The sequence below is a fragment of the Leptonotus elevatus genome, chromosome 15 (genome assembly GCF_054856555.1).
Source record: "Leptonotus elevatus isolate MCC_2025b chromosome 15, RoL_Lele_1.0, whole genome shotgun sequence".
NCBI lineage: Eukaryota > Metazoa > Chordata > Actinopteri > Syngnathiformes > Syngnathidae > Leptonotus > Leptonotus elevatus.
In genome coordinates, this window is record NC_141253.1 from 2,548,391 (window position 1) to 2,660,459 (window position 112,069).

A 112,069-nucleotide genomic window follows, 5' to 3' on the forward strand; every position below is an offset into this window, starting at 1 on the left:
TAGCTAGCACCTGGGGCTAAAGCCAAACTGTGGCCAGGTTATTACTTTCTGGACTTGGATTTGCCACCTCTGCTGATGGACGGGTCACTATACAAGTAACACAAAAGAGAAAATAAAATCTAAAATATAAATGTTTTCCCTTTAATGTACCTCTACTAAGTTTTGTAGAACCAAAATAAACCAACGCAAGCCCTTACTAGTCTTAAAATAGGTGATGCAAAGTTAATCCTCAATTGTCCAAATTAATTCAAAGGCATCAATTACATCACCATTACACCATTTCAGGGCCGGCTTCACTCACTTCCCTGTTGGACCTGTTTGAGGTCATACGGCTTTCGCAACAATTTGTTTGTATTGATTCATGAAAAAAAAAAAAAAAGGACTCAAGGGTGCTCGTGTGAAAGCTGGTTGAAAAGCAGCAAAGCTCCTAAAAGGTGGAAGTCTGTCAGCGCTGGTGTTTGCCGCAGTTATATAAAAGACATGCTGGCGCACAAACAAGTGTTGCGGCCCACACGGCCTCCCTCCCGGCCGCTGCATTATTAATGATGTTTCGCTGTGCTGATGAAGACGATGCAAATGAGCAGCGGAGAATGCGTTCCACTCGAAGCAATGACGCTCGCGCACTACTCCGGGGTCTGAAAAAACTGCACTGGATTATATTCTTGCTTCAGTTGGAATGCCAACTAGAATAGGACCGGTTGAGCATTTGGTGGTACCAGCTTCCGCAAAATAAATACCAAAAAATGGTGACTTTAATTGAATGAACATTGGAAATGGCCAACATGACCCTTAAACATGAAATGCCAGACTCCCAGAGACTTTTCAGGCATTACTTCTTGAGACTTTTTGGTGGGTCTACTTGTTATGCTTACCAAATTTCACATCACTATATGAAACAAAAATGGCAGACTTCCTGTGTCTTTTTAGGCATGGCATTTAAATCATTTGCTCCCCAAACGTGTAAAACCGTTCTATTTTAAATATTGCCAAGGTCACAAAAACTTAATGAACTGACCTAAAGGGGTCGCTGAAAGCAATGGTAGCAATTACAAAAAAACGGCCAGCAGGTGGCAGCAGAGTATAAGAGATCAACCAGGGCCATTTTGCAAAAAAGCAATTTCCCCAGTGTTTTAAACAGGTTTGTGAGTAATGATGAAACTTAGCTATATTCTAATGCTAATTGCTGCAAAACGGAAACAGATACAAAGATAGAAGAAGATTTTTTTAGAGATGCTAATCTTTTTTTTTTTTTGGTAGGTTCCATGTTTTTATAGCAATAGAACACAATAAGTCTGTGGGCCTTGCAAAATCTGTCAAAATCAAGTAAAACAGTCGGGAGCGAAGGGGGCTGCTTCAGTGATAATGGCTGGGAGTGAATGAGTTCAACATATTTTTTTTGTGGGTCTACTCATTTATTATTATTTGACTCAGAGTAAGGTGGGAGAATGCGCAATTTGCTGTGAGCCAAACTCGCTAATCATCCTGATTCTCAACGAGGACAGATGGCGGGATTGCGGAACACGATTGTGCACAGAGACGGAAAAGAAAAGGCAGGACGCCGCCTCCTCCCTTGCGGCTGAGCGAGCAAATGTTTTGCGAGGATTAAAGTTTTGTGACTAAACCCTTGACTTGAGCTCGAGGCCTCGGGCAAGATGTGTCCCGCTTTCCGCCCCAAACCGCCCCCCGTCATCTCAGTTTCCGTGCACATCACGTCCAAATGTGTACGTTGGCATTAGCATCGGTAAAGCGGACAGACGCCGTCGTCGTCATCTAATCTCCGTCGTATAATTGACAAGGCTGTAAGCAAACGCCTGACGAAACAACAGTTAGCGCTCGCTAGCCGTGTTTGTGTAGCACAAACGTCACTTGCATGTTAAGTGGCCTGAGCTAATCCGCTGGCATTTTGTTTCTTTTGTTTTACCAGAAGAAATGTTTTTCAAAAAAAGAAGCGGAAAAAAAGGTCACGCCAACGGTGTTACGTGATTATTTCATGAAACTTTTTTTTTTTTACAAATCATCCTAAAACGTTTCTGACTAATTCCAATGTAAAGATGTGACGTTGAAAATGGTAAGTTTCACAACAATATTAATAAGTATGATTTGCTGTTTAAAAACAAAACAAAAGGGGAAAGCCAAAGCGTACCCCATTAGCGAACACTGTCATCCATTTTAGACATTAAAAAAAAAAAAACCTTAAGAGAACCTGCGGCAGCTGTTGCTGACATTTATTTGGCCGCGATGCAAATATCCCGGCGGACAGCGAGCAACTGCCGTAACAACCTCATTAGCATCCGTCCAGCGGTGCGCTAAGGTCTCATTTCATTTTCGACTCGCGTTTGCGCCGACGACAAACAACTCCGGGCAAATTGCATTTGGCGAGGAAAACGGATCAGTCGGATTCTTTTATTTTTAACCGTAGGAAGTTGCTCATTGCTCCCTTAATAACCTTCGCCTAAACTGGATTTTTTAGAATTGATGCTACTGATGAGATTTGCTCATTTGTCAGGTCTGAAAGTAGGAAGCCTCTTGTAATGGATTTGCACCAGTGAACGCGAGGCTTCTGAACAGGCTTCGAGCTTTTTCTCTTCTTTAATAATCAGCAGTAGAACACAACAAAACACACCAATTTCTCAACAAAAAGCAGAAAAAGAGCTTTTTTGTAAAAAGATCACCAAAGGCCTGGAATACACATAAATATAATCGGGCTGTTTTGTCCCGATTTTGCGCCTTTCTGACCGAGGACGACAAATTGTCAAAATGAATTTATGTTTTATGAGATTATCCTGTTGTCTGGGGTGAGATAAGAGTGGATTTGTCATGATAAGAAGGTCCGAAATGGGCCGGGTTGGACAATTTTAAATAGTAGACATGTTCAATATTTACAGGCAAAAATTGCCTTGTATATGCGGAAAGCTGAAAACATGACTCCATGAATTGGGACATGAAACTGAGACATACATGAGAACTACTAAATTATATAGTAGTATATTTTTTATTATTATGACTTATTTATTTTTAAACGGAGGTATATTGTATATTGCACTAAAGCATTGTGAGTGAAAGTTTATATATAAATACAATATTGGAATATTGATTATTGATTTTGTGTGGCATGTCATTTCAAACGATGTACGGTATGTTTTGGAAGAGCCCAACTGAAAAACAAAAATACGTCACATAAAAAGTGCTTATTAGTGCGCGTGGTAGAATGGCACCACCACCAATTGCCTCAATAAGTGAGCCGAAGAAAAACCCCGACTTAAGAGATGTTAGCACTCCTGCCCGACTGAGCTGCCCCAAGCGAACACATTACGCTAATGAATACAGGGGGGGGGGGGGGGGGCGCAACGACATGGGTTCTTAAAACAAGGACGACGGCTTGCCTGCAGTCACATCCGCGCACAAAAAAAGAGATGAAAACGTCTTCACGCCGATTGCTAAAGTAACGGTATAATAACGGCCGCCCGCGGAGCCGTCGGTGGCAGCGTGCCAAGCTAATCAAATTAAGCGAGATTAGCGGGCCGCTGACGTTTGTGAGACGAAGCTGAGCGGAATATCGCAGAGTGCGACGGCGAGCGCACAAATGTCAACGTGTTCCTTTTGAAATCAAAATGTATCATTCACGACAAAGCCTCTAAACCTTAGTTACATCGCAGACGTTACATTTGTTTTCTGAGCAAGCTCGTAACACGATTTACTGATATGTCACATCCATTTTTCCCACTGTAATTTAAATGTTAGTTGTTTAGTTTATGGTCGAGCTATGCATGCAACGTGGATTTAAAACAACCACATAGCAATTTAGCTTCATGCTAGCAAACATTGGAAAACACCAAAGATGGACTAACAAATAGCATCTGTGTTACCCCTAGCAACGGTTATTTGAACATGAAAATGTACATTATATTATTTCCTCAAAAACCAGGCTAAGCTCCACCTCCCCCACAATATTCATTTTTAACTTGTATGTACTGACTTCCCCCATCGATGACGACGAATAGTAAGCGCGTTTTTGGACGACCATATTATATGATTGGAGCATGTAATGGCCTTTTCCATTCATTTCAATGGGGAACGCGGATTTGAGTTACGAATCTCAGGACAACCTGCGTACGTACTTTCTTTCACATTTGTTGTTGGTGTGCCGGGATTTTTTTGTGATGTAAAATCCGCCACTTGACTCCATTAATGTTTGGGTAACGCCGTCATATGGTGAAGGCTGTTTTCAAATCCGGAACGTATTGCGTTCCACTTTGGAGGCACGAAGGCACAAAATGCCCGTTGACATTTCAAAAGGTCGTTTAGAACAAACAAGTCGTCATGCTCATGGCGGAGGGACGGATGGACGAGGCAATAATCGCCTCTCCGCCCCCCTCCCCCGCTCGCCCGCTTTCATATTCCTCATAAATCAATGGATGGTGTGCCGCCTGTTAACACGGAACTAATCAGGGCTCCGGTACGAGGCCGCTGCAGTAAGTGAAGAAGAAGAAGAAGAAGAAGAGGAGGCCGGTGGCGGCGGAGGGGAAAGTGATGAAAGAGGTTAGCAATGGCAGCACGCCGGAGAGCCGAGGAGAAAAATCTGTCAGGGACCTAAATTTAAACCCGCTTCCTCCTTCCTTCCATTTCTGTCTCCTTTTCTTGACTCTGGCGTCAAGCAGCCTTTCAATCAAAATCTGAATGCTCACTTCCGCTTCATTCTTCCTGAGGCACTCGCGCGCGCACACATGACAAGAAAGAAAGTCAGATTTTCATGAAAAAAGAGGAACGATCTTACCAGAATAAATGCATTTTTTTAATTGGAAAAAATATGAGAATAATATTATAATATATATATAATAATGTTCTAAAAATATATATAATTTTCCACCGTAAATACACAATTTATTTTAAATAAGTCTTTTGTCGCAATATAACAAACATTTGTCCCAAATAAACGAAACTAATATTACGATTTTAGCTCTTAGTACTGTACCTATTTTCTAACAACACAAAATAATTTGTATTCATTTGGCCAAAAACATGACTTTATTCTATAAAAAAAGAAGAAGATATTTTCACATTAAACCTTTTTTTTTTCAGACATTCTTGTAATCTGTTTTGTGTGTGTGTGTGTGTGTGCGCGTTAAAAATAAATACATATATCAATGAAACTTAATTATCAATATTTATTTTTTGTCAGGAAAATAATTTCATTTTCAATTATTATAAAAAAAAATTGCATTATTAGCATTTTCTGGAAAAAAAATCTATTCTCAACAAAATCCAATTAAATTCCGCTAAAATTCTAACTATTTCGTAAATATTACGCCTTTTCTATAGAAAGACAAAAAAAACATAACACTCATAAAAAAAAGAAGACTTTAACTTTATAGTATTGTACTTTTGGGGGGTAAAATTGACAACTTTATTCTCAATGAAATATGACTTTGTCGCTGAAAAGTGACCTTATTTACCTAAAATTAAGACTTAATTCCAGAAAACCTTATTCTCATAAAATAACTTGTTTTCTTTAAAACATACTCTTTTATTCTTGAAACCTTTTTTGTATAAAAAACACTTTATTCTCGATGAAATGTCCCAACTCGAGTATTATGATCGATACCACTTGTTTTTGTCCAGACCGATACCAGTATGAGTATTCACTCTTTGAGAACTCAGCTGATGATTTGTCGATATGTCAAACTGCCTCAGTATAGCGCCAACTACAGCCGAGGAGGACTTTCCGGACATCAGATTTTCTTATTGGTGTATATAGTATTGGTGGCTGGCATTGGCAGTCTCCATACGTACCCGATACCTAAAAATAAGGCGGGTATCAGCCCGATACCGGTACTCGCCCTCCCCTACGCAATCCCCCTAAAATTATGACTTTATTCTTGTAGCTTTTATATTTGTTCCTTTTCAGTGCATCCCTAACACTCCTTCCTAATTGACCTCTATTGATTTTGTAGTCATTCATCTCCTTTTGCGCTCGTGCCAGTTGGACCACCCCTCCCTTCTCCCTCCCTCCCTCCCTCCCTCCCTCCCTCCCTCCCTCCCTCTCTCCATCATCAGGCTGCAACTTCCGGCTCTCAGCGCCTCGCGCTCGGCCAGTCTCTCCACCGGCAGCATCGGCGGCGTGTCTAGGCGGGGGTGATGTCAACTTTCTAGCACCAGCACCTACCGCCCGACCACCCACCGACCCAAATGCTTCTATCCGACGCGTAAAAAACGAGAGCGAAGAGAAGGAGGAGGAGGAGAAGGGGGGAGGAGGTGGCGTGGTGGAGACGAGGCGATGCATCTGCACACGCAGCGTTGCTGAGGAAAAAAAGGGGGGTAGCTGTAAGCGCACGTTTGGTCATCAAGGCATTGAAACAACACCTGCAACGCCGGAAAAGAAGACGCCAAGAAGGCGGTGGGGGGTGGGGGGGGGGGAAGAAAAAATACAGACAAGGTGAGGGGGTGGGGGGACTCCATCCTCACACTCGGGAAGGCAAGAGAGATGCAGCCCGCCAGCAGGCTCCTCACGCTGGTCCTCCTCATCGTCATGGGCACCGAACTCACACAAGTAAGCTCTTATTTCCCCTTTAAAACGCCATTTTGCATCCTGCTTCCTGTAAAAAAAAAATGTCACCCGGCCCTTTAATTGGCTCAGGAGAAATGAGCAAAGCCTATTTGACGAGATTACGCATGCAGCCTTGATGCCGCTACTAGAAAATTCGTATGATTATTGTTTCCTGCCTTCAAATCACTGCGCTCCACAATGACCTGCGCTCCCTCCCGGAGGTGTTGCGAGCGTGCTCAGTGAGTCCATTAACGCATAAACACCATAAGTGCATGCTAAAAAAAAAAAAAAAAAAAAGAAGAAAAAAAAGCTGACTTCCTGTGATCTCAAAAGGTAAACACTTCATCAAGGTGGGCGTCTGACGTCATGTGTGCATGTCACGAGCAACCCCCCCCCCCCCCCCCCCAAGTGTGATTTTGTTTTCACAACTTGCGCTGTCTAAGTTGCCATACGGGATGTTTTGAGTGATGAGTTGATATCGCGCAACATAAATGATAGCAGTTTGCAATACGGAATTATTTTTGCAAAGACTTCACGTGGCTACATTTTCTTCAAGAGAACGAAAAAAAACAGCAGCATCAATTGCAGAGTATGTTGTAATATATATTTATATCAGGATCCAACATTAATGGCCGTTCGTGGCCACCACGTGACTTTCAGGTAGGCCTACATATACAATTATATAACCTTTGTTATGCATTGTTTAAAATCACAATATCTAAATACAAGGGAGAAGAGAGTGTGGATATCACTGCAATGTCATCAGGCCAGAAAAAGCTAAATCCGCAATATAGAATGATCCCGTTTAAATACTTCCTCGGCAGAAGTTTATAGCATTTATTGCACTTTTTTAAAACACATTTTGATCATATTACAAACACATAATATATTGAGAGAGAGCAAGAGCAATGGATAACATTCAACTATTGTACAGTGTACAAATCCCTCCATATGCTTATAGCATACAATTTACATAATTGTTTTCTCTCCAAACAAACAAATTTAAATTATCATCTGGCAATATACATCAATAATCATGGCTAAAGATGTAAATCATAAAATTAACCTACAGCCATTGCTTTCTGTAGGCATGAAAAGCAGGATGGAAGAGGATTTGACATTCAGTAGTCTTTAGTAAAAACTAGGCTGAGCTGAAACGCTTCCCGGTTTTATTCTTCTTCTTTCAAATTTACACCAACAAGTTAGTGCGCCACACGAGGGCCGACAGTGGAATTACACCCGGAAATTAATGAAAGGCAGAACAAAATCGTTCTAAACTGCACAAAAACAAAAGCGCAAGATTTGGGCTAAGTTTATATCGCAATGTAGAAATTACAGGGAAATGTTAGCCGTTTTTAATCACCAAGAATAAAAAATAAAAAAATTCGTAAATGTAGCTGGTTTTGTTTCAAAATAATGACAAATTTGTCATAAAGTATTAATACTATTATTAAGAGTAACTGTTTTTCTTTCAAAATATCAAAAATAATTGCACAACTTTTAGTTTTGCAATCTTTTAGCAAAGATGAGTTCATTTGTGATTACATGGTAATCGTAGCTTTGTATTTGTCCAATTTATTACATAATCGCCATATATGATCTGTGAAATATTAATAACATGTTTTTGCCAACGATAACCTCATGCTACTGCTTTCGCAAAATTTTGCAATAATGTAATGTCACATTACAACTAAATTATTCCTCCAATTTCCACGCCAGCATATATAAGTCATAACTGGTCTCTTTCCAACAATATCACGTTAGTCTCATATAATTATGCCGGGTTTTCTTCTAATTTGTCACACAATGGCAGTATTGCGATATTATTATTATTCCAATATTTTGCACGTGATCATCTCAAAATACCACAATTGTGTGATGGATTTTTGCGTAACTTTCTCCCAATATATCGATTGTCGCTACTTTACGTTTCACTTATCGCGGATTCACGACATCATGGTTTTGTATTTGGGTCCGAAACTCATGCGTGACGTTGACTTGGGTTGCACCTCGCTATTTCGCAAGACGTCGTTGCCGCCACCCCAAGCCAAGTGGTGCAGCACTCGTTGCACACATCTTTCACTCTGAATCTCGCCTTGCATACCTGCGTGTGTGTGCGTGTGCGTGTGTGTGTGCGTGTGTGTGTGTGTGTGTGTGTGGTGTGCAACACGAAGTATACATCGGAGTGGGAGGTGAATTTCCCCTTGCGGGACATGAATAAGTATGATCAATTTAAAAATAAATAAATTAAATCAAACCCTTACATTTTCACACAAACTTCAAGGTTGCTTTATTAGCGCCGAAAAAAAATTCTCTTCCCTTTTTTAACGGCACAGCAGTGATCCCACAATAGTTACACGGAAAACATTGCAACAGATCAATACGTCAAAACAAGCTCTCGCACAAAAGGGCAGATAATCTCCCGCCACGACAAGCGCCTTCGAACCCAGCCGCAATAAAAGCTCGATAAAAAGGAGCGTCGGCGTGGTTATGGCACTGTTAAAAGGGTTCGAGATGTTATGAAGAATCCATATAAAAGATGAGGTACATCATCGAATGCCGTCTTTCATAAAAGAGCGCAAGGATGGCGCACTCTTGAAAGTGTTGCGAATCTTTTGAGAATGTGTTCAACAATGTTTACGAAAATGTGTTTAGTCGCTTGAATGTTTCAGAAATTATCCTGTAAAACGAAATTGTCGACCGTATTTTCTACATATTGCAGACTCGAGATTGCATTCGGTATTAATGGCAATCCACATGCTTGGTTGATTGGGCAACCAACGCTGTCGTCAGCGTTTCTGAAAACAATTACTGATTTGACGTGTTAGCATATTAAATGTTAACGCCAGATGGAATTGTTATAAAAAAAAGTAAGACATTAAAAGTTCATTAGAGATTCTAAATTGTGTTCAATGTTAAAACCGATATCTGAATGAATGCTTGGCTGATTGAAAAGTAATTTGTTGTCGTTTCCACAAACATGTACGTACGTTATAAATAATATACAAATATGAAATGTAAATAATATGTAATGGTTTTCATCGTTTTTAAAAAGACGTACATTAGGTTTGTTTACGACGATAAATTAGTCTCAATGTTTATAAAAAATGTGTACGCTTGGCGTATTAGAAAATCAAATCGTCTTTTTTATTATTATATATTTTTTTTATAAATACACGGTTTGTGACCAGTTCAGGATGTACACTGCCTACCGTCCCAAGACAGCTACGATAGGCTCATGCACCGATGCGAGACGAGTGAGGATAAACGGTATGGATCGTGAACGGATGTATGGATTGTACATTAGTTTGTGTAAATTGTCTTTAATATTTTGTAAACAAAAATAAATAAATAAATAAATACTTATGGTAGGTTTGTTTGACTCTACGTTTATAACAATCTGTACACTTGAAATTTTCCGTTTCCGAAAATGTAAGTTCCCTCAAGGCTGAAATGTTCTTCAATGTTTGAAAAAAAAAGTAACAAAAAACATATGTTAGTTTCCCTGCCTTCCTCCATCCCTGCTGCCATCCCAGAGGACACACGTTACGCTCATTAGACTCCAAATAAAATTCGATGTTGATGAAAACAAGGTTGATCGAAGACACACGTGCATACAGCATCACTATCGATACCCGACGTTGATATATTGAGCGTCCTAAGGATATTTTCTCCCACGCATGATAAACTTCAGTTTGAGTGACAACATCAATAAAACCAAGCTCGGCGCTAACACTATTAGCTTGGAAAATATTGACATAATATCACCTTGATATTTTGGTATACATCGTCGATTGATTCCCGCAAGCCAATAGACAATTCGTATTACGTGTCGGTTTGAATTCCATGTGCTGCATTGCTTGCAAACGGAATGCTTCCACGGTGAAATGGTTTAACAGCCTGCTCTCTGAAAAGATGCTGACACGATCGAACAATGGCGGCTATTTGCAGTGATGGGTGGATGCCATCAGTCAGTAGGAGGAGGGGGGGGGTGTGTTGGTATGTTGTCAGTGGGTGCACCTACGTTTCACTCGTGCAGTTTATTTGGGTCAGGGCTGACTGGCGGTAAATCGATAAGGGGAAGTGCTGCCCAGGGAACACCGTCCATCAAAAATTTGGAATGGAATCATGTGAAAAAATATAAGTGCAGATGTGGACTATTTTTAGTCGACTGATCACTTGTCAGTCACAGAGACAGATGTGAGATTTTGGTGTTCAAACATACATACGTTTTAGTTCCCTAAAGACTAAATTGTTTTCAACGTTTTTAACTCATTTGCTCCCAAAAAACGTAAAAATACGTTCTACTTAAAAGGTTTTGTGTCCCAAAGACATATTTAGACGTGATTTATTTGTTTTTTTTATGCTAGAGCAGACAGAAGGCTTTGATGAAGCCTCTCAACTGCAAAAAACGGTTGGAGAAATGGTAGTTATTACACAAACGGCCAGCAGGTGGCAGCAGAGCAAAGGAGATCAACCAGGGCATTGTTGGAAAAAAAACCTAAATTACTCACAATTCTTAATAGATTTGTGAATAATAAAACTTAGCTGTATTCTAAAGCTAATTGCTGCAAAAGGGAAACAGATAGAAATATACTTTCCCTGATAAAAAAAAAAAAAGAGGCTCTAATCTTTCTTTTGGTAGGTTCCATGTTTTTTTTTATAGCAAATAACACAATATTCTGTGGGCCTTGCAAAATCAGTCAAAATCCAATAAAACAGCCGAGAGTGAAGGGGATCGCTCCTGTGAAAATGGCAGGGAGTGAATGAAATAAAGACTCTTACTCAACTTTCAGGGTTGCGGTTCGGAAAATGGATGTATGAACGTGCGTAAGGATCATCAAAGACTAAGCTGTTTACAAGAACACGTACATTTGTTGGAAGTGGTTTACAGAAGCACTTTGTATTAAAATAATTATAAATAATAAACAAATGTTAAAGCATTTAAAAAAATGTTAAAGCATTTGAATTTGAAGCTTGAGGTGTTATGCTGTGTGCAGTCATAGTGCACTTGTGTGTGTGTGTGTGTGTGTGTCTGTGCGTGCATGTGTGTATGAATGTGTATTAGCGTCGTCATGGCAACTGCTTCGCACTGTAATGCACCACGGGCTATGATGTTACTTTTTAAAAACACGGCTCGAGTCTTAGGAACTTTGAATGTTCATTTGTCAGACATGGAGCATGAAAAATGTGCGATTTTTGTATTTAATTGCTTATGTTGACGTTGACGTAATAAAGAATACTCTCCGGCCACAAGTGGGGCTTGACCTCTGCTGATGCACCGCATCCGAACGCAAAGGTCAGAAAGGCAGTGAGATGCGTCAATGTGGCCCGAGTACACTTGGCCTCAAGTCTTATCCGTAAAATGCATTATGGGGGCCAGCAGACAGAAGCACTGCGTCTATTCCGAGGGTCTCATGCATGATGCATCGCTGCCATTTCCGCAGCCTTATTTCACATGGCTGAACTTAAATATGAAAAGGTTTTGAGAAGGATCGACGGGGCTTGATATGAGTCACTGGCGAGAAGCAGAAACAGTGTTTCCCCACCTTTATTGAGCCTAAGCCCATCCATCCATCCATTTTCTGTACCGCTTGTCCTCACAAGGGTCGCGGGGGTTGCTGGAGCCTATCCCAGCTGGCTTCGGGCAGTAGGTGGGGTACACCCTGTACTGGTTGCCAGCCAATCGCAGGGCACACAGAGACGAACAACCATACTCACAATCACACCTATGGACAATTTGGAGTGTCCAATTCACCTGCCATGCATGTTTTTGGAATGTGGGAGGAAACCGGAGTACCCGGAGAAAACCCACGCAGGCACGGGGAGAACATGCAAACTCCACCCAGGAAGGCCGAAGCCCGGACTTGATCTCACAACCTTTGCACTGGGAGGCGGACGTGCTAACCAGTCAGCCACCGTGCCGCTATTGAGCCTAAGCTCCTATTTTAATTTGTTCTTTGAGAAAAATCACACTGCCAAACTAAAACATCTCAAAAAATATAATGACATTATGATAATCTCGTGTCACTTTTGTGAATCTTGGTCTGTTTGTTGACCATAAAGCTGATGATTTATCCTGCTATATGAACGGGAAACAGGTGGACACACAGGTTAACTTAACTGTTCTTTCTGCCGTCTCGTCGAAGGGCATGTAATTGTCATGTGTTGTCAAAATGCTGGCATAAATAGGTGAACAAAGATACATTATTTGTAGTAGAAAGATAAATTCATTACAGGCCAATTAAGTGAAACTAAGTGATTTTCCGCACACTTACTAAGTTGCGGCACAGTGGTTGGGAGAGTGGTTCCTTAGGAAATTGCTTTACAGTTCTGAGGTTCGATGCTTGAATCTCGTTTGAGGCCTTCCTCTGTTTGCATGTTCTTCCCTTACTCCGGCTTCCTCCTACATTCCCATACCCTACAAATGAGGTTTTTTGACGACTCAAATTCATCCATAGTATAAACGACTGACTGAAAACCAGTCCAATGTGTCCAACTGGTACAGCTCCAGCTCATTTGGATCCAAATTAGGATAAGCGCTAGAGAGAATGGATGGATAAACCTGCAGTCCTTGATTACCCGCAGTACCACATTTAGTGTCCAGATGGCGCCAGAGTCCAAGACATTAAAAGCGCAACCCTCATTAGGGGTTGAAAGCGGCCCCCCCATCAGAGAAGCTATATGACAAGCAGGGAGTTTATTCAGAGGTAGAGCGGAGGGTGGAGGCGGTTGCCACGGCGACCGTGAGCGTCGCCTCGCCATTTTGGTGCGTCTGATTAATCCCTCATTGTCATCCCGGCTGAGGGGGTCGAGCAGCGATGGGCGGAACAAACTGCAATCGCAGATTTTTTCCATGAGCCCGGCTGACATCATTGCGTCTGGAGATAGATGCGTAGTAGCTCTCCCCTCCTCTGCCCCCCAACCTCCTCCTCCCCTCTTTGCTCTCATCCACTCGGAGCGTGCAGCCTCTTAATGACGGCAGGCAGGAGGCGGGTTGTGGGCGTGAAGCAAATAGTAAAGAGGCGCATCAGAGAGAGGGACCAGAGCGCGGGAGAAAGCCGAGCCACACACAGGATCCTGCGTCTATCCTTTTTTTTTTCCCCCAAAAAAATTCCACTGGATCGAGTTAGGTTGGAAGAAGAAGATGTGCGAGAAACGAGGAACCGAGCCGGAATCCCGGTGTGAAGTGGCGAGCCAGTGCGGGCTGCGAGACCCCCATCCAAAGCAAATCTTCCCCGGAGTCGTTGGGATGAAGACGGCGTGAGTGGAGGCGCACTTTTCTGCAAGGGGTGGTGGGAGGGTAAAAGAATGTCGGTGCCGCTGCTCAAGATCGGCGTGGTGCTGAGCACCATGGCGATGATCACCAACTGGATGTCGCAGACGCTGCCCTCGCTGGTGGGGCTCAACACCACCAAGCTGACGGCGGCGCAGGGAGGCTACCTGGACCGGAGCACCGGAGTAAGTGCGCAACTATTTATTTAGTCCTTTTACCGTCTGCGAGTAACTCTTACTCTGACGTGAGGCTCTCTTGATGAGAGTGTGACAAAACCAAGGCTTTTACACCCCATCAAGTATAAAGACCACAGTTCCAGTTATAGGTGTATTAACCCTAAGCAGTCCAGCTCTGCACCTTGTGCCAAATGAAGAACGTTTGACCGAGGGGTTACATATAAGACAACGATCCCAGTCCCAGGTTTACCGCCGCAAAGCAACTCTTCCCAGTGGGATTCACCTGCATCGTCTGCCAACCGATGAGAGTAGGACGCACCAAAGGTTTAAAGTCCATCAAATGTGTAAAGACCAGAAGTCTCACCCTACAAGCAACTCTCCCCCGGTGGGGCTCATCTGCATCTTCCGCCAACTGATTGGCTGAATGTGTTTTGGAACACCCAGGGATTAAAATCAATTAAAAATTTAGAGTTTAACTTAAAAGCAGTCAATGGTTCTGCTTGTAGATACTGTGCTTGACGTCGTGAAATCATCCAGGACAAATAGGAATGGGGTGAACAGTTAAAGTTTGAAACAATCAGTTGGTCCAACGCTTAATTTCCTAAAACCCCAAAACCAAGTATGAGTCGTTTTTTTTTTTAGATGGGATCTTCTTTGTTGGCAATGCAGCAGAGCGGCAGTAGCCCTTTTTCCAATTTGTTCGCAGCTTCCTCCCACTGATGGAATCAGTCGGTGCACGCGGGATTTGCCGAGTGATTAATGGTTTTTCCACTTGCTCGGTTCAGTCAGTCGGTCAGAAAACGTTCTCCTGCGAACGAATGATTCCAGCGCACTCCGAAACGATTGATTCTGTTTGCCGGATCCGCTGGGATTCATTCGCTGCGCGGGATGAGAGTGATTGGGATTGTGGCCTTCTTCCTTTCCCACCCGTCTGTCTGTCTGCCAATTTACCAACTTGGTTAAAGCAAGATATTGGACAGCTTACACCAGTTATTCCCAATCACTGTGCCGTGGCCCTTTTCACTTGATTGGGTACAAAATACTGTATTTACTACAAATACTGCCTCTCTGTTCATCTCGCTAAGCCAGCGACATGACAGGCACAGACCTTAGGGCACACTCACACGAGGACCATTTCTTCTGTGACCCCCCGCCCTGTCCTCCCTCCGGCCCGCACTCACATTACTCTCACCAAACCGTGCCCGGGCCCAGTTGCCTCCGAAATATATGTCATCACGTTGATTCAGGCAAGAATAAGACGTCATCATAGGCGGACTGCACTTCATCATCAGACCAACGTGAGCCCTTTGCTGCTGCCATCTCTTTGCTAAGGACGCTCTGGTTGTTGTAGGGTCAACAGTTCTGGTCACTCGCTATATATACGTCGCACGTATGTACATGACGTCATGGTTACGTTTCGCGCGGCTGTGCGCATATGCGTACAGTACAGTTCTTTGGTCCACCTCTCCCAATCGTGTCAAATTGGGGATCCGGACCGTGCTCAGGCGTGGATGGATTGCGCTCCCACTACCAGACTTTAGCAGCAAGCGTGCTTTGGGCACGGTACAATGGCCCTCTCAGTGTCAGTCTCAGTCACACGGCAATACTTCCTTGATACCAACTACTGATTTCCTATTTTGCCAGAGCTTTGGCGCCATCTTGTCAGCTTGTCCCATTTATGGTTACCCCGACCAGTTATCCAAATACCTTAATCACAGAGCAATGAATTGATCTGAAAAGCCGCCCTAGGGTCCTTTAAGCATTTGGTTGCAAAATTCTGGAAATGTACACATGGGGAGAAAACAGGAATTTACCAAATAGAAGGAATTTAAAGTTGGGGAACATATATTTTATGATCTGCTCATGACAAAAACAAAATGTTTTTGTTCGAATGTGATTTCTATTAAATTACCCTTAATCCCCAGTAATTTGGAATATTTCCAAAATTGCCCACCGGGGCACCCCTTTGCAACCCTTTTCAGCACCTTTTCCTACACTACCCCCAGGTGCTGCCGGCAAACCCGGAGGAGTCGTGGCAGGTCTATAGTTCGGGCCAGGATGGCGAGGGTAGGTGCGTCTGCACCGTGGTGGCGCCCCAACAATCCATGTGCTCCAGGGACGCCCGTACCAAACAACTGAGGCAGCTGCTGGAGAAGGTAGCCCTATTTTTAAGATTACTGCAAAAAAAAAAAAAAAAAGCCAAGGCGTCACATGAATTTGCTCGCAGGTCCAGAACATGACCCAGTCCATCCAGGTGCTGGACCAGAGAACCCAGAGGGAGCTCCAATACGTGGAGAAGATGGAGGTGCAGCTCCGCGGCCTGCAGTCCAAGTTCAGGCAGGTGGAGGAGAACCACATGCAGAACATTGCCAAGCAATACAAGGTGAGCAAATCCTGAGCGACTCCACAACCTCAAACTCATCTTGTCCTTGGGGATGGTCCAATCCAATCCCGTGTGTCCCATGTCAATCCCATACAAACACTTCTGGGCAAAAGTTTGGGGTCATTTTCCATGAAAACACACCATTTTCTGTACAATGTCAAGTTCATTTCTGATGAATTCATTATCTTCATTAATGAAACCAGTGTTTATCTTTAGCCCCAAAATAAAAACATTCCAAGCGACCCCACACTTTTGAACGATAGCATCCATGACTACCTAAGGAGACGTGTTACAGTATTTCCACAATCACAAAACCAAGTATTGTCTAAACTTTGAGGAAATCTGAACATGCTAGCGCGCCTTAATATTGCACAACTCTGAAGCAACAGCGGGCAACATATTAGAAAGAGCACAAACTTTTTAAGATTAGTTTTGGGGGCTTCAACATTTGGACATAAACTTGTCTGCTGTTTGGTCGTGAATTAATGGTAATGTGATTCATAAATTTGACAATGACATCACGATTGATCGAGTTTTAAAAGACTTAAGACACATCTGCCTGTTAACTTGGTAGTGATGTTCGCCTCTGCACATCGTCTCCCAGCATGGAGAAAAGAGGCGTTAATTGGTGGCAAGGTGTTTATTTTATGTCATTTTGAAAAAAGTTAAAGTTAATGAGGCGTGATTAGTTTTTCCTGCAGTAAGTTTAATGATGGTGAGGTGTTATTTTTTTGCAATGTGGTTCCACGTATAGATGAAATAATGCAGGTTAAAAAATATTGAATACAACTTAAAACAGGCACCATGTTAATTTGCTGCTGATATCTGCAGTGAAGTGCTAAAAAAAAAAAAAAATTATTTGAGGTGAGGTCTTTATTTTATTATTTTTTTCCCGCTTTGTTTGGTAATGATGTTCACACTCATGATAGTTGTAATGTTTTCCTTATTAGAGGTGAGGCTTTTATTTTATTTTTATTTCCCCCCACCAAAAAAAATCTAAATACAGCCACTTTTCTAATATTTGTCTAAAGTGACACATTTGTAGTGTTTAAAAAAAAAAAAAAGCAACTGGGGAAGAGTTACTGAGGGTTGGCGCTAGCCTGTTCAGGAGCTTCCAAAAGCGAACATCTACTGTGTGACGCTGTCCCACCCGCATGTTTAACACCATAACCACAACGCCCTACCCATCAAATGCATGCCTTTGCTGTTTTTCCTGTGCAAAAAAAAATCTTGCGCGTTTTGTTTGTTGTGTGTCTGCTAGCAAGGTTAGCAAGCTGCTATCAACAGCCTGTCGTTTTCTTGCTTGCAGGGCTAACTTTAAGACATGTAAAGAGAGAGAGGCAGACAGAAAGAGCCACAGGGAAGAAGAGGCAGGTCAAAATCCAGATTCCCCCCCCCCTCTCCCCCTCCCTCCCCCTTAACCCAAGTGAGAGCTTTTTTGGGCAGTTCATTTAGCAGCCATTAAAAGCCAGACCAGCCCCCGCCCACATCACTGATTTCTTCCTGCATGTTACTTATTGCTGTTTTTTTCCCCCTTCTACTTACAAATGTAATTGATTAATCTTCTCTAATTGTTGTTATTTCATTCTACTTGCTTTGGAGCATTTGTCTATGCATATTTGGTTACTCGACACATCTACAAAAAAAAATTTAATAAAAAAAAAAAATCTCTCTAGACGTAAAATTCCAGTTGTGTGTGACATGTAAAAAAAAAGAAAAAAGAAAAAAAAAGCATGTACCATTACTACGATGTTGCATTTTAAAAAGACTATGACCAATAAAGAGCTTTCCCAATTGTTGTTGGTGTACCGAGGGCTTGCTTTTTTATTCTTATTTTTTTTGTTTTAAGCGGCTGGTCACCGCCGGGACGGAGCCTCGAGAGTGAAAAAAATTGTGCGGGTTTGTGCACACACCCACACACACGCACACACACACACACTCACACACAGACAGTCACGCGCACGGGCACAACACACACAGGGGGTCTTGGTGGCAGGTTAGCGTTAGCGTTAGCGTAGCCAGGAAAAGACAGTTTGTTTGTTTGTTTTTCTTTTGCGGACGCCTGGGTGGGCGGCGGGCTTGGTTTTGCGACGCGCCTGACACTCAACCGAGCTTATTCTAATCCTTTCAGGCCATAAAGGCGAAAATGGAGGAGCTTAGGCCGTTGATACCGGTGTTGGTGGAGTACAAGGCCGATGCCAAATTGGTATTGCAGTTTAAGGAGGAGGTCCAGAATCTGACGTCAGTGCTAAGCGGGCTGCAGGAGGAGATGGGGGCCTATGACTACGAGGAGCTCCACAGCCGAGTGTCAAATCTCGAGGAGAGGCTGCGAGCGTGCATGCGAAAATTGGGTAGGCCACAGACGCAGACACGTGCACGCACACACCTGCAACGGCCGCCGACCTAAAGATGCTCAGGCACATTCACATCACGCACAAACGTTGTCGTGGCGACGCTGCATTCAAATTACGACAAGAACTGAAATTGATTTAGTCATCGATTGATCTGTCCATTTTTTTTAAATTATTATTTGATTTTTGATTTTTTTTTATCAATTGACATGCCTTTATTCAAAAACAGGGCATTATTTCAAAGTCATAATGTGGAAAATGCGCGAGCAAAGTCATAATGAGTCCTTCTTGGTTTGATCCGTAACAGGTTAAATTAACTTGTCTTTTCTCATTTAACCAAAGTAATGAGTGAAGAGTACGCATATGCCCAATATAGATTATGGAACCGAAACAGGGTCGCACAATATATCGAAATAATATCGTCATCGCGATAAAGCCCGTGCGTTATGTGTATTGCCAACACCTGCAAAAAGTTTCACATGGAATTGTATGCTTTTATCTGACTTTGACCAATCAGATGTAGGGAGAGACCGATTATCACCCGGGCATCATATTTCGCGTTTTGACGAACATGGCATCAGCCTTTTTTAGATGTCCATTTCTAATTGTGTTTAACTTCATGGAAATATTTATTGAAATGTTTTTTCCTGTTTTTCAAGTATTTTGAAATTTGGGAAAACTTAATTTACTGTGGAAAGTAGGGAGCTATTTACTTGCTTAAGTTTTTATTGAACTTTTTAAGACATCCTGGATAAACCTGGGAGATCCATGAATTTGAATTTTAAGTTAGAATTTTAAAACTGATGTTTTGTCTCAGGTATTAAAAAATAGCTTCAACATTTTTGCAAATGATTGATTGATTGATTGATTTTTATTTGGTGATAACAGAGAACACAATCAAACTTCCAATCACTCAGTCTGGTTGGATAAAAACACAACAAAAACAAAGACATAAAAGGGAAACATCATTTCATCGTCATTTCAATTTGAATTCAAACAGTCAATCATTAATGTAAAACTATAATCACAATTAATTAAAACGTAAAAAAAAAAAAAGTAACCTCGTATTTTTCATTTAAAAAGAGAGTAATGGCAACAGTAGCATAATAAAGGTATTTAATAGCTCATAAAATACAAAACTGATTATTTAAGAAGAATAAAAAGGTTATTTTGAGTATTTAAGTGTGGTTTTGTAGCTACAGTTTGAAGGCTATTTAAAAAATATTTAAAGATTTACACATTTTTAGTTCCCTTAGCAGTTGGTTTAGTTTCAACAAAAGTTGGATTATTTTTTATGCTAATACATTACCTTGTACTGAAAATGAATATTGGCTCCAAATATCAGTTATCGGTCTCCCTGAGTGCTAATTATCTCTGCAAAAAAGTTATTAGAATTAAATAGTTAACTAACAATACGTTGAGTCTGCTTATCTTGACGTGTGCAATAAAAAATCATTACATCATAAAAATGCATTTCTTCTTCAGTCATTTCTTTAGCTACATTTTAATGATCAATATCGCAATATTCAACATCCAGATCGCATGCTTTTCCAATATCGAGATGAGAAAAGACAAAAAATATGTGAAACTTTGAAGGGAAAGAAGGGAGCGTTCGTCACAAGATCATTAAAGATCGATTCATCACTTCACGTGTCACGACATAATTCCTCTTGGACTGCTTCACAAAACAAGCATATTTTATTGGACTGACGGAGAAGACGGTAGCTGTGCCAAAAATGCTTGCTCAAGTGGACCACTCACCCGGCGATTATTTCAGGCATGACTTATTTGTGGAAATGCGGTAAGTTTGCATTTGTGTCGGCATACATTCAGGTCACCGTCGGCCATTTTCGAGCATATTGTATAGAGGATAGTGTGTTCAATGGTTATACTATTTATACGTACACCAAATCTACCAAATGAAAAAAAAATACACTCTCCTTCCACCAGGATTCTGCCTTTCGCCGTTCTTTTATAATCAGCAGTAGAAAGAAGTAGATTGCATAAACTGCAGCCGTTTCTCCGAGTATGGAGGGTTAAAACTCAAAATAAATACATGACTAAGTAAATAAAGAAATAAATGACTAAAAGTGAAAATAAAAACGGATATAAAAAATATATAATTCGAAAATTAAATCCAAAATAATAAATATAAATGGAAATAAAAACTTTATATATATATATATTATAATTTTATTTCCATTTAGATTTATTATACTATATTTTTTTTATATCTGTTTTTAGTTTCACTTTTAGTCATTTATTTATTTAGTCATCTATTTATTAAGAATTTTGGCAGTTTTGATTATCCACAACAAACTGTGCTGATGTCATATCCAAAATTCGTCATGTGCATCAGTGGAGTTGGTTCAGACGCTCCCCTGCTCATCCCCGTTGAAAAAAAAAAAAAGTACTGAATTACTTATTAAAAAATTAAAAACTTACATACAACAACATTGTCTCATGTTCACTACAAAGTGCTTTGACGCCACTCCTCTGCTCCCAATGCTAAAGTATCGTATTGCAATGATATGCTGTCACATCCTCATCGTTTGCTGGTTTGGGTACTCGGGCTGAACGACAGCATCTCTTCCACGCAATTACTGAGGAAATCATCTGACAAAAACATGGAGGCGCCGCAGTGATGATAAATGCCCGGCGGGCCTGCCAAGTCCTTTTGCTTTCCAGCCCGTCGCCAGTGTCTTCACACCTCTGTCGCAAGTCTCGGCGCTAATGGATGCACACCCACACTCCATTGAATAAGACGGCAGCAACGCGGACACGCTGCAAATCGCGGGTATGTTGTGTCCCCGTGCGCGTATTTTTATTATTATTTACACTGCGAGAGGCACTTTTGAGGAATGATTGAAGAATACAAGAATAAAAATTCAACAGGCTTGTTTGCCATACTAGCTCGAAAACGCCAAGGTCAAGACTGGCGACTCGCTTATGACTTTCACATACCGTACGCAACTTATTCCCACCTCTGGGCCGAAGCAAGTCGAGTTGATGCTTGTAGCGCAGTTTGTGCATGAACGCGAGACAAGAAGAGATGAAAGACGAGGTCACCCAGCGAGGGACGGCAGAATCGAGGCCCGCCGGTGCTTTCATGTTGGCACAAAAAGGCGCAGCGGCGCTCCTGTTGCTGAGACTTCACTCATGAAGGTCAATAAGCTGCATAGGCGTCAGCACAACAGAAACGGAAAGGGGGGACTGGGAAGGGAAGAAAAAGTCAAACTAAAGTTGCAAGTCGCAATGACGCGGTCGTCGCAATCTGGGATTTTGGTAGCAACCATTTTGAAGTCGTATGTTTGTGAAGGATTTGAGAATTTTGTGTTTCATGGCGCATAATCGAATTTCGTTGCTATGTTCCATCCAGTGAAACTAATTTATTAGCAATCAAGATTAGGGCTGTCGAAAGCACACAAAAGATCATCAGTCTGCTTTCATGAAGGACTACATAAATGAGAGAATAATTCCTGCGGACCGGCTGAAATCAATTGTCGATTACGTCGACTGGTGGTTGATTCATCGATTAATTTTGACATCTCTCAATCAGATTCAAATTCTAGCATTTGTTTGTTTTGGAAGGAAAATGCTTTAAACAAAAATGGCAGACTTCTTGAGACTTTTTGTGGGTCTACTATCTCATTCACTCCCAGCCATCTTCACAGAAGGAATGGTCCTAAAAGACGATGACTCTGGGGGATTAGAACTAGTTTGTCTTTGAAGAACTTTGGAAGTTGCAAAATGGTCCCAAAACGCTTCATACAAAAATGGCAGACTTCTTTTTGTGGGTCTTCTCACGACAGACGTGCCTACCACACCTTTTCAAATCAATTGATATATTTCAGCAGCAACTGCAAGAAGAGAAAAAAAGTTGAAAGTAGATTCTGTCCTTCAAGCTTTGTTACGTACTGAAACCGTCCCGCGGGGCGCAGGCGAGGCAGGCAGGAAATGGGGGTGGGGCGCAATGACCATCGATCAAGGCGGACGCGCCTGCTCGCCGGGCAATAATCAAATCGATAAATCACCCGCCATCGCGTCCCAACTATGCGAGCGCTTGGGGCGAAAACCTCAATGCTAACAAATGACGCGGGAAGTCCATACCGGTGCACACTCACTCAATTCTTACCCCCTAACACCTGCGAGATGGGGCCAGGTTATAAATTTACTTTTAAAATGTTTGTTAACACTTTAAAAAATCCTTCTATCAACTGTTTTGCATAAATAAGGACTGCGAAACTCCACTGACTGTAGTAAACGCAGTAAATATTGGTATGAAAGACACTTGATTATGATCAATCTAAATTGATTATTATGGTCCGATGTTGCGTCCCCCCCCCCCCCCCCAACCCCCAACAAAACGTTGTCGCCATCTTACCCGTGGCTTCCCGTCTGCTCACCTTTGACCTTTGTACATTCAGGCCAACATGGGATGAGACCTTCTAGACTTGACGGGGTGCCGGGGAACGTTGTTAAGGTGAACATTACCACAAATAGAAGATCGGGGCGGGGGGGGGTTCGGGTCTTGCTCCTCGGAGCGGAAAAGCAGCAGCCGTCTTCAGGTGGTGGCATAATTGGAGAAAATACATGAATTATTAAAGAGAGTATGGATGTATTACTTCATTTTAATCCTGTTGAGGATTATGTAAGAGAACTCAACCACCCCACTGCCAATAGTGAATGCTGCGCACAAACAGCAGCAGCAGATCACTCGCTACTCATATTGCATAATTTGCATTTGCTATGAAATGAATCAATTGTCAAGATAATTCAGTGCTAGGATTTCTGGTTGTTTTATGTGGAAACGTAAAAAGCGAGACTGTCAAGATCAGATTTGGTACGTTAAACCTAAAGCGTCCGCTTCATGTGAATGCTGCTTGTTAGCACTGATTAGCATGAAGGCAAAGTTAGCTATTCTTTTTGTATTCTTTTTGAACATAAATACTTGAGATGTGGTGTATATCTCAAGCATGACGTAAAAAGCATTTAATATGCTTAAGATCTGATTGGCTGCTTGGCAACATCATGCACTCTTAGATAGAACATTTAGTTTAGCCTGAAGCCCACTGATGGTCTTCAAAGGCTTCTGGTCGTGTCCTTAAACGTCAGAGGAAGATTCTGATCATTAAAACTCCAATATTAGGCATTTTGACCAACATCGGTATAGGCCTTTTTGAAGAATCATACAGCCGATTACAGATCGATCAATCAGCTTTCAAACGCAGAATCTTAAAAGCCGGCCATCCAGAATGAGCTGATTTCCTCTTAAATCCTTCAGGAATCCTTTGAGCAATCAAAATGTTTGCATGTTGCATTATAAGTTTTTGTTGTGGAATACGAGGAGTGCTTGATGCTTGAGGAAAACAAAAATGGAACAAGACCTTTTTGGAAAAGTGCTTTGAAGCAATGCCATTACATCAGTTTTGGTATGTCTTGCATTGTTTTTTTTTCAAAGTTCTTGTAGAACCGCTCAATTCCCCACACAATCATAAGAATTCCTACTTATCAATCAGTTGATTATTATGCCTATTACACAGACACGTGAACACTACGCTTCACCATTTGGAAATGAAGATGAAGTTAAAAAGAATGAAGAACTTAAAAAATCTGGAGCACTTGAACAGCGGGGGAGGTTTTAGGAGGCTTAAAGGAGCGTTGAGGAGTTGTACAGTTAGCGGATAATGACTGGAAATTTGTGCAAAAGGGGATAAAGACGAGCTGAAACAGGCCATCATGACTTCCTCCTTAAATTAGCGCCGCGGAATGTCTCATTACGAATCGCCTCATCCTCAACCGCCTAATTGACATTTGCCTGGACGAAATGGCGTCCGAAGGAATGGACGCTTAATAGCAAGCGTTTTTTATATCCCTGCGCTAATCCGTTCTCGTTAAAGTCGGACCGCTCTTCGTGTCGAGGGGCGATCGGGGGGTTGGGTTGGGGGGGGGAGCGGCAGTTTTGTCAAGTTCACACGAAGAACTCAATCATCGCCAATTAAAACCGCAGCGAATACACACGAGTACACAAGCGGCTCCTCGTGTGTGAGCGGAATAACAAGAAGAATGTATTGACCATTACAAAGGCGGAGAGAGAGGCCAGATGGACACCAAGCTCCCTCATCCTTCAGGCAAACTCGTTTGGATGTCAAGCAAATGAAATCCTCGCCTAATGAATCGGACGTTTCAGACAAAGCGCCCCTGAATGGCTTTTGGCTGCCGTCTTCTTACCTCTTGTCCTTTGCAGCATGCGGCAAACTGACGGGCATCAGCGACCCCATCACCATCAAGACGTCGGGGTCCAGGTTTGGCTCCTGGATGACGGATCCCCTGGCGCCTGAAGGAGACACACGGGTATGTCATTTGTTCATATTTGTGATGCACGGCTAGCTTTGAGAGTTTGTGTGAGAAAGGCACAATTCTAAATTGTTCAAATTTTTTTTAAGGAAAATATTTATATTTATTGATTATTATCTTGTTTCATACAATATGAGGAATCTGAAATAGCAATTTTATGAATCAGTGTTTTCATGTACACATTGCAATGGATCAACGATACAAATATTTCCCATTCTGCAATTTGTCGAGGGCTGCTGCTGTTGTCCCAAAAACGTCAACAAAGCACCTCTAGGAAGAAGAAAAAAGCTACAGTAGTATATTTGCTTAGCCTGCTTTAATTTGTCCACTAAGTCAGCAATTACTGCCATTTTAGTACATTATATTGAAAGTATGTTTAGTCACATTCAGCCTACTGTTTATCACAAAATAATTCAAGGAAAAATAAAATACTTTGTCTTTCTATTCCAAACACAAATTTGTACCAGCTGGAACAGACCAACCTGAATTTAGGTTATCGATTTTAGCATTTGACCACAAATGGATTATTCAGCTAACAGGAGAAATTATCCTTGGCTACACAAGACAAATTTATTGAAACAGGTCTAATAACTTGGCATATAGTGCAGTATTTGTCTGTGAATAAACAAATTAAAACAGAACAGGTTTATATTAGCTTGTCTGAACTTGTTATCCAGTCTGCTGTTAGCTAAAAATGTGTAGTAAATGTTTGTGATGTGACAGTTACCACTACCTCGTTTTCCATTTTTTGGCAGCCTTGTGTTTGTTTTTTGTCTTTTACGTGCTGTGTTCGGTAACTCGTCTTCATATTTGTGCTGTAGAGACGTATTTTCAACAAGCTTGCCAGTAGAGGGGACCATTAAAGAGCTGTTTACAGTTGTGACGCTGATATGGACCAATATCGGTCGTGTGTCCCCCTTTTCTTTTCTTTTCTTTTTTTTTTAAATATAATATTAGTATACTACACTACAACAAATTCACATCATAACACTTCAGGGAAGTTACAAAGCAATTGATTTGGCCATTTAAATTGTAGCTAAGAACATAGGTAGATAAGACACGGCCCTTTTGAGCTGTGTACACATGGTGATGCTAAGCTAGAAAAGCGTCAGTTCCATGTGAGTAGACGTCCAGGAAACCGAAAACAAGGGAGGCCTGCACACTATACTGCATATTATGGTTCCGCACCATTCTGTACAATTATGACAAGGAAACTGGGAATGACATGTTATATAATGATAGCATACGTTTTGAAATTGACGGGTTGAAAAAGTGAAGTTCATGAAAATCAGACGAGAAATTAGAAAGGTATGATTGAATTTCAATATCAATCCATTGCCTTTGATAGGCACCTTGTCCTTGGCAACAAGGTAAGCGTAAGTTAGCCAGGCTGCTAAAATGCGCTGGTGTATCTCGTCTTCACAACTGTGATTTAAATGGTCGTCAGTGCACCCCCCGCAGGGGACACAATTAGTAGCAACAGTTCATTTTGTTGAATAATTGCAGTTGTGCTCTAACCCCACGGGCTCGATTAGCCATGTCTGGCCCACCGGCAACATATTTGACAACACAGGTTTAAACTATTAATATGGGCAGTTGTAAACATTGCTCACATTTTTTTCACACCCCTTGCGATGATTCCTTATGTAGGATGGTAATCCCAGCTCTGGCCTTGACCAACGTAAACACTTTAGCTAGCTAGCCTCTTGTGTTACAAATTGCAGAAGGAGGTAGCTGAATGTGAGCACATCATGTACAAAGTCCAAGCTGACATCTTGCTAGCATTAGTAGCAGAGCCGAGCCTGGAAGCAGAAGGAAGCGGCTCACAGCGCATTTGGTAAAGGAATGTTATACAGAAGCTTGTTTGGAGTGAGCTTAAAGATGGAATGAAGTTTGCTGGCTGTGTCTGACGGGAGCGAACCTGCTCAAGCCCCTCACACAGCAGCCGACGAGCGTCTGTAGACCCGGGCTTTGGGTTGGCTTTCAACACTCTTTGTTGGCAGCTTTTCCGTCACTGCTGAGGTAGCCAAGTGGCCAAATGAGCGAAGCGGAATTTCATTAAATTCCTCATTGGATTTTTCCTGAATGAGGCCAGATGTTTTGTGTGTGTGTCACCCTGAGAGTTTTTTTTTTCTTCATGAAAAGGGCAGAGAATAAACATGTTTAAGCTCGGGAAGACATTATTGCATACTTAAGATAGTAAATACAGAAAATTTGCGATTGTCAGTGACTTGACTATTATGTTCTTACCTGTTTCTGACAAGCTAAAAATGAGTAGCTTGCTAATGTGAGGCAATAATCGAAATAACATTACTCGTTAGCTTGTAGATTTTTTTATTATCCTCAAATAGGAGTGTTGATGCATCTGTTCTTGCTGTCGACCCCACACAACAGAATTTTGCCATCATAAATATTGCAAATGTTTTAAAAATGTTTGACTCTTGGACCCTGATCTACTAGCGCTACTTCTCCACGGAGATGCTGAAAAGATGCTTCGTTCCATCCTTGTCTCAAAATGAGCTATAAATAACAAAAATAAGTACGGGCAGTCCTCGAGTTAAGTCGTTTACGCCCAATTCACACACGCGGTGCGTTTTCCGTACGGCCGCCGCAAAGAATATAAAGCATTCGAGTCTGCGTGTCCATTCACACCAGCTGCAGTGGCGGTGCGCATGCGGAAGGGATGCGGCGCTGCAGAAGGTTTCCCCGCAAGCATTCTATTTATTCCGGACGCCGCATGCGAAACGCTTGCGGATTTTCATGAAGCTGAAGAAATTACACGAGTCGGACAGGAAGTTGAGCGTCGGCATCAAGGTAGATCCAGTATATTTCAAAATAAAACCGTTTGCAAACTCTTTTTTTTTTTTTTGTGGAGGGAAGCTAGCCAACTGCATAGCATGACATGAGTCGGACATTTAGGACAAAAAACGAGCTCAAATTAAATTAAACATGACAAAATAACACTATTTAAAAACTAAACGTACTTACCCATGGCAGAATGAAACGTGAAATCAACTCTCCAGCGTGAACCCCCGTGATCTTGTGGTCTGGCGGGTGCAGATTTCCGGACACGGGACAGCTCACGCAACACAAGCGGTGCGAATTGCAGTCCGTGCGGCGGCCGTACGGGAAACGCACCGCGGCCGTTCCGCAGTCAGTGTGAATTGGGCGCTAGACATTACAGCGCCTGTGCCTCATCCATAGCACCTTCTTTTTCGTTAACTTCCCACAGTAATCACACCATTTTAAAGTTATTTTAAGTTGTGTTGCTGTTACCTCCAGCAACAGGCGTCCATCGGGCAGGTCGGCTCGCCATCAGGCGCGTCACATTTCCGTGTTTAAGATTTCCATTAGCTCTCCTTTGCCGTGCGTCAGCAATGAATGTCTGTCCAGAAACACAAAATATTGGTTCTTCCAGGTCGCGCAAATAGTTAATTATAAATAATAAAACGTTTTTTTTTTTAAATACTGTACAAAGTATTTTGAAATCTGACTTAAGTCGAAATTCGGGTTACATCGCTAGCGTAGGAATGGAACTCGGCCGTAACTCGAGGACTCGCTGTACTGTAAATCTCGCTAATGTTGATTCCAGCTCAGAAGTTACGACAGCTGCCAAACTCCAAGGACTGGTCTGGAAACAATATAAACTAAAATTGAATTTTGATGAACTAACTAAAAGATGTCCAACATCCTAAAATTTACGATTGTCGGCCTTGGTTGTTTTACTAGCGCATCATTTGTCGACTTTAGTCGTAATGGGCCCAGAATTGTTTAAGATTATCCAAGGCTGTAAATACACAATAAAGGAAACATAAAAGAAGAATGTGACGCAAATACCCAAATAACCTGGTCACACTTTCACTCTGCAATGAGAAAATGCAAATATCGGGTATAAATCATTGTGGATTTAACCAGACGCAGTACAGCGGACAAGCAAAGGTGAGAGCGAGAAGTAAACACATTTTATTGGCGGCAAAACAGGAGTACTTTATTGGGCCCCGCGATCAGCGACCCAACTTTCAATGTCACGTCGGGAGGATGAAGAGCATCCGCCGCTATGTAAATTGCTTCCTGGAGGCTGCTTCGACTTGCAAATTGCTGACCTAATGTTATATTTAGCACACCGCGAAGGCTACCTGGAAACGAATACATAATAAGCAGATCACATGAAAGATCTACGGTTCTATTCTCACGGGGGCAGGAAAATGAAGAATGCCGGTAATTGAAGTTAGCATGCCGCTTTCTTCATCTTGTGGTTTTGGTTCCTTGCCTTTCCCAGCCCAACGCAATCAATGCATTATTTGTTCTGTCCTTGTTTAATTAGAAATAGAGATCATCTATCTTGTGGCCTCTTGGGGAATTTGAGCTTCATGTAGTGCTTTTCCACGATATTATGGCAACTATAGGCAATTAACTAAAAAAATAACATTATCAGTCACTTTTTCATTGACTTTCTTTTTGCCAAATGAAAATGGAAAGACCAAATGAAACGGATTCAATGGGAACTTTGCTGATGTGAATCATGTAAGTCAATCCCAGCAGGGTGACAGGTGGTGGAATGGGAGCAGGTAAAAAAGGAAAGCAGGATGTCTCGGGAAGCGTTTGGCCTCTGGCGCAGAACAGGAACGGCGGCGGTGAGAGCAAAGCCGCTGAGATGGGGATTTTTATTGAGGGAGATGACTGTCGTTGTCCCACGTGGCGCTCAGCCCGTGCCGCCCCGCAGCTGTCAACCTGACTGTTTGACTTTGGTCTCTTGAGGCCTCCCTGATTTTATGTTTTTTGGATTTGTTGGGGTCTGGATGTTTCTTGGGCTGGGGAGGAGTTCTGGTGGGGGGTGTCTGGTCGGTGCTGGATTTCACCTTCCTTGGTTTTCTTTGGTCCCCTCGGGTCTCCTGGTGTTCGGTTTAGGTGAACGGTATGAGATTTTTTCTAATAGGTTTTCTGGTGAGCTAACAAATACACGCACGCACGCACGCACGCACATACACATACTCACCCACACACACAAAAAAAAAAAAATATATATATATATATATATATGTATATATAAAAAATAAAATAAAAAAAAAGAGCAATGATGATGACATTTCCGAATGAACAATACTGAGCTCTTAAAAAAAAATAAAAAATAAAAAAATAAAGAGTGTTTCCCAAAGCTGAAGTCTCACACAGTTTTTACCTGTGGATACAGTCTGGTTCATTTCAGTACTCATTTTTGGTCAATTGCTGTTTGATTCTGTATCCCTTCGTTGGCCCGCTAGTCGCAAATGGTACGCTTTGGCACTTTTGTGGAAGTTGAAGCTGGACGCTACCATGATATGGATTGAAAAAGCCAACATCTCTTAAGAACAATAGAAGTTTAGAACTACTGTCTGCACTATGTACCGAGTATCTTAACACAAAGCATCTCATATCTCAGAGAAGTACTTGGTATCTCAGAACATTGTACCTGATATCTCTCCGGTATTCATCAGAGGTGGGCACTTCGGTCTCTCCGTCGGCCCGTCATTGACGGCTGTCCACCTTTCGGCGAGTGCTTCCGCATTTCCAACGATTGCTATATGATGCAAAGCCTTGAAAAAAAATACAAAGACTGAGAAGGACAATCTGTACTGACCATGATCGACGGACGTAAAGCTGCTTCCGTCGGTGCTCAGTCTGTATTTACATTCAAGGCTTGGCGTTATAAAGTGAAAATACGTTTGTGTTGCGCATTCATGGCGTGTCTTTTAGCTGGTTGGAGGTGACGACGGACTGACTCGGTAAAAACCTGCTGCCGCCAGTTGCAAACTGTTGACATCGATCTGTCTCCTTAAATTAGCGCTGACGAGCGCGCATGCTGCCGAAATCCTGTGGCGGTGCCAAGGAAAAGGTCAGCGTTCTGACTGCAGATGACGCAGTTTAGAGGGTAAAATAACATTGCCAATTTTGATGCTGCTCTAACTATTATTTAGACCATTTAACCATCAATCTGCTAGTCCCTCTACCAGACTCCATTTTGCTGATCAATAAATTGATATTAGGAAGCGTGACAGAAGGAATGTCAATTTTCCGTTAGCCTCCTGCAGTCCGAGTTAGGGAAGGACATTTGATGCGATTCCTTTCATGGACAAGTTTCACAATCTATGAATTAAGTCAGTCGTGCACTAAATTAGCGAGTGGTGGCATTTGCAGTCTGGACGCAGAGGTGTGAACAATTCTATGAAAGAAGTCTCAGAATGTCCAGAAGTCTCCAATACCGCCACAAAAAGTCTGAAGTGCCAAGTCAAATTTTGCTTCACAACACACAAAAATATCAACCACACCACAGCTCGTAACTTGAAAACATGTAAATTGTGACACTCGGAAATCAAGGTTCATACTGTATGTACTACTGTATGTATCTTTTATATCTCCTGGGTCCGATTATAGAACTATCTTGGAATGACCCAATTCCTAGTGACCCTAATTCCTCTGTGTCCATCTTTACTGTGACTGTCAGGTCTGGTACATGGACGGTTACCACAACAACCGCTTTGTGCGGGAGTACAAGTCCATGCTGGATTTCATGACGTCTGACAACTTCACCTCGCACCGGCTCCCCCACCCATGGTCCGGAACGGGCCAGGTGGTCTACAACGGCTCCATCTACTTCAACAAGTTCCAGAGCCACGTCATCATCAAGTTTGATTTCCGCACCTCCGCCATCAGCAAGTCCCGGCAGCTCGACTACGCCGGCTTCAACAACGCGTATCACTACGCCTGGGGAGGCCACTCCGACATCGACCTGATGGTAGACGAGGGAGGCCTGTGGGCCGTCTATGCTACCAACCAGAACGCCGGCAACATCGTCATCAGCAAGCTGAACCCCAACTCGCTGCAGATCGTCAAGAGCTGGACCACCAACCACCCTAAAAGGAGCGCCGGCGAGTCTTTCATGATCTGCGGCACGTTGTACGTCACCAATGGCTACTCGGGAGGTACCAAGGTCTACTATGCCTACTCAACCAACTCTTCCACGTACGAGTACATGGACATCGCCTTCCAGAACAAGTACTCGCACATCTCCATGCTGGACTACAACCCGCGAGACCGCGCCCTCTACGCTTGGAACAACGGGCACCAGGTGCTCTACAACGTCACGCTGTTCCACGTCATTCGCTCGGAGGAACTGTAATTGCGGTGAGATGGTGTACGGAAATATATCTGTGAAAGACTGAATGTACACTTTGGGGGGAAAAAATATCTAAAAAATATCAGATTGTTAGATTTAAAAAAATTACAGAATTTTGTATATTAAAAAAAAAAAAGATCATATACTATACTAGTTAGGTAATAGTTGGCGTTATTTTCTAGTTACCATTCTTTTTCAGATGATTAGTTTGGAATGAAAACCTTTGATTGTTTACTGCATAGAAAATGATTGTAAAAGTTGACTATATCTATATAAACATTATATATCTATATATATATAATATATTATTATATATATTATATATATATATATATATATTATATATATATATATATTATATATATTATATATATATATAATATATATATATATATATATATATATATATATATATATATATAATATATATATATATATATATATATATATATATATATAATTTAAAAGAATACAAACAACAAATGCCAAAAAAGGAGGAAAAAAATGCCTTTTTTATATCATTGTCAATGTCATTCCAACGGCTGTGATTATTCTGCAGTAATCCTCGAGATGGGTCCTAAAACAAAGACTATGATTGCAAAGCGATAAAAAAACAACAACCACCCTGTCGACTCCTCCAAGGACTTGACCGTACATTGTGTCGTATCATTTTCATCGAGTATCGTAGCAAATAAAGTCCGTCGAGGATCGCGACAATAACGACCGAAGGCCCAGACTGTTGCTGGGCTCTCTCGATGAAGCTCATTTAACCCGTGTTGGTGACGACTACGTGTGGAAAAACGCTTTCTCTGCATGAGTGTTTTCTACTGCTACTGAATGTCTTTTGCTGTATGGTAGCCTACTATTTAAAAAAAAAAACAACAAGGGTGAATTTCACTTTGGGAATTTTGATATAGCTGCTTCTTTGTAATTATTTATAGCTTTGTTTGATTTCTCACTTCTGTTCTTGTGCACTTTTGTACCACCGTAACTGTCGCTGCCATAGCTTCTTGTTTATTTTCGAGCGCATGGGAGGAATCCGAAGAACAAAAAAAAAAAAGAAGAAGAGAGAAACATGACAGAATGTATCCGAGCTTGTCATCCAGAATTCACCCCATGCACCTGTGGTTGAAAATTTTCTTTACGTTCCACGTCACGTACTCGCTTGTGACGGACTGTACTGTTTTTCAATGTAATCCCCCTGGACAAAAAAAGGGTTTCTTTCTTTTCCAGATGTACTGGATGTGTTGTACCTGAGATGAGATAGTTAATGAGATTTGTGTCAATAAAAAAAAAGAGAATTAAAGTGTTTAGATTGTCACCTTAAAAAAAATATCGACAAGCCTCGGATGTTATGTTTTTTTGTAGCATAAATCACTTTTCCATCACTTGCTATTCAAGGTCTTGGGCTACCACTTGTTTGTATGCGCCCTAATGAGTGACTGGCAACCAGTTCAGGGTTTCCCTGCTATTTTCCCCAAAGTCAGCCTAAAGAAGAAGCACACATTCACAACATAAATTTTAAACATTTGTTCCATGAAATTCTGTGAATTTAGTCGATTCAGTCTAGTCTCTTGATTACGTAGCATTTCTTTTGGCTGCACTGCTTCGAGTTTATAAGCTGTGGATGTTACTTTGCAGGCATTCAACTATTCAAGTTTTGCAGGTTACACAGTGTAAACATTGTCATGTTATTAGATAAATATTTATTTAGAACTGCTCCAGATGCTGTATGGGGCAAATGTGTGTGCTCTTTTGTTGTGGTTTAAATTGGATACGTCCCCGCTGAAGGCCTCGGTACTAAATACATTACAAGGCTCAAAATAAGCAGTTTCACATCGCAGTTGGCGAGGCAATTAATAAAACACGTTAAGTAGCAAAACTGAGAATCAACCGCCAAGACGTCCCAAAAAGCTTTGCTGGGTAGTGTCGCTCTCGTCGGAGGCTGAGGAACAATTCAGTGCTACTTACGCTGCACCAGCTAGCGACTAACGAGTCACTCCGGAGTCAGTAAGCCTCCGTGGCGGCGAAGAAGCTACATTTCTGACATGTATCGTTCCGGTGGAAGGAGAATACAGGCTAATTGCTAAGATAACCTAAGTTTGACATGGCTATCGCGTTTAACACCGGAATTAAGTGCATGAGTCATTTTGCTCCACAAAATTAGAAAGTTGCTCCTCAAATGAAATAATAGATTCGCAACGAAAAAAAAATACTTCAAGGATTTCATTACAATCTACATTCCTGTTAAGGCTTTGCAGTCCCCCATTTTCTCAAAACCTCTATTTACTTTTGATGTTCCGTAGGGTTCGATTGTGAGCACCATTGGAATAACCACCCTCCCCCAACCCCATGTGTTTCTCATCCTGCCATCAAACCTCCTCCGCGTTAGCTTTGATGTTCTTTGTTCCCACAAAACTGTCCTTTTTTGTCATCGTGCCGCCTTTTCTCCCTCCCTTTTGCCTTGATTCACACTCCATTTCGCTCGCTCCCCGCCCGCGTCTTTGCCGTCCATCCTTCAGCCTGTCAATCTCTTGCCCCCTTCTCTGCTAAACAACCCCATCCCACTATCCCCCTCCCCCCCCCCCCCCCTCCCCCATCGCCTCTTAGTCCTGTGATGTTTCAATCGATGAATAAATGATTGCTTCTATTTTCACCAGGAGTGCTTGGCCAACACAAGCCGCTTTGCTCCTGCGGAATGCGCTACAGATGATTGGGGAGACATGTCAGCGGGACCATCTCTCGACGCATGCGATTGAATGAGCTGTCAGTCAGTCGCTGAATACATTAGCTTTTTATTTCTTCCTTTCAGCTGTGATTGGCGCCTCAAGCCGGTCGCACTTCCCCCTTCTCCAACCTGGTAGTTGCATTTCATTTCATCACGTCGTTGCGGCGACTTGACGGGTACAAACACAGGTTCTGTGGGCTAATTAGCTGGCGCAGGCAGGTGCACCGCTGCAATGGCGGGTAAAAAAAAAAAAAAAAACACGGCGAAAGCTTTGACCTTGCTTGGGCCTGGTGAAAGCGAGCTCAATTTCCCCAAGGACGAAAGCACTTACCATTAATAGAAAGCTACAAAGGCAACAAGAGGCGTTCTGAGATGTCGCATAGCGCTACAAAATGGACACCGAAGTGTCGCTGTGTACATTTCCTCAGACATTGGGGGCACCTCTAATGCCAATTTGTTTTGAAAATTATGCTACAGGGCCTTATATTTAGAATTTAGAATTCTTGAGTATCTAATGCTAGAAAGCTACAACAAAGGCAACAAAAGGCGTTCTGAGATGTCGCGTAGCACTACAAAATGGACTCCAAGGTGTCACTGTACATTTCCTCTGACATTGGGGGCACCTCTAAGGCCAATTTGTTTTGGAAATTACACTACAGGGCCTTCAGATTTGTTTGTTTTTCCTTAGGATTCTTGAGTAGCTAACGCTACAAATGGACTCTGTGTACATTTCCCCTGACATTGGGGGCACCTCTAAAGCCAATTTGTTTTGGAAATTCATTTACTACTTACTTTTTTTTCTTTTTCTTTTTTGTAATTCTCAAGTAACTAGTGCTAAAAAGCTAAATAGGCGGCAACAAGAGTCGCGCTGTGATGTTGCGTAGTGCTACAACAAGGACGCCAAGGTGTCACTGTGTACATTTCCTCAAGCATTGGGGGCACCTTTAAAGGTGGGGGGGGGCAAGTGGATTTCACCTTCCTTTCTTTGATCCTTCCTCGGGTCTCCTGGCAACCTCACGACTAGCTGGATTCTGAAGTATTCGGTTTAAGTGAACGGTATGGGATTTTTAATAGGTTTTAGGTGAACTAATGAATACACACTCGCACACACACATACAAAATAAAAATTAATAAAAAATAAAATAAAAAAAAGAGAGCAATGATGATGGCATGTCAAATGGGTAAAATTACCAAATGAACAATACTGAGCTCTCCAGAAAAAAATAAAAATAAACATAAAAAATAAAGAATTCTTGAGTCGCTAATGCTACCTGCCACACGTTAGTTTAGCTATGTGATTCGTACACACTGCCGGAATGTATCCCCTAACAGGTTGTTAGCTGGGATTCAGGTCATTCGCTCATTTGCTAAAAACTGAACATAAGCAAAATTGCCTTTCAGACTACCTGGACAATGCTATGGCACGCAAAAGTCGCGCTAAAATGGCACCAAAGTTACGGGCAATTTGCAAGGTATTGATTTGTCAGCTATTGAATCTTGTTTACATTAGAGTGTAATTCTTTAGAGCTTACCGGTGAGATAGTTCCGACCTCCCAGCAGCTTTGAAAGTTTGTTATATGAATGATAATCTTAAGTATAAGCAAATTTCAAAAAAGGCAACACAAATATCTCACAGTTTCCGGCTGTTGTATCACAAATATTTCCCACCTGGCTTCATCACACTTCACTGTAGCTGTCAGCAGGGGTCTGTCTAGCTTAAAATTATTACAAGCCATATGCGGCGTGAAATAACAGTTGAAAATAAATCTGTACAACTGTTTAAAAAAAAAAAAAGTGGGGAGAGGGTGGGGTTTGGGGGGGGGGGGGTGACACCAGTGGCAGTTTGTTTTAATGATGCGCCATAAAACGTCCAAAAAGATTCCGATGGGGCCTGTGCCGAACTCGAAGGGGCCGGTAAGTTTGCGGCACCTCGTCAGCAATACAAAAGCCTTCTCTTGAGTCAACATGCTAATTTACTTTCCTTAGATGAGCTGAACTGCTTCATGTATGATTTGAACAGTCAAAATCACAACCTATATTAAACATTTTGTGCATTTATTGTAAAATAGTTAAATATTCTGCTTATAAGTCATACCTTTATTGTTCAAAAATAAGTATATATATATATAATTATTGTTAATTGGCCAATAAATTGGTTATAGGAATTGTATTCTGCCAAATATCGGAATTGGCTTGGGCCTCCAAAAAATCTATATCGGTCAGGTCCCAGTATGTGCACACTTAAATAGATATAAGCAGTTAAGAATTAAATGATGAGCAGTGGAATAATAATACATATAGAACCAGAATAATATATTATAGCACACTTTATATGCAAATGTGATTAAAAAGCATCAAGAATAGACAGTGGCATTATGTGAAAAACGGGATATGGTCACAAAATCGGGGACTTATACATGCCGTGTCAATCCAGCCTATTAGTCTTGTAGAAATCACAAAGGGTGTCCTTTTAAAGGCCTGCAGGTCACCTCATTAGCTACCGGAGAATTATGCAGCGCAATTAGGGAACGAGGGATCCCGTCACCAGTCACTGCCGCGACAAGCTGTGGGAACATGTGGCGGGGGAAAAAAAATAAAATCCGGCAAGTAGATGAAGGTGAGGCAGTCCGGGATGAGCGCGCCAGATGGTGTTCATTGATTATTCATCGCGTGTGATGGATGTCACTGTCAGAGCTGCACGCCGCTCGCTCTCCACCTTGGTGCACCTGAGGGTCGGGATGCAGGGTGGGATTGGGGGGCGGGTGGTTCTACCCGGGCATTTTAGCCATTGTTCAACTATGGCATGTCCCAATTCATGTATTTACACTCATGTATGCGAAGGGATCAGAGGGATTTAGGGCTGGAATGCTACATCGCGGCGGGATTAGTGGACGGCCCGACGCTGATTGGTTTGCGGGCTTCTGTGGACTGGGAGCTTGAACCCGTCCTGCCTTTGCGGGGGGTAAGGGGGGCAGGGGGTGTCTCATTTCAAGGCATCAAAGCATCGGGCCTTGTTGAGCAGTCACGCATGAGCTGACGTTCTGTTGCAAACTACACCATTGGATTTGACGGAATTCACGATTAACCTGTCACTTCCTATTTGCATCCATAATGAAGGCGGCGGGGCCGGGAACCGGCAGGCTAGGAGCTGGAGGGGCGGATGGTGAGGGGGTCTTGCCATGTTTCACAACTTCTCATAACAATACATAATAGGGCTTACTTTTTAAGTGATCGTTGTTTTGATTGTCCAAATCCACGAGTTGTGCATCTTTAGTGTAATACCACATTGTGCCACATCATGCCAGGCAGCACTGAGCAATGCTTTAGTGTAAAAGGACAGGTCAGACACAAAGAAAGGTACATTAGCTTGCATCTAACACCTTTGAAAATTTATTTAGGAAGATAATGTAACCACAGCCGTTTGCTTTTGGGAAGTATGAAAGACTTTTTGTCTAGCTGGTAACTATTCAGCGACAGACATGATTTGGGGGTGGTATTGTGTTGAAGTTGGATTGCAATGGTATAGAATAGCAATGTAAGCTATAATACGTCAACAATGTGGTGTTTGGTCAAACTTGTAAGTTTTGCGAGTAATGATGTATGCTCTGTTTGTATCAATTCAAATCGTCAACATATTAGAACATCCATGCTAATTGAATTAGCCTGTCTATAACGTTTCCCATGATATGTTAGCATTAAGCTAGCGGAAAATAAAATATGGTTTGTTTGAATATTTTGGTGTTTACAATGTTTAATTCTCTTTTGTTTTACAGTAAACTTGGAGAGACAAAACCCGCTTGAAGCAAGCGCATTCGCATCTCACGTCGAACGACACTGATAAAAAGGCCATAAAAAGTGTCTTTTTTAATGTTTGAGTGTGTGGATTGATTGCTAAATGTTCATTCAGTAGAGCCAAGGAAGTCCAAGGGCAATGACTTCAGTCGGTTTAAAACGCATGCATGTGTTTTCGTGACTCCTGGCAGCACAAATAAGTCCCCCGCGCTGACTCCAACATTTTGTTGCTCCACTTTACTGTTTATCATTTGAAGCAGATTTATGAAGCCGACCGCCTCACCTGCAGCATTTTTAAGAGATTCCACTCTCTCCTGGCTTGACACCGGACTATTGGCAGTTTAGCGCTGCGCATTTCAATCGGAAGGTGAATCTTGACCCGCCGACTGCCTCCTGCCAGCCTCCAATAATCATAAAAAAAAAAGCAACTTCATCCCGCAATTGGGCACGCTGCCTGGATGTTCTCTATTTACATGCACGCTGGCACAAGTCGAGGTCCTCTCAGGTCAGATAAATCCCATTTGTGTAATGTGACCTCAGCTGAACTCAGCTCACATCCAAAATCAAAATGTTTCCTCTTTGTGCAATGGACAATAAGAACTGTCACTGGTAGGGTGGCAAGTCCAAGAATTGTTGGCCGATGAATTGCGTCTTGAAAGAATTGCGAGGCTGCAACCAGTAGAGGCATGGGAACTAATGATCAACCAGTTCAGTACCACAAAAGGACAAAAAAAAAAGACACCTTTTTGTATTTCCAAGTGCTTATCATGGAGATGTAGAAACAATTACCACAACAATTAGCGTCAGAAGTGGGATCCAAGGACTGGCCAGCCCCACAAAACAATGAAAAGACATATTTTGTTTTTAATTCCCAAGTGAGTGTGATATAGTGATATAGGAAGTATTCACACAGCAATCAATGTCAGAAGTGGGATCAAATGAAAGACCAGGAAGCCTACTGCAAGATTGGAAAACATACCTACAATTTTTGGTGTTTCCCAGTTCATCATGATGATGTAGAAAATATTGCCACAGCAATTGGTGTAAGAAGTGGGATCCAGTGAATGAGCAACCCTACAAATTGTGAAAAAGACAACTTGTAGTGTTACTCAGTGTCTATTGCAGTGATGTAGAAAATATTTCCTCAACAATTGGTGTCCAAAGTGGGATCTAAAATTTGGCTACAATAATCAATAGCAGTAGTGGGGTTCCAGGATTGGAAAGCCTCATAAAATAACAAAAACACAACTTCCTGTGTTTATTGTGGTCACGTATCAACTATTTCCTCAATAGTCAACTTTTGATGTTTCCCGATGTTTAATCACAATTATGTAGAACGTATTCTCCCGACAATAGGTGTCAGAAGTGGGAACCAAGGATTGACCAGCTCCACAAAATGCCAACATTTGGTGTTTCCCGATCTTGCTGCAAAAAGTGGCGTCAGAAGTGCCATGCAAGGATTGAGCATCCAAAAGCAGCAGACCTGCTCGCAGCAAACAACATTTGGCCGCCTCTCCATTAGTGCCCCGCTTCCCATGAGCATTGTAGTGGCTCAATTGAATTACAGCAGAGGAATGTCGGGTGGCTGGCAGATTCCTCGTATGGTTTGCCAGCCATGTTGACGGTTGGGAAATTGCAATTAGGCCGCTATGTTATCATCTCGTGCTTTGTCGAATGTGATCTTTAAAATGCAGAAGCAGGATTGTTGGAAACATTCGCCCCGAACCCCCCTCGGCGACCACAACGAGAAATTAGACCCGCGCCTTTTTTATGACCTCATCCAGGGCCGCCTTTAAAGCAAAGACGAGCGCGCATTCCAAGGCTGTAAAACAGCCGGCGCTTTTAATTAAATTCGCTTTGGAAATGGCGTCCGATTGGATGGCAGGAGCAGGCGGCGCTGTGAAAGTCTTTTCCGAGACGACCCAGCGCGTGACAAAGACGACTCCGGCTCGGGTTTTGACCTCCCGCTGGCTTTGTGAGATATTTTCGGCACGCTCCTTCCTTCCCGCCCGGCTTTATCTTCGCTCATCAGGATTTCACATTTCATGGCGCCGTTAATAGACAGCAGCCACCGCTCGGCTATGCAAATGCCAAGAGCTTGGGCTAATCCAAATTGCCGCTTTTATTATCAGATGTCTCACGCAATCTTGTATTTGCTGCAGATTGAAAGTGCAATGGATGATAGAGAACATTTTTGCCACAACAATAAACATCACATTGATAACATTAATATAAAAATCCTGGCAACAACATTGCGTCAAACGTGAGATCTAATGAACGGCCCAAAAAACATATTGCCACAATTGGTGTCAGAATTAGGGCCCAAGGTCAAGCACTACAAAATGACATGTCCGGTAAGTCACAGTAGTTCCCGGTGTTTATCGCAGTAATACAGAAAATACAGCGGCAACAACCCATCTCAGAAGTGGCATCCAAGGATTGACCAGTCCTCCCAAAAAAAATAACGCGACACGTGAAACTTAACATATTTTAACATGAAATGTATCACATTGAGTAAACCGTCAAATGTATCAAGTTAAAACGTGAAACTTACGTTAAAACGGATGTTAACGTGAACCTTAAAGAGGAAGTCATCCACCCCCCCCCAAAAAAATTATTGACAATAATATGCTCTATGCAGCCCCACGAGTCTAAATATGATATTCTGGTTAATATTGTGTTAGTGGAATATGAGTTAAGCAGCAAAATCCAGCCGTTTTTATCAATATCAGAAGGCGGCCATTTTGCCACGTGACATCACAGTTGCTCAGGCCTCAGGTAACTACCAATCACAGCTCAGCTTCAGAAAACAGATGAGCTGTGATTTGTCGTTGCCTGAGCAACTGTGATGTCATCTTCAGTCGACAGCAAGCGGCAAAATGGCCGCCCCCTGAGATGGATTTCGCTGCATAACTCATATTCCAAAAATGTAACATTAATCAGAATGTCATGTTTAGACGAGTGAGGTCACAAATAACATATTATTGTCAAGAAATGTTGAAGTTTGACTTTAACTTCACCTTAACACTAAAACATGAATCATACCAGGTTAAAACGCAAAACTTAGAAGTTATCACATTCAAACATGAAACTTTAATACATTTACAACAAAAAACATAACATTAAAACGCAAAACTTAGAAAGTTTAAATGTGTAACTTACCACATTAAAACATCAAACTTATCACGTTAAATCATCAAATTGATCATGTCAGGCATGAAACTTAGCACGTTTTAACATGAAACTCGTTCAAATGTGAAACTTATCGCGTTCAATGTGAAATCGATCGCGTTATAACGCGTCATTGATCTCATCTTTTCTCTCTTGCGGCAGCGATACGCTTCGGTCGTAATGCTACTCATTCAGATGTTACAAGCAAATTAGTCGGAGGTTAAATCTCCTTTTGTTTAGCGCCGCGAGCAACGGCAAACGTCGGCGAGCGAGATAAATGGGCGCCTCTGCTAGCGTTGGGCTCTCGGCGGAGTCGCGCGCCTGACGGCGGAGTATGGATTTCCACGTCCGAGACCTGCGAGGCCCTAATGATATTTAGACAAAGTGCATCTGACAAACAAGAGAGCGATGGGCGAGACAAGGTCGTGTTTTCTTTGCGCAGATGGGATGTGGCTTTCTTTGCACAGAGAAAGGGCGACAGAGAGAACATGGACGCCGACGCTGATTGCCAGGCCGCCGCTCGAGATGGATGCGGCGGATTTTACAGTCGTATCAATCACGAGCAGAAAAGTGCTAAATGTCCTGTCTTTTTTTTTTTTTTTCTTCTCCTCACAGTGACGACAGTCAGGCAGAGCAAAGTGAACAATAAAGACTGTTTATCTCTGTTTTTGCCTCAGACTTCAAGAAGATATGCCACTGAAAAGTCCGACTGTTCTTTTTTGGCAATATATCTTGGCTATAAAAAGTCTACACACCCCTGTTTAAATGCCGGGTTTTTGTGATATAAAAGCTAGCCTTCTTCCCTCACCCTAATTTGAATGCGTGAAGTGTTCATTCCTTTCAACAGGTAAGTTGATTAAAAAAATGGCGGAAATTCAGACCGAATTGACATAATCATTGAGGGATGGCAAATTAATTCCGCAGATAGAAATAAATGAAATATTTAACCTTGGTCACGCTAGATGTAGCCTAAAGGCAAGTATAAGTGAATAATTGGTAAATGTGCCTCCAGCTTACCATTGAGTGGATCTTTTAGCGACTGGTGCTACTTTTAACTTACAATCTGGGGATGATGTGAACCCTTAGCGCAACATGCTAACCAGCCAAAGAGCCAGCGTCAACATGGACAAAATAATGATACAAACAAAGCTTGACTGTTTACTTGTATGGATTTGGTTGATGAGTCCCCATTTCAAGTCAAGTCTTAGAGCACAATTACATAATCTAGTCAGCGTTTACCACAGTTATTCAGAAATGTGTCATCTTTAAATCATTTTTAGCATTCGTTCACAATATCAATAAAATAATTTTTGCTCCCAAAAACGTATAAATATGTTTTATTTTAAATGTTTTAAGTGTCACTAAGACGTATTTATACGTTGTTTTTATGCTAGGGCATACAGAAGGCTTTGATGCAGCCTCTCAACGGCAAAGAACGGTTGAAGAAATGGTAGTTATTACACAAACGACCAGCAGGTGGCAGCAGAGCAAAAGAGATCAACCAGGGCCATGTTTAAAAAAAAAACTAGTTTACACACATTTCTAAATAGATTTGCGAATAATGATGAAACTTAGCTATATTCTAATGCTAATTGCTGCAAAACGGAAACAGAAGGAAATATACTTTTTTTTCCTGATGAGAGAGGAGACTTGAATCTTTCTTTTGTTAGGTTCTATGTTTTTATAGCAATAGAACACAATATTCCGTGGGCTTTGCGAAATCTGTCAAAATTCAGTAAAATAGCCGGGAGTGAAGGGGATTGCTTCTGTGAAAATGGCTGGGAGTGAATGAGTTAATTTGGAAATTTGTGCTATGAGGCTAATGAAACCGATTTTTCAAGACACACTTTATGTGCTTTTATTTTGCTGTCCCCTAAAAACATTGCACAGGGCCTGATCAGGCCCTCGGGCCTTGAGTTCGACACGTGTGCCATACAGCGACAAAAAAAAAACGATATTTGAGCCAGTTGTATTAGTACAATACGTCATGAAATCGCTATATTGTTCCCCCCAATGTCTTTTTCTGGACTCTAAAATGAAATAAAACAAATGTCATCCATCTTCTTTATCTCCTGGCTGGCCGCTATCCTCTCCTTTCTCCCGCCACAATCGCCGTTCAATCCGCTCACATTCACCGAGTCATGAATTATAAATGTCTTTATTTATTCACCCTCACACCGCTAGCTACAGGAGGAAAAAATAATATGTTTTATCATGCTCCAAGCACACTCGGCGGGAGAATATTCTGTCCGTGGCCAACAGCTCGTGGAGCGATATGACGTTTCTGGGCGGATTACAAAGCCAGGCCATCACAGCAGATCTCATTCGTTTGTTCTGTGTCACTTTTCGGGCGGTAGTGGCGGGAAATGGCCGGGATAGAAGAGGATGTGATGCTTTATTGGGAGCCATTTCATCATCGCTTGATGGTCCCCTGAGGCCTCGCACTGTTGGAGTGTTTGCTGAGGTATGTGTGTGTGTGTGTGTGTGTGTGACACATATCTGAATTGGTGTGTACTTCTTTAGACAGCAATCTCGTTGAGTGATTCAACAGCGCCCCCTTTCTTGGATTCTACCGTGCAACTCAGTTGACTTGTTCAGTGGGGCCTTCATTTATAAGTTCAATTCACTGTGTGACCAATTTCCAGTTACAGTGAAAGGAAAGGGATCGTGCTAGCCTGCGGATAGCAAAAAATGATGGTGATCAGAATTAGAAACTTTGTATACAATGTCGAAAATAAAAACAAAGCCATCTTAACCAATATTTACCCAAAGTCATGCTTATACAAAAGTGGGTTCGCCAGATGGCAAGAAGTATTTTCCAAAGCACAACTTAGTCGCCACATCACCATTTCACACCGCGCTCCCCAATTGCAACATATCAACACATATCGGGGACATTTTGCTGTTCTTCCGTTTTGTAAGATCACGTGAGAGGATTTCGTGTGTCACACTCAGAAGCGGTGATGGCTCCGATTAGGGCCCGAGTGTTGACAGCTCAAAACTGTTTACACACACACACAAAAGTGTCTGGACCACTGATCTGTATATTGTACTGGATAGCCAATAGGCCAAAACATTTGAAGCCGCAAGGCCGCCATATTACTTTTCCCAAGAAACGTTTCTCGGCATACGATCCTATACATTTACAATATCGAAATTGGAGAACATTTGAGACAGTACTTAGTAGAAACAGCATGATTTAGGATGTTTTACATTTGTTAAACATAAACAAGAGCACTTCAGACATTTTACAACTTGCCTTAAATACATGTATATTTATATGCTTAATGATGTTTACAGGAGGAAACTTGTATATATATATATATATATATATATATATATATATATATATATATATAATTATTTATTTATTTTTGTATTAAAGAATTATAACTAATTCAACAAAAGATGCCTCTGCCAAATGTAATATTGGGGACTAAGGAACTGAGCGATAAAATAAATAGTTCAAAGCAGCACATACCATCCACTTTGAAAAAATAGTGACCACCCCACTAACCACCCCTGCCCCCCAGTCCTATACTAAGAGCCTATGTTTAATCTGTACGTATACCGTATCGTATCGTACCGTATCGCGAGCAGTATGCTCGCGCGATTGGAGGAGTAAGATGGCAGCCCTGTGGCTTCAACGGCTTGCGCGGGCGTGTATGGGCTATCGGCTATCCAGTAATTTATATAGATCAGTGGTCTGGGGACACACACACACACACACGCACACGCACACAAATCACAAAAAACTACTATGCGGATAATTATTGTAGTTTGCTGAGGCTATGTCGCCAACTACTGGCCTGGCATGTGCACTACAGGTGTCCTCATAATCGGCGTATTTACATTGCGTGGCGTTACGTGGATGCTCAAGTCACGACAGAACAATAGAAGTGTCTATTTCCAGTCTCTGTGAATAATTCGCTCCCAATGCGAGAAAGTCTATTTTGAGAGAAGACACGGGTGGAGGAGGAGGCGAAGCTGAGATTCCTCACCCAGTTATTGAATAATTTACACAGGCTGCCAGTGTACTCATTAGGACTCTACTGTAGCGAGTGGAGTCAGGGTGAGGAAAATAAGTGGTGGGGAGGCTGTCAAATGGCGAGGGATGAGGCGAAGAAGATGAGGCTTGGAAGTGGGGGTGCGCCGCTGAGCGTCACGGGGCGGGTGGGGGGCGTTTGGGGGGGGGTTGTGTTGAATACAAGGGAAGAAAAAGTATCATGGGAAAAGGAGGAGGGGAAAAAATAGTTTCTGTCGGTTGTGATTAAAAGATTTATGGACGCTCAAGTATGCGTGTGTGTTGGGTTGCCACTCTTCCCTTTGTCTCCTTTGAACTGGGTCGTGTCAGCGGGCCGAGGGAGCCGGCTAAAGCCTCCATTGATCGCTCATATGAGGTGCGGCTCGCTCTTTGAAATACCCCCACAGTGACTGTGAGGAAGGGGTGTTGGGGGGGGGGGGACTCTGGATGGATGTTTTAAACATTGGCCAACAAAGCCGGCTTTTGCGCATAAGGCCGGGTACATACCGTACACAAAGCCAATCAGTCTGTTTATGTCCCGTTTTGTCCCTTCCCGACCAAGGTTGTTAAACGCTCAAGTTGCTTAGGTCTTATAAGATTGTAACCATACAAGCCAGATTGATAATTGTGATTCACTCAAAGGAGTTCTTCACAATATCAATCTGGGACTTCACTCGGCAGATCCGTTCGTGAAAGGAGGAACTTGTTTTACAATACTTCGAGCTGATTGGACGACACGGCATCTTTGCAATCTTTTTTTGACCAATCAAGGCAACGGATGAAAATCATCTTTGGGGGTGGGGGGGGATGGGGGTTCACGAGTAGGAGGGGGATTGCGGGTTGCTAGAACATCTTTACCAGATAAAAATGTTTGTTTGTTGATACCTAACATTGACGAATATAACCCAAAGCTAACATGTACAGATTAAACAAAATGGGTCCATGGACTGACCCTTGAGGGACGCCACATAGTAGTAGTAGTAGATCAATCCCTGTTTCTTTTTTTCAAGATGGGGAAAAGCCGGCTTAGATGGCCGGTGTGAAAGGGGTTGCTTGCACGGTGCACGCACACAAAACGCATCAAGTGTGATCCTTAAGAGGATTTTGAAGAAGAAAAAAAATACGCTAGAATGGCTTTCGTGCTGCGCCGATATCATCCCTGCGTCCTCAAATTCAGCGAGCAAGCCTGGACTGTGACAAACGCCAGCCGCGTATCCCTCCTCCTCCTCCTCCTCCTCCTCCGCTACGGTGAATATTTCATGAGCGGCGCACGGCAGATGTTTCTCGTAAAGCGCATCAATATTTACTTTTGGTCGCCGCACTTCATGTTTTAGTATTCAGGTGGCAGTGGGAGATTGGCGGCGGGCGGCTTAACCGCGACTATGCTGCTCTATTCTGTTTGGAGGAGGGGGAAGATGCGTCGTGGATGAGAACCAGCTGGCTGATACCTTGCAGTAGTTTGTGTGTATTTTTTAACATTGATATATCTCTTACTTTCTATTTAGTAAACAATCTGGGGGGGGGGGGGGGGGCAAAAAGTAACAACATTAGGTGCGTACAGCCACGGCTTGGCGCTACCCTAGTTAGCTTAGCTAGCTAATCTGGCGAACGAACTGGCGAATCTAAACGAACAATTATAATATTTTGCAAGTGTCCCAATATAACTCTTCTTTTTTATATAACAATAAAAAAACAATAAAAAAGAAAACTTGAGCATAAGGCCCCAAGCTGCATAATTTTTTAAGATTAAAAAACTAAAAATTTGAATCCATTCCGATCGAGTGAGAGCCTTATTAAAATGGTAAAACACAGCACAATAATAATACAAATGATTGTTTATGTTTAGTGATCTTGTCTTGGACATGGTTGGATTGTGCAGGTGTATCTAAAATTGTGGTACGAGAGCACGAGGCATGCACTATTTCTGCATGCTGTCACATATGTTGTGGTCGCCACACTTGTTGTTTTGGATTAATACAGTATTTGGTCAAGGGATTGTGCGTGCGTGTGTGTGTGTGGGGGGGGGGGGGTGAATCCAAACATAATCTGGATTAGCCTCGCCGCCTCTTTTGGCCGCCGCCAATTCCCTGGAGAGTGGAAAAAAGGGAAACTAAAAAGCCTCATGGCTGTGAATTATTTTTTTCCTAACGCCAATGACAAATGGAAATGGCGCGAGGGCCTCCTCCCCGATGAGCCTCCATTAGTGATCACTTAAGGGGCTGCGGTCCATTATGAAGATGTTGGCAAGGGGAGGGCGAGGCGGGAAGATGGGGAGGATGCTCTCTCTGGACTAGCAAATGGTGCGGATTAGCTCCACTCACCATTTGTGTGTGGAGGTAATGTTTACTTATTTACCTTTCATAAAGTTTTGTCTTGTTTTGAAAGCGTGTGCAATGTGTTTTGCAGTGTCCTCTGCTTGAAAGTGACTCTGGATCTTCCACAACCCATCTGATTGGGTCATGCCATGTCAAACTCTAGCATTGTTTATTATCACGTTATCGTTGCTTTTTAATGAAATTTTCTTTGATGCCAGAAAATTAAACGCGTTTCATTGAGCGGTCTGAGCTGTTCCTACCAGGAGGGATTAGGCGCAATCCCCCAGCAGCAAACAAGCAAATGTCAGGATGCAACACGTGGGGAGGAAATATTGAGCGGGGATCAGTTTGATTGCCTTTGACAAGAAAAAGCAGCCCCGCGTGGACCTCCCGTTGACCACCGGGGTTTTCAGCACATCGATTTACATGACGGACTGGCTCTCAGCCTTAATCACAGCTAACCTTTCACGCAGGCAGATAAACTGAAAGGCCTCATAGAACATGCTATCTCCCATCACAAGTAAAAAGTCCAGAGCTGCTAACACCTTGATGCTAACTAGCTGCTAACGGAAGAATGGAGAAATTAGAGAGGAAAGGGTGTAGCCAAGACCCAAACATACTATATGCTATGGCGCTAGCAAACAAGGTGGCCAATGTGTCGGCAATGTATTTTCATTCATTTTTGTTATATTTGCATGTTTGTAAAATTGCTTCTAATATATATGCACAGTATATGCATTTTTCATTGAATATTTTTTTCTAAAAGGTTTTTGTATTTTCCATCTTATATTTTCTATAATCTTCTAAATAAATAAATTTGAAATGTAATAAAGTTTTTTTCCCCCAAGAGGATTTCCTATATTTTTGTTATACTTTTTTAAAAAATTATACAAAACATCAGATTTGGTTTTGAAATGTTCCTATAGTAATTTCCATTCCTTAATTTGTATATACTTTTTAATATTTTTCTTTCTTTTTTTCTCTAAGTGTTTATTTTTTAACTAATACGCTATATTGTTTTTTTCTTTTATTTTTGTTGTAGTGTTTGTTAAGATAAAAACTGCATGTTCCAAATAGTTTACTATATATTTTTAGCTAAATATTTAGTTTTTAAAAAGTTGTGTAATATGTTTGCATTTTCATATACTTGTTTTTGGCATCTAATATTTGTGTATATTTTTGTGAAAATAGTTTTATATTCTCCAAAGTGGCGTCATCTTACCGCTTTGCTGTACACTAAGTGTTTTGAATTTGCGAATGCACTGTGCGAACGTACATTCGCATAGGAATAATACAGCGACGTAAAAAGGCTTCGTAGCGAAACAATTAAAATAAATAGAAAAGGCCAAACTGTTTCAACTTTCATTTCTGCCTGGGGTAGGCAGTGCCGACCTTGCCTATCCTGACCGCACGTCACTGCCTTCTAGTATTTTTGTTTTGTCTGAAGTTTTAATTTTTTATACCTGATAATTTTGTAATACGTTTTTGCCAAATCGTCTTGTATTTGTTTAATGTTTGTGTTCTTTCATCTAATATTTGAGTGTTTTCCTATTTTCATCCAATATTGTTTTTTGTTGTAGATGAACAACATGTTACATGAAAATGACACATTTGTATTTTTCATGTATTATTTTTATTATATCCTAATAGTTTTAATAATGCAAAAATATTTTTGTAATAATTTTTAATTCCTATTTTCAATTTTTTTTCCAATATTTGCATTTTCCTTAATAAGTCGCATAACCACTGCATGTTAACTTAAATTAAAAAAAAAATCATCCTGAGCAATAAAGTTGAATCAATAAAATTGATGGATCCTTTGGATCCTCCCAAAAAGTCAACTTTGCATGTGTGCGTGTGCAGGACCCTCACGCGAGCTGGAATAAGATCGGGGATTTCAGAGGGTGCCCCTCTCTCCGGGCCCCAAAGTGGCACTAATTGGCACCAAGTCTGACAGCCATCCAGCCATCCAGTCAAACTCTTAATGACATGCCTTACAAACCCAGTGGAGGCTCGGGTAAAAATACATTTTTCGTCTTCCTATTCAGTCCAGAGTTACTTGAGCATTTGACAAAGAATTTCAACACATATGGTACAGAGAGCGCAAGAGACACCGATAAAACAAAAATATTGTACAGTGTACCGATCCCTCTGTGTTTACAGCAGACATCTTGCAGTATACATCGATAATCATGAATTAACCTACAGCCGTCACTCTCTGTTGGCGTAAAACGCAGGATTAAAGAGGATTTAATATTAAATGTTTTTACTCTTCTTTTTTCAAATTTACAGTGTCAAATATAAGTGTGCCACCATCTAGGGCCGACACTGGAATTACACCCAAAATTAAAAGGAGGCAGAACAAAACAAAACAAAAATCTGTGAAATCACTCAAAGAAACTGCAGTAATGGTAGTATTTTCTTGCAGAGGATGAAGAATATATGCCTATGATTAACCATTGCTAGTTTTGTTAACCAATAATTGTAATAACTTACAACTGGGTGCCCATTTCGGCCAGGACTGAAAGAACAGATCTTGTATCTCAATGGGACAATTCCTGGATAAATAGCTCAAATAAAATTATACCATTAAGAACAGATTAATTTATTAAAAAATAAAGAAATGCACAGATTATTGTCAATTTGACACATTAACACATATAGGTCACATCTGGCAAGACATACAGAAAATAGGATCGCTAAATTTCTTTAAAATGTTTCCATCTTTTTATGCAAAATGTCAATGTATTTTTTTTAATATTGCATAATTGTACACATTTTTAGAAATACTGTACTGCAACTTAAATGGAAATACCTATGCAACAAATTTTTGGGGGAATGAAAGGTCAAAAATATTAGTACAGTACAAAAAATTTTTTTTAAGTACAATTAAATTTTCAATAGATGATTGTATATTTTTCTTAAATAATTATTTATAACAATATTTTGTCTTTTTTCTCAATAAATATTTAATGATCATGTAAATGTTGATTGACGGTACCTTGAGCGGTCACATTGGTCGGATGCACGCTCACACACGCGCGCGTGTGTGCGTATGCGTCCTTGTATGAGGAGATGCTGGCTGAGGGGAGTCCATGTTTGTGCCATCTGCATCCAGCAACTGTTTGATCCTCCTTCAAGGTTCCCCTTAGCCTGCGCCGAGACGAGAGCCGAGGCCTCCCTCCCGCTCTCGTCTCTTCGTCTTTGCGGCCTGCGAGAGCCACATGGCAGCCAATTAATAGGGGGCAGCAATTTAATGTTGTATATTGCGGGTGGGCAAAGTATGGTCCAGGGGCCACATATGGTATCCACACTTGGAACCCGAAAGAAATGGAGACTGAGGCGCATAATTCTAGAAATAGTGTGCCACACGAGGCTGGCCTGCCTCTGGACATACAAAAATACATATATTTTATCTGAGAAGAGACTACGGGCATGGAAAAAAAAAAGAGTTAATGTTGCATCGTCATATTGAAACACGCAACTGACAAAAGAATAGAGACTAGCTGATCTAAAAGTGAGTCCGGTTCGCTACTGTGTCAAAAAGGAAACATCCAGTTAATCTTTCAAATTGTAGTTCAAAGCGTGTGACAAAAATGGGAAACAAAATATCCAACTAAAATGCAAGAATGCCAACAGGAGGGATAAAAATCGACTTAAGCTCGGATAGCTCCGTGTCGTGTCCGTATGGAGCTGCCAATCCATGTTTTTTTTCTTTCTCCAACCAAGCACCAGCTGGCCAACGAGTGACTCACTGGGCTCGCTGTCGCCAAGCGCCACCTTTTTGTTGTGGGCCTTTTCAATCGAGATACTAAGCTAACATAGCATACAGATCACACAGCAAAAACAACCATTTAAAATTGTTTAGAAGTATTGCAGGTCGATCCAAACAAACAAGGAGCATTTCGCTAGCCTCGTTAGCTTTGTAGGCTAAGATAGGTAGCCTAAGGGATGATTAACTAAGCTACATATTTTTCAGCTAACAAGCATACCATGTAAAGAGGAAAGGATGCGCAGTATGTGTTAGCAAGTCACTCAAAACAAATTAAGACGCTAAGATAGCATAGCATACAAATTGTAGCGCAAATAGTTACCATTGGTTACATCATTGGAACGCGACGCTAGCCAGGTTAACGTCACCTCTTCGCGATTTTTTGTGTGTGTACTTACATTTTGTTTTTAACCAATTAGCATTAGTCGTGGTTTTAAACAGTATTACCATGAACCCGAGCTCATTTTCAGAATAGAATGAGAAAAAAACAGCACGTAATCGATGGCTAAGATTGATTTAAATTGATGCCTTTATTCTGAGCGAGAGCCATTTGTGTGCATTTAACAGTCCACTCTTCATTTACCAGCTGTGTAGTCGGGCCGGGGGGGCTGGCCGGTATTACTGCAGCTTCTGTTAGAGATCAGGGTGGTTGGGGGTGGGGTGGTTGGGGGCATGCTGTATAATATCAGCCAGGATATAAATATCAGAGCACGTCGTGAGGCTGCCCGACTTTTTTTTCTTTTTTCTTGGCCCAGGATCACACAGGAGACAATCAAGGCAGCGGACTGCATTGTGGGTGGGCAATACGACAATTCACCATGACATCACAATAATAATGTACCGTGGATATTAAAAGTCTACACACCCCAGTTCAAATGCCAAGCTTTGATGCTATACAAATCAAGATTACTCATATGAAATTGTTCTCAATTTAAAAAAAATATTATCTGCGAGAGGAATTAAAAATAAACAAGTGAGATAATGTGGTTCCATAAGTGTGCACACCCTCTTGTAAATGGAGATGTGGCTGTTTTTAACGTTAACCAGTCATATTCAAACACTGTGAATGGGAGTCAACACAATCCTGTCACCATTTAAAGTGCCACTGATTAATCCCAAATAAAGTTCAGCTGTTCTAGTAGGCTTTTTGCTATGGTGTTGACCATTGCATTAACATCAACAATGCTTTTACGGTGTGATTAACTACTAAAATGAAACTCCTCTGAGAAAATGATCTGTTTGTGTTTTTGTACGCCCCGGTGGAGCAGCTGTCCGCTTCGGAGTTCCTGAAATAATCGATATTCAATCTGGCGCTCTGACCAAGACTCGGAGCGTGAGACGTGGAACTCTCCGCGATTACAATGCCAGATTTTGACATTTAATGCTTGTTTTTAGTGTGAAGCTTGGAATTCAACGAGGATTTTAAAGGAGATATTATGAAGGGCAACACGTGGACTCACAGTTCTGAGGGGCAACATGCGAACACACAGGTTAATTGTAACTTCTGCCATCTAGTGGAAGTAATTATTGTACTTGTCATGGCATGGATAGATGAACAGACAAATTATTTGTAAGAATCTTTTCAGATCAATTAAGCGACGATGGCTGAGTGATTGGGAATCACTGTTCTCGTTAACCCGCATGACTGGAAACAACGGTGTAAAAAAAAAATTCAGACAACTTCCTCCGCCTTGTCTGGAATAAAAGGTTCTCCTGGGATTTGTTCTTGTCTTAAAAGGTCATTGTCCTTCATCAAAGCGACCTGAAGGTGATACATCACTAAGACTTCCAGTCGGTCCGATTCAGATTTGCAAAAGGTCAGGCTCAGCCCCGCCGGGAACATCACCTCGTTGGAAAAGTCTAATACCCGACATCGGAGAAAGTGCCCCGTGTGGTCGCGTAAAGTTGTTCACTGGTCACCGAAACATTTCAATCTTTTTTTCTTTTTGCTACGATGAAAAGCTTTAGGTGAATACAAATGTCACAACCAGGAACATGCAGCTAGCCTCTTTAGGTGCAATCGTAATTAGGCCACGCGTTAATGTTAGCATTTTGGTTGAGGAGCTAACAATAGCCTTTAGGGATTTGAATGGCCATGTCACAACTGCTAAAAGTATTAAGTGTCAGCGATACTTGGGTTTTACTTTTAATAAATTATTAAGCAAAAGGAAAAATTCTAAAACACATTTGATGTGTAGTATTGGTACCGGGATGAAGCAGAAGTGGCAAATCCAGGTCCAGAAAGTAAAAACCTGACACAGTTTGGCTTTTGCCCCAGGTGCTAGCTAGCTCCCTAGCTAGCTCCCATGGTGCTCCTGCTATGGAGCTATCTAGCTAGCTAGCTAGCATCAGGGGCTAAAGCCAAACTGTAGCAGGGTGTATACTTTCTGGACTTGGATTTGCCACATCTGGGGATTAGTGATACCGACACTGTAATGGTATTTTATATCGATACCTTGCATTGAACTAATTATTAAGCGAAAGGAAACATCCCATAAACACTTAAAAGCCATGAAAAACCATTCCGATTCAGCAATGATTGATACTGATATTGATATCTGTGAGACTGGCCCTGTATTTTCAAGAATCTTGTCGTACCACCGCCACTTGCAATGTACCTGAGAGTTCAGGTTAAGTAGCGGCGTTAAAACCCATAAATCTGTATACTGGATTCTCAAGTCGAGAGACACTGCGAGGAACATGACCGCCATCAATCTCTCACTCAGGAGATGAATGCGTGTCGTTTAAGATTCCTTTCTTCTCATTTGTCCAGAAAAAAAAGCGCTGATCTGTCAAAACACGTTGGCGCAGTAACAGGCTGTAAATCTATTGTATCATATTTCTCTTTTTGTGTGGAGTTCAGCAGAGAGAAAAAAAGATGATAAATGTGTCACTGTCACTGCACAACTTCTGACTGAAGATCCTTCACGGACGTTAGAGGACAAGACTTGCCCTACGTCTGGCTGCCGGACGTCACCTGGGACTGATTTATTAATCTGGGAACCGAATGAAATCACATTTCATTTGAATAAGAGATTACGATTTTGCAGTGGAAGTTATGATAATATTATGCGCTATCACGCCCCCACACATGAACCGTGAGCTACAGTGTCCTCATGTAAATGGAGACGTGTCCGACGGAGAAGGCATTGCGAGCCTTGTCATTAAGCTCATCGTTGGCTCATTGTTATTATCCTGACCGTGTCTGGTAATTACTTCAGCAGTGCTCCCTCACTCTCTATGAAGATCAGGATCCTCATGAGCTTTGCAGCCCTAAAGCATTCGAGTATACATGGTTAAAATTTGGTAGCAATCGGACAAAATCTTCAGGTAGAGTTTGTCTTTGAAGGATCAACAGGAAATGTCAAAAAAATAAAATAAAAACAACTCTAAAAGTCACTTCAAACCAAAATGTCTTTTCGGACCTGGCTTCTTCAGACTTTTTTGTAGGTCTTAATATGTCTATTGTGAAACTGGCTTCAGGGCTGAGGACAAGTTTGTATTTGCAGGATCCTTGGAAATGCTGGAAATAGCCCTAAAACAGTTGCATCAAACCAAAATAGCAGACTTTCTGTGTCTTGCTCAGCATTGCTTCTTAAGACTTTTTGTGGGTCTACTCATGATAGACATGCCAACCAAATATCACGCTTTAAGTGAAACTGGTTTCAGGGCTGAAGAGAAGTTTGTCTTTGAAGGACTATTAAATTGCCAACATGACCCTAAAATGGTTACTTCCAACCAAAATGGCAGACTACCTGTGTTTTTTTGCTTCTTGAATATTTTGTGTACCTAAGATCAACTGTCTTCAGGGACACTTATTTTTATTTTATGGCGAGTCATGAAACTTTGCTGCCAACGCTCCAGAATTTAAGAGTCACCCATCTGTCTAGTAGTTAGTATGTGCGATGCAAATTTGTGCACAGGTTAGCTTGAGAACCGACACCCTAGCTGGAGACCACCGCCGCGGATTTAATTATCCGCGCAACCTAAATCAGAAATTGTCCGCTAGCTCAGCACATTCATGATGTTTTGCTCCTGCAGGACCAACGAATGAAGATGCCTTGCGTGCAATCCAAAACCACAGAAGAAGAAGTGTGCATGTCTAAAAATTGTCTCATGAATAATTAATGAGTTGGGGGGCAAAGTGACCCAGATGTGGAGGAAGCTCATTGTCCCTAAGTGCATCAAAATGGATCTCCAAGAGCTAACCAAGACCACGCGGACGCACACGCTAAGGTGCGCTACCCTTGTGTCTAAATGTCCATTACCGCTGGGAGCTCATTAGCCGCGGGGCGAAGTACATGAGTTAGCCTGTAATAATGGGAATTAGCTATTAGCTTGTGGCTACGCGTGCAAATACACCACTAAAAGCCCCCCAACCACCACTCTGCCCAACCTAGCTTTGGCTTCATTAGCATCTTTATTCGAGCTAACCTGTGCAAGCTAGCATGCTGGGGAGCATTTGATTAGAAAAAGTACCCGAAATAATAATATAACTAAAACCAGAAATAGTATTAGAATAGCATAAAAAAGTGCACAAAAAACTGTACTACACATTTTTAGTGCCAGTGGAAAAGCACCGACAAGGTACCATGCCAGGTGCTTTTTCTTTGTAGTAGCTAGCTGCTCTTGTCAGCGACTAGCGGCTTGGAGTTTGTCTGATGCCAAATACTTTTCTTTTGGTCAGTTTGAGGTGTGTTGAGACCAACATGTCATGCAACATGCCACATACGTGTGTTTGGTGACGTGGGATAAAGAAGTCGATAAGCAAACACGGGAGAGGCTTTAGCGATTGGTGGTTAGCGTGCGTGCGTTTAGGCACACACACACACTGTGGCGGGCCCATATGGAGCGTGGCGGCCATCTGTCCTCCTCTGGCTCTCCTTCCTTCTGCTCAAGTCAAGCTGCTCGGAAAAATGTCTGCTAGATGGGGGGGGGGGGGCTTTGCCACTAGACATACATATATGTTACATATATTGTTGTTATATTGCGTATATATATGTTACCGTGTACGTTAGTATGTTAACCTGCATGTACTTTACAATAACGTACAAACATGCATTTTAACTTACGGTTCATGTGAATAAACTCTGTAGCTAACCTTATTCATCATTTTATTTGCTTTTTTCTATAATTTAATAATTGGTTGTATATTTGTTTTATACGCTGTACACGTCCTTTCTCATTTAGGAAGTCCTTTACTTTATAAAGAAAAGGCACTGATTTGCATGTATGTTGGTATGTTAATACATTAACATACACCAATGTAAGAGGCGTCGTGACTAGCGCTCACCTGCCGTAAAAGGTGCAATGCTATCTTCTGACATGTCGACACGTCCAAAAATACGACCACTTGCACGCTCCTGTGCATTTGCACTTGGCGATGAGTGTGAGAAAGGAACAAAAAGAAAAAAGAAAAGAAATGATGTGTCGCGTTATTTCGGAGCTTGGTCGCCTCCCTTCACACGTGCAAATGACAATCTGGGATAAAAACCCACAAGAATAACAACATGGATGACGACATCATCGTCATCTGATCGTCATCACTTTTGGAAAGTGGACAGACAGGCACATTTTTGGGGATTGTATTATAATATTATTTGTAATTGTCAAATGATTTTACTATAATGTTTAAGTGTACCAACATACACATAACTCCGTAATTTATTACTTAGTTAATTTGATAAGTAATTAAATGACCAGTTATTGAATTAAATCAAGTACTTTACAAAATGTTACAAACATTTTTATATTTCTAAAATTCAGACTTTTTTCCCCCTTTAAATAATTTACTTTTGAAGAAAAAAAAGACGAATAATTTCTCTTTTTTAAAATAGACATTCTTGTTACTTTTCGAGAAAAAAAAAATATTTTTTAAAAATCAGCTTTATTTTCATGTACACTTTCTGTATATTCTGTAAATATATTAACGTAAAAAATATGCAAACTCATTTTAAAAAAGAAAAAAGAACTTCCCTTATTCTTGTAACATTGCAAATGTTTTCCCTTTTTTTGCTTGTAAAATGTTTATCTTGCTTGCTAAATAAATAAATAAATAAATAAATAAAAAAATATATATATATATATAAAAATACCTGCGATTGGCTGGCAACCAGTTCAGGGTGTACCCCGCCTACTGCCCGAAGCCAGCTGGAATAGGCTCCAGCAACCCCCGCGACCCTTGTGAGGACAAGCGGTACAGAAAATGGATGGATGGATGGATATATATATATATATATATATATAAATAAATATATAAAATCATATAATATTGTGACTTTTGGAAAAAAAAAAATTGTTAAGATTCCAACTTGAACCAACCTGAAAGTGGAGTCATCACATGTTTTTGACACGTGGCATGAAAAAACAAAACCAATGTTATGTGGAAGCGAGCGCACGTGTGAGTGAGGAAGCAAGCAAGCTGGCAGGCAGGCAGGCAGGCGGCGCTCCATTAAGTAACGCCTCAAGGTAACGCTTGCTCCCTCTGTAAAAATCGTACCATTCTGGGAGGTCGGAGGTATTTTGGGAACGCGCTCCCTCGAGCTCCTCTCGGCTCACGACAACGATGTTAACACACACACAGTTGGGTTTACATGTCTGGTGGGGACATCTCATTGACATAATGCATTTCCTAGACCCTCACCCTAAACGCGATCATCAAAAATGATTGCCTACCCCCATTCCTTATCCGAACCTCAAACAAAACCCAATTCAAACCTAAACTCTAAAACCAAGTTTTGACTCTCAAAACGAGGTTTGGACGCATGGGGACCACCAAAATGTCCCCACAAGGACACACGGTCCCCATAATGATAGTAAAAACTTCCATGATGTGATATAAACCCGCGCGCTTGCACTTCTCAATTTCATCCTAACAGTAGAAAGAGTTTGGAAAACGTTCTAAGAAAAAACTTTAAAGAGGGATGTGAAGACTTTTTTTTTATCCACTGTAGCTCTCTGGTGGGTTTTTATTAAAGACTTTGTGAAACAGTTTTTTATTGCTTCTGCAAAAAGAGGAATAGCGACCTTTTGGCGCCGTCGACATCGATACAAAATCTATTTTCTTCAACATATTTTCTTCGTTCACGGGCGCCGGCGTGCAGCGTGAGAAAGCGATTAAGATGGATGTTGGTGGCGCGCGCGAGATGGCGAATTAGCGCCTCCCCAATAATGAAAAAATAAATCTAGGTCACGATCCCGCCTGCCTTCTTTTTTCTTCTCCAGGAGAGACTTCACAGAGATGTTTTATTCTTTATTTTTGCCACTTCCTCTCTTGTTGCTGCTGGAGGTGTGAAAATGGGACAACTACGAAGAGATAATGAGCTTTGTGTGTGTGTGTGCGTATGTAAACCTCATCTATGAAAATACTCGTAATAACCAAATGTACGGCTTATACCCAATTGAAAACAAAGCTCATTTAAGGAAAAGAAAAAAATATATATTTTTAATTTTTTTTTTTTTAATCTGTGAAAAATATAGACTGTGATAACGTGATGTCTCAGTGCTAGCTGCTAGCTACCTAGCACATGGGTAAACATGCTTCCGAACGTAAATTATTATGGTTTTGTTATTGATAAAAAATATATTTTTTAATTTATTCATAAAAAAAAAAAAATCCCTTTCATTTTTTGGGGCAGTTTTAATCTTAAAATGCTTTCCTCTAAAAAAAAAAAAATTATAAAAAAAGTTCAATTTTCATTTACTGAAAAATAATAAAATAAAGAAAAAGACGTAAAAAGCTAAGGGGTTTTCTCAGGAGATGAAAAAAAACAAAATTTTGCGTTTTATTGCTTTTTAAGAAAATATATTTTTGTTCTGGAATTTTTTTTTTTTTTAATTCTTTAAAAATCCATCTTTTTTTCTGTAAAATATGAAAAAATGGCTACTTTTTGGCTTCTCTCTCTAAAAACTGTCGTCACTATTGTTAGCGCCGTGAAACCTTGAAGCTTTTTTGCGTATGCATGATTGGGGGTTTTTTTTTGCGTTATTGCTGTCGTTCTCTTAAAAGTTTTAGAGAGTTTGCTTCTTGGCAGCGTCATGATCTTTGTTATGCTCGTCCAGCCCCGTTCTATTTTTAGCTTTTGGCGCCATGGCGGTTGGCCGTTAACTTCACTCGTACTCACTCAGATGCCAACAACCTGAAACCTTTTTGTTTTTTTGGTTTTGAATCACGCTGCTATTAACGCTTTAAGACCACATTTGCAGTAGCACTCATGGAAAAGTGCTTTAATTGCGTTTGAAGATAAACAGTTAGGATATGGTAATAAAAAAAAAAAATAATAATAATAAAGAGCACGCGTGGCTTGAAGCTTTGCCGAGGAAATTGTCTGTTCTTAATCAACAAACTCCGCCACAGCTTGTGTACTATTTGCATAATCTTTGAATAATACATTACTGTTTGTTTTTTTTATGACTGCAGTTTGCTTTTCGTTCACAAGCTTCGACAGCTCAGTGGCCGTAAGAACATGTTACTTTGCTTTAATAAAGTGATCAAACAGTCTGAAATCAATCAAAATCAAAATAGCAATTTCCGCAGACGAAAGGGGGGAAAATGAATGAGTCATTCCACTTCTCCTGATGAATAAATTATGAAATGAATAGCGGAGCAAGAATAACATTTTAATTAATGTTACAAGCTGAATATTCCTTTTGTAAAAATTATCACCAATATATATATATATATATATATATATATATATATATATATATATATATATATATATATATATATATATATATATATTTTTTTTTTTTTAGTTTCTTGATATTAACCCAATTTTTTTTTTAACAATTACTATATATGGATTAAGTTAATGATTCATTGGTTATTGTTATGAAAAATAAAAATGTATGTTTAAAAAAATTATTCCAATTAACAGTGAGTCAAGATATCCGTGTATTTGTACCTTGTCACTTCCCATCTCCGGCGACGACTAAAGTCTCAACGTTTGAGAGCCCACCAACCCAACGTTCCAACCCAACGCGTAAACAAACATCAAACTCGACATGAACGGCCGCTTGTTAGCGCGATAGCGAAGCGACGTGCGTGGAGGCTCCGCCGCGCTCGTAGCATCCATAATTTAGCCTGCGGTGACGTTAAGACGCACGGAATCATGCGGCCTTGTCTTGTCGATGGTCGCATTTGGTTGAAGACAAAACGTCCGCCATCGCCGACACGCTAACTTCTCTGCCAAAAGAGAAGCTGGTTTACAAAAGCGCAATGTCGCTAGGTTAGCAATCTTTAGCCGCGCTTTCTTCGTATAAATAACTTTTACATTTGGGTCACTGAAAACTGTCAATTGTGATTTGTACTAAATGATGCGCTAAGTACATCTAAGACTCTTATCATGTGTGCTCGGTTCATCCATCTTTTTTTCATTTTCGGAAACCGCTTATCCTCACATTGAAGACTCAAAATTGTGCTCGCTGTTTACAAAAACGTGCCAACTGTTTGTCGTCCAGCTGCGGTGCCCTCAGAGGAGGTCCCCCCCTCCCCCCACCCCCCCACCCCCCCACCCTCACGAGTTTTTTCTCCAATCCTCTGAGGATTTAACACGACACCTGAGCTTGTTCCCCAAGTCCCAATTCATCTTGTCAGAAGAGATTGAAAAAAAAAAGGCCACTGGATCACCGCCAGTCCCTGGCGACCAATCCCAAAGTACCACCGAGTCAGCGACGGACCTCCCGGGAGATGGAAGGTTCTACTCCCCAAAGATCACATCGGGGGTGACCCCTGATGGATGCTGTTGATGTCGTTGGTTTAGCACGCCAAACTCCCAAAGGCTAGCTTACTTAACCACATTGCTAAATTTATACTACCAACCCGAGGGAGGCCTAGTGACTGTCATTGGTGCGAGTTACTTTAATCCGGATGAGTTAACAAGGCGAGCTACTTAGCGCGTTAACGAACAATGCTAACGTTCATTCTTGATGTTGAGAAACGTCGAGTGAACACGAAAATTGTCCTTCGATGTTTGCTAAAGGAGAATTATAGCTTTGCTAAAGCCCAAGTTGTCATCAATGTTAATAAAAAAAAATGTATATTAGGTTATGAAAACGTATGTTAGGTGGGTTATAAAGGATAAATTGTCTTTGGTGGTTACAAAAATAAATAAATAATAATTTTAAGATGACCAAATTGTCTTTGTGTTTGCAAAAACATGAATTCTCGCATAGCTAAAGACTAAATTGCCTACATTGTCTTTGACGTTTACATTATTGCACGTTAGGTTCCTCGAAGACGCAATTGGGGGAGAAATGTATATATTTATGTTCACTAAAGACTTGCCAAGATTCTAATGGACATTTTTTTTTTCTGTGTTCTTTATTTTTGTCAGGCTGCACAAAACATTCTATGCGTTGCAAACATGTTTTTATCCACATTCTAGCAGTTAAAAATGAATGAAAAAAAAAATACAAATGAAAAGTAGGACTGAGAACCTTTAGGCACTACAGTGTTGTCTCCTAGCAACCAGCACGAAAAGAAAAAGAAAAAAAGTAAGTAGGCAGTGCAGAAAAAGGCAACATTCTGCAAAACTACTATTTAACCATTTCCGAGGTGTATTTTTACCATATGAAAAAAAAAGACCAATTGTCACATTTTGAAAGGTTGAAGTCGGCAAGAAGTAGAAAAAAAACACCTCCTAAAAGACGTGGAAGCAACCTGGCGCCGAACTCTCAATACGCCCGATATTCCCAGCCGTTGTGGCAGCCGGATTGATTTTATTTTATTTTGCTGCGGGGCAACAGGCAAACTTTTCACAGCCGTATTTCATGTTTTCCCAACAAAAAGTGCAGCATTGTCCTTCCTTTTGTTTTTGTTTTGTTGTTGCTGAGATGCTGGAGGCAATGTGGAAGCACCGAGGATGGGGAAGGATGCGCATCGCCAACATCGAGGTCCACACTCGCTAGAACTTTTACAAAAAATTTACTACAATTGCGATACAATTTTGAATCCAGTTACGATCCGATCGACTCCAATTGCAGTTCAGTACATTCAGGCCATTTATTGCGTTGGTGCGATTCAATTCGCTACAAATGATGGTTTGATTACGATTATGGTACGAGTCTCTCCATTACAATACAAAAACGATTCACGGCAATCATAATACGATGTTACACTCAAAACGACGATACAACGTATTCACTCCAATTACGATGACACGGATTATTTCCAATAGCGATTTGTTTCATTCAATTCGGTTGTGAAGCCCCAATGACCAATCGCGATCCGATATCAATTACGATAATACATTTTCCATTCGTCTAAAAGGTATTACGATACAATTTATCTCAAGGTACGATTCATTCCAACAAGGATTAGACTTGATTTACAATGCAAATGTGATTTGATTCACTTCATTGCAATACGATATTATAAATTTTTTACTATTGGATTTTGATACGATTACGTGTTACACTCCAATGACGATACACTGTGATTCACTCCAATTGTGATTCGATTCATCCCAATAAGAATCCCATGCTGTGCTGTATGATTCAATCCAATTATGACGCAATGCCATTCGCCATAACTATGCTATTCATTGCATTTATGATAAAAGGCGATTCACTCTTGATTCTGACATGAGTCGCTGCGATTAGATAGGATTCAGTCCGATTATGATAGGATTCACTGCAATATCATGTCGTTCACACCAATTACGATGAGATAACATTCACTCAATTTATGATACGATTCATCCTAACTCCAACATGATTGACTCATTAATAATCTTGTATACAGTTGACTCCAAATGATGATGAGATGTGATATCATTCATTGTAGTCCGATTGCGATACGATTCATTCCCAATACGATACGATCCGTAGCAGTTGTGATTCATTCTAACTCGAATGTGGTTCATGACAATTTCCTTGTGGTTCGTATCATTTCAATGATGATACGATTCTTTCCAATTCCAATTATTTAATTTAATCATTTAATCTCATGACAAAAGGGATCGTAGCTATTAACTCGATATGGCGCAATACGATCCCTATAAGATTTCCTTCCTTGATCCACTTCCATGACGATACGACCCTTACATCTGCGATATGATTCATCCCAAAATTATGAGTCAGACCAATTGTGAGGTGATTACAATTCTCTCAAATGATATGATTCATACAGTTTTGACACGATTTTGATTCAGTGGCGACATGATTCATTTCTACTCCGATATGATTCGCTCAATTATGATGTCATGTGAATAACGTATAAAATAGTGCTTGACATGTTTTGCATATTCATTTGAGTCATTATGGCTGCTTCATTATTCCCATGCATAAATCTTCCTTGTTTTTTTTTTCTTCCATTTTAGGTCTCTGCACATTTCCCTTGGTGCAACACACACACACACACACACACACAAACGTACACACGCACACACACACAACACCAGCAGCGACTGCTGTTACATGCATATTTTATGGACAACCTTTCACTCCAATTTTCTCTGTGCAGTCTGCAGGGGGCATCCTGGTCAAAAAAGTCCCCACGACTCGGTGGACGAAGGAAAACCGAAACAACAACAACAACCCCACGCAGGCATTTCCTCAACTTAACGCCTCAAGTCGATGCCTCCATTATTGCCTTAGCGACGCCGGTGCACGGCAGGTCTTAAGGGGAGTGTATGATGACATCGGGAGTCTCATGTGGACGAAGGAGTGAGAAAACAAACGTGTTTACGTTGCGGTTACAGTGTCCCCCCCGCCTAATTGAGAATTCTCCGATTCGCCGATTTGCGTTTTCGGAACCATTCCTCCATTATTCGCTTTAAAACTCACCGATTGTACTGTTCCATTTTTGTGCTTTCTGAACCGCCACAAGAGAGACAAATCCTTGTAGTAGCCCTAGAATGCCACAAGATGGCACAAATTATAAACGTTTTAATAATAATAATACAATTCGCTCAATTCCAACTGTTGATACGATACGTTCACTTTATGATACGGCTGAATTATAATGATGCGACATGATTGATTCCAAACGTGATATTTCTTGATCTAGAAATCTTTATTTATTTATTTTAATGATGACTGCTAATGAGAATATTTTTGTGTCTGAAAGTAAACATGGCCTACTATATACGAAGTCTCGTCCATGAGATTAATCCTATTTCCTGTGTTCATGACAAGCTCTCGTGTTATTAGCTTTTCCCAAAGGAATATTCCATCGCATCAGAGGGGAGCCTGAAAGATTGTATTTGTGTGTGCGTGTGTGAATGAAATATAAATGAAACAGATGCAGTGGTGGGCGATGGCTTTTAACATTCATATGTTAGTGAACTCTAAGATAAAATACAAAAATGCTTAATTTGCAACCATTAAGTCTGAACCAGAAAAAAACAAAAAACGGGGAAATGGGGGGGCGGGGGGGTCTATGTTTCTCATCCCACTCACGTCATCAGCCTTGAGGGCATGAATGAATTTGCTTCATTTTACAGTCTGCATTCTTGAAATGATCCCCTGATTATTTATAAACCGGTCATATTTTGGGTGTAATAAAGAATCATGCTCTGAAAGAGCAAATACACACAAAATCACAGAAGGTCTCTGCTGCCATCTGCAGGCCAAATATGTACTGTATAATTGAAGCGGCATTAAGTCATTTCATTTTGGGTGAGGCTTTGAGGTCAAATGCCTGTCATGATATCATCATAGTATACGAAATAACTCCAATTTAGTAATTCCCCGCGGTATCACGGTTTACAGTCACGGGTCCTGCGACATCACAGATTTTTGTTTTACTTTAAGCGTTCTTCAGAGCTGTTACTTTCACACTTTGTGGTGTGGACGTAAAAGGTAGCCTGAAATGCAGGTAGTTTTTACTATTTAAAAAAAACTAAACAAAAACAAAGGCAACAAGGCAAAAAAAAGACGACATTCACAAAAAAGAAAAGAAAAAAACTGACCTCACGAGTAGACATGACATGAAAAAAGGGACACAGGAAAAACATGAAACAACACAAAATGTAATCAAAACAAAGTCAACAAAAACACTGATCATGAGTTACTGTGTTTTTTTAAGAACTGTTTTATGTTATCACTCGCCCAGAAAGTGATGTGTATAAAATAATTGACGTAAATGCAGGGTTGGGAGGGTTACTTTTAAAATGTATTCCGTTACAGTTACAAGTTGCCTGCTAATTATTTTTTTTTAGTTAGTAACGTAATCCAAGTACCATAATATTAAAGTAATGTAACTTGATTATTTTGGATTACTCCAATACAGATTATGCTCACGAAGACAAAATAAAAATAAATATCACCACAATATGTAATCTATACAAAGTGTCCCCAATGAGGATGACTGCAAAATGAACTTTTATCCCAGTCACAAGTTTAGCCGTGTATATGTTGTGTATGATGTTTAAATTGTGAATTGGTAGGAGGAAGATTCGTTTGGAAGGTGCAACTCACATTATGGTTGTAGGCTAGCGGGCTAGCGGGCTAGCGGGCTAGCTAGCAAGAAGCTACAGCGCGTAGCATGCCGCTGGATTCTCAGCTCAAACTTTCGCCGCTTCAGAAAGACGAGTAAGTTCCGGTGGATACCGGCGGTCGCCATTTCCTCTTTCCGTCCGCGAGGCGTTTTCAAACTGCCCGCGTGTGAAGGACACGACGAATAAGTTCGTTCGTCCCCCCCTCCCCGACATGGAGCAACAGTCCCACTCGCGTGGGCGTGCACGCACTCGCGCTCGCGCTCTTTCTCTCTCTCTCTCGCTCGCTCTCGCTCTCTCTCTCTCTCTCTCCCTCTCTCTCTCCCGCTCTCTCTCCCGCTCTCTCTCCCGCTCTCTCTCCCTCTCTCTCTCGCACTTTCTCATCGTAGAAATTGTAATCCCCCTTTTTAATAAATGTACCTGTAATGTGATTACCTGTTTTTTTCTGTAACTGGTTAGGGTTACTTTTTAAAAAAAAAATCTGATTACGCAACGGGGTACACGTATTCCGTTACTCGACCAAGCCTGCGTAAATGCTATAAAAACATGCCTAGGGTCTATTTAATGTATTTTCACTTATGGTTAACTTAAATAACGCAAGTTCAAAATGTTGTAGACATACGTACAAGGTACCATTTTTACATACCTAATCCAGTCATAAAGATTTAATACAGATATTTGGTACTATGGTTGAATATTGAATCTTGTTGTAAAATTGTTGTAAAATTATCAGACTAAGCGAGGTCAGTAAATACCTGGTAGGCGGCACTGGCCTTGATGGTGACGTTATCGGTCGACAATAAAGGTGTCATTGCTCTGGCGGGTCCAGGAATGTCACCTTTCGTCCCGACTTCCGCTGCCTCCGGGTCGAGCAGAGCCAGACAAATGGAAGAAACGGTGTCCCGGTTGGTAGCGTCTCCCCGAGTGAGAACATTCAGAAAATAAGAAGTGTTACGGCTAAAAGTTGGCAGGGTACTTTTGGTGGTTGCTAACGAGTGACTCACTGGCCTCACTTGTAAACAAACACCAGTAAGCGAAAAGTGGCTGGGAGATAGTTTCGGACTTTGAAGCGCAAGACACTTTACTATGTGTATGGATACATTTCTGGTTTTGTCTCCAAAATTAACTGACTAAACGCAGCATAACCTACAAATGTCTTGTAGCGTTGTACACATTAACTGGAAGATCAATTTCATAGATGCGTAGCATTGATGTTATTATATTCCCTTGGGTAAATTTTAGAGATACGTGGTGCCATTGTTGTGAACCTTATTAGGCAGATCCTGGGTTGTAAACGAAAGTATCACTGGCCTTGACGGTTGACATTGTCAGAAAAATGGTCAGACCAAAAGTGTCCATTTGAGACCTACGAAGGCAAGTCCGTTTGGTGTCCTTGTCCAACTCTTATCTCCAGCTGATTTGTCGAGCAGACGCAGTCGGGACTCGCAAAGCTGTCACCGGTCTTAGGAATAATGCCTGTGGAAAACATTCCCGGGTTCAGAAGTACTGAGTAGAGCCAAACAAATGGCAGAAATTGTGAAATACACTTCGGTATTGCTTCAACAAAACAAGTGTTAAAAAAAAAAAAAAAAAAAAAAAAAAAAAAAACAACAACAAGTGTAAAAAAAAAAAACTTTATTTAAGCAGGGTTACAGGGTATTTTACAGAGCATGGTGGTAGCCGACCGGTGACTCGCCAGTCTCACAGCTAGCTGCTAGCTGCTAGCTGCTAGCTAGTTTCGGATTGGAAAATAGAAACTGTTTCCTATTGGCGTCTAGATACTATTGACGCTTCGTACCACCGACACATTTTATGGCTTTGCGTCCAGACGAACGGTGCTGACTATAACCCAACATGAGGTACGTACTGTACTGTTCTTGTACAATTTACTAGCAAATTTTTTGCAGTGATACATGAAAACGTTGTTTATCTGATAAGCTAAATTTCATATAGATACGTGGTACCGTTGTTGTAGACCTTATCAGGCGGACCCTGGTTTGTAAAGGACAGGTAAGTATCGTTAGCTTCAATGGTAATGTTGTCAGAAAAAAGGTAGGACCAAAAGTGTCCGCTGTGACGGTCCACGCCAGCGTGACAAATGACAGAAGCGAGGCGGTACGTCTGCTTGGTGTTCTCGTCCACGTCCATCTCCAGCTGCTCCGGCGAGTAGACGCGGTCGTGGCTCACAAATCCGTCGCCGGAGATCCGGTTGACAAAGAAGGTTAAAATCTCCGAATGGGTCCAGAACTGCTTGCGGACAGTTTTGTGTCCGCACGCTTTGCACCTGCCCCGTCGCCCGCCCGTGGCGCGCTTAATTAATGACACCAGCGTTTCGCCGTTGAGCGGTTTGGGCAATGTGACGATGTTGCCCAAGTCGGAAACGGACGAGGTGGTGAGGTGGCACTGCGGGCAGCGGATGACGTCGCGCACCTTGATGCCGGTTTGGATCCCACACTGGTCGAACCACGACAGGAGCGGCACCAACAGGTCCACCGCGTCGTTGTTCTCGTACAAAAGCAGCGGCGGGACACAGTCGCAGAGCTCGGCCAGCGCCACGCAAAGCTCCGCCGCCGTGAAGCATACGCCCGGGTTCTCCAGGGCGCTCAGGTAGAGGCACGCGAACGCCGGCATCTCCGAGAGTAAAGTCACAAACTGCTGGATACGCTTGGGTAGCTTTTCCCGCACCACGTTCAGGTTAAGTGTGGCTTGCAGCGTGGAATTCATCCAGCAGTTGTTGCAGTAGTTTGCGAAACGGCAGATCTTCTTGAGCGGGTTCTTCTTCTGGTCCGCCGCCCCGCCGAGGGGCTCGTCGTACCACGCGTCGACGCTTCCCGCTCGAACTGTTGGGTTTGGCAAAACAGCGGCACGTTTTAGAACAGCCGCCGAGGGTTTAGTGGGTGTGACGGATATGCCGGTGGTTTTAGTACCGGCGGGTGGACAGCGTTGGCCGCCCGCGACGATCCTCAGCGTTTTCGTGGCCACGGCTCCCAGAGCAAAACCCAGGAAGAGAAACGGCATGTTGCTCAGGAAAATCACTGTGAATGGGCGACAAACAAACAAAACAGCTCGGACATCAACATGGGGACAGAATCCTGCTTTGTGTCATCACAGGACTGTGGTCGTTTTTCTGTTGTCTGACATCGTGGCCTCTGTTACAAAGCTGCCTCAGACCAAGCATACAAGGGTACAAAGGTAATATTAAAGCTTTTTCTAAATCATGCATGCTCCACCAATGCCCAGGTCAGTACGAAGATCCCCGACTGTTTTACTCTGACTGCACCTATCATCTTTTATCTTCCCTTTATAGTAGATAAAGAGTATATGAACGAGCCTGACAAAGATGCTGCAGTTACACTTTGGGCCAGAGGTGGCAGTCGCGAGTAAAAAAAAAAGTGACAAACTGCACAAAGATCTTAAGCCTTAGAATCTGACAGTTCCAAGATTACCACCTTAGTACAGAAGTGGAGTTGAGTTCAATGGTCTCAGAACATTACACAAAGCGTTTTAACTCTCATTAAGTGGCCCAGACCTCGGGTTAGTAGGAAACTCTTTTTTTTTCTACAGCAAATAATGGAGTATAGTTTTTTTATTAATTTTTTTAAATCAGCAATCAGATGAATCAGTGATATTTGGGTGATCATATGTGTGACCGCAGGGTACCATGTCTCGCTTAGACATACGATTAAAACCCATACCTCAAAACTGAGGTACACATACTAAACACTTGTCCACCGTGCAGCCACTTTCAGAAATGACAGTATCTGGGTTAAGAGTGTTATTTTTAACACACCAAAAAGTAATCAAATTCAATCATTTAGATTATTTATTTTTTAAACGTATTGTGTATTAAAAAAAAAATCTATATATTGTAATACGGTCATTGTGACGTGATAATAAAGTGATGGAATAATTGAAATATGAATTAGAAGATGGAAGATACAGTAAATAATTTTATTCATCTGAAAAAAACATAATGCAATCCCTGTGATTATTAAAATCACTCCCATGTACTCAGTATAAAATATAAAGTAAAATAATGAACAAATGGATGCATTGAAATAAAATTTGTGTTAATGAAAAATATTTTATCATGTAATTTTACTCTGTCATTAAATTAAGTAAACACATTTTTAAAATACTATGAAAAATTATATGGTTATTATGTCTTAAATAATTTCTACCAAATTAGGTTATAGATTGGATGGTGGATTAAATTGAATTGAATAAAATAGTGTACATGCACGTCCCCTTTAAGAGGCCGGGCCTGGGGGGGGGGGGGGGGGGGGGGAGAAGGAAAAGGGGTGGAGGGAGCTCTCAACCAAGGCAAGAGGTAGGACAAGGCACCGGCATTTTTTTGTTTCTTGTTTTAATCGTCTTTAAAATGTTCTTCCTTCACCTTTCCCCCGCTTTTGTTTTGCACGTGACCCAGACGTACTGAAGGTGTGACGTGACTTCTTCTTTGCCGAAATGTGCTGGGCTCAAGGTTGTTATGTTGCCGCATGGATGCAACAGCGCGGCTTGGTAGACATGCGCCGCCCCCGTTGCGGCGTCGAGGCTGCGTCCGCACAGAGGACGTGATCGGCGGATCGAGAGGAAGGAGGAGAGGGGGGGGGGGGGTGGCGCGGGGGAGGTGGGGACGGAGGAGGAGGGAGGCCGACCGACCCGGTTTCTCCGGGCTCTGCGGTTCTGCACCAACATGGCCAGAGCTATGCGGAGGCTCATTCACCTGGTGCTTTTCTGCCCTCTGTCCAAAAGCCTGCAGGTACACCTGATCATATGTAGCTACCTACGTTATGTGTGTTCAATCAATCCATGCATCTCAAAATCAGTGCAGCACACGTCAGGTCCATTTTTAACAGGGCTCAACATCTCTTATTTAAAAGCGTATAGGATGCATTTTAAAATGTGGTGACGACTGTCGTCTTACCATTGCAACGCGCTATGTAACATCGTCGTATATAATAATAACGTGGCCATTTAAAGTAAATACATGCATTAAAATCATTGCATTTGTTCTAGATATGTATTGTATTCACCACTACTATTTTAATTCAATCAGTGTATGTAATGTATTAAAAATCCCAACATGTAGCAGAAAAAAAAGAAAAAAGGGGGAAGTCTAAATTTTTTATTTAAAATATGGCCTTTGCGCCACCACGACTCTTAACATGGCATTCTGATTAATGTTGTGTTTGTGGAATATGAATTAAGCTACAAAAGCCACCTGTTTATATCCATCTCAGGAGACGGCCATTTTGCCACTTGCTGTGTTAACTGAAACCAACAAAACAGCGCCTAAGGGCTCAAGGAACGACCGATCACTGCTCACCTGTTTTCTAGGTTTGGTCAGGTGATGTTCGTAAGCTAAGCCCTTAGGCACTGTGATGTAATTTTCAGTTAACAGCAAGTTGCAAAATGGCTGACTTCCCCTTTAATACAATTTATATTTTTATTTATTAATTTATTTCAGTATTTGGCCAGTTTCCCATAGACTTCCTATTGGATTTTGGCCAAATACTTTTTAACCTTTTTTTATATGTTGTATTTTTCATACAAAATAAATCCATCTGCCATCCGTCAAAAGGTGAAGTACCTGCTCTTGGCGTGGTTGGGCGTCCTGGTGGCCAGTTGGGTGCTCTACATGCAGTACGCTTCCTACTCCGAGCTGTGCCGCGGACACGTCTGCCAGGCTGTTATCGTAAGTCTACAGCTGCGTTTTGTTTTCTATTATTTGCATTGGAATGCCAACTTGTAGCCACATAGCATTACGACCTAAGGGTGACGCGGTGCGACCAGGAAGACTTCCGGAGGCTGGACCATCAAGTTTCAATGAAAGTAAAATTCTGAGACGCTTCCAAAGGTGTCACAACCGTAGGTTTGTGAAGTCAAGAGTGCTAACAGGTGCCCACTTAGCACCGTTGAGTGGCGATGTCACTAATGCTGACATGTAACCACCTCGCCTCTCAACCTAAAGTTAAAGTGCCGCAACCATGAAAATAGCTAGCTCATCAACCTTCAATAAGAATCAAACGGGTACCCTGAGATTCTTCTAAAGGCATCCCACCTGCAGATTTCTGATTTTAATCAAGCTAACGTGTAGACACCTAGCATCACGTACAATTGCAGATTTGTGACATCACAAATGTTAACATGTTAGCATTGCGACGTAAGTGTGAAGAAGCGCCGCCGGGAAATCTCCCTAAGGCTTCTTAAAAATAGATACTGACTTGTGTCCACCAGAGATCCGAAACACTTGAGAAGTCACGACGCCCTCCCTCACCCCCCTGTCCAATTCCTGTGGCTGACTTCCTGTTTCCTTTTGTCAGTGCGACCACTACAGCAGAGGCGTCATCTCCGGGTCATCCTGCAAGGCCCTTTGTGAGCAGAAAACGCTGACGCTGCGCCATTGCATGTCCACCTCCTCAAAACATCAGGTACCCGACCGACCACCCTCCACAATCCACGGAAACCTTTCGTCATCTCTGGCCTGCTGGCCGAGGAAGTACTTGCGCTCTGCGCATACGTAGAAGTACAGACCCATGGGGGGGTGGGGAGGCGACTCGGGTCTGTTTTTTCAAATGTAGAGAGTAATGTCATCAGAAAAATAAAGGTTACCTCTCACGACTGCCCTGCAGGTGTATGCCGGCCATTGGAAGGAGAGGCCGGTGGTGATCAAATGTAGCATCGAGGATGCCGCAAAGGCCGACGGCAGTCCAGATCCAGCGAACCGTCGAAAGAGGAGCCAGTTCGACAAACCCACGCGTGGAACCTCTTTGGACGAGTTCAAGGAGATGTTGCACCACTTCCTGAAGGTGGATGTTGGGATTGTTTGTTGGTCCCGCCCCTGTTATCGCTCTGATGCAGGAGAACAGTCGGGTGGACTTCTTGCAACAGTCCGCATTGCTGTTCTTCTGGCTTTGGCGGTATTGTCGCAGCCATAACAAGGCAGCGTGTGGTGGGAGTAGCACCTCACCTCGATTTGAACCCTAATGCCTCATTCTTAACCTAAATTTTAAGAGCTATCGTGAAATGTCTTCTTAACCCTTAAATGACCAATGCCCCCTCTCCCCTTTCTGCAGTCTAATTTCGGGGAGCAACCATCCTTGAGCGCCCTGGTGGACAGAATCATTTCGCTGGCGGACATCAACCAGGACGGCAAACTGTCTCTGGCCGAGGCAAAGTCCATCTGGGCTCTGCTGCGCGTCAACGAGTTCCTCTTGATGGTGGCTCTCCAGGAGAAGGAACACACCCCAAAACTGCTGGGCTTCTGCGGGGACCTGTACGTGACTGAGCCGCTGGGTCACACCTCCCTCTACAGGCTGGAGGTGCCGGCCTACCTGCAGGCTGTGGTGCCAGGGACCCTGGTGTCTGGGCTAAACCACTGGCTGGCTCCAGCTTGGCCCCGGCGGGCACGCATTACTATCGGCCTGCTGGAATTCGTGGAGGAGGTCTTCCACGGGCCCTACGGCAACTTCCTGATCTGCGACGCCAGCCCGCGCCACGTGGGCTACAACGCCAAGTATGACTGCAAGATGGCGGACCTGCGCGCCGTTGCGTCCGAGGCGGCGGTGCGGGCCCACCTGAAGGGTCGGCCCTGCGAGACCAACGCCGACTGCACGTACGGCCGCGACTGCACGGCCACCTGTGACCGGCTCGCCAAACGCTGCAACGCGGATGTGGTGCAGCCCAACCTGGCCAAGGTATGTGCCCTGCTCCAGGATTTCCTGCTCTACGGGGCGCCGCCAGAGCTACGGGGCGACCTGGAGCGCCAACTGCGCACCTGTGTCACCCTAAGCGGTCTGGCCAGCCAGATGGAGGTCCATCATTCGCTGGTCCTCAACAACCTTAAGACACTACTATGGAAGAAAATCTCCAACACGCAGTACTCCTGAGGGATGCACGGAACAAATACTTGACTTTGGGCCTGATTTTGCTAAAGCTTTGTAAATTATAAACGGGCAAACCGATGTGCAATCGAATCTAACCAGGCGCACCTAGGATCGTCTCTGACAAACGGGGAAAAATAGCGGTGTCATTCTTTTTGTGTGTTTCTACCCAAACACGCTTTCCGTTCCGTTCCGTTCCGTCTTCAATTCCGCTTATCCGGGGTCGGGTCGCGGGGGCAGCAGCTTTAGCAGGGAAGCCCAGACTTCCCTCTCCCTAGCCACTTCAGCCAGCTCCTCCGATGGGATCCCAAGGCGTTCCCAGGCCAGCCGTGAGACGTAGTCTCTCCAGCGTGTCCTGGGTCGTCCCCGGGGCCTCCTGCCGGTAGGACATGCCCGGAACACCTCCCCAGGGAGGCGCCCAGGAGGCATCCGAACCAGATGCCCCAGCCACCTCAACTGGTTCCTCTCAACGTGGAGGAGTAGCGGCTCGACGCTGAGTCCCTCCCGAATGACCGAGCTTCTCACCCTATCTCGAAGGGAGAGCCCGGCTACCCTGCGGAGGAAACTCATTTCGGCCGCTTGTATCCGGGATCTCGTTCTTTCGGTCACGACCCGCAGCTCGTGACCATAGGTGAGGACAGGAACGTAGATCGACCGGTAAATCGAGAGCTTTGCCTTTCGGCTCAGCTCCTTCCTCACCACAACGGATGCACGGAACAAATACTTGACTTTGGGCCTGATTTTGCTAAAGCTTTGTAAATTATAAACGGGCAAACCGATGTGCAATCGAATCTAACCAGGCGCACCTAGGATCGTCTCTGACAAACGGGTAAAATAGCGGTGTCATTCTTTTTTGTGTGTTTCTACCCAAACACGCAATACTGACAAAGAAATGAATATAGCATGCGCAATGTGATTTGGTAAATGGTACTGTTGCTTTTCCCGCCTTTACAAGGCCCTCAAAGCGCTTTACGCTCGACTACTCATTCACGTACCGTCAGGAGCAACTGGGGCCCCAGTTCAGTATCTTGCTCAAGGATACTTCGACATGGTTACAATGGCATTTGGCAACCTCCGGGTTGCGAGATGACCACTCTTAACACTTATCCACGTCGCCCCAACTGAGCATGAGACTAATTCCAGAGGCTGATTTTGCACTAAGGAGCCTATTCTATTGCAAATGAAAAGGCAGGTAAAAATTGGTGAATTAAGTTTACATGCAGTCAATATTTGGGTTAAGCTAAAAAAAAATAATAATAATAATCCGGTTTCTGAAACATTCGTAAACCCATTTACATGCATGAGCGGAAAGAGTTACTTCTCTATACATGGTCATTGTGATCAATTGGAATATCCCGATCAGAACCGCGACGTGCGCACGTCAGTACACAAATGGACGTCATTTCTGCTTTTAACTTTCTACGGTCAATAAAAAAAGACTCTTATATTCACGTCACTCACCACACTAAGGAAGCAGTCTGGGTCCTCCTCGCTTCGAAAGGCCGCTGTCTTTGTTGCGTCATCATGTTTGTTTACTCCTGCGTGCATATTTCTGGTGGATTGTGCGGCAGACACACGCAAACATACACACACAGTAGAGACGGAAAATAACATGAAAACACTGCGGAGAAATCAATTGTATTTAAGTTCATTTAGCGAGTGGGACGTCGCCGCACATACAAATAGTACCCGTGCTCAAAAGACCAACAAATAAGAGCATGCGCAGAACAAAAACGAATGACTCGTTCATACAAAAGGGGGTAAACCAGGTTTCTTATTCTGTTTAAAAACAAAACAAAATCAGGATTTTGCGTGTTTACATGGCCTTCCAAAACCCCAATATTGCCAACATTCAGGTTTTTAAAGCGTTATTGAAAATAGATTGAATCTTAATCATCTATTCAACAATAGTCGGAGCTATCTAAAACGTAAAAATCCTCGTTTAGATAAATCACTTACTTTTGTTGCTAATAGCGTTGCATTGTTAGTAGATCACTTGCACAAATCCAGCAACATTATACACAATATGTTTGCTTCAACACACAAATTAGCGCTCACTATTTGGGATTGTTTCAAATCGGGCCCTTAGGACTCAAGGATCCTGTCGTGGCGACTTGTATCATCATGTAAAAGACTGAAGTAACCTGTAAATAGGTCAATTGTCCAGAAGGAAAGTGCTGCAAAACAGGACGGAACAATGCAACTCGCCCACTCCCAGTTTCAGTCTTGTATAGTGGAACCTCTAAAACTTTCCAAAAGGCATCATATATTTTACATTATGAAACGCTCACAACAACCAAGAATCACTGAATACGGAAATAATGATGATCTTGTCTCAGTTTACTCACAAATGTAGTTTGAAATTTGGGGCTGTTTCGATAAACACAAAGATATTATTCAGTTGTATGAACGGCAACAGCTTGAGTCTTTTTTTTTTTTTTTTACAATGTTTTTGTAAAAATGAAATTGAAAAACATGACAATGGATGATTTCAGACATAACCTAAAAGGTATGTCAAATTTGCACTTGATTGACAATGGCGGGGAAAAAAAGGGAATACATTTGATTTGTTAAAATGTTTGACTTGTATTAACATTTGTTCATTTGTTTTGACACTTGATTGACAATGAACAACATAGAAAGTTTGATGCGCTAGTTGCAAAGCAAATTTTTATATTTTAATGCTGACCGTGGTTTACTATTTTTTTTACACATAGAGGATGATGAAGAATGTTTACAAAAAAAAAAGGAGGCTTTTGGTTTTTCATTGTAATATTAACAGTTGAGAATGTTGTGAAGTGATTTGGTGCATTCTCTATAAAGATTCATGTTTTATGATGTTGACAGTTTAACCCAGGATCCATCCATTGGTAATAAATAATCTTATTTATTATTAATGGCGACAGACACATCCACACGCAGCCACGAGGTGGTGCTGAAGCACCTATTATTTTGCCCTGGATGAAAAAACTTTGGATGTTTAGAGGTTCCTCTAAAAAGATAAACAAATAAAATCAGCTGTGATTAAAAACTTGGCTGGACACTTTTTTCACATTTCGGTGTTTATTGGAAGTCCTCAAACTATAATCATGTTATTCATTGCAGTATCAAGGAAGGCTGGTGTCAAAGTCTTTATTTTCAGTATCATCCATATTGGTGACAATTCATATGATGGAATTGATTCCAATTCCACGAGTGTTGGTAGCATATTATCGATATTTCTGTATCGGTCAGGTATCAATTTCTTATGGATCTATCCAGTGTTGGGAGGATGATATCGTTCTGTTGTTTACCGATACTGAAATCCTTAAGCTTTAAAATGATTCTTGTCTTGGGAAGGCAGGTATTACAGTATCAATATTACGCCTCTCATATCGAAACAGCTCCATTTTAAAATAGTTCAGTTCATAAATTTTGTCTCGGGATTTGATTTTACCCTTGGGAAGTCATGGTATCCACGAGATCAATATTTCTGTCTGTTTTAAAACACTTGAATGATCAATTTATTCATAATGAGAATTGATTTCAGCATTCATATAGATGGTATCACATCATCAATCAATATCAATATTTCTTTCGCGAGCCAATATTGAAACAATTTATTTACAGTTTATTTAGCAATATTATTTCTGATTGTTTTTGTATGATAGGGATCTTTCAATTACCTTAATCTTTGTCCTGGTGTTACTGTCCATAAAGATCCAATCAATACAACTTTGTGTCCTACAAGATCAAGATGACACTGAGGAAACATTTTGAATTAGAAAAAATAATAATTATATATATTATCGAATTCTTGAAGTGAAAACAAGTTGATGTCGTAGCATCTGTGAAGACAAATAACAACCTTGTCAGTAGTGAAACCAATTAGTGACGAAATAATGACAACGCGTGTTTGAATGTGTGACTCGGTTCCAAACCCAAAATCCAACGAAAGATGACATTGAGCTATCGTGAGACACTTTTTTTTATGCTTTCTGCCCCTTTAGCTGCACAAACAAAGGCACTGGAGCCCAGGTTGTGTCGCAATGGGCAAAAATAAGACAACGGTTAAGTACAAGTGCACTTACAGTCCTCTCTGCTTGCCCCACAACACTGGCAACACAAAAAAACAACAATATAAGTATAATACTAGTATTTATTATTATTATTATTATTATCTGTATTTAAAACGTTTTTATTTCACATATTGCACTTTGGGTTTATTAAAGTTCAAACGCTAATTACAATTTTATTTCATTAAAGGCTGATTGTGTTTTACTACTTTTTACTATACTGTAGTAGCTTTTCATTAGTAATTAAAAGTAATTTAGATAATAAAGTCATTTTTATGACTTTATTCAAATTAAAAAGCCAATTACGTGTTATTAATGAATAAAATGGTTATCCATTTATTTGGGTTTTATTAATATATTTTAATTCATGTTGTTTTTTAAGCCAATTTGTCATCAAAACTGGGGAGGATGAGCGTTATTATAGAAAATGGATGGTTGTTTGACTTGAATGACCTGACAAACTAGTCAAACTGGAATTTTTTTCTCTTAACGAATCCTAAATAAGTAATCTTTTTAAGTCAACAAGTTATCACTTTACGGCACACGAACGACAACACACACAAAAAAGTTCAGTTTAATCGTATGATAATTATACTTTTGGACGAGCCTGGTTGCTAGGGACTCTGAGAACAAAGATAGTAAACATTCCCATAGATACGGTGTTAATAAACATTATTAGACGTCTGTAAGGAAGTTTTAAGACACTTACGTGCAGTAAAAATGTGGCTTTGAGACATTTTAAGGACTTTTAGGTCGACGTTAACTCACCTGTTGCTCTGCTTTTGTCGATTTTGATTAACGCCAACCTGTCAAAACCGGTTGCAACTACGGCAACGCAGAGATATCAAGCTGATTTGTAGTTCGCTTTTTCTAAGTAATATTTGTAATGTCATGACAGTTGAGTGCAGTTATGTATTACAATTAAATCATGTTATTTTAAATTGTTCGGCCACAGTCATTCGGTTGTAATATTTAGAGCTTGGTATAAAGTGCAGAATATTTGTTGTGGCACCTTTTTTTGCCTCCCTCTAGTGGATTAGAGTCGACAATGTCTTGTACGGAGGGTCGTTCATGGCAAAATTTGTTTAACTGTAAAGTCGATTCAAAAATGTGACTAAATAGTCATTGCACCAATTATTTAAAGCGCTTAAATAAAAGCAAAGTTTTATTATGATTGATTCATTACAAAAATGTTATGTTTTAATGCCATTTAATTTTAAAAAATCAGTTCAGTTTTATCCCAAAAACTTAAAAATGTAAAAAATATAATAGATGTCATAAATGTTTTCACATGGCAGCGACAACAAAGTACCTTGGATTGAATTAAATATAAAAACAAACTCCTGTTAAAAAAATGTCATAAAATTATGTGGAGCATAATCAGATTCTCCTTCATCAAGCCCCGTTGAAAAAAATGTAATTGATTGAAGTATACTTATCAATGGCAGGGAATGTGTCCTTTAATAAAAATGGAATTAGTCACAAATTTTCAAAATAAATTGCATACATATAAATCATTTTAAACCCTCCATGACGAAATAAGTCAAACCACACAGGGCTAAACAAACGTATTTAATAGTATTATACATACAATGAAAATAAAACATGAATGATAATGAATGTCTTTTATTGAACCCTAAATAAATAATAGGGGGTCACGGGCTGGGTGAGCTGGGCGCCTTCAGGCCGTAGAGCAGATCCATCTGCTTCCTCTTGTCCTTACCACGTCGGATGGCCATTTTGAAGAGGCGGCAGTAGAGCTCCATGGCGACGGGCGTGTCGTCATTTCCGGGCACCGGGTACGTGACCAGGCTGGGGTTGCAGTTGGAGTCCACCACGCCCACCGTGGGGATGTTCATCTTGGCCGCGTCGCGCAAGGCCACGTGTGAGCGGAACACGTTGTTGAGCGTGCTCAAGAAGATCAGGAGGTCAGGGAGGCGCACGCCGACGCCGTACTCCACATGAGCGTTAGTGAGCAGGCCGCCCTGCCAATAGCGCGTGTGCGCGTACTCGCCGCACTCGCGCGCCGTGCTCTCCACCAGGTGGCCAAATTGCCGGCGGCGGCAGATGAAGAGGATCACGCCGCCGCGGTACGCCATGTGCGCTGTAAAGTTGAGGGCCAGGCGAAGGTGTTCCGCTGTCTGGTCCAAGTCCAGGATGTCCTGGTCTAAGCGACAGCCATACAGGTAAGGGACCATGAGCCTGAAATGCATACAGTTCTGAACTCCTGTTTCAATTGTGGAATTTGCATGCTGGTCACCATATGTAGGTAGGCACTTTGTTTTTGTATTTTAACTATCAAACATAATTGCAAATTATTTTGCAGAACCACTGACACTCACCTGTGCCTGCACCCGTTTTTGTGGCCAAGGTGCACTCTGGCATCAAACAAGTCTTTGACCGTGAAAAGCTCAGACATGCGGAAGTAGTCTGGCTTCTCCAGGGGAAGCTTCATAATCTCTTCTGCAATAAAAACAGTATTTAAAAGTCACCCCCTAAACACACACACACATCAGAGTATACAAAATACTAAAGCTAGAAAACAAAACAATACACAACATAAGATGTAAAATCTAGTTTACAAACTATACTTTTCCTCGCTGCAGTCTTAGCACCAAACCGTCGCACTGTTAATGTTTTTATATTTAATTTGATAAAACAATACATAGATCACGAGTTTACCCGTCACTTGGTCGCTTTGCGGTAGTGGCGTTTTGATGGACGCTGCAGTGGAATAATTGCAATTCCGATAACGCAGAAGCCTCCATAGCCCTGAAAAATAAAATACAAAAAATCAGCGTTTGTAGCACCCAAAAATACATGACAGCGTTGACACGAGTATTGCAGTCCAACTAGCGAGACAATACACGTATTCACTATTGTCTCAAGTCTAAGCTAATTCACATACACACAGTAGGTTAACAATATGCATATAATTATTATTTTTAATTAACGAAATACTGTACCTTTCGTTATTGTACGAGTAGCCATGCTAGCTCGTCGCACGGAAGGTCAGCGAGGTGCGCATGCGTCCTTTCCTGTCTTTTTCTTCTTTTGTGACGAACTTGCGACAGTTGGCTCACTGGTGCCACCAGCAGGTTTTGGTCCAACATGTCAGCCTTTTTTTCTTTTTAAAGTTTTCTTTCCACTAATCGTTAGTGAATAATTACATTTTGAACGTACGTATACGACAAATAATAATACAGCAAACTACAATAAAACACATTTTTTTGTGTAAATTATCATAATTTACTCAATATTAATAAATATTAAAACACCGTGTCCACAGACTTTTTACAATTAAAATAATTTGTGTACAAAGTTACAAAATTAACGTTCATCATTTAATTATATCCATTTGTTTTTATTATACATTTGTTTAGTACACTGAAAAATATGGAGTAATATTTACTTGAAAAAGCTTAGCAAAGGTTGATGCACTCAGAAATTCTAAGTACGTTTTTAAGGACTTTCTGATGTGAACAAACTCTACGAGATTGTTTTCAGTGTAGAATGGAGACGCTACGTTGGTTGTTCATATATTGGTCACACACAATAATTTAAATAAACCTGTAAAATGAGTATCATAATAATATATACGGTATAACAAAGCACTCACTGCAAAAGCATTTGTCCAAACTCTTCAACGTTTTTACTATCACAAATGATCGAGGTTCCATAAACGGCAGCTTTACAGATACCAGGTGGCACATATTGGGGTCATAACATCAATAGCAACACAAGTACCAGTTAAGGTATCACAATACCTACATGTAACAAAGTAAAGCGTCTATTTTTTTTAGGGCTGGTGCTATTTTCATCTGTTCATACATCACAGCTGCAATTCAACAATATTACTTTGTATTTGCAAAACCCGATATATTTTTTCTCATTTTTAGTGTATTTTAGACCAAATGTAATAAAATATCAAGAAACAAAACATTCACGTCTTGAAACAGCAACTGATGTATTAACAAGAAACAACTCGAACAATAAGTGCAGACAAATGGCAGCAACAGGGGTGTAAAGGTCACGTTATCAAAAGAGGGAAGAGAAAATGAAGACAGAAAACTCTTGTGTCTCCACAAGCCAACGGGTACAAATGTGCAACATTGACCTTCAAATGTAAATTAAACAAACCTTTAACATCACTTCAATGTGTTTAGCGGGTAAAGCGCATACTGCTTTCGTCATTCCTCCTGTAAAAAGATGAGATGATGATTTGGACCAATAGGCCAGTGAAAACATAAACACACACACACACACACACACACTGTACCTGTGTACAGGAACAAACCGAAGCTGTCTTTTGACGTTTACCATCTTGCTGGGCTGCAAATAGATCAGTTTTTAAAATAAGTTCTTTATCAAATATACCCGCAAGAGCTAATGCAAGATAAAAAATTGGCTGAAAATGTTATTTTTTAATTTGTCCTTTTTACACACATAAACTAATTATCCTGCTTTTATTGACATTTGTACATGATCCTAATTTGTGTTTTTAACCTATTTTAATAATGTACTTTTAAAATTTTAATTATTTTCTGTCATATTTATTTTTAATTTGTATTCATAATAAAGCAGATGCATTATTTAATTTCTATTTCTATTGAATTGTCATTTATTGTTTTTGTAATCATATTTTGGTTTTTACTCATTAATTTTTTTGGTCATAATTTAAGATTTTTTTTTAAATTTGTGATAATAAAAAACAAAAACACTTATCAACCAAAACATGTCCAATCTGCTTTTATTTCACAGTCAAATTATGCATGAAAACTAAATTTTTCTATTGAAATGTCATTTTTGTAGGATGTCAGTAAATCTCATTTTAAGGTTAGAAATGGAAAGCCGCCATTGTATGGTGGAAAATAACTCCCACCAGTTGGTTTTCGCTTTTTGGTGAAGGGAGGAAAGTGTTATTAAATGATTACCACAAAGCAGGAAATAAAAGTGCAACATATGAAAGGGTCTGGCCACTTTGCATAATACAAGATGATGATGACTTGTAAGTTAGGATACCTCCTTTTGGTATCTCCTGTGGAACATTCTGCTACGCTCCTCTGTGGAAAGAGCGATGCACGGCTGAATGACGATGCCGGGGTCGATGGCGTAGGACAAGGACCTGCATGGGCGAGTCACAACAAGTCAAACTCACCCGTCCCCCTCCTCCCCCTCCTTTCACCTTGAAATTATCATCAAAATACTACGCATGTATCATGTAGGAATAGAAAAAGAAAAAAAAAAAACAAATTTGTTGCTTGATTGCGCTCTCTTTATTACACAGATAAAAGACACAGCAAAAACAAAACAAAAACGAATATTGAAAATAGGAGTAGAGTTCATACAAAATATTTACAGGACTGGCAATGCACAGCATTTTCAGTATTTTTTTTTAACAAACAAAAATAAATAGCCTCATGTTTTTTTTCTCTCTCGCTGGGGGGGAAAAAGGTAGAAAGTAGAAGAAATGCATTGGCGAGGACTGCAACGAGTGGACTTAAGGACAGAGTGTTTAAAAGAGTTAATTGAAATCATGCCACAAACAAAGTGGCCAAAAAAAAAAAAAAAAAAAAAAAGCACAGATCTATAGTGGCATGAGAATCTTTGCGGGCGGCTACAAAGAAGCAGAAGTTTGTAATAAATGCACCAGATACGTAAAGATTGTCGGCCTATTGAGTGGAGCTGACAGTCGAGTTGATTAATAATGTCTTGAAAGAAGCGACTCAAACCAGGCCAACAAACAAAACGGCACATCGTGGTTTGTGAATATCGATTTAGTCATTTGAAGCAAAAGTTTGCAGTAAGTACGTCAGATATGTCAAGAAATCGACAAATTGAAAAAGAAAAGAAAAAAAAAGAGAAAGAAAAAAAAAGAAAAAAAGAAAGAAAAAAAAGAAAAAAAGAAAAAGAAATCGACAAATTGTATGGAGTCGACAGTTGATTATTTATGTCTTAGAGCGACAGTCAAACAAAATTGGTTGTCTAAAAAGTCTGTGTGTTGGATATGTCAAGGAATCCGTCGATCGTTTGAAATTGACGGTTGGTTAATCATGTCTCTGAGTGACAGTCAAACCGTCAAACAAAATGGCGCAGAACGTGAATGTATGCAGAAAGAGAGTGGGAAGAAATTGGTGGCTCGCATGAACTGAAGTCGATTAACAAGGTCTTGGAGCGATAAGCAAATTGGCCGTAGACAAGAAACATGGGTACGTTTGAAGCGCATCAATATTTTTTTTACAGTTGGAAAAAGATTGTAGTGTCAGCTATGTCATGAAACCGGCAAATTGCGTGAAATCCATATAAATTCATCATGTCAAACGGTCCTCTGAATAGCTTTGAGGTTGGCTAAAAAGAAGCAGAAGTTTGTAATAAATAAATTAGAAACGTCAATAAATCAGCCGGATGTGCGGAATCGACCGCCGATTACTCATTTCTCGGAGCGACAGTCAAATAAAACCGCTAAAGACAAGAAAGGCGGGCACATCGTAGCACGTGAATATATTAGCAGTTGGCTTAAAAAAAAAAAAAGCAGACGTTTGCCGTCAGATATATTTAAAGATTAGGAATCTGTTGCTGATTAATCACGATTTAACACAAAATGGAGTGCGCGGCGACAGAGGCGTCGTTGATTCAAACTTTTTTTTTCTGCTCGATACAATACTGGCACAATTTTCCCTTGCCTTCAAAACAACCGTCGACACGAATGGTGCAGCCCTTCTTGCACAGTACAAAAGTCTTGGGTCGAAACATAGAACTGTGCTGTCACTCGGTGTCGAGTCTCGAACCGGCGCTATTGTGATTCTTGGGCAAGTGGTGCAACCAACCCATTGATACAACAAGCCGTACGCTTCGTAATCCGCTCATGGTGGACTGCCAGGTGCATTGGGAGCAAATCGGGCTCAAGTGTCTTGCTCAAGGACACTTCCACATGGTCACCAGGGGGTGAGGGTTGAACCCACAACCTCACAGACGGGAGATGACCACTCTACCAACGGACTAGAAAATGTAACGCCGAATATGTGGAATATGAGTTATGCGGCAAAATCCAGCCATTTTATCCATCTTTTGTCAGCGTCGACTGAAGAGACATCACGGTTGCTGAGGTCTCGGGTAACAACCAATCACGGCTCAGCTTCAGGAACAGGTGAGCTGCGATTGGTCGTTGCCTGAGCAACCGTGATGTCATTTTCACTCGACAGCAAGTGGCAAATGGCCGCCTTCTGATATTGATAAAAACTGCTGGATTTTGTATCTTAAGTCATATTCCACAAATGTAATATTAATCAGAATGTCCTTTTTAGACTAGTAAGGTCACATATAACATATTATTTAGGGTTGACTTCCCCTTTAATGATAAGACTAAATCATGTTCAGACTTGTGTAAAAATTCTGGTTACGTCGACGCAGTAGCAACAGAACGTCGGGCTTTAAATTTGGACCATGAACTTCGAATTAAATCAGACTTTCACAGTGTTACATGCCACTTAATAACAGAGCTCACGGCGACCCAAGACTTTTGCATCATCCTCTAAGTAAACAAAACAACATTCCATTTACTTTTTCCCTCCCAAGAAACTGCGGGGAATTGTGTTCATTAAAAGACGATTTCATGTTAAAAGCAACACGCGGAATGAGTTCTGCCATTCGATTCTTCTTAGAACGATGACACGATGACATGGTAATATTTCAAATTAAACACAATAATTGGATTGATGTGGTTTATATTTCGAGACTATAACATCTGTTTTGTTTGTTTGTTTTGCCAAAATGTGGCCGTATTGCTTTTCGGTAATTTCGTGGCACAAAACGCACAATTGTCATCCTCAAATTTCCCCACGAGTCCTGGGTGGTAAAACTGAAATGTTGTACAAATAAGGAACACGGACGACGCCGCGCGGGACGCGGTCAGTCGGTCCGAAGGGATACTTACAAAGTGCTTTGCTTCTTCTGTGGACTCTCGCCCTCTGACTCATCTATAAACTCCTCAGCTGCTTCAGGTCGAACGTCTCTAGCGGCTCTGCCCTCGTCTTCCCTGGCCTTTCCCTCATTGCTCTGCCTGCTCTGCACCTGGACGTGGTTGGTCCGACCCGACTCCAGCTCGACAAACACGCTCTTGTCTCGCGGCACGTGCACCGTGCTGGCCGCGCCCTGACGCTGCCTGGCGGAAACGACAACAGAAAAGGGGTTTAAAGTCGGGCTCATGGCGGGGGTCTTCACAGTTTTGTCTGTGGACCACAAGTGTCTTGCGGAGGACCAGAACGAGGCCGGCATGGGAGTTTTGAGCTCGCCGCACTTCTCTCGGCACGGAGACGCCGGTGATGGACTGGATCTCATTTTGGATGAGCTGATGTGAAACGACGTTCGGCTGAAACTTTTGGGGTCAAAAATAGGGAGTCCAAAACTCTGGCGCCATTTGGTGGACTGATCTAGAGCCGGGACTTTTTCGGTTTGTCCCTGGTCGGCCCTCGCGGCCGTCGGCGGCTTTTGATCGGCTCGGGCCGACCACGCCGAAGTTCTGGGGCTGCAGGACCACTGCAGGCCAACCGCAGGGACCGCCGAGCCGTCTGACGTCACGGGCACAGGTTTGTCTTGAGGTTGACCCAAAGGACTGACGCTTTGACTGGGAATTTCAGCCAGCTGATCTTCCTCTTTAATGTCACATCGCAGGGGGGCGCAGTCTACGGCGGCGGCGGCGGCGGCGCCGTTCCTGGGTGCCTCCGCATCATCGTTAGTCCTCTGAGAAACCTTCTCAGCCTTCTCGGCGAGGAACTTTCGGATCTCCTGCTCGATGCTGTCGTCGCTATCTACCGAACTGCTCTCTTCTTTTATCTGCTGAGAAGTAGTTGGCAGAAGGCCTTGGACTTCATTCTCACAAGGGTTCGCCTGTATCTTACCGATGGGCGTATTCGGTAAAGCGGTCTTATTAATTGGTCCCAGCGTGTTTTTCGAGTCGCTCTTCCGTTTGTGGGCCTTTTTCAGAACAGTAAGCTTGGCGGAAGTATCGAGTTTTGTCTTTTTGTCAGCGGCTCGCGATTGTTCCGCTTCCTCCGCCGGGCGCTTCCGGGAATCTCGCTCTGACCTCGTCATCTTCTTGGACTTCTTCTTTGTCTTGAGGAGGGCTTTAATGGCCGTGTCGAGATCCTCGTCGCTATCGAGTGAGCTGCTCTTGTCCCCGCTTCGCTCAGTCTTGTCTTGCGATCTCGGCGAGGCCACAGACGGGGTCGCTTGCGCCTTAACAGGTTTGGTAGACGGATCTACTGCGGACATACTGGAACTTCTATTGTCTTTGCGTTTCCGCCTATTTGTTAAGGACAACTTGGGGGATTTGTTTTGAGTTCCCTTTTGTGTCGTCGTCGTCGTTGTCGGTTCTCCGGGTGGACTTCTGAGCATTTGCGCCTTCTGCTCGAGAAATTTCATAATCTCTTGCTCAATCCCATCTTCACTGTCGACGGAGCTGCCGTCGCTGCCCTGCTCCGGAGTTGTGGATTGCGGCGCGGGTCCGACGGGGGCGCAGATACTCGGGCCGACGTCCAGGTGGGACGCGAACGCTCCGGGCATGACCGTTTTGGAGATGTCCAGTATTGCTTCGGCACACATCAACTCAGCTGTGGTATTGGCTTTCGGGAGGGCCGGGGCAGGCTGGGCAGGAAAGCTTTCGACTCTGAACGAGAACAAACCATTTCCTTTGTTTCTGTGGTTGACGTTGAGCGAGTCGGTCAAGGGAGCCGGAGATGGCGGCTGCGCCGATTTTGCCGCCTTCTCCGCTCGTTTCTTTTTCTTTTTGAGTTTCTGTCTTTTAGCAGTGTCAATTCCTGTGCAGCCGGAGGCGTTGGACGTCGGTTTGTCTTGTGCTTTGGGGACGCTCTTGTCTCGGAGTTGTTCGAGCTGATAGCTGCGAATGGCCTCCTCTATGCCATCGTCGCTGGAGGAATCGGATTCATCCACGGAGGCGAGCTCTTTGAAAGTGTCCCGGCTCGCCTGCTGCTCAACCCTCTCCAGTTGGTACCTCTGGATGGCCTCCTCAATGCCGTCATCGCTGCTGGAGTCGTTGGAAACGTCTTCCACTTTGATCTTGCATACGAGACTGTTTTGCTTTATGATGTTGCTTGTCTGATCTCGCAGCATGATGCGCGCCAACTCGGAGTTCCTGACCGCGGCCTCGTGAAGCGAAGCCTTGTGTTTAATGTACTTTTTCACGGGCACGGTTGTTGCTGGTGGCGCTTGAATGGCACTTTTGGGAAAGTGGCTTCTCATTATGGAAAAGGGCTGGCTTTCCGACTTTATTTCAGGAATTGTTTGCCTGGACGTTTGAACAAAAGCTTCCACCTGGCGTTTGTGGCCATCTTTCTCCTTGAGGTATTCAAGGATGGCCTCCTCGATTCCTTTGTCCACAGAGTCATCGCTATCGCTGCTCTGGTCGCTGTCCTTGAAAGGAACACTCGTCGGGCGTTTTTTTGTTTTGGACTTGGCTGCCACGAGGGAGCCCACCACCGCCTTGCAGGCCTGGGGAGGCCCGTCCTGTCTCTGAAGCACATTCCCCTCCACCTCGTCGCTCATCTCGAGTGAGGACTGACTGCTCCTAAGGCTCTCAATGATCATCTGGACCTTATTTGTGATAGAAGAACCCCTGGTGGACAAATCAGTGTCCGAGTCATGGAAGCAGACGGGAATGCTATAGCCCCCGGGCGCCGGTCCGCATGCTCTCCACTCTGTCCCAGGCGCTGCGAATGTGGGCGCGTTCATCAAGTACATTCTACTCAAGTGAGGTGAGATTGTGGACCATTGGGAGTGCAGCTGCCTCCTTCTGGTGTCACATTTTTTAATCTGGAGAGAAAACAAAGAAAAAGCGATTGAGGTCAAATAGGCGGTGTGTAATAATGGCACATGTACAGAGGGGTCCTCGGTTTCCGACAAGTCCTGTCCTGTTTTACTTGAGTAATTTTTTTGGAAAAAAATTACTTCTAAGAGTAGTTTTACCACAATACTTTTTACTTTTACTTGAGTACATCAGTGATATGTGCAAATAACCCATTGTAGTGGCAAAATAACCCATTTTTTTTACTCAAGTGCAAATGTGCATTAGTCTATCACTAATGCAGCAGTGATGTAATAATTACAGTAAATATTTGAATGGAAAACCCTTCAAGGCTATGAAAACAAATGAAATAGTAAGTATGGCATTAAGTAATTGCCTTCCTCTGTCGTCATATTTGTATGCCACTGCGTGAACCAATTCTTTGTGTGCTGTTCATAACTTCGATATGACGTACCTCAACTTCATCATAAACCAAGGACGACTTCATTGTATTCACATTTTTTACGATTTTACCTCACAGAGTATATTAGGTCCGGGACAAAAAAAGTCAAAAAATTTGCTGAGGCATTTTCTCTACAAAGAAAATATTTCAGCTGTTATATAGTTTTACTTTTTGCAGTTTGTTCCCTTTACTGTACCCAAATGCCAATTGAACTGTGACTTTGAAACTGAGGTTATTATAGTTAAAAATAAAATAAAAAATAACTAGTACTAAAATTGAAAAACCATTTTGGGTAAAATGAAAATACGCAAAAAATTACAACTACATTTACAAAACGAATGAAAAGTAATTGTAGCAAAAATGTCCTTTGTTTTTGTCTTTGGAGTTGTGGTTCTTTCACTGTATGTCACATAGAAGTGACGTCATCCAGTGGCAGCCAGTGAAAAAGCACCACCAGATGATGTCGCTCCTCAGCAAAGAGCTTGCGTGTTTGTTATGGCTCCCTATCCCCTTTTTTCTCACTTAACTCAGCCTGAAATGTGCCGCTAGGTAGCAAGTGCTCAACATTTTTGGTTCATACAGAATGTACCGAACCAGGCCTCTTGGCGCCATGCTAAAATGCTGGAAGCCAAATTGCCGGCAACCAACAGAGAGAATGTTGATTCGCTCACACCTCGGTTTGTGGTATAAAGAACAAAACCTTAGCAAATGGATGCCATAAAATGGCATGTACACTTGACAATTTTGACATGAATATCTACTGCATATTGATTTATTATATCGTCAATGCAACACATAAGTTAAGAACGAATGGAAATGTGTTTAACTGCAACAAGAATGGATCTGGCTGTAATGACTTTGTTTTAATAACTTATAAATGAGTAAAGACTTTAACTTTTCTCATTTGTTTGTATGGTACTTTTACAAGAGTACTATTGACCAATTCCAAGTTTACGTCACAAGTCAACTCTGTGAAAGGAAGCTCTCCACTCATTGAAAAGCATTGGATTTTGAATCGTTGTAATTTTATTTGTGAGGACTATTTTGATTTCAAAATGTGATTAAATGCTATTTGACTACTATACAATCTGCCTGGTTTGCATGCTATTCACAAACAAAAACAATATAAGACGCCGTTTGTTTACACCGTGTAAAAGGAAGCATTTGCATGGCAGATATCAGAAATGCCCGGATGTTCGGAATTGTCATTTGCTCAAAGTTTTACCTTCTATATAGATATGATCACATATATATATAGTACTGTATATAGTTGACAATGTCATATTGCAAGTAACACATAGATATTCATATTTCTCAATCTAATTTGAGTAGCGTATAAGAAAACAGCATGTTGCCATCTAATTAAATATAATCTTGCCTTCCTTATTCCTCATTTAAATCCAGTCTTAACTCTCCTTTTGTGAGCTATGCTATGTTTATTTACAGGTGGTTAGAATATTCTCGAATTTCACTGAAATAAAGAAATATAGAGGCACCTGCCACCACCAGAATTTTTATTCTGTATTTTTTAAAAAAAAAGAAGGGGAATACATCGGAACTTAACATAAGAGTAAAACATAACTTAAGCAGACAGAGCTAAGTGCTCCTCCATTACATGACCCAAACGATTTGCAGTGGATGCTAATATGGAAGTCGGCGACTTCCATCCACGCAGCAACCAGCCGGAGGCGGCCGGTGTTGAAGCGCCGTTATAAGGCTATCCAAAGCACATCCACCGCCGTCAGAAAGAAACAAAACACCGCTACATTTTAACTCCCTCACCCTCCTCGGACTATTTAATGGCAACGAGGCAAACCGCGCTGAAAGTGGGCCCGAGTTTAAGCCATTATCATGACCGGCTTCAGCCCCGCAGAGGCGGCCGGAAACCAACTGCGCCAAGCGGCTATGGCTCGCTCAGGGAGCCCCCACTAGTTGACGTGGAAAGGCGAATAAAACCGAGCAGAATTTCTTCCCAACTTTAATTCTCATTTGAGATCAAGTCACGACGGACGACGTTTAGACGGCGTTTCGGGCACTCCATGTCCACCACCGAGGACGTTTTGCCACGGAGCAACCCTCGCTCTCCTCGTCACACTCTAGCGGCGTCAAGGGCTCGAGTGCTCGGCGTGGGGGAGCTACGAGACGCCGCAGAGCTGCCATGTTTCTCGGCGCGGAGCGCGGTTTGTGTCAGCCAGTGACGAAATGCGAAGTAAAACAGTTAAAATACCAACGGTTCGGTTTAACGGCGGGGTCCGGCAGCGTGTCGCGGCGGCGAATGAGGTGGGGGGGACGAAGGCGAGCAGAAAGGCGGGAGCTGGGCCTCCCGGCTGCCGCAGCCCCGGCATTTTCTCCGGCTAAGAAAGCCTTTGTATTGACACCCCAGCCTCGGTTACCACACCACGCTTGGGCCACTAATAAAAAAACAACAACACGAAGGCGAAGTGAAAACCTACCGGTTGAGAATGGAGAAAATGCGAAGAGTGAGCGTCTGAACACCCCGGTGCGAATCACCGCGGCCGTGATGTTGCCAGTGGCCGTCTTTTGAAGTCGAGCACCGGCCGTGTGGATCTTGGCGTGGCGTGGCGTCGAGTCCTCCTCCGACCGGAGGGCGGGCGGGCGTTCGAGGCGGTTGCTGCCTGGCTAAAGCCGATAGGACCGCTTTCAAATATGTCTTTCCCCCCCCCCCACCCTACCTATGAAAGATGTGTTTGCTGCTATTTATTATTTGAAAAACTCATTTTAAAACAATAACTAAACAATTATGTAAGCGTTTTTAGATATAAATGAGGTTTGGGCGTAAATGGAAAACTTCAGGCAGTTGAACTTTATACCAAGATAGGAGCCCACTTCAGTAAATTAATAATGTTAAAATACCTGTAGCTATAGACAATTGACAAAATGCACTCACTGGCCACATTAGGTACACAAAGAAAAAAAAGTTTATGTGCAAACATAAAATTGAAACATAATACCTCATTTGAGCTCATTTTGTGCAGGTGTAAAACTAGACAATTTAACTTGCCTAAATAAAGTTTTTTTTTTTTTTACCTGCCTACCGATAGTGTTAAGAGTGTAAAATAAATGACAATTATATAAAACTACAAATTACAGTGATTTCCCTGTATTTCATCTTTTACAGCACCTTTGAAGTTGTAATTGCTGACATTATTTAAAAAAAAACACAAATCAACAGAAAGTTATACTGCACCTATTATTTCCTGTAGTCTATTAGCAAGCACACCGGGTAGTAAGTAATACAGAGTATGCAGTATATTTTTAATTTCAGTGACCAGGAAGAGCCAGTGATGAAAAGGCAAGGTATCAGTAAGATGTAAGTAGGCCTACAGCCCATTGTCAAAAGGAATCAAGTACATTTCCGCTGCCTGTGCACCCAGAATACTAATGCTTAAAACTGTTCCAACAACAAAAAAGCAAAGTGATTAATTAATATGAAGAAATGAGAAGTTACCAGTGGCTCAAGTTACGATCCCTGTAGCACACCAGATTTGAAGACATTATCTAGACTTGCTACCTTAGTTCAAAGAGTACAGTACAGTAATGCAAAAAAAAAAAAAAAAAGTGAATCATTAGATACGTTACAGGTGTCAAACTCAAGGCCTCAGGACCACAGCCTGCCCGCCACATAATTAAGTCACCCGTGAAAACAAATGATTGCATTATCTTCCATGATTCTTGCTAAAATCTGTACCAAATTTCAAATTGTCATATGCAATACGTAATAACTTTGAAATATTGCAAGCAGTTTTATGGGTCACCAGTCCCCTTTTTACAGTTATTTGGAATAAGTTATCCATATGTCAAGTTGTTGTGTATATGTAACGCTATGATGAGGCGATGACACATTTATATGGTTTCAAAGTCAGTCCCTCTGAGGGAAACTGCACCAACAATGTGGCCCACAACAAAAAGTTTCAAAAAGAGTTCAACTGAATAGAACACCTGCCTCCACGACCCCCGCACAAAAAAAGTTGTATTACTAACTAAATGCATTTAATAACAGAATAATAGTAGAAACAGGATTAGAACTCTGTGACAGCATGACATAAGGAAGGAAAACATCCTAAACTAGATATATGAGATGATTTAGTGGTTATATTAGTAATATGAAAAAAAGTCAAATTAGCAGTGGCTCTAGCTATGATCTCTGAGGGACACCTGAGTTAAAGATGCCCACAAATGCAAAAAAAAAAAAAAAAAAGTACAGTAAAGCCAAATAATCAGAGGGTGGAATAGTTTAGCTAATTAGCACTGTAGTTATCGGGCTAGAAATTGTCAACCTCCATGATGATGGAGCTTAGCTCAAAATAGCATATTTAAGATGCTAGCTGATGGGAACGTTACATGCTCTTAATATTTACTTATTTGTATATCTTGTTTGCACAATACTGGATATTAGTACAGGTGCAAGGACATTTTTGGTCACTCACTATAAAGCAGTGGGGTCAAAGTCTAGTCATCGAGGGTCCGAGTCCTGCATGTTAGGTTTCCCCACGTTCAACACAGCTGATTCATATTTAAGAACATCAGCAAGCTCTGCAGGAGCCTGATATTGATCCTGATCATTGAATCAGGTGTGTTGGAGAAGAGAAACCTCGAAAACATGCAGGACTCAGGCCTTCGAGGACCGGACTCTTGCCACCTGTGTTATAAAGGGTGGATGCCTACTCAAAGATGTGGCATCCCACATATTGCCTTCAGATACTATCGGAAATTAAAATTACACGTACTTTGGGCCATCTTAAATGAGCTTGAGCGAAACGCAACCCCCTAAAAGGTTGTATACACTATTCAATAGATTGTAATAATAATAGAAATATGATTAGAGCTCTGTGACAACATGACGTAAGTAAGAGAAAAACGTCCGCAGCCACACTACGGGAGGTGTCGCCGTACTAACGAGGATCCCTGAATGCAACACTGCCCCCAACTCACACATCGATGGAGCCTGGACTGGTAGCGGCTGCTCGGCGACCAGCTGCCCGGCTACTGGTCCTCCTGATAGCGGGGCGTTGTGGGACGGAGCCGGGGAGTAGTGTGGGATTCCACTGACGGATTTAACCTCTCGGTATCCGGCCAGGTTATCGACGCCTGGACCCCTCGCTCGCCCTGCTAGCCAACAGCAGGTGTCACGTATGGAACTTTATCCACTTAATTGTTAGCATTAGCTAACGTTGCTACCTAGCCCGGAGATGTCTCGGTGTCCGGCATTTAGCTGACCCCCCCTCCTCCCCTCCTGCAAAAAAAAATAAATAAAAAATTGATTTACAGCTGCCCCGTTGTAGAAAGCAATGCGGGAGGCGTTTCGGTCCACCGGTGTCGGATTACTGGACGTGTTGGTGGTACGACTGCAGCCGGCCCGGCAGCGTCGAGCATCATGAGCGACTGCTATGGCGGCTCGGTGCAGCTGCCTGATGTTGACGGCGGGGAGGACGACGACGACGAGTGTTTTGTGCCCCTCTCCCCGGTGTTGCTCGACGCTTCCGGGGTGCCCATCATCCCGGTACCCGCCCTAGAATTCCGTACTACTGGGACGGAGGGGGTCGAGGTTGGGGAGAATGTCAATAAACCAGGGCGTGAGCAACAGCGGGTCCTCGTTAAAGGCACCGGGAAAGTGGTGGGGGGCAAGTGGGAGACAAACGGCAACTACTCGACTGGCACCCACGGCCAGCAGGATGGAGGCAAACTCGGAAAAAAGAGGAGGCCGGTGACGGTGGACACGTCCAAAGCCAAAACCTCCCTGGAGGCACTGAAGATCAGCATCAGGCAGCTCAAGTGGAAAGAGGTTTGTCTCATGAAAAGCGGAAATTTGTCGTATTTTGAGTGAAATATTCGTAGTCAGTGAGAATTTAGTCCGTTTTTTTCGGGCCAAAAATTTGTAATCTAAAAAAAATTCTTGTTATTAACGTATTTTTGGGGTATTTCTTTGTATTTAATAATAAATTATTACTTTTACTTAGATTTGTTGTATTTGGGGAAAAGATCAGGGGCTCTAGCTGCGAGCCTTGTAGTACACCACCTGTTAAAAAGGCAGCACAAAGTCCTTTTTGAATCACTTAATGGTATTCTGCTGTGTTTCTCGCATGCAGGAGGTGTTGATAACTTGTGGTTTACTTGCAACCCGATGGCGACTGGTTGTAAAATATTTATGAAAGCTGCTATTGGAGTATGTTCTTCTTCTTCCACTATTACCAAACTGTGATCCTGGCCGTGCCATGAACCCACTCTGTGAAATGTTAGACAGGCAAGCATTACCCGTCGCTACCTGTCAACTCTGCGGATCGAGAACTGGCAATGTGTCATCTGGTCTTTCGGGCACATGGCACTCCGCAACAGTGGAAATGATTAGCTGCCATCTAATCCAATAGTCTGTAAATCCTCCTTCAGGCAACAGAGAATGAGCCAAATTGTTGGCATGATGACAGCAGAAACGAGAGTGGCAACGTCGCTTAAAATCATCATGGAAAACTATTAAGTAGTTAATATATATTACATACTATTAACTAAAAAATATTGTTTTCAGAATTTTCATAATCTGGAATAAAAAAATAACATTGATCATGCTTGCCGATTCAAAGTAGGTGTTCTTTCTAAAGGGACTCAACTCACTCGTGTAATGAGTGAACGGGCTCTTGAGTTTTTTTCCCATACATTTTCCTGTGCTGGCAGCCCTCCCTCTTCCGCACACTTGCATGCTGACTCACTAATGGGATGCACTTCTATAATTCTATCAGGGATCATCCTCATGCTAAAGTCCAGGTGGCTCGTGCCAAGATGGACGACACTGTCTAATAAGCTGTTGTCGTGCCAGGAAGCACAGAATTCAAACCAGTGGAACACCTTGGAAATGGTTAAAATCTGCCAAAATGGCAACTTCAAATCAATACAAAATGGCCGATGACTTGTATGTTTTATAGCATAGGTTATTTTATTGATTTATGTGCATTCTGTCATGCTGAAAATACATTTTGTGTTTGTCGGACACCTTGTGTGTCCGGAACCGCTAAACATAATTAAAAAAATAAAATAAAAATCTTAGTAGGATAAAAAATTTTTAAGAACATTTATTTTTCCAACATAAATAGTCACATATTTTCTAACACTTAAGGGTTCACTACCAAGTTGGGTCCTAAAACTTAAAGGAATTAATATTTTTCTCAGGGCTGCACGATAATAGCGGTGGCTGATAATCATCGGCAATTATCGACCAATTTGACGTCATACAGATAAACCAAGCAATAAAGAAATCCGCCGATAATAATAGACATGCCACGTTGGTCCATCTGTTGTGGTTGTGCCCAACTCAGCCCCTCCCCTCTCCTATTGTACAGTCACATATTTATGACCTCATAATGCGAGCGACCTCATGTTCAGAGAAGATGCATCATGGTGACATGGCAGTCGCCAGCGTGGGCCTTCTTTACGGCCTTGTTATGGAAAAAAAAAACAGTTTAACACGTATTAACATAAGTTTATACTGTATTGTGCTTTCCACTTGTACATGAAGCATTATCGAAGTGACCTTGACGGATAAGCCTGCTCGTAACAGACGGCTTGCTTTCCTGTTTAGCTGACCCTCCCTTTTCCCTCCCAAAACCTAACCAGGCTGCATACAAATCTGATATGATAATTTCGTGTGCACACTCTCACAGATGACTTCTTGTAGACCGCTTTGTAAGACTTGTGTATATTTGAAGCTTCAAATATAAAGACACATTGTTTTTCCCAGACAGTTTTATTCATTTCGCTTAACTACTGAAAATTCCACAACACTCTTGTTGCATTTTAAAAACGTGACCGTTTTGTTTTGGCCAACTCAAAATGAGTTACTGGTGGTCTTTGAAGCAGAGATGTCAATAAAATTCAGTTTCATGGTGCTTTACACAATGTTTCAATGCATTGGTACATGTTAGACTTATAGTAGGATTCAAAAGTATACAAGTGAATTTTGCAAACAATTATTGGCTTACTTAATCAGTTATTGACATTGGCGCTTTCTAAATTATTGGTTTATCTGTATCAATTGAAAATAGTATTATCATGCATCCCTTTTTTCCCACTTAAAAGTAGAAACTTTTTTCAGGATAATGTCATAATAATATGAGATTAAAGATGACATTTATAAAGAAAAAAGTGATTTTTTGCGACCTGGATTTTGTGTTCAAAAAAAGTCGCAATCTTTAGACCCGTGCTGGATTTTGTATTATCGGGAGCACTGGTGCTGAACGGCAATATTTTCTAACACGAGTCATGTCTGGAACCTAAAATACGCAATGAGGCAAGGTCGTGTTTTCTTTTTCTTTTTATTATTTTTATGTAGTTATAGGTGTGAGTGTATATGTGTGTGATTAATTGGACACACTTGGACCAGATGCTAACATTTTCTATATCTCCTGGTCCGAGTCGAGTTGCTTGGCACACCTAAAATACATTAGAAGAACAAAGCTGTTAAAAAAAAAAGAAAGTATGGATTCTTTATTTTTTGTGCATTCTCTCACAAGGGAAGATACATGTACACGTTGAATTTGAAGTTAATTGGACACATTGGTGTGAAAATTTTGCCACGAGAACGCCATTGTATTTTTTAGGGCCCGAGCAGCAAGCGCTGCGAGAGTGTTATATATATTTTTTGTCCATTTAGGTACTTCATTAACGGCTATAGACATAAAAAAATGATTTGAACTATTTCTATTAGTTTAACATTTTTTTCCACCTTTTGTTAACAAGAGTATGAAAACCTAGAAAAAAAATATTGTACATTTAGAACAGATATAAAATTTGTGATTAATCGTGAGTTAACTATTGAAGTCATGCAATTAATTACAATTAAAAAATGTAATCGCCCGTCGCGATAAAAATAAAAGAGAAAAGATTATTAAAAATTAGGGGCGTCAGGCGATACATTTTTTTTTTTTTTTTAATCGCTTGACTTCACTAGTTAACTCACGATTAATCATACATTTTATATCTGTTCTAAATGTACAATAAAAAAATTCTAGGTTTTCATACTCTTGTTAACAAAAGTGGGAAAAAAAAGTTAAACTAACAGCAATAGTTCAAATTAATTTTTGACGTCTATAGCCGTCAATGGCAGTGAATGAGTTAATTTTTTGCGTGCTCATGATGAATGTGCTGGATTCCGTGTTATTATTTCGAAGTACTGTGCCTCGTGACCAAAGATTCTTTAAAACCTTTCGTATAGTGTCACTTTCACGGCTCAACGCAATATAACATGCCTTAACAACAGTTAATCAAGATTATCCTTCCAAGAGAACAAGCTAACGCACTAATCCAGCCGCTGAAGGTGTCGACGCGAGTACGTTTTGTGCTTCACTGTCGGAAAAATAACCCCCCCCCCCACTCCAATCCATACCCGCAGATTCCCACAGGAAGACGAGCACCATGTGACATCTACTGGAACGGCGTCTCCTTCCTCGACAATGAGAACATCGCGTCAGGCCAGGTGAACAAGTTCCCAGGTACTTAACAGCTTTGATTCCTTTAACCCGGCCCGTCCCCGCGATGACGCGTGCGTCCGTCCGTCCTAACCCTCGCCCGCTCGACAGGAATGCTGGAAATATCGCGCAAGATCAACCTGAGTCGAGCGGTGCGCATTATGCAGGAGCTGTTCCCCGTGGAGTACGACTTCTACCCGCGGTCCTGGATCCTGCCCGACGAGTACCAGCAGTTCTCCACGCAGGTGCCGCGCAAAAGACACTCTTGAAATGGAATGGTTTGTTCGGCGTAAGTTGCAAAAAGGAAATTGAAAGTAATAAAAAAATTAAAAAAAGGGCACTAAAGGCAGTTTGATAGTTTACTGTGGTTTTAAAAAGCCACGATTTCAATAACCGATAATCACGACTGTCACTGGTAATGAGTTTTTCGTTTCTTTTTGAAGGGACGTCTAAGTATAAAGTAAGGTCAAATAGTTTATATTATAAATATTTTAGAGCTGTAACTTTAATACCGTCATACCGCAATATTTTTGCTAACAGGTATCATACTGTTAGAATCTAATATTAGCCCATTGTTGGCAGAAAAAAACAAGAACAAGAACACGTGGATTCTATCAAAATGATGGATGAACCCGGAAGTACAGCATACCAATAGTTTGGCATCTGGATTTGTATATTCACCCCCCCATAAAAAAAAAAAGAAAAAGTTTTGTTGTGAAAAACATACATTGGATGGAGATCAGTTTAAAAAAATTAATTGGGTTTGTTATAAAAAAAAAAATAATAAAAAAAACTTTGTCAAACCAAATGCATTCCAGCGGTCGTCACTGGCCAGCCAGCTCTCTTTGCAAATCATCCACTTCACACATTAAAATGCAGCAAAAGCCCAGGAGTTGGCACCCTTAAATACTCCAGGATTTTGGACACATTTCCACAGAGGGAAAAAAACAACAACAACAACGCAGAGAGCCACAAAATCCTTTTGATATCTCAAGTGACGAGTCCACTGCATTTTCTTTACTCCTATGTTTGAAAACTATAAAGTGTTCACTTTATGAAATCACAAACTTTTCACATGTTCTGCTTGTAACAGAACCTCTGCTTAAGTCGTATTCATCTTGACCCACGATTGTAAGCTCTCATTCGATTACCATAAGTTCACATCACTTTGGACTGGGAAGTGATCTTTATTTTGCTGGTGCTTGAATCACAAATCTAAATGCTTATCTCATTCAAACAAAAAGTGTATAAATATGTTTAGTTCTTTGTCATTCACTCCCAAAACACAATTATACGTTTTTTTTAAATGGCTAAAGCTTTTGATGCAGCCTCTGACCTGAAGAGTTCGCTTAAAGCAATGGTAGTTATTACAAAAAAAATGGCCAGCAAGTGGCAGCAGAGTATAAGAGATCAACCAGGGCCACATTGCAGAAAAGCTCTTTTCACCAGTGTTTTATATATGTTTGTGAATAATGCTGAAACTTGGCTATATTCTAATGCTAATTGCTGCAAAACGGAAACAGATAGAAATATACTTTTTTTCCTCTAATCTTTCTTTTGGTAGGTTCCATGTTTTTATAGCAATAGAACACAATATTCTGTGGGCCTTGCAAAATCCAGTAAAACAACCAGGAGTGAAGGGGGCTACTTCAGTGAAAAGGGCTGGGAGCGAATGAGTTACTAAGCTCCAGCCGAAATATTGCAGCGTAACCTCCGATCGGTTTTCGTGCCGCCGCCTCACGTTTATCAAGCACGTCGACGAGTAAGCCTTCTTTTTGGCCGTTGTCAGCTTCGCATGGTGAAGGAGAGCGACGCCGCGCTCAACCCCACGTTCATCGTCAAGCCCGACGGCGGCTCTCAGGGCGAAGGCATCTACCTCATCCGCGACCCCGCCGAACTGAGGCCGGCCCGACAGGCCGTGGTGCAGGAGTACATCCACAAGCCGCTGCTGGTGGACAAGCTCAAGTTCGACATCCGCCTCTACGTGCTGCTCAAGTCGCTGGAGCCGCTGGAGATTTACATCGCCAAGGAGGGCCTGACGCGCTTCTGCACCGAACCCTACCAGGTGCTCCGTCACACGTTAAGATGTTTGCGTGTCCATCGTAACATGAGCGCAGGTCGTGACTGAGTCAAATATTCGTGAACCTGGAGGCGCTGCCTTGCGTTTTCTAGGCCAGTATTGAAAGCCTTTTTTGACACTTTTGGGCCACTGTACATTCAAGATTCAAGAGTTTTCTTCCCAGTCGATTGAATGCATTTCTGATCTGACCCTAACCTACTTATTAAAATAATACATTTTTTTCATTAAATTTCCTTCCCCCCCCCAAAAAAAATTGTGATCCTCAGAATTTCTTGAAAACTGCATGTTTTTTTTGGGGGGGGGGGTTGCAGGATTGGCTATTATTTTTATATATATTTGTATGGATGGTTTATTGAACTTTAAAATATGTCTTTATTGTCAAACGATTACATTCTTCTTCTTAAAAAGGTAAAATATATTTCATAAAATTACCCTTTAAAAGAGAAAAAAGCTCACTCAGAAAATATATTTAACATAGATATTATATATATTTAGAAAATCTCTAAAATAAAAATGTTTTTCAATACCTTCTCAAATTTGACTTTTAAAAGAAAAGATTACCTATAAAAACTAATTTTATTAAACAAATTTCAAAAATGTAACTTTAATTTCAAGAAGGCTCTCATATCAACACATTATACAAATAATTCTCGTAAAAATACTCCTTTTCTTGAAGGTTTTATTTTCATTATTTTAGAATATTTTTATCAAAATGTTTTTTGACGGTTTTATTTTAAAGAGATTTTTTCTCCAAAAATTTTTGGTGAAGAAACGTGACTTTCAAATAATGGTCCTCAAATTTAAGAATTTTAGGATTCCTGATCGTACAACGGCCACAAGACAGTGTCATAAGTATCAGCAACAGGTAACGACTGTACGACTCATACACAAGAGTACTCGATACCTCAAAAACTTAGCGATACTTTGTATTGGTACACACCTATCCATAATAATGGCAATGTAGACCACTGAAAAAGTAAGTTCAAGGACCACCCAAAAAATAAACTGATAAAAAAATATATACCCGCCATCAACCAGATTGCCACTTGATGGCGCCAAATACTTGCTTTAGCCTGAGCACAAAACGAATGCAAGAGATTTTCAGCAAACAACGGATGCTAGGTCCTCCCCCCCCCCCACATAATAATAATAATCAGGGATTACTGTAAAACGTCATTTTTCCTAATAAGGTAATTTATGTGCAACTGCCCGAACCCGCTCACACGCACTTAAAATGACGCCTTGCTGTTGTGCATCAGGAGCCGAGCCAGAAGAACCTGGGCCACGTCTTCATGCACCTCACCAACTACTCGCTCAACGTGCACAGCGGCAACTTCGTGCACTCGGAAAGCCAGAGCACGGGCAGCAAGCGCACGCTGTCCAGCGTGCTGCAGCGGCTCGCCGCCAAGGGCGTGGACGTCAAGAGGGTTTGGTCGGACATCATCGCCCTGGTCATCAAGACCGTCGTCGCCGTGGTGCCTCAACTCAAAGTTTACTACCACGGCGTCATCCCGCCCGGGAAGCCCGGACCCTCTTGCTTCCAGGTGACACATTCACAAGGTTGCCCTGATGTCAAAATACAAATACAACCAAAGCTCAACAGTTGCTTGACTTACTGATGCACTTTTTTTTTTTTTGTATTTGAAACGATTACTTTTTGGAGGAAAAATACATACCGCTGTTCTGATAAAAAAATATGGTCTACTCCTGAAGAGAGAAAAAATCCCCTTGTTGAAGAAATTTAAAACAAAAACAGTCCTTAAACTTTTTTCCTCCCCTCAAAAATGTATTTTTGGGGGGGAAAAGTGGGAAAAAAAAGTTTTTTTTAACAAAACCAAACCTTAAGAAATATTATCTTAACGTAAAAATATAATTTCTTACCTTAAAAGGTGCATTGCGCCGTTTAAAAAGTTTGTCGCTGCCCTTGGTTGGCATCAATGGTCAAGACAAGGTGGAAAGTTTCATACGGGTTGCTTTCTGTCAAGACACCGTGAAAATTAGAAAATAGAAATACAGAAAAACAAAACAAAGGGTCAATGGCAAATTTACAACATTATCAAAAAAGGCTAATAATAATAATAATTACACAAACGTTAATGCATACAAAAGAGCATATTATGCACAACTAATTTTCACTAAGCAATAATTACATTTTAATCAGACAATCCATTACCAAATAACAATTTTATTTAAAACAAAAACATGACGCACCTCGTTCCACAAACCGAGGGTGCTAAAATGGTTGGAAACAACCGCTTCAGACGAGTCCACGTCGTATACAAATAAAACAATGTGTGACCAAAACATCAGCAACAACAGCAGTGATGAAAGACCCATGAAAAAAAGGATCAAAAGCAAACTTACATGAAGAAATAATCAAGATGCGAACAATGTTTGACGTTGAGTGACACAGACTAAGTAAACTGAGCAGGTGAAACCTTTTAACCTTAATTACCTGCTCACCCCAACACCACCAGGCCGATGGCGCGCAACTGCCACCTAGTGGCCATTTCACACAACGCCGTCATTTACAAAGAAGCTTTTTCCTACGTCACGCTTGCTCCACCAATGCTCCAGATGAGCACGACCAGCCCCGACTCTTTTACTCTGACTGCACCTGTCAGCTTTATCCCTTTAAAGTGGAGTGTGCGGACCCTGCGCACTCCACAGTTTCTTTGGGGAGGGGCGGAGTTTTTCTTACCTCAATTGAAGTCATGTCTTCGTTGTGTCAACTGTGGCTGTCGCTTTAAGATCGTACACACCATGAACGAGCCTGACACGGATGCTGCAGTTACGCTTTTGGGCCAGAGGTGGCAGTCATGAGTAAAAACTGACAAACTGCACAAACTTTTTTATATATATTTTTTAATAATGCCTTTTCATATAAAGATTTACTTTATTAATTCTCAATTAAAATAATTTCCCTTATATGAATTATAACCCTTTTCTCAAAGAAATGTACCCTCCGGTTAAAACTTAAAAAAAGAAATACAAAATAAATAAAATATAAAAATGATCTGCCTCCAAATTACAATTAGCTAAAAAATAATTATCGTTTCTGAAAATAATCTTTTTTTCTTTTTTGCAAAAATAAATAAATCATTTATTAAATATGACTTTCCTCCATCATCATGTCATCTTCATTCGACAGCAAGCTTAAAAATTTATTATTAAAAGTAATAATTGTACATGAAAATAAGGAAATCATCCCCCAAAAATCTTTTTTTCACGGCTGGCAATGGCTTAATGAGTCAAGTACACCCTTTAAAACTTGATTCCGGTAAGATTACAGAAACACTTTGTCAATTCCAGCAACTTGTTGAAAGCACCAGTAGGTGGCAGTGTTGTTATGCAAAAAAAATCCTTCCCATTCGTTTCCATCTCAGTCATTTTCCAAAGGCGAGTCGTTTTGTTTTGTTTTATTCTATACTTATAGTGACTTTGCCAAAAACCGAACAATGCGTGGACGTTGTCCGATGAGCGTTTGTTGTCAGATCTTAGGTTTCGATATCCTCCTGATGAAGAACCTGAAGCCCGTCCTTCTCGAGGTCAACGCCAACCCCAGCATGCGCATCGACCACGAGCAGGAGGTAAGGAAGGTGCGACGCTCTTCCTCCTCCTCGGCCCTTCGTCACTTCCCGTGTGTGTGTGCGTGTGCGCGTGTTTCAGGTGTCGCCGGGAGTGTTCGAATGCCTTCCCAGTCCGGTGGACGAGGAGGTGAAAGTGGGCGTGATCAGGGACACGCTACGCCTGGTGGACCCCGGACTCAAGAGAACGTCCTCGTACGTACCGTCCTGCTCGTTACCTTTTTCTTAAAAGGTTGCCACTTTTTGTGTGTGTGCGCACATTTTCCTAAATCATAATGAGAACATTTATTTTCGTGTTTAGTTTAAAAAAGGAAAGAGCAAAAACAAAGGTTGAAATTTAAATATGCGCTTTACAAGATATTTTTTTTCTTGAAAAATATAACTTAGAAAATACTTTTTGTCAGAAAGTCATATGTTCCCTGTAAAAAAGGTCCCCCCCCCCCCAAAACACTAAAAGATAAAAACAAATTTTTTAAACTTAAATAAAAAATAAAAATGTGTTGCCTTTTTTGGAGGGGGAAAAAATACATAAAATATAATTTTGTAGGAAAATTCACTATAAAAAAAATAAGTTTTGTCAAAGTCAGACGTTCCCTGTAAAAAAAAAAGTCCCCCCCACCCACAATTAAAAAAAAAAAAAACATCTTAAAAAAAATGTGTTACCTTATTTATTGACGACATGAAATACAATTTTATTTTTAAATCGATTCATTTGTAAATTGCCTAAAAATGTGAGATTGTATTAAAAGTAAAATCTTGCAAGATAAAAAGGTCCCTTAAAAAAAAAGTTGCTTCCCCAAACAACATACAACTTTATTCACTTTCCTCCCAAACATTCCAACTTTTTTTTTTTTTTTTTTTTTATCCATAAAGATTAAATTTTCCTGTAAATGAATATTTCTTAATGCAACTTTTTAACAAGCCGCTATTTGAGGAAATCCCGTAATCCAAACAATGTTGAAGCGGATGATCGCAACGCCGACCGCCTGCCGATTTTAAGAATCCCTCTCATACGAATGGTCAAGTTGCCAGCGGAGGTCGACGGGCGCGGAGGAGGCGGCGGCGGGCGACGGCCAAGTCAGGAAGCACCCCGACGGCATCCCCTCGCCGTGCCTGAAGCAGGTGTACCCCAAATACAGCCGGCAGTTCAACGACCTGCGGCTGGTGGAGCGCATCGCCGCGCTCTTCGTCCGCTTCCTCGGCGTCAAGGGGAACATGCGCCTCGGACCCACCGCCTTCAGAACCTTCATCAGGTACGGGAATTCTCAAATGAAAATGTAAAAAACCAAAGTCTCATTTTCCCCAGTGTGGCCCTGCTTTTGTGTAGGAACTGCAAGTTGAGCAGCAGCAATTTCACCATGGCGTCCGTTGACATCCTTTACATCGATATCGCACGGCGCTGGTCCGGAGCTCTGCCCGACCCTCGGGAAGCCGGTAAGGTGGAGGGCGGCGCGGCTTGCGTTGCGCCGAATTGGACGCGCTTGCCTTGGGCTCAGCTCAGAAGGAGTTTCGGCGCAATGGGAAAGACGGTTTGCGCGTTAAGAGGGCGTATTTGAATGCTGCCTTTGTAATGATGCTCTTTGGTGCGGTGAGTCGTCGCGCTTTCTTTCCGGCTGCGCCTCCTCAGCGTCTTATTTCCCCCAAAAATGATGAAAGGATCACGTCGCCTTTTGTCATCGCCTTGAAGCTTTTCAAAGGAGGAGCGCACTTCTTGGTTTTAATGAGCGCAAAGTTAGAGGCTTATTTTTTCTGTACATGGAAAAAAAAAAAAGAAAGAAGACGAAGCCTGCTGGAGAGAAAATATCACTTGATACTTGAGTTGTAATCGGGATAGAACACGAAAAAAATTGGAGTCAGGGCTAACTTAAAGTCAATTTTAAGAATTCGTGTTTTTTTTTATCTGCAGTTGAAAATAATGTTTTTCCAAGAAAATAGTTGTATTTCCTTTAGTAAAGTATCTTTTGTTGGTTTATTTTTCCTACCAAGAGAAATCTAAGGAGAATAATAGTTATAATAATATTTTTTTGAAAGAAGCCTTTTTATTTATTTATTTTATATATGGTTAACTGTTTTTCGAGAATAAGGCAAAATAAAAATAAATAAATACAATAATAAAAAAAAATAAAAAAAGTAAATGTCTTACATTTTTGGGGGTAAAATTCTTCAATATTTTTTAAGTGAATAATGATTTTGATTTAAGTGGCACTACTTTTAGAAAAAAAAAAAGTCTTAAAAATTCCTAGAATTTGTATTTTTGAATGTAATGTATTTTTTGAAAGAAGCCTTTTTATTTATTTATTTGTTATTTATTTATTTGAGAATACTCAAAAAGGGCATGACTTAAATCCTCACTTTCAAGAATAAAATTGTCTTTACTTTTTTAATGAAAAGTAAATGTCTTCAATTTTTTTGCTAGAATTCTTCAATATATATTTTATTATTAAGTGGCACTACTTTTATAAAAAAAAATTCCAATGAGAATGAAGTTTTATTTTTCAAGAAATGCCTTAAAAAAAATCCTAAAATGTGTCACTCCTAGAAATTTACTGTAAAAGTTAGCTAGCTTAATGCTAACCTAATAGCGCCACCATGGACAGGCTCATGCAAATTAGCATTGATATTATCATTGTACAACAACTGCTACTTTACACACGCAGCATATGACAATACTCACAGGCATACGTGTATACTTGTTGTTTTCCAGGCATGAGCTTACAGGCCTTTGTGGAGGCCTTCCTCTACCTGGCGGCGCGCAGGTTCAAGTCGCAGACACCCCGGGAGCAGGCGGCGTCCCTCCTGGATCTGTGCGAGGCCCAGCTGGAGTCGCCGACGGCGGGCCCCGAGGAGCGCCGCTCGCTCAGTTGCGGGCGGTCGGCGTCCCGCGGCGTCCCGGGGCCGCCCAAGCCCCGCGCACACATCCAGCACCTTGGGCCGGCCCCGCCCTCGCCCGCACCTCTACCGCGCCGAGCCTCCAGCCAGGACTGTCGCAGAGCCAAGCCCCGCTCGCGAAAGACCCATGCCGAGAACTGATGTGGCTCGCCCTCACCTTTTGACTGGCAAACACGCACACGCTCCTCCAGGGGGTGGGCAAAGTATGACCCAGGGGCCACATACAGGGGGGGGGGGGGGGGTTCAGCTCACATTTACATGATCAAGTGTCCTGGAATGTTATTTCTCTAAAGTTGCTTAATTGAAGGGCAGTTATTTATTTATTTTAAAATTTTGCAGATGAAATTGTTTTTCTAGTTATTGTAAATAATAAAAGAAATATTACTAATAAAAAAAGTTTACATATACTGTACATCTTTTGTTTAATTCAATATAATTACATGCAGTAATACAGAATAGATATAGTGCGTTGAACATCCTATATCTGTGCTTATAATTTTTTTTTTAACTTGGGCATTTAAATAATTGGTCAAAAAAGTAAAACCATTTTATAATTTTTTAAATATATCTGTTTGATTAAATAATTATTTTTAATTACATAAACTAATAACATTGAAAAAAAAATGCAATTTATTCAAATTAACTTGTATTTTTTTAACATGTATTCATTTTTTTAGTCACTTTATAAATGCCATTTAATAATTGGTTCATTGATTTATTGGAAATATATTCTGGACGAAATGAGGTTTTATATATTCTATTCAAATTACATGAAGCATTAGAAAACGGGAACAAATAAATTATTAAAATGAATGTTTACATATAATTGGCCAAATTATTTATAGTTAAATAAAAAACAATGCATCACTTGTTCGATGATTTTATTGGATTCTTTCAATGAAATTTTCCAAAACAAAATCAATGGCGTCATTTTTTGAAGCCCAAATGTGGCCCTTGCGCGCAAACGTTTGCCCGCCCCCTCCTGCGCTCACTCTTACAGTCACTTCTTGATTTTGCACTAAGACTCATTTGCACACAAATGTATGCATGCATCTAAAAAGAAGATGATCAAGAAGATTGAACAGACTTTTCTCTCTGCATTTTTATTTGAATGCCATGATTGAAAGCGGGCAGCTGTCGGATTTGTTTTATGTGGGAAGTGAAGTCGATGCTACTAGGGCTGTTTCAGAAAATGACGTTTGACGCAATAAAGATTTGGATAAAGATTTTGTCGCGTCTCAATCTAGCCTCGTTTTTTGCCTTGTATGGAAATATTTCACAGGCCGCGTATGGACTTTCTGCTCGTGGCTTGAGGGAATAACAACCCGGCAGCATCTAGGTCATCATATGGAGGCTTAACATGAGGCTTATCGCGATACAACTTTCTCTGTGCATTATTAGTGTACATATCATTCATTTTTTTCAGAAGGCCAATATCCTAAGGAATGTCAAATTTTTGTAGGATTTTTTAATGATGACATTAATTGAAGAGATTTTTTTTCCAGACAAAAAGATCAATTTTGCATGCTTTTGTGGATGCCAACGTGCACAAAATTGTTGGTACTCCTCTGAAAGCAGCCAAAACAAATTAATAACAACAAAATAACAAGTGAAAATCATTGATTTGTAATTGTGGTTCAACAGATTTATATTAAAAAAAAAATCTAAAGCAGTATCTGATTTTCATTTGTAATTTTAATTTTGTATTTTTGATGTATTTATTGTATTATTAAAATTATGTTTATTTTACCGGTATTCTTATTTCTGTTATTTATAGAGGGGTGCCATTCAATTTTGTGGATGGTGTGTTGTGTGTGTGTGTGTGTGTGTGTGTGTGTGTGTGTGTGTGTGTGTGTGTGTGTGTGTGTGTGAGAGAGAGAGGGGGAGTTACATGTTTATGAAAATATCAATTTTTTGGGGGGGGGGGAATCCAACCGTGAAATTATTTTAGAAGAAATATTTTTGGCTGGAAAATAAATTAATAATAATAATAATAAAAAAAAAATATATATATATATATTAACTTCTTTTTTGTTTGAGGGATTTCTAATGTTTTTATTAAAAAATAATAATCTAAAATACATATTTTTTAGAAAAACTAATGAAGTGTGAAGTGTTCCTTTCAAGAAAAAAAAAAACGTGTCAAAAAATATACCGTGTTGCATTTTGTTTGTTTGTTTTTTTTAGGCAATGGGGGCACACGGGAATCTTAAAATAGCTAAATAAAACTTTAATAATAGGTCTTGTTGCAAATGTACATACATTGCACGGCCACATTTGAACAACACGAGTTTCTCTGTACATTATTGTTTTGTCATGTTTTGCTGCCAAAAGGGAAAACAACCAAAAACCAAAAACTAAAGTAATAAACAAATCATAATTCAACAAATACTTTCAACATACTTACAAAAAGTATTTTCTACAGGTTCATAGAAAACATACAACATATTTTGCTGTATTTATAGCTGACTCATCTTGGAGCTCCTCCTGACTGTAAACGTGGCGGTGTTAGCTTAGCGTAGCCTAGCATAGCAGAGCTAAACCAGCTCATTTCAATTAAACATCAAATTTCATCTTTGTGAGCAGCATCTCAGACTGCCACGCAATGCTTTCAGATTATTATTATTATTTTTTAACAAGAGACTGTGCAACTTTTTTGTCCAGCGAGCAAAAGTTTGCTGTTGGTACGAGTGAACAGGGCACACCAAAATCGTAGGATGTAAAAAACGAAACAAAAACAATCTGGATGTAAATAAAATACTTCTCTACATTTAATAGTAACAAATTAGATACAAGTTGTAAAAGTTCATGATCACAAATGACCAAATCCTAAATAATAATAATCCTAAAATTAAACAAAAGTCCCTGCTTCCCAAAATCGATGGAGGTAAATTTGAACACGGAGGTAAAAACAACAGCAACAACAACAAAAACAGTGGTTGGCCTACAACTCAAAAACAAAAAACAAAAATAAAAGCCACAAATTTAATAAAAAGGGGTTTTGATTTAATAAAACAATATATTAGGCAAGTAGTAAAACAAAATAAGTAGCCAGTAGCTAGTGGATCAAACGTGAATTTAGGTGGTCTTTGTCAATGTCAAGTTGTGGCGAAATATTAACACTAAACCAATTTGTAAAAGAAAAAAAGCTGCATAGTCTCTTGGCTTGATATTGTCATATTTTGACGCTTTACAAATAACGACCGCATTCCAAGCGCTCCCTTTTCTTTAGTTGACACATCAAAACAAGCTCACACCAGCCACTTAACGTAAAAGTGCATAGACGTCGTTTGAGCCATGAGAAAGCCACGATTGTGCTCGCCAATCTCAATCTGAAGAATGCGTGACCCCCCCCCCCCCCCCCCAAACTCAACACCCCCAACCCACCACAAAAACTCCTCTCGTTTTGGCTAGCGCTAGCAGCACACGGCTAGCGGCGCTAATTTGTATTTACAACACCCAGGATGACGATACAGCAGTTTGAGCGCGAGGTAACATTTAACAAGAACCCCCCCCCCCCCCCCCCCCCAAACTAATTTTAGGTTAAAAAACAGTGTTGGCATTTTTTTTTTTACATTTGTTTTTTGGGACACTTTCCCGCTGTGGTCAATAACCGGTGACTCCCCAAACCGTTATCCAATTTCACGAAAATGCCATTGGCCCTCCCAATTGATAGAAAATAGCGTAGCCGCCGCCGCCGCTAAATGGGCGGGATTAAAGACGAGCGGCGCAAACACATTCAGGAAAACCTGGGGTTCGAGTTGCCGTAGTTTCTCACGGATTACTTTAAAAGTAGGAAGAGTGATGATTAAGGTTAAAGGTTTCGTTTTAGGGAAGGACTTCAGGTTTGGGTAAGTCGGGTTTAGCTAACCGGACTCCAGATAGAGGTAAGGTGTTGGTGTTAGGGATGAGGGGGAAAGGGTTAGAGTCGGGTTAAGGGTTTGCTTTGGGGGAAGGACTTTGGGTTTGATTTTAGTTGAGGGTTAAAGGGTAGGACAGGTACGGTATGTTGCGGTTTTACAAAATGAGTCTCAAGGTTGAGTTTGTTTTGTTGTTGTTGCCAGAATCAGTCTTCCGGTCGGGATTGAATTTTGGTTTTTAGAGAAGCAACACAAATAGTGGGTTCGATTTTGGAGTACTCATAAGGTCTTAAGGTCTAAAGTGTTTGTTTTAGGGCAACAGAAATGAGTTCGGGTTTGAGTTACGCTGAAGAGTAAAAGTGGTTTTGTTTTTGGAGGAATGAGATCCTCAAGATTCGAATTGGGATTCGGTGGCGCGAGTTTAGGCTCGAACCTGGAAAGAAGGTTCTGCTTTAACCAAGCCACATTTTGCCATTTCTACTTGGGTTGACTTGC

At 41.4% G+C, this 112,069-nt stretch overlaps 6 protein-coding genes and 1 long non-coding RNA gene across 13 annotated transcripts; 3 read left to right on the plus strand and 4 right to left on the minus strand.

Moving 5' to 3' along the window:
- The first annotated feature begins 6,040 nt into the window (after window positions 1-6,040).
- On the plus strand, window positions 6,041-32,534 carry olfm1b (olfactomedin 1b). 2 transcript variants are annotated; one of them, XM_086096525.1, is made up of 6 exons: window positions 6,041-6,547; window positions 16,003-16,152; window positions 16,224-16,379; window positions 18,511-18,730; window positions 24,978-25,084; window positions 31,569-32,533. In XM_086096525.1, exons 1-6 carry the CDS (start codon window positions 6,482-6,484, stop codon window positions 32,241-32,243), a joined length of 1,374 nt encoding a protein of 457 aa, XP_085952651.1. In that variant the 5' UTR covers window positions 6,041-6,481; the 3' UTR covers window positions 32,244-32,533. The 2 variants fall into 2 exon arrangements, with proteins under 2 accessions (XP_085952651.1, XP_085952650.1); XM_086096524.1 differs by lacking the exon at window positions 6,041-6,547 and adding an exon at window positions 13,270-14,005 and having other exon boundaries at window positions 31,569-32,534.
- Window positions 28,353-66,709, minus strand: LOC147161535 (uncharacterized). The gene is made up of 4 exons (XR_015097241.1): window positions 66,467-66,709; window positions 51,272-51,481; window positions 30,537-30,660; window positions 28,353-28,472 (listed from the first exon to the last, which is right to left on the minus strand). It is a non-coding gene; the product is annotated as an uncharacterized LOC147161535 (long non-coding RNA).
- A 1,406-nt stretch (window positions 66,710-68,115) lies between these two features.
- On the minus strand, window positions 68,116-79,392 carry LOC147161536 (uncharacterized). Of its 5 annotated transcripts, XM_086097048.1 has the most exons (6): window positions 79,193-79,387; window positions 78,440-78,464; window positions 78,035-78,196; window positions 75,831-75,921; window positions 69,411-69,518; window positions 68,116-69,323 (listed from the first exon to the last, which is right to left on the minus strand). In XM_086097048.1, the coding sequence occupies exons 5-6, from the start codon at window positions 69,499-69,501 to the stop codon at window positions 68,422-68,424; spliced, it is 993 nt and encodes a 330-aa protein (XP_085953174.1). In that variant the 5' UTR covers window positions 69,502-69,518; window positions 75,831-75,921; window positions 78,035-78,196; window positions 78,440-78,464; window positions 79,193-79,387; the 3' UTR covers window positions 68,116-68,421. The 5 variants fall into 5 exon arrangements, with proteins under 5 accessions (XP_085953174.1, XP_085953171.1, XP_085953170.1 ...); XM_086097045.1 differs by having other exon boundaries at window positions 68,116-69,518; window positions 78,035-78,111; window positions 79,193-79,392; XM_086097044.1 differs by having other exon boundaries at window positions 68,116-69,518; window positions 79,193-79,392.
- Window positions 71,111-77,400, plus strand: dipk1b (divergent protein kinase domain 1B). Its single transcript, XM_086097043.1, has 5 exons — window positions 71,111-71,245; window positions 72,068-72,181; window positions 72,810-72,917; window positions 73,119-73,295; window positions 73,563-77,400. The coding sequence occupies exons 1-5, from the start codon at window positions 71,180-71,182 to the stop codon at window positions 74,373-74,375; spliced, it is 1,278 nt and encodes a 425-aa protein (XP_085953169.1). The 5' UTR covers window positions 71,111-71,179; the 3' UTR covers window positions 74,376-77,400.
- Window positions 79,393-79,983: 591 nt separating the features above from the next.
- mrps2 (mitochondrial ribosomal protein S2) lies at window positions 79,984-81,657 on the minus strand. The gene is made up of 4 exons (XM_086097019.1): window positions 81,391-81,657; window positions 81,107-81,196; window positions 80,767-80,887; window positions 79,984-80,626 (listed from the first exon to the last, which is right to left on the minus strand). Exons 1-4 carry the CDS (start codon window positions 81,413-81,415, stop codon window positions 80,080-80,082), a joined length of 783 nt encoding a protein of 260 aa, XP_085953145.1. The 5' UTR covers window positions 81,416-81,657; the 3' UTR covers window positions 79,984-80,079.
- Window positions 81,658-82,053: 396 nt separating this feature from the next.
- Window positions 82,054-92,312, minus strand: ppp1r26 (protein phosphatase 1, regulatory subunit 26). Of its 2 annotated transcripts, XM_086097018.1 has the most exons (6): window positions 92,139-92,312; window positions 86,682-89,251; window positions 86,358-86,585; window positions 83,447-83,549; window positions 82,704-82,756; window positions 82,054-82,623 (listed from the first exon to the last, which is right to left on the minus strand). In XM_086097018.1, exons 2-6 carry the CDS (start codon window positions 89,177-89,179, stop codon window positions 82,587-82,589), a joined length of 2,919 nt encoding a protein of 972 aa, XP_085953144.1. In that variant the 5' UTR covers window positions 89,180-89,251; window positions 92,139-92,312; the 3' UTR covers window positions 82,054-82,586. The 2 variants fall into 2 exon arrangements, with proteins under 2 accessions (XP_085953144.1, XP_085953143.1); XM_086097017.1 differs by having other exon boundaries at window positions 86,358-89,251.
- Window positions 92,313-94,629: 2,317 nt separating this feature from the next.
- Window positions 94,630-108,126, plus strand: ttll11 (tubulin tyrosine ligase-like family, member 11). The gene is made up of 10 exons (XM_086096297.1): window positions 94,630-95,488; window positions 99,083-99,182; window positions 99,270-99,403; window positions 100,948-101,223; window positions 102,498-102,782; window positions 104,733-104,828; window positions 104,908-105,020; window positions 105,851-106,078; window positions 106,153-106,259; window positions 107,530-108,126. Exons 1-10 carry the CDS (start codon window positions 95,081-95,083, stop codon window positions 107,853-107,855), a joined length of 2,073 nt encoding a protein of 690 aa, XP_085952423.1. The 5' UTR covers window positions 94,630-95,080; the 3' UTR covers window positions 107,856-108,126.
- Window positions 108,127-112,069: the final 3,943 nt, after the last annotated feature.

Excerpts from the sequence above, each read along its gene's own strand:
- olfm1b (XM_086096524.1), top strand. The coding sequence starts at position 13,856 with ATGTCGGTGCCGCTGCTCAAGATCGGCGTGGTGCTGAGCACCATGGCG. Across the intron at positions 16,380-18,510 it reads ACATTGCCAAGCAATACAAG|GCCATAAAGGCGAAAATGGA; the intron begins GTGAGCAAATCC and ends TAATCCTTTCAG. Across the intron at positions 25,085-31,568 it reads CGCCTGAAGGAGACACACGG|GTCTGGTACATGGACGGTTA; the intron begins GTATGTCATTTG and ends TGTGACTGTCAG.
- LOC147161536 (XM_086097047.1), bottom strand. The coding sequence starts at position 69,501 with ATGCCGTTTCTCTTCCTGGGTTTTGCTCTGGGAGCCGTGGCCACGAAA.
- dipk1b (XM_086097043.1), top strand. The coding sequence starts at position 71,180 with ATGGCCAGAGCTATGCGGAGGCTCATTCACCTGGTGCTTTTCTGCCCT. Across the intron at positions 72,182-72,809 it reads ACGTCTGCCAGGCTGTTATC|TGCGACCACTACAGCAGAGG; the intron begins GTAAGTCTACAG and ends TCCTTTTGTCAG. Across the intron at positions 73,296-73,562 it reads TGTTGCACCACTTCCTGAAG|TCTAATTTCGGGGAGCAACC; the intron begins GTGGATGTTGGG and ends CCCTTTCTGCAG.
- mrps2 (XM_086097019.1), bottom strand. The coding sequence starts at position 81,415 with ATGGCTACTCGTACAATAACGAAAG. Across the intron at positions 81,197-81,390 it reads TACTCGTACAATAACGAAAG|GGCTATGGAGGCTTCTGCGT; the intron begins GTACAGTATTTC and ends TTTATTTTTCAG. Across the intron at positions 80,627-80,766 it reads AAAAACGGGTGCAGGCACAG|GCTCATGGTCCCTTACCTGT; the intron begins GTGAGTGTCAGT and ends TATGCATTTCAG.
- ppp1r26 (XM_086097017.1), bottom strand. The coding sequence starts at position 89,179 with ATGTACTTGATGAACGCGCCCACATTCGCAGCGCCTGGGACAGAGTGG. Across the intron at positions 82,757-83,446 it reads ACAGGAGATACCAAAAGGAG|CCCAGCAAGATGGTAAACGT; the intron begins GTATCCTAACTT and ends ATCTATTTGCAG. Across the intron at positions 82,624-82,703 it reads CGGTTTGTTCCTGTACACAG|GAGGAATGACGAAAGCAGTA; the intron begins GTACAGTGTGTG and ends ATCTTTTTACAG.
- ttll11 (XM_086096297.1), top strand. The coding sequence starts at position 95,081 with ATGAGCGACTGCTATGGCGGCTCGGTGCAGCTGCCTGATGTTGACGGC. Across the intron at positions 99,404-100,947 it reads ACCAGCAGTTCTCCACGCAG|CTTCGCATGGTGAAGGAGAG; the intron begins GTGCCGCGCAAA and ends GGCCGTTGTCAG. Across the intron at positions 105,021-105,850 it reads GGACTCAAGAGAACGTCCTC|TTGCCAGCGGAGGTCGACGG; the intron begins GTACGTACCGTC and ends CGAATGGTCAAG.